Consider the following 138,000-nt stretch of genomic DNA (forward strand, 5'->3'; position numbering starts at 1 on the left):
GTTCGACTCAGGCCTGCGGCTCTTCTGTGTGGAGTTTGCATGTTCTGTCAACGTGGGTTCTCATCGGGTACTCCAGCTTCCTCCCACAGATCAAGGTTTAATTGGTGACTCTAAATTGCCCATAGGTGTGAATGAGAGCGTGATTATGTGTGTCTGTGTGATAGTCTGGCGACCTGTCCAGGGTGTACCTCGCCTCAAGCCCAATGTCAGCTGGGATCGGCTCCAGCCCCCCATGACCCGAGTGCAATAAGCGGTTAAGGATAATGAATTAATGAATATTCTAATATTGACAATTTCAGCTTCTATAATAGTCAACTTTGAATAATAGCCTTTCAAAATACACAAGTTTGCTTTACATAAAGTGAGGGGCATTAAATAAACACAGACATTAATGTTTAATGCATAACTCAAAATAAATGAGAAAAGCAATGTGGAGGTGAGCATTAAGTTGATTTAGTTGATATATTGGTCAAAGCTCTGCCCTTCTCCTGCCAGGACACTCACTAAATCTTTCCACTTGCAAGCAAACAGAAGATTGACTGCACTTTGTCAACTGTACAGTACAGCATAGTGTAAGCTGTAGTTTACAATCCGGATGAGTGGAGAAAGAAAATTGCGGCAGCTGTTGATGGTGGCGTGGCCATTTAAAAATCGTGGTTTTCAGCAGGATGTCCCGTTTCTTGGCTGTGATGATTTTCTGTGACCAATCAGTGGTCTGCAGTGTTTTAAGTGTTTTAACTCCACCCTCTAGTATTGGCTCAGCTCATTTGGAAACCTCAACTGAGGAGCTCCCAAACCAAAAAGAGCAAGTCGATTTGAGAAGAGCTGTAATGTAACATGCAGTGGAAATGCAACTTAAGAGCGGCAATCCACCAGTTTTTTAAGATAGGAGTCATGTCAAATAAATCTGTAGACTGACTAATTGTGCAGTTGTTGGAAAATCCATCCCTTAATTGTTCATAGCTTATTAATGTAATGCTGTTTTGCTGAGGACTCTTCTGGGACTTTTTAATTACCCTGACAGCACACTGTATTTCTACGCATTAACTGGCACTTCCACAACCTCATTTACTCTGCTCTAATGCAACTTTAATACCTCACACTGTGTTAGCCTACACTTTCATGCGTCCTCCCTCTTGTCTCCCTTTTCCTCCTCTTTATAGTTCTATTTTACTGCAGCGATGCAGTCACCTGAAACAGAGGTGTGTTGGGGGGGAAATGATGTCACCTTTTTTGCTGATGCAAATGGAGGTTGTCAAATTAGAGGATCTTTGAATATTATCCAACAGCATTTGAAGACGTTCACAACCATGTGCCTGCGATGACGTACAACAGGAAATAAAACAGACAGGGGTGGAGCTTTTCATCCAGTGCTAGTTAATAATTTATGCTAATTGTGTGTACATTTCCAAATAAATTAAAATAATTGTGTGAAACAGCTTGTACGGATGAGGGAATAACCATTAACATCAAAGAGGAGATTTCCCCCCACATGTGTTATATCCTGCATAAGGAGCATGATATAGAGACTTTATTCTCCTATTCTCCGCCCCTCACTGCCTTTTCCATTATTTATGAAGTGGGGATGTGCGCTCTGCCTGATGTGCATTTCCTCTGCTGAAATGCAGCGAGGTGTCGGCTGCTGCCCTGCGTGTTAGGTCCATTACGGTATTTCCACAGCAATCTAGCAGTGGAGCGGAGGAGCTTGACGGATGCAGAGATAGAGAAGAGGGAGAGGACAGGGGAAGCACAGATTGCTGCAAATCCAGACTTCAGCAGTAGCAGCAGCAGCAGACCAATATCCACCACAGCAAAGGTACAGTTTCACCCACTCTTCATTATCTTTCTTTAAAGCATGTGTGTAGTTTATATCCATTTATTACTTCAGTAATAAGCACAGATTTCTTCTACAGTACAATTTCATGTGACTGTTCAGTATATGTGTCCAGCCACAGGATCCTCATCATGTTGAGGAAGGGCTCAGAGCTGCTGAAGGGAGACAGAGAGGTTCTCCTGGATATGGGCTATGAGGGTGAAGCACAAACCACAGACAGCTATGGGAGTCTGCAGAATGGGAGCTACATCCCGCCAAGATATGTAAGCACTTTCTACTTTTTCTCCTATAACGCTGCAGTATTTTTCCCTGGAATCACACAGATATGATGAAATAACAGCAGCCGTATCCCTGCTGCTTTGCTCATCCCTTCACACCTCACTGACTCCTCTGAGATGTTGCAGTGCATCTGAGACCAACAGGAGTGCAATATGGTACGAGGTGCTGCACATCACTGGAAAAATCTAAAATGTGATGTTGTGAAACACGACTTTACTGCTCTGAAAAATTGGTCTCAATTATACTGTAAAAATGCTCAGTGGTCGTTTTCCATCTCATCTTCCTTCCTTCGTTATTGCAAAGTGGAGGCTTTTATGGTGCTGAGTAATGGCACAGAGCTCATGGGTTAAACCTCATCAAGAGCAAATGAACTGTCCATTTACAGAAATAAAAGGATTTACATGCAGAGGAGTGAGTGGAAAATGTTTTTGCCAGTATTCTTTACCTGATTTTTGATAATAACTCACCTGAATGCTTTTAGCTTTCAGCCGCAGCTGCTGATGAGGGTTTGGATGGTGATGATCCCATTTATATGCACTGTAATACAAGAAGTGAGCAGCCAGTTCCACAGCAGGGGAATTACTTCAGAGATGGAAGAACTAAAATCGGTATGTAGCATCAGCAGTTTGAGCTGTATTAGCTGTCACAAGCTCAGTGATGGATGGCCAAGTCACTCACACATTTATCCTTTTTATGGTTAGACTTTGTGCTGGTGTGGGAGGTTCGCTCCCGGAGGAAACGGCGAGGGAAGGGGAAGAGCGAGGTGAGCGGTGAGGAGGGCGAAGCGGCGGCGCCCCCTGAGAACAGCAGGTCTGAACGCAGGAGGGCACAGCTGGCACAGTGGAGGGAGAAGTTCGTTCAGAATCTGGAGAGTGCTGGCTTGCTCATGGAAAAGGTTCTGTGGGTCAGATTATTCTTCTTATCCATTTTGTTGACTTCCTTTAACAATTATTGCCTCTCTTCTCTTCAGGAGGAAACAGCAAATGAAAAGAAGACAGTACATTTCCTGAAACTCAGCGCTCCTTGGGATGTGATGGTGTATTATGCAGAAGAACTATGTCTGAGAGCTCCACTGCAGGTTAGTGCAGCTCTTTAGAGTCAGATACATCTGATTTGAAACTATAATCCTTAAAGTCTTTATGGATGGCACTGTCAGTTGGTCCATAGGTCAGTCCAGACTGAAATATCTCAACTGTTGATGTCCATCCTAAATTTTTAACTTAACCTGTGAAATCTTTCAATATGTACATGATGGATCGCCATAGAATTTTGTGCATTATGAGCTATTGTTATTGTTATCATTATATTTGTCCAAACTAATGTACCTTTAGTTGTACGAGGCATTAAAATGAACAAGAAATTAGAAAAAACAAGGGTGTTCTATGTCGTGACATCAGTGATCCCTTGACTTCTCCTATTGCACCATTGAAATCATCATCCAGTTTTGGATTTTGGAATATTCAGTGTCGGGTACACATATTTGTCCAGGTTTCTAAACAAAAGCATACAAAACTAATAACATTCACATTAGCCTCAGCTTCACTTTTGGTGTTATTATGAATCACACTGTTTTTCTTGGCATGACTTGCAATTTGAGCATCCCTGACCAGTGGTGGGAAAAGTATTCAGATCCCCTACTTAAATCAAAGTACTATGGGTACAAAAGTATCAGCATCAAAATGTACATAAAGTATCAAAAGTAAAAGTACTTGTTATGCAGAATGTACCCATTCAGATTGTTTTATATATAATTCATTTAATTTAGTTTAATTTGAAAAAAGTCTAATCAATTTAAATTGATTATGTTTTTCATGTTTAATCTTGACCTAAAAAGGAACTAAAGCTGGCAGCTAAATGTAGTAAGAAGTACAATATTTGCCTCAAAATTTAGTGGAGTAGAAGTATAAAATGACATAAAATAGAAATACTCAAGTAAAGTACAAGTATTTAAGTAAGTACAGTACTTGAGTAAATGAATTTGCCCCTGACCAATGAGCTATCTTGACCTTAATCACTTGGGTTTAATACTTTGTAAAGGCAGCCGCAGCTTGTACTAAAATTAAAAAGTATGCAATTTAGAAGGCAGCTTATATCCTCTTAGCCCACCGTTTGTTTGTCTGTGTTGTCAACAATACACATTTTCATTCTTCGGTTGCATTACTGACGTAGCAGCTGCTGAAGGTGTGTTTGCTGCCCCCAGTTGTTGATGTCAAATATTTCTAACAAAACTCTGGGACTTTTACCAGTAAAATGTATTTAAAGTTAACCTCAGGTGTCACCGAATGAATTAAAATGTTAAAGACTGCAGCTGTATAGAGAGAAGAAGGATAAAATATTCATACTGAATGTGTGTTTGGCTTCCAGGCGCAACCAAATCTGGACTTAAACACATCTGCTCGGGTGATGGAAAGACTATGCATACCAAACGTAATGAGGGAGTCTGTGCCAAACAGGCCGCTGGACTATTACACATGTGCCTTTCGCAAGTCAAAGATGAACCGGTGAGTTCTGTTTCACACTGGTGAATAATAGAGGTGGTGGGAAAAATTGATACAGCACAGTATTGCGATATTTTGCGTGGCAATATTACATCGATTCATGGCCGCCAAGTACCGATATTTAGCGTTCCAACATCTGGTGAGCCGTCAGTACTTTCACTGTTTTTCCGGAGGCCGTAGCAGGTTCACTTTTAGGAATATAATGGAGATACTGGTATCATGTGAAACGAGAAGATTTAAGGAGTCTATAGGACAGGATATCGTGTCGGGAAGTTGTCGAAATAACACTGCAAAGTTAGGCTTTTTTTTCATGTTTCATTCAAAAATTTTGAGGTTGAGGAAAGTTTGAGAAAATGCTGCAGTTGTTGTCGTCCATACATGTTTGATATCAGTTAAGTTCAGTTTAACTGAATACTTTGTTGGTCAGTCTGTGGGTTTGACTCTCATTGTGGAGAAATAAAAAGACTGAAGTGAGATGAATAGACTGAGAATTTTCTCTTATATATTTTTTTTAACAATATGTTTATAGATTTTCACAGCACACAGTGAAAACAAACAAACACAAAGAACAAATAAAACACACAAAAAAAAAAAAAACCCACACTGGGCTATACTATACTACAACTCGGCTCACAGACACAAAGAAAAATACATACCGACAGATGATTCAGAAATTATATAGATACAAAAATAAATGACAGTTAAGCACCCCACATGTTCCAGTCCTATGTAAATCCTCATGAAAATATGGTTGAAATATTCATACCAATGTATAACATAAAAGGATCCCATATTATATGAAAGATGTCATTTTTATCATGCAACATACATGTCAGATAGTCAAGATATATATATTCTATTATAGCATTATGCCATTGTGTTCTAGAGGGAGCTTTATCTGTTATCTAGTTTAAGAGAATACATTTTCTAGCACAGAAAGTTAACATTTTGCACAATTTCTTCTCACATTTATCAACAATAAAGCCATTTGATATCTCAAGCAACGTGCATACTGGGTCACATAGCAGATTCGATTGAATTTATAATGTGGACACAAAATGCAGTTAAACAGTTAAAATCACAAAATATTCTGCTGATTCACACCTCTAGTAAATAAAAGAATTGGTTCACATTATATTTTGGCTGAATGAATGTCCCTCTTCAGGTTCCTTGACTGTGACAACCATGAAAGCTACTTCACTAATACACAGAGACACCGTGTTGTGAGTACCAGAGATGTCTCTATTGTGCATATTCTCAATGAAATTATTCTCTTGTGTAATGGGAGTTTGTGTATTTTTTCAGGTGTATGAGATTCTTGCCAGGACTGTGTATGGCAAAAGGAAGAGGGCTGAGGTTGGTGTGGACCGGCTGGTGAATGAAGGGGTTTACACAGCAGCTTTCCCCCTGCATGAGGTCTGATGTCATTAACCTTTTCTTTAATTAGATGTAAAGCTTGTGCTGTTTTCCCTCTCTAATCAACGTTTTTTTATTCCACAGGGCCCCTTCCAGCTTCCAAAGTATGAGATCCGTCCTGACGAGCTGAACCAGAGGCAGATTCTCTACCACTACTGGGCACGCTGGTGCAAATGGTACAAGTACCAACCACTGGACCACATCAGAGAGTACTTTGGAGAGAAGATCGCACTCTACTTTGCCTGGCTGGGTAAATATAAACTCTTATCCAGACATTTAAGATTCTGTGCCTTGAAATGATGCATCCCATGGTCCTCATCAGCTTAGGAAGTTTTCTCACTTGTCATAAAGATGCCTCAGTTACGTATAGGGATGGGAATAATTAATTGATGGTTGATTAATGTCCATTAAGAATTTGGTCAATGACATGGAATTTATAATCGATCTGTGCATTTTTTTTAATTTTAATTTTATCTATGACTGCGTATCAGTACTCACTGAACTGAAACACGGCCGAGCGTTCAGTTCTGCGGGCGTACGTCAATAAGCCAATGAGCTGAAAATTAAGTTGGATAAAGCTACAGTTTGCAAACTGAAAGTTGCAATTACAATTGTGAAACACATAGAAATAGAGTATTCATTTGGGCAAAACTAGCTTACTGTATCAAATCTTGCTAGCATGAATTATTAGGTTTAGTTTTATCCAAAATTTATTTAAACACAAAACACATTTAAATATGCAATATTACTGTGAAAACTAACCTCATGCCTCTTCAGGGGCTTAAACATTAAACTCCTTGACATTACTGACTTTACAGTATCATCTCACTTGAGTTAGTTTTACAATCCACAGAAAGTGTCTTTTCATCCTTTCAAAATAAAAGTGTTCGTTCTCAAGGCTTTTGCATAGTACTGTATATAAATATCTTTTATTTGGCCCACGTATGGATGTTTTTATACTTGCATGTTTTTATACATGTATAAAAACATAGCAATTAATCTATTAATTGATCTTAATCGCTAACGTTACAGATGCTCGAGTTGGCAGGTTTCTTCCAAATACCCATCCCTAGTTACGTATAAAACTTTTGTTACATGGGTATTTGGCATGAGAAGTAAAATCCATTATGTCCGTTATGTCTGATCAAAGAGTGTAGCATCGTCATTGCACATTATCAACAGAAAATGTAAGAAAAAGCTTGAGACAATAAAACCACCATCCTCAGCTTTAGAAGTAGCTCTTCTGCGACGCCAATCCGACCTCTTCATTAGGACATTCCAGCATCAAACAGCAGTGTAATTGCACATCCCTGCATCAGCTGAGAGCTGCAGCCTAATGGAGCTTTGTGTCTCTGCAGGTTTCTACACAGCCTGGCTGCTGCCGGCGGCTCTGGTTGGAACCATGGTCTTTGTGTCTGGAGTCATGTCCATGGGTAGCAACACACCAGCGTGAGTCCACACTCTACACAGACATTAATGTTTAATTGCATAACTCAAAATAAATGAGAAAAGCAATGTGGATTGTATAGTTGTGTTAGACTGCATGCTATCGATCATTTAAATAGGACCGTGAATCCCTAATTGTAACACAGGCACTCCATTTAAAAAGCCAAGATAACCCCGATAACATCATGTGTAAAATAAGTGTCCCTTTAATTTTGGAAAATACCTGAATTTATTTCTTAAGAACATTTTGACAGAAAAATGGATGGTTACTGTTGCTGGAATTTTTTAATTTATAATGTTGTAGAATTATATTTTTTTCATATTCTTATATTGACAATTTCAACTGTTATAAAAGTCAACTTTGAATAGTAATAATAACCTACATTTATATAGCACCTTTCAAAAAACCCACGGGCACTTTACATTAGGTGAGGGGCATGAAATGAATACCAACATAAATGTTTAGTTGCATGACTGAAAATAAATGAGAAAAGCAATGTGGAGATGAACATTAAGTTGATGTAGTTGATATATTGGTCAAAGCTCTTCTCAACTCTTGATGACTCACTTTTGGCACGGTTCCTTCTCCTGCCGCGACACTCACTGAATCTTTCCACCTGCAAGCAAACAGAAGAACGACTGCACTTAGTCAGCTGTACAGTATATTGTAATACAGTGTAAGGTGTAGTTTACAATATGGGGTGAGTGGAGAAAGAAAATTGCGGTAGCTATTGATGGTGATGGCCATTTAAAAATCGTGGTTTTGAGCAGGATGTCCTGTTTCTTGGTCGTGATGATTTTCTGTGACCAATTAGTGGTCTGCAGTGTTTTAAGTGTTTTAACTCCACCTTCTAGTGTTGGCTCAGCTCGTTTGGAAACCTCGACTGAGGAGCTCCTAAACCATAAAGAGCAAATCAATTTAAGTAGAGCCGTAATATAACATGCAGTGGAAATGCAACTTAAGAGGGGAAATCCACCAGTTTTTCAGCCATTATGTAATTATTTGTATGCTATGTTATTAGTACTCGTAGAACTGTATTAGTCTTGCATAGCCAGACCCCCATAGTGCTGTGGAAGCGCTGGAGAAAGGTCTAGCTGCATCTATATATCATTTGAGGGTGACACTCCAGCTTGTCTTTCTTCAAAGCAGTCACAATCATATCTGAGCCCCGGATGCAGTGACGGTTCCTTCAAATAATGGACCGCAGAAAAGCCGAAGGGGAAGCAGAATTCGATCTGAAATGGCAGACTGAAATCAGACTAGTACCGTATTAGTACCGTTGTGGTATTTGTGGTGATGATTCTGCTGAATTGTGATATTTAAATTAAAATGAGACTATCTGGGCAGTATTTGGCCTAGAGGTTAGGAATTGGGCTTGTAACTGGAGGGTCGCTGATCCGAATCCCAGGACTGACAGGTCAAGGATTGAAGTACCCTTGAGCAAGGCACATAACCGCCCCACGCAGCTCCCTGGGCACAGTATTGTGCAGCCCACTGCTCCTTGCATGTTGTGTTCACCTGTGTGTTTAAAAAGGATGGGTTAAATGGAGAGGTTGGATTTCCCCATTGTGGGATTAATAAAGGATACATCTTAAACCTAAACTTTTGAAAAAAAAGGAATTACACAAACATGCTCCTACAAATTAAAATTTGGCCTCTTAAGCAATACAATACACCCTGGCTTAATCCAGTATAGTCAGCTGCTATAGCCAGTCACACTTTATTAAGACTTGACTCTGACTCTGTCATAACTGTGACATGACACTTATCACAAACATGAAAAAGCCTTTATGAAGTTTCATCAGAATCACAATCAAAGTCTGAAAATTTTCTTGTCTGTCATGACAGTAAATTGTCCTAGACGTGGCTCACATATAACAACATCCAGTGCAAAAAGCAAACTCGGACAATAGACATGTAATACAATACAACATGTGTTCCTAAAAAACAGAATAAAAATACCTCATGAAGTTAATTGACGCAGGACAAAAAATTACAATATACTATATGTACAAAGCAGCAACGTGTGTATGTGTGTATGTGGAACATCACCTTTTATTTAAGATAGTTATGGCAGTGGGAATGAAGGAGTTTTTAGAAGTGGTTTTCTTGGCTAGGGGACTCTATAACGGCGGCCCGCTGGAATTAACTGGAAAGATTTGTGCAGGGGGCGAGTGGGATCTTTTGTAATGTGATTTGCTTTCCTGTCAACTGCTTGGGTGTGAAGTCCTGATAATGGAGTTTGAGTCTGGCCAGTTAATTTACTTCTTTGGTTATGATGACGGACATAAAACTGGGCCCAGGGACTGGGGTCTTGCCACGGTGAGGTTGCCAGCTTCTAATACCATCATGCATGTATAGACTCTTGTAGCATTAATAATGTTCTGATTATTAAATATAAATGTTTGTTTATTTAAGACGTTGTACACTGCAGCCTCTCTGTCTTCCTGGATCTTCTGATTTACAATTGAAGCACTAAATATAACACATAAATGCTACCAAGTTCACACTGTAATCTAAAAATCATTACCCAGTCTAAAATAGTTAGTAGTTAAGATGTTATATTGTTTTTTGTTCCACAATCATTTGGTGACCTCCCCCTTTCTAAGTTATGTAGAGCAGCACAGTTTGAGACTCAAATACACCAAAGCATCAAAGAGCAGGCTGTTCTGCCTAAAAACAACCCCCCAAATTATTCAATTCACACGGGGTATGTCTGTGCCCAGTTTCTTATTTATTATTTATCATCACAGTGGGCTCTAATTTACCTACACAGCATGATGGAATCCTTTCTCAGTTAGTTAGTGAGTGTAATATAGATTGTTTATACCCTCATGTTGTCACGTCAACTGCTATGATTGCTATTCTCTTTCGACAGCATCCTGTTGGTTTTAGTGGCAGTAAAAATGCACGCTGCTATAGAGAAACAAGGAAGTTAGAGAGAATGGAAGACAAGTCGATATCTCAGGATGGGAAACAACCAAACGTCTCAGATTCATGAAGTTCATTAGTTCACACTATAGATTAAAACCATTGATTAGTGGAGAACGGATGGAGAGCAGTCTGCAGCAACAAACTGCAGCCATCTGCAGTGTTAATGGACAATTAGTGCCGAATAATCTCCCCATTACATAAATAAAGAACGTAGACGTCTCTCTGTGGGATTTATTTGTGCAGCATTTGTAGTCATGGTTTCAGTAACTCGCTAGATAACTGCAGTAAGTGAAGTAGCTCCACTCCCTGGCAGGCAGCAGGCTGGGAGACTGCTTTCAACACCTTCCATCTGTTCTATTTCCTCACTCGATCAATATACCCTGGGTTTGTGTGAAGGCACAATACATTACAGTTAATTCACCCAATCTCTTAGCCCTCACACTGATAACAAAGACTTTAGTTTCTGCCAAAAGTGTTCAGCCACCTGATACATCAAAATCTGAAAATTCAGCCCTGGTTTGAAAGCTTTGAAATGTGTTTTCTCTGTTTTAGCCAGAGGTGGGGGAAAAATGGATACAGCATAGTATCACGATATTTTGCGTGGCAATATTATATTGATTCTTGGCCGCCAAATATCGATATTTAACCTTTCAACGTTTTTTTCCGGAGGCCATTGCGGGCTCACTTTTAGGAATATACTAGAGATACTGGTATCATATGAAACTAGAAGATCTAAGGAATCTATAGGCACCATGAGAAGTGAAGTTTAAAGTTGAGGAAAGTTTGAGGAAATGCTGCAGTTGTTGTCTCCCATACACGTTTGATATCAGTTCAGTTCAGTTTGACTGAATACTTTGTTGGTCAGTCTGTGGGTTTGACTCTCATTGTGGAGAAATAAAAAGACTGAAGTGAGATGAACAGACTGAGAATTTTCTCTTATTTGACAAAACAATTCTTGATTGAACAGTTTAATCACAATATATTGGATCGCAATACTCACCATATCTTTTTTATTTTCTTAAAACCCAACTCTTTCTCTTTGTTGATTTTATTATTTTATATTTTTTTGTATATAATGCATATTTTAGTTTGTGCAGGCAGTGCATTTTATTTATTTTATTTTATTCTATTTTATTTTATTTTATCTTATTGTATTTTATTTTTCTATTGTTTACTTCATCTCTTTTTTATTGTGCTTTTATTGTGTTATCTATTTATTGTTGTGCAGCACTTTGGAAACCTTGTATTTGATAAAATTGTGCTATATATATATATACAGTGGATTGGATTGGATATTGCAATATTGTATTGTGATTCAAGTATCGGGATAAAGTCGTATCGTGGGGCCTCTGTTGATTCCCACCTCTAGTTTTAACTAATCTGTGTCTTTGTGTGTCCACAGTAAGGACATCTGTAACAGTGGATCTAGTTATCTGATGTGTCCTCTCTGCAACACATGCAAGGCCTGGAACATGTCTGATATCTGCACCATGGCCAAGGTAATGAAGTTTTGCACCATCAAATATGAATTATTAATTATTATTAATAAATATTAATTCATTTTAATAATAACGCAAAAAGGCTTAAAGGTGATGTACCTTCTGCGTTGCAGTTGGGCTACTTATTCGACCACCCAGGTACAGTCCTCTTCAGTGTGTTCATGTCCTTCTGGGCCGTGACCTTCCTGGAGTACTGGAAGCGAAAGATGGCCACCCTGGCTCATCACTGGGACTGCATGGACTTCCATGAAGAAGAGGTTTTACAATCCTTCTTTTCTTGCTTACTTTTAGTTTCAGTTAGGTCTTAAGGATGTGACAGAGCCTTTGCCACCGCTGCCCCAACCCTCTGGAACTCCCTCCTTCCAAGTATCCACAGTTCAGACTCACTCCACTCCTTCAAAACTCAACTCAAAACCCTTTTTTAAGAGAGCTTACAGGACCTGACTCACACCGCCAAACCGGAACTCATAAACTGTAATTTCTGTGTCTGTTCTCTGTATTTTGTATCTCTATTTATCTCTTGTGTAAAGTGAACTTGAGTACCTTTAAAAGCTCTATATAAATCAGATTTATTATTATTTATTATTAAGGGGCTAGTAATCCCAACACAATCCATCTACATCTACAGAAAGTAACAATCTTAGTGATTAAGTCAATGGCCCCCTGATAAAGTCTCTTACATATTCAGTGTTACAAACTGGCAACATTCCCAGGAAAAACTAAAAGTTTTTCATCACCCAGCAGTGGTTGGTCTGTCAGAGCCAACCCAACAGACCGCTCTTCATCTCACTTGTGTGTGAAGCTGCATCATTTTTTTTCTCAGAGTCTGCCAGAGTTGCAAGTAAACAGTTACTACAGTTGAACAAACAAAGAAAAGAGTGATGACAAGGAAACTTCAGAAAACAAGTATAATTGAAAGTGAGATACAAGAACACACCTACAATCACCACTTATTACCATAGGTGCCACCAAGGAGAATGAAATGGAGATCTTTGAGATTGGGTGGGCATAAGGTGCATCACTTCCATGGATGTTTCATCACAATTGGATACGGAGCCAAATATGGAATCCTTTTCAGTCCAATGAGAATTGTAGTGATTCTCCTGATCCTGAATCAAGTTCCTGCTTGGTCCATAAACTTTACTTGGCTCAAGGAAAGGTTTTTACAAATATAAAACGTTCCTGTATTAAAAACGCACAATAGAAAAACTCATAATTGGTATTTTTTTGGGAATTGTACTCGGGTGAGCGATATGGCACTAAAAGAATATCACGACATTTCAGGGTATTTTTCGCGATAACAATATTATTGACGATATTAAAAAATACTGAAATATATATAAAAAATATGATTTTTTAGTCTGTATAAATTATATACTATATTAATATACTTTCAGTAGCTTGAAGTGTGACGTTAGCGCGGCACATGAGACTATGTCGGGCCGCCACAGTCCAGGTAATTAATGGAAACCCTTACGGCACTACGTCAAGAAGGAGGAATGTTCCCAATATTGCGATATGCATTTTTTTTATCATATGAAAAATATACCGGTATTATTGTGACGGACACGATATGGCACACCCTTTAGTTGGAGGTGATCACTAACTTTTTGCATCTCCAAAGTTGAGTTGTTTAACTTCCTTTAGCAGATCCTACTACCTACCCATTGGGTCCCTAGAGTCGAAGTCTGCAGCTGAAAGTGTGTTGATTGATGCTGATGTCATTACCATTGTGTCCCCTCAGGAGCGTCCTCGTCCAGAGTTTGCAGCCATGGCCCCAACTATGGAGCAAAACCCAGTGACTGGTGTGAAAGAGCCCTACTTTCCTGAGAAGACCAGGTTCACCCGCATGTTCACAGGCTCCATGGTCATCATTATGATGGTGAGACACTGTTTAAATGTGTTTTAAAGGCAGATATTGTGCCATCTTTTTTCTGTAGCATTATTTTACATGAAGTACTTTGGGTAACAGGACATTCTTACCTTCTGTAATATATTGTTTTTCTTGTATCAGTCATTACTCTCAGATATCATACAGTCAATGTCGCTGACTTCTAATTGCTCCACTCCATATCCAATATGAACATATTCTCCTTTTCTTATTCTTACAATCATTATCATCATATTCTGTGAAGAGTCTCAGTGTCTTTTTGTGATATTGAAAAGAAAGAGGTGGGGTTCACACCTGTGTTTATTCCACTGAATCCTTCAGTGGTAACTGAACCTTTCCCTAATAATGAATCCAGGTCATTCGCCCACAGGGCTGGATACGATCTCATAATCTCAGCCGTGCACCGCGTGTTCAGTCTCAGGATTAACTTGTTCTTGGACAGATATGTGAAGATCAGTTTTCCCCAACCCTTCTCCTGACAATGATGATGGTTTAAAATTGAAAATGCTACCATGGCACCAGACTGAATAGAATAGTATCTATGACCACGTAGCAGACCAAGAGTAAAGACTGAGAATGAAGCCTGTCCTGTCAAGGTTTCTAATATATTTTCTATCTTGTAAAAAGATAGAAATACTCTGCCTTAAGCAACAACGCATGCAACAACGGGAACACAGCTACGGTTTATCACATTATACATAGCAGCGAGGGCGGCAAAACCTGCATAAATGGAGTGTAACTCCAAAACCTCACAAAGAACTATTTCACTCAGATGTTGTTGTTGTTTTTTTATTCTGATAGGATGTGGATTTTATGGTTTGATAAAGGAAGAGAACAAGTGGAGAAATTATTGTTTAATGCACATTTATTTCCCCAACATCGGACTAATTTCTGACATGCTCACAGAAAATGAATGAATGTGACAGAGGCTGAGCACCTAATATACAGTCATGGAAAAAATTATTAAATCACCCTTGTTTTCTTCAATTAATTGCTCATTTAATGCCTGGTACAACTAAAGGTACATTTGTTTGGACAAATATAATGATAACAGCAAAAATACCTCAAAATAGTTGAAATTGAGAGCTGATATCTAGCCAGTTTCCATGTTTTTTTGATAATGATTTTGGTTATTATCAAGAAAACCATAATTCATTATTAATAATTTTTTCCATGACTGTATGTCTGGTCAAGTGTGGTCAGCTTATATGGTCAGATTTGATGGTCAGTGTATGGTCAGCATATCAAAATGTTACTCAAGTGTTCAGTAGAGACACAAAGTCTCTTCCTCAAATACACACATACCTAAGTGTCGAGGTTGCTGAGTTTAAAGAATGCATGCTGTGGATAATTTCTAAGAAATACATACTAACAAATTCTGAATATTCTTTGCTGTTGTTGTACTGTTCTGCACCAAATATCCCTGTGTTCCTCCTCTCAGCTGTGTGTGGTGATGATCTTCCTGGTGACGGTGGTCATGTGCCGCGGTATCATCAGCTTGATGATGTTCCGCACCGGAAGCCCCGTGCTGCGTACAGAGGTATATCAGTGCATGCAGTGTAGATTTAATTTGTTCTATTTTTGATATTATGCATTTGATTGAAAAGCAGTGTAATGATTGCTACATGCATACTTTATACTCTGTGTGTGTGTGTGTGTGTGTGTGTGTGTGTGTGTGTGTGTGTGTGTGTGTGTGTGTGTGTGTGTGTGTGTGTCTGTTAGGCAGGGACTATAGCCAACATCTCCAGCAGTATTGTGAGTCTTGGCCTTATCCTGTTGATGGGCCGGGTCTACACTGCATTAGCTGAGCAGCTCACTAAATGGGGTAAGAATCAATAATGCTCTCTCACCTCAAACCTCAATGCTGTATATTGATATCAGCCTCTTACTGGATCTCCACTAACTAAAAGATGAGACCCCTCAAAGAGCAGACGTTGTCTTGGATTTAACCCCAGCATCTGGAGTAAAAATAGTCTCTCAGTTCAGTCTCCTGAGTACATGGCACTAAAGGGTTAAAGTTCTACAATGAAAACACGAATAACACCCAACAACAAGTTCACAGCTATTTAAATATGCACATGGATACATATTGCTACTTTCCTGATTGACAGATCGTCATTGTAGCAACCTGTCAATCACAAGGTAGCCCCGCCCTAAAGCATACCCTGCTTTATCGTCTATTTTATCCTAAATGGGATCATAGTTTACTAAGTGAACATCATGCTGTATTGAAGAAGACTTGAAACTTGCTATTGAGATCATAAACTCATTAGGCAAATGTTTACTGAGGTAATTCTCCAAGTGAGAATAGGGTTATTTTCTCACAGACTTCTATACAATCTGACTTCTTTTTGCAACCAGTGGAGTCGCCCTCTGCTGGCCTTCTGCAGCTGCTTCACTTTTCAGACCTGGAGGCTACGTCCCCTTTTAGACAATCTGTGTTTTTTCTCCAAGAGCTGCCAAATTATGGCTGATAGAGGTTGTAATATATCACCTTTGCAGTTCAAATAATAATAATAACTTTATTTGTATAGCACCTTTCAAAAAAAAGTTACAAGGTGCTTGACAATAAACAAAATGCAATTAAGAACACATAAATAAAACAAGTAAACAATTTATAATACAATCTAAAAGAAGGAAAAGGTCAATAAAAGGCAATACGATAAGAGTGAGTTTTAAGAAGAGATTTAAACGATGACACTGACTCCCTGGCTGAGATCTCCAGACAGGGAGTTCCAGAGCTTGGGGGCCCGAACAGCAGAGGCCCGGTCGCCTTTCGTGACTAGTCTGGATTAAGGAACCACTAGTAGGGACCTACTGGATGATCTCAGGCAGCGGTCAGGCTCATAATTAGTAGGCTCATAAGTAAGTCACTAATGTAAGCAGGAGCCTGACCATTGAGGGCTTTAAATACAAACGGTAAAATCTTTAAATAAATTCTAAAACTCACAGGTAGCCAGTGGAGGGCAGCAAGGATTGGTTTGATGTGCTCACTCCTTGTAGTGCGGGTTAAAAGCCTGGCAGCAGCATTTTTTTATTAGTTGGAGTCTGTGGATATTAAGTTTGCTGATGCCGGAATAAAGTGCATTACAATTATCAAGTCTAGAAAAAATAAAAGCATTAAAGTCTGCAGTCTGCAGGTCGGAAGAGAAATAACTTGATTTTGGTGAGTAGCCTCAGTTGTATAAAACAAGACTGTACTACCTTCAAATGATTATCGGATCTGATGGTGATGCTCTTGATGAGTGTGAGTAAATGAGACTCAATCAGAATATCTTCAGCTCAAGTTCATGGCTGTCTGATATTGTTTATACTGCTTACAGTGTGCCAGTTTCACTCCATTTGCTTCTTTAAAGTATAATTCCATTTAATTCATCCTTGGATCCCTTTCACAGTGAAATGATTACTTTAATTTCACTTTAATGTCTTTCACACTGTGTGTCCATGTTTCCCCTGTTACAGAGATGCACAGAACACAAACCCAGTACGACAATGCCTTCATCTTCAAGGTGTTTATCTTCCAGTTTGTTAACTTCTACTCATCCCCCTTCTACGTGGCTTTCTTTAAAGGAAGGTGAGACATTCACAACAGACACACAGAAACAACTCTCTGCATTAGGCCTATATTAGGCCTTCTGCATTTTTTCTATATTATATATGTCTTTTCCACTTATGCTATACTCTGTATATCTCTCCATATATTTAAATATATTTATTCATTTATGTTCATACTACTACATGTAACAACTTATTTATTTATTTTTTTTAATTATCTTTTTATTGATTCCACATATCAACATTCCATCTACATTTTACATGTGCTGTACAATTTTCCAACAAGAGTAGAATATTCCCATACTTCTCCACCACGGAGCAGAGACATAGTTTGACACAAATTATCAAGTAAAGTTACAGTAGAATAAATTTGAAGTAAAATTAAACCTTTTTCCACTACTCTCCTTATTTTCATGTAACAACTTATTTAACATGCTAAAATATATTTCCTCCAATGTGCAAATTTGTAAAATGCAAAATACTTTCAGGAAAAACAAACAAACAAACACAAAAAATATATATTAATAATAAATGCCAAATATAAGACTCACTTATATTTGGCATTTTCGGCATAAATGTATATATATATATAGAGAGAGAGAGAGAGAATATGTATAGAATATATGTATATGTCTTATTTTTTATATTCCTATTCTGTCTTCTACATCTATGTGTCTGTACCTTGAGCTGCTTTGACAACTAAATTTCCCCACTGCGGGATAAATAAAGTAATATCTTATCTTATCTTAACTGAGAAACATTTTGTGCAAAATAAAATTCTAACCGTCTCACTTCTTTGTGTCTGTCTGTGTGTGTGCAGGTTTGTGGGTTACCCCACCAATTACGGGACCTTGTTTGGGATGAGAAATGAAGACGTGAGTCTATAATTTACTAAGGGGAGCAGTATTCCAGATCCTTATTTTTATAAGCATGTAAAAACATGTGACACCCCACTGTGTCTTATGTTTCTGGCTTCTTGCTCTGTTGCAGTGCGGTCCTGGTGGTTGCCTTATTGAACTGGCTGAGCAACTCTTCATCATCATGGTGGGGAAACAGCTAATCAACAACGTTCAAGAGTTCATTCTACCGTAAGTTTCCTTTCTATAAGACTGATATACCTGTCTGTGTTTCCTGAGAGATTAGACATTTGTTTTCTTAATGAAAATAAGTTGATGTCTATCTCCAACATGACTTGGAGTTTTTCTGCTTTTACTAAACACCTTAAATTTATCAAACTTTTTCCAAATCTGCCTCAAGAAGCTCATAAGCCTCTTTGAGAATAGGTTTATTCAACCAAACTGAAGAACAATAGGTGAATTAAAAATATCGAGGTATTTTCTATTTGCAAAAAGTATAAAAATCAAAATCAGAACCGTAAAATAGAATTTAATAGAACAGAATAAATTTAAAAGAGCATACTGCAATACAGGCAGGTGATATTTGTTGTAGAAGTAAATACATGCATAAAATCCATAGTGACTTTTTTTTTTTTAAACCTGCATGAAACTGTCAGTGTTTCTTGAGGTGTTGCATCAGTCAGCTCTGCATCATGATTGCAGCTTTGTTTGTTTGGTGCAGTGAAAAGCTTGTTGCTGTAGCTCTGCAGCACTGGCACGCTGTGTGTGTGTGTGTTTATGTGTGGGTGTGTGTGTGGGTGTGTGTGGCTCCAGACTCATAGGAGACCAGGCAACAGTGGAGAATCAGGTTTCAGAGGGTTTTGGTATCAAAATCATATGGCAGAAATCCAGGGAGCCTTTAAAGACACATTAAAAATAATGTTTCTTACAGTCCCCTTCCACTGAAAATGTATTTTCGTATCTGTGCAAGATTTGTCGCTTCTGTACTGAAGGGGGGAGATGTCTGTGCACTTCAAACGTATGCCAGGCAAACTAGATTAGAATCACAACTTCAAAGCCAGAGTGTGAAAATGCACTGTAACAATGTAGCATTTCATTTTTTCACACCCACTAACATTGTGTTAGATGCTGACGGATACAAGTTAACAAGTTAACGAAAAAAACAAAGAAGTGAACCACAAAAAGTATCAAATCTAGGAGAAAAATGTAACAGATCTATGAGAAAATAAGCTGGTTTGTCAGTTTGTTTTTCAAGAAACTACATCAGCAAAGAAGCTGCTGCATGTCGTGTACTACGTCTGCAGGGAGAGACTTTCAAATTATACTTTGCAATGGGATTTCGCAATAAGGAAATACTCGTGGTTTTAGCCCAGAATCACCAAGTATCCGGACTTTGAAGAGACATTGCCGTGAATTCTGCCTATTCAGAAGAAAATACCATACTAATTTGGGTGAAATGTGAAATTTTCTGCATCATCAACTACAACGCAATGGACAGATCTATGCCAGTTTTTTTTTTTTATGCAAGTTTTTTCTCCTAGATTTGCCACTTTTAATCTCATAAATCTGCAAGTTTTTTTCTCCTAGATTTGCCAAAATTTACGATGGGTCCGTATTTTAAATTTTTTTTTTTCACACTTGGCCCTAATACGCCATCATTGGAGGGGGACCCCTGACATGTATTAATTATCAAAAAAAGACAGCAGAAAGTAAACTGCATGAAAAACTGATGACAAGGACATGGAGGTTAACAGATTTTCTTCTTATCGTTTTGCCACTTTTTTCTTGACCTGCAAGGTTGCGAGCTATGTTGACTTCTTCATGGCAAGTGTCATTTTTGTGCGCGACTTGTTTTACACTAATGTGCGGTTGGTAGGGTGAAATCAAGACCATTTACTTTTCAGCGTAGATCTTTATGATGATACCTCCAATAGTGAGGTCCTTTGTTCGGCTATTGTTTCATCGATTAAGTGATTGATTGTAGCTGAGTGTGTGAGTTGGCAGTTAGGGTTGTTGTGCTTGCCAGAGTGGTTTATGGTTTCTATTATCTTCATACTGTAGCTGGCTGTACCCTCAAGGTTTGTCCTACAGACAATCTAACACTGACGCTGGCTGGGCGTCCTTCAGGTGGCAGCGTCCTCTTTGGATCAGCAGCACACTCTGGCTCATATGTGAGAGGATGGCTGCCACTGAGGAAGGGACACATTTTAAGTGAAACCTGACCAGCAGCCAACATGTTTCATACCTAGATAAATGATTGTTTGTGTTCTGTTTGTGTGATTTTTTTGACATGTACAGGGAGTGTGAGGGAAGATTTATGTTCCAGCAAGAATTAATTACTCACAAAATAGAACCATCTGCAACTGCTTTTGAAGTTTTGAGCTTCAGGGACTCTATCAACAGATCCAAATCAATCCAGTTTATGTAATCAAAAATGAAAGGCTGTATTAAACTAGAATCACATATAAAATCAGTACCTTCAACTCTGAGAGGGTGGATTGGTTCTTCAAGGTGGGAATGAGTTACTGTCCCAAGCAAAGTATCTTTTTGTTTGATGCGGCACCAGCAGTGATGCGAGCATTGTACAAGAATTTTTGCCAGCAGGCAAATCTCTTGATTTACCAGTCCATCTATGTTCCCAACCTCATCTATGGTCATGGTCTTTGGGTGACTGGAAGAAGGAGCCTGTAAATACAAGCGGCAGAAATGAGTTTCCACTGTGGAGCGGCTGGACTCGGCTTTAGAGACAGTGCAGACACCGGCAGAGAGATCTGTGCAGAATCGCTTCTCCTTTGCATGTATATAAATATATACAGGTGCATCTCAATAAATTAGAATATCATGGAAAAGTCCATTTGCAGTAGTTCAATTCAAATAGCTCCAAGCAAGTATCAAGTGTATATAGATGGACATACTTTTCAGAGGCCAACATTTCCACATTAAACATACTTTTTAAAATTGGTCTTTTGTAATATTCAATTTTTTGAGACACTGAATTTTAAGTCTTCATTAAATGTAAGCCATCATCATTATAATTAGAAGAAATTAAATAAATTAATGAACTGTTTAATTCTGTGTGTAATGGATCTATATAATGTGTTATTTCTACTTTTGAATTTAATGACTGACATAAATAAACTTTTCTGTGATATTCTAATTTATTGAGATGCACCTGTAACTACCACTCAAAAGTTTGAGGTCAACAAAAAATGTATGTGTTGTTTTCCATGACAAAAACTGTTTTATTCATGAAATGAGTTACAAAACAAATAAAAAATATAGTAAAGACATTGACAAGGGCAGAAATAATCATTTTAACCTGTACAAATCTCCAACTTTACCTCTAGATACTCAACCAGCCTGAGGAAGGATCATTTAATTGCTTCCCAAATCAGCACAAAACAGTTTCCAGCTGTGCTAACATAATGATCAGGTGTTTTAATGATCAACGAGCCTTTCAACACTATAAATGTGGATTAACACAATGTGCCACTGGAACACAGGAGTGATGGTTGCTGACAATTTTCCAGCTTTAAAAGTCATTTACCACATTAACAATGTCTAGACTGTTTGTCTGTTATTTTAATTTTTGAAAAATGTGCTTTTCTTTCAAAAATAAGGACATTTCTAAGTGACCCAAACTTTTGAGCAGTAGTGTATACATATTAACAAGTATAAAATATCTACATCAATGCTATTGTTCTGTTTGTTAAATATTTATAAGCTCCGTCTTCTTGCTCTGACAGTAAAGTGAAGGCCTGGCAGCAGAAGAGAACTCTGGCCAAGGTGATGGGTGATAAAGCATCCCATGAGCCTCAGCGCTGGGAGGAAGACTACCAGCTGGTGGAGTGTGAAGGCTTGTTCGAAGAGTACCTGGAAATGGGCAAGTAACCACTACTGTATCTTAAACTGTTAGTCCAGATTTTTTGAGTGGGTTTGCATGAGGTACTTAGGTACTTTGAAGAGAGCCTAGATTAATATAATGGCGTCAGTTTCCTGTCAGAAAGTGCTATCTGATGGCAAGATAAAGCATTGAGAATATAGTATCAACATCAATATTTTCAGCACTTTACCTTGCCGTCAGACATCCCTGTTTGGGTTTTTTGAAGTGCTGTTCTAAGAGGTACTTATCCATAGTCAGTCAGTGTATTTCCTGTAATAGATGACAGTTGACATGCCCTCATTTGAAGAAGCAGGAAGCGAAGCAATGTACTGCTGTGGATGGAGACAGCAGCAAAATATATTTATGCCACGTCATCAAAATCTATTTCATTTTAAGTGTATGTGATATTTAGGATATTTTTTCTACTTTTTCTCACTATCGGACAGCCCTGTGTGGGCGAAACTGAAGCTCTCTTCAAATCCAGCTGACTCCTTTGACATAAACACTAATTTTACCTCACAGTATGGACGCAGGAATTGTTGGTCTACGGCCGCCTCTATCGATCGATTTGTTTGTGTTTTTGTGTGACTTTGTTGAGTCCAAGCTAACCCTATAAACATCAAAGATGGAAGAGTACCTCACACAATGCTCAAAATGTATTATTATTAAGTACATGACGTCACTGAACATTCCAATGTCTATGATGAATATACAGTCATGGAAAAAAATATTAGACCACCCTTGTTTTCTTCAATTTCTTCATTTTAATGCCTGGTACAACTAAAGGCCCATTTATACAAATATAATGCTAACAACAAAAATAGTTCATAAGAGGTTAATTTGAGAGCTGATATCTAGCCATTTTCTATGGTTACGATTTTGGTTATTATTAAGAAAACCTTGGAAAATGGCTAGATATCAGCTCTTAAATTAAACTCTTATGAACTGTTTTTGTTGCTATCAATATATTTGTCCAAACAAATGTAACTTTATTTGTACCAGACATTAAAATGAACAATAAATTGAAGGAAAAGGTCCAATATTTTTTTTCATGACTGTATGTATGAAAAAAGAATAATGTAAGAAGTTTCAATGACCTGCTTTGATTAATTTTCCTGCAGTCCTCCAGTTTGGCTTCATCACCATCTTCGTGGCAGCGTTCCCCCTCGCTCCGCTCTTCGCTCTCCTCAACAACTGGGTTGAAATCCGCCTGGACGCCCACAAGTTTGCATGTGAGTACCGCCGGCCGGTGGCTGAGCGCGCTCAGAACATCGGAGTCTGGTTCAACATACTGGAAGCCCTGTCACACCTCTCCGTCATCGCCAACGTGAGTCCATTGAAAATCACATCCACATCAGATGAATGGACGCTTATCTATTTTCTGCAACACGTTCTTCTTCTTTTGCTCTCCGCAGGCTTTCCTGATCGCCTTCACATCAGACTTTTTACCTCGTCTGCTCTACCAGTACAAGTTCAGTAATGATCTCAATGGATACGTCAACTTCAGCTTGGCTTACGCCCCGCTTAACTACACTGAAAACCCCTTGTGCAGGTATATTGAATGCTGATTGTCCATATTCTGCCTCAAATATATTCTTTTCTTTGCAGAAAGTTTATAAAATATCAAGTGTTTTAATCTTGCAGAAGCTTGAAATGCAGAACTAGCAGGATGAAAAACACCTCAAATATGATAGTAGAAAAGCAGGATACAGAAACTGCATTCTAAATACCCATTTGTGGAATACAACTGATATGTGCAATACAATTCTGCCCTACAAAGCATAAAGGCAGTAACTACGCAGAGTGCAGTACTGAGAAAAATGTACTCTTGCTTTGTTTTACTAGGGCTTTTTGCAGTTACTGTACAAACAACTACCATTTTTCTCCAAAACGACACACATTTGAGATAAGATGTTTTGTCACATAACAAAGGATGCCTTGAATGTCATGAAAAGGATAATAACTCATTTTTGACCAAAAATGCAGTTACTGCCTTTTTGCTTTGTAGGGCAGAATTAATATGTGCAACACACTATCTACCTCCTCTATACCATTTGTAGTATTTTCATTAGTAATTTCTCCATTTTTATATTTATTTATGACATCACACATCCTTGATTTAGTCCCTGTTTTAACTCAGTGTTCTACCATTATTTTAAATGTTTTACTCATGTTTGTTTTGTTGTTATGATTGCTTTAACTATGCACTGAATTTTCTGCCCCGTCTACCTGGAAGGATGTGCAGAAGGACTTGAAATTGACACATCTTGTAACTCTGGGGAAATTCAAGTCAATTTTAAAAGACAGAGAAATAAGATCAATCGAATCTTGTGATTGCACTGTGTAATCATGCAATCCAACTCTTGTTTTTCTTGTAGTGTGACTGTATTTTATTTGTGTCTTGTGTTTTTAGCATAACCATTTTGCTTTTGTGTTGCCGTCTTGGCCAGGTCACTCTTGGAAAAGAGGTTTTTAATCTCAATGAGTTTTTCACTTGGTTAAATAAAGGATATTGATTGATTGCACCTTAAGCAGTGGCACTCCCAATTTCGTTGTATTTTTGACTATATAATGACAATAAAGGCTATTTGGTTTGATTCGATTTGACTTTAGATCACAGACTTGACCAACAGAGGGTAGTATTACTGATGTTTGACACATCGTTCTGTTCATATCATGCACACCAACTATTACACAGCATGTTCTGCACTAACTCTGTGTTTTATGTTATTTTAGATATAAAGCGTACAGAGACAACAATGGAAACTACTCGCTGTTCTACTGGGAGCTTCTTGCCGTCAGACTCGGTTTTATCATTGCTTTTGAGGTATGAAGAAGGCTGCTTTGTCTCTATTTTGCTCATTTGTTTCCTTCTGCATGTTTTGGTGATTATTATTCCCACATTTTATTCATTTTTATCTTTTAACCACATCTCTTTCCCCAGCTGTGTTCTCATGTGCATATTTGAAATACTGACAATTAAGCTCTCTCACTAAAGTGTGTGTTTTAGTGTTTCTGTCTTGTGCTTGCTATAGCCGTAGTTTATGTTATTTTGTTGTTGTCACCTTTCTGTGACACTCCCTCAATTTTTTCTGCCTTCACCTTCTTCCCCAACATCCCATTTCTTTTCTCAGCGTCTCCCTCAGGCCCAGTCTCTCTTTTTAAAGTTTATATTTATTCCGTTGCATCCATTTAGACCCTGTCTCACTTATTTAGAAGTGTTCCAATTCCTCCTTCTGGTCCTCATTTTTGTTGTTTACATTTGCAATTCTGGTATCATTCATTTAAAGGCTCAGTAACTTCCTAAAGATGTATTTGTCCCGAGAGAATTTTGCATGTAGCAGTCGCAATACTAAGTGGGTGATACAGATACAAAGGCTGCAAATAAACAAAAGATTGAATAACATGACAGTGGATGGAAAATGTAAAAAAAATCTAGATAACAGTGAGGTGCAAATGAGGTGCAATACAAATGTATACAATATGTTCATTCATTATTGGTGACTGTGATTTAGAGACATTTACATTTAGTCATTTAGCAGACACCTTTATCCAAAGCGACTTACAGGAAGAATAAAAGCAAACAATCAAGGTATAGTGCAGTAAGAGCTATTAATGCATCAATAAGTGCTAGTGACAATTCTTTGAGGAGTAGAATTATCGTGTGGTGCTAGGAAAGAAGGTCCTCTCTGAAGAGCTGGGTCTTCAGGAGTTTTTTAAAGGTAGAGAGGGACGCCCCTGCACTGGTTGGAACTGGTAGTGGTTCCACCAGCGGGGAACAAGAAATGCAAAGAGTCTGGATTGCTTTGGACCAACGGGGGGGCAGAGCCAGTCGCCGTTCATTGGACGAGCGCAACGGTCGTGAGGTAGCATATGTCTGAATCAGGGCGTTCAGGTAGGTAGGAGCAGTACCGGAGACAACTTTGTAGGCCAGCATTTGAGATTTGAATTTGATGCGGGCTGCAACAGGTAGCCAGTGGAGCTCAATGAGCAGCAGTGTGACATGTGACCTTTTAGGCTGGTTGTAGACCAGGCGCGGTGCTGCGTCCTGGATCACCGCCGCGTTCTGGAGACCAATTAACTTGCATGTCTTTGCTATTTATCATGTATGGACGACAACAACTGCAGCATTTTCTCAAACTTTCCTCAACTTTAAGCTTCACTGCTCTGAATTTTTTTTAATGAAACATAAAAAAAAACTAACTTTGCAGCGTTATTTTGACAACTTCCTGACATGATATCCTGATGCACATGGTGTCTATAGATTCCTTAGATCTCCAGTATATTTCTAAGAGTGAGCCCACTACGGCCCCCGGAAAAAAGAAAAAAAATGGCGCAAATACTGACAGCCGTCGGAACGCTAAATATCGATACTTGGCAGCCATGAGTCGATATAATATTGCCATGCAAAATATCACGATACTATGCTGTATTGATCTTTTTCCCCCACCAAGCAGTCTAAATATTGATTAAAAAGTCAAGGCCACCTTCAAGCTCAAACACAAAATGTTTCTTTCCACATGTTGATGTCCAGGACATCATGTCTCATATGATGTCCAGCTGCTTGGGTACTAATGTGACAGGAGAGAGTTTAAATATCTGTTACCGTTCACTCCTCCAGCATGTGGTGTTCTTCGTGCTGCGAGCCATCGATTGGATCGTGCCTGATGTTCCTGAATCTCTGGAGCTGAAGATCAAGAGGGAACGCTACCTGGCCAAGCAGGCTCTGGCCGAAAACCAGGAGGCTCTGTTGGTGAGTCGAGGCCGAGGGGCCGACACTGCCTCTCCAGGCACCTCCAGCCAAGGTCAGTAGAACATGGGACACACACACACACACTACAGTGCAATTCTCCACTACTGTAGTTATGTCAGTGAATATTTAGGGCAACAGCACATTTAGTGTCTTAAGGTTCAGGATCTTTGAATGTTTTTAACCAGGGAGGTATGAGGTTGTTTTTAATAACAATTATTCTAAGAGAATCAGAGCATTTAAAGGAAAACTTTGATGACACAAAGCTGTTCATAAAATGTTAAAGTTTCGGGTTCACTTGATATATGTGCTAAGATAATAATGTGAGAGTGATCTCTTTGTCTATATATCAAATTTATCCTCTAACTTTTATGAAATCTGGAGAATTTAAAGGTCAACTCACCCAAGTCTCACTGAAGCATAAATTCTCATTTGGCCCTGTTTCTATCCAGCCACAAAAACTTTATGATCTGAGATTTTCAGATATATCCTCCTTCTACTTCAAGTAAGTCAAATATATTCTCTTTTAGTTCTCTTTTAGCTTTATGATATCTGGCCGGAACATCACAGTCACGTCGTACTGTAAATGTTTGATGTTCTTCGGTATGTTTGGTTCCACACAGGTGATCAATGAAATCATGCACCGGCAGAGTTCACAGGTCGCACACAGTGTTAAACCTGTCACTGTTGATTCTCATAAAGAAATTCCACATTTTTAAAGGCTTTTAAAAGCTGACCCACCCGCGCACACACACCTCCACAGAGCGTTTGCAAAGCACCTGCGGCTCAACTGGCTGTTATAAATTCGCTACACTGCACGCAACATGATCATTTAAGGTAATCTGTGTGGGATCTGAGCCAAATGTGTCAATGTCAGATGGATTTTATTACATCCACAAACCTTATGGGCTGTTGGCAGACTTTATCATTTCCTCTATTAATACTGTTGTTGATGTTTAACTTAAAAGTTTGACAGAGATAAAATGAGAAGGCAAGGGAGTAAACCGTAATCATTAGAACAGTTCAAACTAGGGATGGGCGTTTGGAAGTAACCTGCCAACTCAGCATCTATAGCGTTAACAATCAATAATCGATCAATTGCTATGTTTTTATACATACAGTATGTATAAAAACATGCATACATGGGCAAAAAAAAGATATATATACAGTACTATGCAAAAGCATGTTTTGATAACGGACGCTTTTATTTCGAAAGGACGAGAAGAGACTTCCTGTCGATCGTAAACTAACTCAAATGAGATTAAACTGTAAAGATAATGTCAAGGAGTTTATTGTTTTATGTTTTAGCCATGATGTTAGTTTTCACAGTAATCTTGCATATTTAAGTTTGTTTTGTGTTCAAATAAGTTTTGGATAAAATGAAACCTAGTAATTCATGCTAGCAAGGTTTGATACAGTAAGATAGTCTTGCTCAGATTAATACTCTTGTATTTCTGTGTGTTTTATAATTGTTATTGCAACTTTCAGTTTGCAAACTGTAGCTTTCTCCAACTTAATTCTCAGCTCATTGGCTTATTGACGTACGGCCGCAGAACTTAACGCTCAGCCATGTTTCAGTTCAGTGAGTACTGATACACAGTCATAGATAAAATTAAAATAAAAAAATACACAGATCGATTATAAATTCCATGTGATCGATCAAATTTTCAACGACCATTAATCGATCATCGATTAATTATTCACATCCCTAGTTCAAACACATGTCAAAGAACATACTCCGACCTGAAGATCACAATCTGAACATTCACATGTTGTTCGTAGAGATTACAGTCCCATAAAGTGTATTTTCATCCTCCTGTGTGTGTGTGTGTCCCTGTGCTCTGACCCATGCTGTTGTCACGTGTCTCATGTAGTGAGTGTTTCTGGATGAGGACAGGTGAGTACTACTCGACACGTAAGTAAACGGGATTCTTAACCAGTTACCATTCAAGCTCCTTTTTTGAGAATTGGTGGTTTTGGGCAGTGGATGTTTAGGGGGAGACAATAAATGACTCATAGAAGTGGTGAATTTCATCTGAAAGCTGTGAGATTAATTTGAGATGCAGCTCAACACTGTGTGTCAAGTTGTTCTGGTCAAAAATATCTAATAAAAATTGCTTAATTATTTATTTAATTATTTATTTATTTAATTATGTATTTATTTCAACCTATTAAGGTGTATATGCGGTCATAATATTAATATTATCTCATCTGAAGTCAATTTCCATGTTCAACTATGTCCCATAAATTGTTGCAGCAATTTTTGGATTGATACCATTTGTTACACACATTTGGTGCTTAATAATGCAATTTTATTCATACCTAGAATGAATAAAAATGGTCAGAAAATCCTCCAGACCTCCATACATCAATATGCCAAGACCTTTGGAACAACATAGAAAAATCTCCAGTGTATTCCTAAAATTGAGCACGAAAAATGGCAGGCCGTCCGAACGTTAAGAAAGATGTCAATATTTGAGTAACCATCGATCGAGCAATGGAAGCCCAGAGAGAAAAAGCTTCTGGTGATCTGTGTGATATGACTTGTTTTCTCTCTTGTGTTTATGACTTAAGAACAGGTGGGGAAAAAATCCAGGATAATCTTTCTTAGTACCTTAATGTGTTTTTATATCAGTGTAACCAGTAAAAAAAAAAAAGGTAGGCAGGTGAGTTTTTTACAGGGTTAGTATCATTTTCGTGTGTTGTTGTCATACTTATTTCTGCCACAAGAGGATAAATGGCTCCACTACCTCATGTTCTTGAATAGGACTGAAAGCACTTTGTGTTTTTTTTAAGGTGAGTTATACATTTTCTATGCACTCTACATACAAAGTAAATACTTTGTCCCCTTGTGGTCGAAATGAGTATTACAACAACAAACAGTAGTTGAGCTAGCCTGGCTCCATCAGCCCAGAGTTTCTTTTCTGCATCTGAGGCAGGAATATCACTGATGGTCACACACAGACTGTGAACACAGGTCATGGTGTCTGTCACAGTACAATGCTAGAAAACCACGACAGGCATTCGTCTAGAAGTAATAAAACTAAAACCAGGAACTGTCGCGTTTACATTTTTTTTTCTTTTATGTAAGGAAGAAGCTGCAAGGTGTATTTTTTTTTTTTTTTTTTTTAAAGCAGTTTGACCCTGCTTCCAGGCTTTACACTAAGCTAGGCTAACCACTAGAGGTGGGAATCACCAGAGGCCCCACAATTAGATTTTATCTCGATACTTGAGTAGCGATACAATATTATTGCAATTTTAAGCATTTTTTCGTGTTTTTTGGATTGTGTTTTTTTTTTCACACATTCTGAATTGGGAAGTAGCCATGTATGTAAAGAGTAGACTTGTGGGGACCCAGAGAGCATATTTTCATTGAGATAGCATGACGTCAGAGGTCACATGACCACTGTGAAAATCACCATGAAACATCAAACAATTGCCTAAACTTGCAGCGTTATTTCGACAACTTCCAACACGATATCCTGACGCACATATAGATATGGGATCTCCTAGTTTCCTATGATACCAGTATGTCCAGTATATTTCTAAAAGTGAGCCGATACGGCCTCCAGAAAAAAGAAAAAAAGACCGTCAAAAATCACCCAAATATCGATACTTGGCGACCATGAATCAATATAATATTGCCTCACAAAATATTGTGATACTATGTATCGATTTTTTACCCCACCTCTTCTAACCACGTCCAGACTCTAGATAGGGGATTGACATTAATATATAGTCTATAGTCTAATTCTCATAAAGAATACAAATCGGCATATTTCCCTGAATATTTAAAAACTCACGGTAATTGAAACAATATGATTTATCGTCACTTTATATAAGATGCTAGCGGCTAGCTGTAATTCGGTAGCGTGTTGCAACAAAGATTGTCTGTGTCAGCTTCTTTTTTTTTCCATACCTCTTCCAGTAGTCAGTCTGACAGAACTAACTCTCTCCTCTGTCTCTCTGCTCCTGCCCCATTCCTGCCGTGTCCAAACCAAACTGCACTGCCTCCCCTGAAGCAAGCGACGCGTCCTTTGGAAACATGAGTTAGGATCGAGCGGATATTGGAGGATTAGAAGACACTTCTGCACATCTGGGATAACACAGCGGAGTCTTGGAATACTCCTCCTGCACTGGGATTTTTTTTTTTTTCTTCATTTCACTAGTGTGCATACCACTGCACAGACATTATGATAGGCCGGTGTGTAATGGACACTAAACTTGCACAAAAGTTATTTTTTCCACCTTTTCATTTGAAGAACAGAAGACAGCTTCACATCTTCCAAAATCTGTCAAAAAAGGAGCACAAATGGCACAAAAACACCCCCAAAAAGTTTTTTTTTAATCTTGGCAGAAATGTACAAGTACTATCAAATACAGTCATGGAAATATTATTATACCACCCTTGTTGTCTCTAATATCATTTTAATGCCTGGTACAACTAAAGGTACATTTGTTTGGACAAACATAATGATGACAACTATGGCTCATAAGAGTTTCATTTAAGAGAGTCATTTTCCATGTTTTTGTTGATAAGGATTTTCGTTATTATCAAGAAAACCATGGAAAATGACTAGATATAAGCTAATAAATTAAACTCTTAAGAGCTATTTTTGTCATTATCATTATATTTATCCAAACAAATGTACCTTTAGTTGTACAGGCATTAAAATCAACAAGAATTTGAAAGGGGTGGTATAATAACCTTTCCATGACTGTATAATAGAATGAATATGGAAATAAATTGAGCCTGTCTAGTTTGGGAGGAAACTCAATGACCTCTTGACCAAAAACATCTATATCAGAACTGTCATTAGTTGTGTTTCTAGTGGCTAACTAAAGTTGCAGCATGTATTGTTGAAGCCACCTGACTATTTTAAAGTTCTGTTTAGTCCAGTTAGAGTTTGAAACAGGCTTGCTGACACCTGCAGCAGTGAGCATCAGACCCAACCTGAGGTTCATTAGAAAGTGTTGGCTCAAGACACAATAGTATTTCACTGAAGTTTAAAATGAAAATTACTCTTTAAAGGGGCATTCCAGTGATTAAGTATTGCACTTCCACAAAGTTTGGGGACAATGCAGTAAAGGTTGATATCCTCAAACTTCCTATATTTCCTCTTATTAAACACACACCTCTGGAAAAAATTAAGAGACCACTCTCACAAATGTGTGTTAAATCAGTATCTTTCTAATCTATGGCAGCCAATCCATTCCAGTGTTTGTTCGATTCTAACACAAGCCTCCTCATTCTACGTAATGAGACACTGATCAGCTGATCACCTGAACCAAATCTGATTTTATGAGGAAGACTATAAAAAGTTGTCATTTTTTGCCAATAAATGCTCTAAATGGCAATGTTTTAATTTCAAATTTGAGAGAAATGTTGTCAGCAGTTTATAAATGAAACAAAAATGTTAATTTTACTCAAATGCATACCTATAAATAGTAATATTACCAGCAAAAGTGATCATTTTGCAGTTGTCTCTTAATTTTTTCCAGAGCTGTATTTTGTAGAGTTGCAAAAATGGAGGAGTTAGTCTGGTTCATTTCTGCATAGAAACTCTAAATATGAGGATCTTCAAACTCAAATTAAATAAAACACTTCTGTGGTACATAAAATATCAACAATTATCATCCCAGACAACGAAACTGAATAAAGATTAAGATTATTATTATTATTCCTTTATTAGTCACACAAGGGGGAAATTTCCAAAGTTACTGCAGCAAAGTGGATAGCACAATAACAATACATAGTAAACAGCAGTATAAACTAGAAATATAAGAAAGGTATGAGCAAATAAACAATTAGAAATATAAAAAGTATTAACAATTTAAACAAAAATACAAATGTCAATTATGTTCTGTGAGAACGTATTATCACCCGGATAACATTTGATGTCGACCTATCACAAATACGTTTCTAATCAAAGTCACCATAGAGAGGAGGTTGGATGGGTCACCGTCACATTGACTCGGTTAACTTGTAAATTAACTCAACTCACACTTAAGTTACATAACAAATAAACTTATTTTAACCCAAATCATGATCTTTTGCTTGAAGTACATAAGTAGTTTTGTTGCAAACTATAATGTTAACCACATGTTTAAAACTGCAACTGTAACCCTGAGAGAAAATAGGTTTCAGTCGAAACGTAATTGAGAATGCAGTTTTATTGTATGGGAACGTTATTTTTAAGATAACTGGCCTCAAAACACAAGTAGACAAGTTAACTCGCACAACATCCAATAATTGAACTTCAAATTCTGATAAAACAATCTGCAGCTTAAATAAATTCACTTTTGCCTGAATTTGCCAACCATGGTCAATATTTAGAGTCATCCCCCAAATTCAAACAATTCAAACTAATGGCCATAAACTTATATTATCCTTACTATGTTAAGGAACATTAAGGGCATTCTTCAGTCAAAAATGTGCAACCCCTCCCATTTCAAACTTGATTAGACTCTCCCTGCCTGGTAAACACCTACAGTAAGTCTGCATAGTCCTCCCCATCATGACTAAACTGATCTTTGTGTGTATAATCAGTAGAGTGCCCCTTTGACTTAACATTGTGGTTGTTGTCTTTATAATGACCTCTGACTTGATGTCCTTTTACCTGCTACTGTAAGACGGCAACCAACCAACTGTGGTCTCTGTTTTTTCTTCCCTGTTAACTTTTAAAAGGCTTTGATTGTGAGCTGTTATTATTATTAGATACCGTAGATTATCTGTCGTCTTCACTGTGATGAAGAATACCTGCAAACGTCTACACCCTCGTCTGCAATGTATGCAATGTACATACACATATACTGAACGTGTTTACTGTCCCTAAATGCTGAGCATGTCCATCTTTTCTACTTGAACGCTCTGCAGAGTTTGGAGGATTTCTGAGAGTTGTAAGATACTGTAAACAGGAGTGAAATAGTACCTCGATATAGGACATATTTTGTGTGTGAGCTGTTTTTGCATTTAAGACCTTTTAGAGCAAAATAAATGTAGTTTGATGAATGCACATGCCTCCTCAGCGTGGGATTGTGAAAATGCTGATGCTGATGTGTCAGCGGGAGATAGTGTTCTCACTGAACTTTATGCTATCACGCCTTTCCATCTACCCTCCACGCTTTCTTTCTCTCTCCAAACAGCAGAGAGCTGCAGACAGATAAAGAGGACGCTGATTTATTAGGAGTCAGAAACAGACAGGTGTTAGCTGATGATTTTTCTCTTCCTCTCCCTCCTCCCCTCCCACCTCACTCCACCAATGGCTGTGGCCTTGGGCAACTCCTGACTTTTATTTTATCTCCTCTTCCTCCTCACCCTTTCTTCACTCTTTTCCCTCAATCCCTCCTCCCTCAGCCTCTCTTTTTTCACTTTTGCCATCCTTATTTTATAATATACTCATTCCCTCCCTTTTCCTCTCTTGCACATTCATCTTCTGATTGTTATGATTGCTGTGCGTTCCTCTGCCATGGCCTGCAGGAAGAGTGAGTTAGTACATGTCAGTGAGCACAGGTATGCACTGTGGACACCGGCTGGCTCATTCACCGACTGCTGGAGTGAGAAAGGAGACGCCTTCATGCACGGGCTGCAAAACAGAGCGCCAAGTCAGCCACAAGGTAACGAGAGACCGGTCTGAATAAGTATCATTACCTAAAACCTTCTTCTGATGAGGCCAATTCAGTATGATGTAGATGCAATGTAAAGCTGTGTGATATGTCTGGCATTAATATCATATATTGATATAGAATAAAATGATTGCTATATTCAAATGTGGTGCATAGTTAAAGCAATCATAACAACAAAACAAAACATGAGTGAAACATTTAAAATAACGGTAGAACACTGAGCTAAAACGGACTAAAACAAGGACATTTGATGTCATAAATAAATATAAAAATAGATAAATTACCACTGAAAATATTACAAATGATATAGATGAGGTAGATAGTGGATTGCACATATTAATTTTATTGCACATATCAATTTTATTGCACAAATGTATAGAATAAATTGATACTATACTACCGGTATTTATAAATTGATATAAAAAGTGCAAAATCACAATGGGGTGGCCATATTTTTAAGGTATTTGCTCTGTAACACAATCTCTCCATATGTATAATATTTTGATCAGCCATCCCTATGCAGATTTTTAGTGAATATTAGCAACAAAACAAAAACAGCCTCAGTTCATAAATATGAATATTGTCACCCTGTTAATAACCACATTTATCACCTCAAATTGTGCAGCGAAACATTGTTAAAACTGTGTTTTAAAACAAACAAGGATCCCAACATGACCAAATATGTTTTTAGGGTTGAATTTTGGGTAAATGTATAAAATTCTACAAAATTTCCATCCGGTAGTGCAGCCAGAAATCAATAAAGTTGGTCCACCTCTTAAAGTCAAACATAAAATACATGATAGTGTTATTGGACATCATGAGTCAAGACATTAAAATACACAACACTGACATATTAACACTTTATAAAGTTGCCGAGGTTTTAGTAAACATCTATGTCGAGCCTTTCTGCTGAGAACTGCAGAGTCAGCTAAAGAAAGCTGTTTGCAAGCCAGGAAAGCAGGAAAATAGATAAAAGAGGTTAAAATGTTTGCTTTAAAGCTATTGGGGAAACAAACTTGTCCTTTGTCATTTATGTAACTAATCTAAATTCATAATTGTATTGTACGTCCTGAAGTGTCAATACTGAGATCAGCATTACTCATAAAAACAACGGTACAAAACATGTTACAAAATGATACAAAAACTGTTCTCAAGCCTTTGGTGACCTGGTTTCCTCGAACAAAAAAAGGGGACAATTAGACGTCCACCACTGCTGAGTAAACTAATGTCCCGAGGTAACCTAACCCCCACCCCCCCACCAGCACCATTCTTTTCATGTTTGATTAGTGAACATAGTTGATACAGCAGCAAGCGGGGTGCACAGATGAGAGAGCTCGAGCCTGCCGTTCTGTCACCAACTCACAGTTTGACTTTTAGTGAAAGCTGCATGAAGGCACACACACACACACACACAGGCATTTCTAATGTTGCATCTGCACACACACTGATGCAAATAAACATAGATGCACAAAGACGAGCATGTAAACATGCACTTTTGCATGTTCATTTTTTGCTCTGTGCACATTTAAATAACAGTACATGCAACACAACAACACAATCCATACACTGATAAAGTGGACCAAGTAGCAACATTTTTCTCTCCAAGTGTGTCTGCTCCCTCCTCTCTGTCTCTATCTGTCTCAAAGCAGGTGCTGAAATGAGACACTAAATAACTATTAGAGTTAGAGGAAGGGCGAGAGAGAGGGGGAGGAGAATGAGAGAAAATGAGAGAGCACTTCCCCAACAGTAGCAGAGAAAGAGAGAGAGAGGGAGGGAGGGAAAAGGAGCGAGAGGGAAGGGAGAGCAGAGGAGCTTAGAGAAGGGATCTGCATTGTAAGTAGCTCAGAGCAGCAAGTGGTGGCTGTTTTTTCAACCTGTTTTTGTTTTCTCCCGAGGAGGCGGCGAACAAGGACAAGAAACCAGGCAGAAGAGCACAGATTTGGAAAAAAGTCTGAGCTGAGTTTGTAAAAAGAAACTGAGAGAGGAGAAGTGGAGAGGGAGCGAGAGAGAGAAGCCCGGAGGAACACAAGGCAGCAATGGATAGCAGAGTGGTTCAGCCTGACCCTGGGATGGCATGGATTCACACACAGCTGCTGGCTACAGTCCAGCACACACACTAGACTGCTAACACCAATGAGGTACAGTACTGAAAACTCTTAAATGAGCAAAGCAGAGAAATGCACTCACATTCCCTGGTGTTTTTTGTTTTTTTTTTGCTCCATGTTGGAGATTTTTTGAGTGAAAGTTGAGATGTGTTATTTGCCTGAGAGTGCATGCTCTGCTTTGTGTGGTGCACTTGTGAGAAAGTAGTGCTGTGCAGCTTGTCAGGTGCATTGCATTTATCCAACAGCATATACTCTAAAATAAATACTATTTCTATATAAGGTGCAAGGAACAACGTGGGTATGAGACTCTGTTTGCTTGGATATTGTTTAGTTTAAACTAGCAAAACCGACTGTTTAGATATATTATTGTAATACATGCATGTGCATTGCTGTGGCGTACAGGATTAAAATGTGAAATCTGACATTGTTTTCACTTTCCAATGCAACTCACATGCAATGCAAAAGTTGCCAAATCTCCACAACCACAAGCAGATGCACAGGTCCTGCCAGTGGGATCATTACAGTAGCTTCACTATTCATTTATTCTCTTGGAAGGAGTCGCTGCTTGCATCGATAATGTTTCCAGCAGCTCCCTAGGCAGTGCAGATTGAGGTGAGCCTTGAATGTGATGGCTACAGTGCAGCAATGAGTTGTTGCAGAGCGGGGCAGGTAAGTGCATGTCTGGAGTATGTTGGATGAGGGGTTGTTAAAAAACTGTACATGGCTGAAAACTTCACAGTCCTGCCTTCGTAGGACATTTTAGATTTAAACACTTTCTCTGGCTTTAGCTTCAGGCAAAAACAGAGCCTCAGTTTGTGCTCTTCAACAAAGTGTTTATGTGCATTTGCCAGAGGCCGTGCACAGTTGTTTGGGTTTCCTTTGACCCTGTTTGCTCACTCATGTGGAGCCTCCAACAGCTTGTTTACACGGCTTCATTAGAGATAAACAACAATGGAGTTATGACATTCAGCAGCCAGGTTGTAATTTTAATTATGACCCATATGTGAAACACACCAGACTTTTTTGAGCAGTGAGAGGGCAAGCTGAGGTGATGGCTGCCTTCCCTGTCTGCCGTCCTGATGACTAAGTGTATCGTCATGAGAGCTGACTGCTGCTGCTGTGTGTATGGATAGTCTGGAGGTACATATTTTGGCTGGAGCACAAATAGATGGCTGTGGGTGTTTTCTGGATTATCTGATTTACCACGGTATGTCTGGACTGGAACGCAGCACCTGCACATTGGGCAGACGTGCACCAGCACAAAGCATAAATCAGGACCTTGAACTGTTTTACTGCACTTTATTACAGGCTGGAGATCCCCTGCATGATGGCAGACTTCTGATAATGTTTTGTTTGAATAGTCAACACAATGGAGGGAAAAACAGAATTTGTAGCCTGTGAGCAAACTGCTGTATGTGTGATTTCCCTCAGCTCATATCACACACAGATTTATAACTCAGCCCACCGCTGCGCCCCTCCTACCCTCTTCCCACTTCCTCCCTCCCCACAACTGTATGTCTGGAGAGCACCTGCCCCATCACCTGCCACTCAGACAGACAGACAGTGGTTGTCTCTGTGTGTGTGTGTGTGTGTGTGTGTGTGTGTGTGTGGAAACGTTCCAGGATGCTACACCTCACCCTCCTTCAACCCGAAACCTCCTCCATCTATCCTTGCATGCAAGTGCTACCTGCGCTCAGTATGGTGTTTACATTCACGTGCACACACTTAGCGGCCAACCTGAACGTGACTGTCTCTACTCTGCTGGGTTTTGTGCTGATCTGTTTGTCATTTTCTGTGACTTGGGGTCTCTCAGCCTAAATACACTAGTGCAATGCCTGTTCGGGGCATTACTGTTTAGAGCGTATGCACATTTCAAGCTGATTGTAATAACCCTGCCCACAGCATTTCAGCAATCGTTGAAGGCCAGCTATAGCAAAACTGTATGGAACATTAAAAATCCAAAAACTCCTTTCAGAGGACCTGGACCAAATTCGTTAATTATTGCTCCGAATTTGTAGGGAAAGTAAAAAAAAATGTTTATTTGGATACAATTCAAAACAACAGACGAACGATATAGACGCAAATGGGTGTGGCTTATTTGAATAGATTTGTCTGGACCCAGGAAAAATGTTTGTATCCGAAACAGTTCAATGTTACAAAACAAAACATAAAGTTTATTGTTAGAGCACCATTGTCAGGTTGACTGCTGCTGAACTTAATACCCAGACATCTGATGACTTAAATCCTTTATCTGGTTAAAATTTTACTCTAAAACCAATTAAGATCTAAAAAAAAATAGTCAGTCATAAAAATGTGACTGAAAACTGGTTACTAGGTGGATTTATGACTGCTGGCAAAAAACCATAGTGCTGAAGCATGTGCAAAGGTTATAAGATGTCATTAGCTGGCTATTATATGACAGACTTTTAACTGTCATAAATAATGGATTTCTCAGGATTTTAACATTTTTGGAAACATTATCATGTAAGTACACAAGTCAACAAAATATATCACATAGGTCTGTTTTACTGTGGTTGAATGCTATCGGTTTAAAACTAGGCTAAAACCATTATCAATGACGCAGAACAACCTGCCCTTTTAAACATCTGTGACACCAATATTTTAGGGAGGCCCTGTCACTTTCCAGCTTTTTTGGCTTGTGGCCTAAATAGCAGCAGCCTTAATAACCCATAATAACAGCCCTTGCCCCTGCACGTGTACAGTTGAGCTTCTTTGTTTGTCTCCTGCCTTTTTACTGGTCAATTTCAGAGGAATGAGCTTGCCGAGTCATCCAGGGAATCTGGAAAAGTGTCTCCTCTGTGTGTCGGAGGGTCTCATCTGGGGCGGTTGAGCGCCTATGAAATTGAAAATGAACTTGTCTTCAAACCTGGACTATAAAAGAGACCACCTACTGAGCCCGGCCCTGTGGATAATAATAATGCAGAAATGTGATGGCTTTGATTTGTGCACAGAAAAGCTGATTTTCTAAGGCAAACAAAGAGCTGTAAGCATTAACTTTCAAGGCAGCAGTGCACAGGAGCTGCCATGTATTAGTTAATCTGCATGACAGGGAATATTTGGCCCATGCATGAAGGTTAAAGCAGACAGAAACTCGAGCCCAGAGGCCATATGTGCTGCACACCTGTCTAGCACTGTAGCCCTCAGGTTATTTCACTTGGCCAATGAGTGTGTGTTTCACGTTATGGGAGATAACACTTTTCTGGCTCAGGAGACGTTGCTTCTTGACTAAAGTGTTTGTGCCTCTTTGCTCGTCTGCTTGCGCTCAAGAAAAAGAAGCAGCGATGCATCTCTTTCAGCGTCTTCTAGGGCGTTTATCTTTCTTCAAATTCATGTCTTTCAATCCCGACGACGCTGCTGGTATTTAGTTTTGAATACTTTATAGCTCTAGCTCTGGGCTATACTAGAATCGTTTCTGGATGGTCAGCTCGTTAGTGGTGTTCCACTTTTACCCGATCACGTTTCAAAACAACAAGCAGCCCGGTGGACGGCTTGTCCATACCTGTCCAGATAATAAAAGCAAGAAGTAGGGAGGAGGAGGGGGTGTGAGGAGAAACTGCTGGTGTTCAGCTGGGAAAAAAAGTGGAGCAGAGAGATAGAAAACAGAGAAAAGGGAGCGCAAGTAAACACAGGAGCAGATGAATGCAGAAGATGCATCAGCAATTTGTTGTAAAGTAGGTCAGCCTCTCAAGAGCTCAGTGGCAAAGGATCAGATTGGAATCAAAGTGCTGTGATTGACAGTTTGAGTACAGCAAACGCAGCCACCGCCTCTTTTCAAATATATTTAAACCAGAAAAATAAAGCCTGGAAAGAAACTACAGCAGATACATGAATGGCACACCTTCTTTTGATGTTACTCAGATTCCTACAAAGCTTCCAGTGCTGAAACAATTGGCCGATCAAAAAGGAAATGATTCACCAGGAACTTTGAGAATGGATTAAAGGATAAGGCCTGGCGCTTTTTTTTTTTATGTACAAACGACTTTTAAAGGATAAGGTTGGTGATATTTTATATTCAACAAGTCCTGTAAAAAGACAAAGGCTGCAGTCTAATAGTATAAAAAATATCTCCTATCTATATCTCCTAATATCTCTTCACCTGTGCGGAAAACACTATGAGGTCAAGGAAAGAAGTGAAGGAGACTTAATGAGGACGTAGGAAAAGAGAGAATCCGGCTTCACTTACACTCAGCTTTGTAATTATGTGGTGAAACTACAGTGTTCTGACAACAAGATCTCGACACATATGAGCGTTTGTCAAAATGAGCGTTTCGCGGCTCACAGTGCACCAGAGCGTTCTCAAAATAGCACAAATTCATACACCTATGGTTCACGGTAGTAAGAAAAATTGCAGTTTTGGTGAATTTAGGCTACAAAACCACTGACCTAGGTCTAGGGCAAAAATACTTCCTGGTAAGGTGTTATAAAAGACAGTTTAAACAATAAATAAATGCACATTAACGCCGGAAGTGAAGTAGTTATCAGGGTGATGTGAGCCACGGAAATTACATAAAAAACGTACACGAGTGCTCAAAAGTTTGGGGTCACCCAGAAAATGTCTTGTTGTCCATGAAAACAAACAGTTTTTTTTTTTTTTTCATGAAATGAGTTACAGAATGAATCAAAAAATATAGTGAAGACATTGACAAGGGTAGAAATAATAACTTTAACCTGTACAAATCTCCAAATTCCTCTGCTTACCTCTAGATATTCAACCAGCCTGAGGAAGGATCATTTATTGCTTCTTAAATCAACACAAAACAGTTTCCAGCTGTGCTAACATTATGCTCAGGTGTTTTAATGATCAATCAGCCTTTCAACACTATAAACGTGGATTAATACAATGTGCCACTGGAACACAGGAGCGATGGTTGCTGACAATATATAATAGATGTTTCATAAGAAAATCAGCCGTTTCCAGCTTTAATAGTCATTTACCACATTAACAATGTCTAGACCGCGTGTCTGTTATTTAAATGTATAAATATTGTTCTTTTCTTTAAAAAATAAGGACATTTCTAAGTGACACCAAACTTTTGAGCGCTAGTGTAAGTTACATAAAAATGAATTTACTTTTGTTAAGTGTTGTTAAGTCTGCCGCTTGTTTGAACCATCCGCCCCAAGTGTGACATCCGTCATTTAAACTTGGGGCAAGTTGGCAGCGGAGGACTGTCTAAGACGTACAGTCATGGAAAAAATTATAAAACCACCCTTTTTATTCAATTTCCTGTTAATTTTAATGCCTGGTACAACTAAAGGTACATTTGTTTGGACAAATATAAGTAGAAGAGTTTGATTGAAGAGCTGATATCTAGACATTTTCCATGGTTATCTTGATAATAACCTAAATTGTTATCAAAAAACCATGGAAAATGACTAGATACCAGCTCTTAAATTTAACTCTTATGATCATTATCATTATATGCTATAATTGTCCAAACAAATGTACCTTTAGTTGTACCAGGCATTAAGATGAACAATATATTGAAGAAAACAAGGGTTGTCTAATATTTTTTTGACTGTATTTTTGTAAATTAAATATCTTTGGGTTTCAGACTGTTGGAAAGGTAATTTGTGAATATGTTACAGGTATTTTTTAACTACTTTCTGACATTTTATAGACCAAACAAGTCATCAAAATCACATTTTCAATCCACAGATGATAAGATAATGAACATAATACATTAGTTGCAGACATTAAAGTGTCACATGTAATCTATAGTGAGATGTTTGTTATTGGAGAAATTGTTGTTAATAGCTGTATAAAACATAAGATAGTTATGAAACTACATTTTGGAACATGGAGTCGTATCTTTTTGCACATACAGTTCAGTAAGCCAACAGTCTTCAAGATGGATTTTTAATGTGTACCATTTAATTTTTCACATGTCACCTGACCAAACATCCTAAATCAGCACTCCTTTTCTTAGAGTCTCATGGCACACAGATAACCATGGCCTGTCACAAGGTAATGATTATGAGATTTTGTGGATTTACTGCGTGTTGGATCGTTGGCCCTCCATCCACTTGCTAGCTTTTTGCGACTTATGACAAAGCACCATAATTAGATCGGGTTATTTCCATAAGTTTGTCAAAAGCTCCTTTGTGTCTTTACTATCCGTGTCTCCTGAGTGTCAGCTTATATGACTGCAGTTGTTATGGTAAAGTGGAGTGAAGCGGCAGGGAGGAGGAGGGGGAGGTTAAAGGTCCAGAAGTCTTACCGTTTACATGTGAAATGGTCGCCATTTTTTTCACTTTTAAATGTTGTTTGTCCGTTTCAGTTAGCGGGGAATCCCACCGGGTCAGACAGGGTCAGGGAAGGCCTCTCCACGTCTTGTCGCTTTCAATCAAAAGACAGATTGCGTCTCAAACACACACACGCTCACATTCAGGTGTGTGTTTGTGTGTCATAGCTTTGTGTGATTGTAAGTCAGGTTGTCAGTTGCATCTTCACAGCGTCTCCGAAGGTCGTGGGTAAGTTCCCTGAGGCTACAGAGGCGGATTAGGAGGACCCACACCATGTGTAAACATTTGGGTAAACCCCTCCCACCTACCTCCGCCCCCCACCACCCACCTCCTCTGTTGCCTCCGGGCTGCTCACCTGTCTCAGTGGGTGGAGGCTAGAAGAGGAACGAATACCAAGAAACTCCCTGACCTGAATTCACTCCACCGTTCTCACACCATTCAGACGTCTGTTCTTCCCCCCAAAAAATGCAGCTTAGAGCGTCAACTTGACATCTGGTGCGCTTTTGCTGATTGGAATTCAAGTCTCACTGAGTTTGTTTTGATTGAGAGATTTAGATGAAGCCCATTAAAATACCAAGAAGACACTAGCTGGCTTTACATCCAGGTGTGTGAGCGGTGCATTGGAAATGTTGCGCAAAAAAGAAACTCAATGTATTTCCATCAGCAGGGCAAGGTTGTTATAGTTAACGAAAAGTAACAAAATGACCAAAACTGGAATTAAAAAGATATTTCTGTTAACTGAAATAATAATAAAAACGAGAGCTTTTTAAAAAAACGATAACTAACTGAAACTGTTTTGTGTGGTTACAAAACTAACTATAACAAACTAAAATTACAGTGAAGATGTCCTTCGTTTTTGTCTCTGTCAACTTTTTTCATACATACACTTTTTTGGTTGATATAAAATCTATTTATTTAAATAGCTGCTGGTTAGTGAACATGCAGGAACACATTGGTAAATCTGTTTATTGAGACTGGGATGTTACACAACTATGTGAGTTGATTGCCTACAAAAACATTAGCTTGTCACTCGAAGAGAAACTAATAAAAACTAAACTAAAACTAAGCATTGTCCAAAAAAACTACTAAAAACTACTAAAAACTAGTAAACTCACTCTAAAACTAACTGAATTTGAAAACAAAGTTTCACAACGAAATTAAAACTAAAACTAATGAAAAATCCAAAACTATTATAACCTTGCAGCTGGGCAGAGGCAAATCATGTGGCAACTAATAATTATCTAAACATAACAGGAGACACATGGGAGACACATTTTCAGAATATGCCTGACCCTCCTGTTATGTTGCCGGTCAAATTGTCCCATTTTAAAGTTTAAAAATCTAAAAAAAAACCATTATTTTTTCAGGATGAAACTTCTTAATATGTGTAATCAACATATAAAATGAAAATGGTTCATTTCACATATTTGCATGTTTTTATTACATAGATACTGTTCAATGGTCAATCTGACCCTGAACAGAAGATGTGACTCAGGTTAATTTATCATCTCACTCCATAAATAAATAAAAAAAATGTAAACAATTTTTTTTCAATAACTCAATGTCATGTAAAACCATTGTATTTTATATGACGGTCTTTCCAATGTGCATAAAAACAAAGTTTTAACGTGCATTTTTTTATGAAAAAGGAGTGAATTATCCTCATTGAACCATGATCTGTTTAGAGGTAAATTGCACTAAATATTGATTGAAATTGTTAGTAATGAGTTAATAATGAAGTATAAACAATGTTTATTGTGATTTTTTGGTTTCTGACACTTTCGGATAATTAAACATGCCCCGGGTTAAACTGACCCACAAACATTGCTGTTCCTGAGAAACGAACATAACAGGAGGGTTAACCACAGCATTTATGGACAACAAAACTCTGACTGCCTCAAACAAGCATTAAAAAACCTGTTGCATAATGTCTGAATTTTATCAACAAGTTCCCAGTCGCCCTTAATTGTTTTTACGTCAACACGTCATAATTTGCAAAAAAAATAGTGGGCTGGAAAACCAGCAAAAAGATGTGTTTTTTGTTTTAAACCTGCAACAACTCAGCAAAACTGAGTTACACAAACACTAATTCACTGCACTGTTTACACTTTTTAATCCAGTTTAAAAGTTGAAAGAAAAGTTCATGTTGGCATGTCTCTCATCAGTCTCCAAGCCTTGATAGAACATTTTACAAAAACACAGAAGAGGGTTTGTGAGGGTGGTTTTCCCAGAAGTGACGCTAAATGATGTCATGTCTTGTCTCAGCAGACAATGTTGGGCTCTTTAGTCTCCTGCCTGGCAATTAGTGGTCCAATGTGACCGAGTTAAACTGCGATCTCACACACACACATGAGCTGGTCACACCACACTGTCAGGACACTCCAGTCTGTCTGACCAAACACACGGGGCTGACGCTCGTGGAGAGAGACTGTGTGTGTCTGAAGACTGAAGCTTCTACCGTCTGATCAGAGTTAGATCAAATATAAGTTTGTTAGAAATCCAGATTTCAGGCCATACCTAACACTGCAAACATTACAGTAACAATAATCCTCCATTGTGATTTTTAGGGACTTCCCTCTGTGACCAGTTGGTACTTCAACACTATAAATGAACTTACAACAACTTCTGATCTCCATGCAACTTCTTTTCTGTCTCTGTCACAAAAAGATGAAGTTCCCTCATTCTTAATCTGGCATACAAAGCTCTGATTGGCTGCACCTGTCACCTGGTGTCACCACTTTATGTATATCACCACACAAACTACTGGAAAAATAAGTGCTTTGGTATAGGGATGGCACAATACCACTTTTTCAGGTCTGATACCGATACGTCAACCTTAAGTATCTGCCAATACCCTTACCAATCGGGTACTAGAGGTGGGCATCACCATAGGCCCCACGATACGATTTTATCCCAATACTTGAGGCACGATGTGATATTATTGTGATTTTAACTGTTTAACTGCATTTTGTGTCCCCAAAAGTAAATACAATCAATATTTTTTTTGTCAAATAAGAGAAAATTCTCAGTCTATTCATCTCACGTCAGTCTTTTTATTTCTCCACAATGAGAGTCAAACCCACAGACTAACCAACAAAGTATTCAGTCAAACTGAACTTAACTGATATCAAACATGTATGGACGACAACAACTGCAGCATTTTCTCAAACTTCCCTCAACTTTAAGCTTTACTGCTCTGAATTTTTTTTGTATGAAACATAAAAAAACGCCTGACTTTGCAGCATTATTTCGACAACTTCCCGACCCACATGATCTTCTTGTTTCATATGATACCAGTATCTCCAGTTTATTCCTAAAAGTGGCCTCCAAAAAAACCCAACAAAATGGCAAAATACTAACGGCCCACTGGCCATCGGAACGCTAAATATCGATACTTGGCGGACATGAATGGATATAATATTGCCATATAAAATATCATGATACTATGCTGTATCGATTTTTTCACCACCACCTCTAATGTGTTGCATCTGGTGCACGGTTTCCATTTAAAATGAGTGCAGGTCCATGTGTCCTGAAGAAATTCAGTGTCCCAATTGAATGGGAGAAGAGGCGGCAAAGTCTCGACCTTTCCATGCCAACCGCAATGTCACAATCTACCGAGTTTAATCCCCCCTGCTGACTGTGTGGACTTCACCCGTTGAGATGTGTAAAAATATTATCAGTTAATATTGAACTGCACAGCATGGTGCTGCTGCCAACTTGGAAGTATAATGATGTCTGTTTATTCTCGGCTATATCTCAGATAAAATGAAATAGAATAAAACCTCTTTGAAAGCAAATAAAAAATAACCATAACCTGTTGCTGGCTAAAATAGGTTAAATGGGTTATTAAAGGCTTTTTTCAGAGCAGTAACACATGCCGCTTAGAGAGAAATATTTTCACTGGAGAGATTTAGAAAGATGTCAGAATTCAACAGCTTTTTTCCTGTTGAAAAACCAGCTGTTACCAGGTAACGGACATCCAAATCCAATAAGCAACATCCATGTTTGAGCAGCTGGAAATTAAATACGGAAGTTGGAAAAGACTTGAAACTCAGATTTTGGCATTCATTTTGTGCCATATCACACGAGAGGATGAGCAGCGATTTTTTTAAACAGCGTATCTGTCCAGACAAACCCTGACTTAGTCTCACAAGCTTAGCTTTAGCCGGGTAAACATCCACTGAGAGTCTGTGTCAGAGCACATCAGCAAACTTTGCTCCAGAAAGCACGACCGGAGTAACAAAAAGCACTTTCACCAGATCTGTGTCTGAGTTCATGTACAATCTGTGCCAATCCGTGACGTCTTGAGGAAGAAAACATCAATCAGTCAATATGTGTTTTCACAGTTTTGGCACGATAAGGTTGGCAACGTTCAGTATTTTTAGTAAAGTATTTTCTTATCTCTCTGTAGTGTCTGACTTCACTATCATGTCTGTGGCACTGAGCCCTGTGGCTTTCTGCTTCCTACTCAACACATAAATCTTTTAAAAAGTGTCACATATATATAGTTTCCATTCATAAAAAAGACTAAATTACACCCAGAAGAGCTGGCTGCTGTAGTGTTTAGCAAATGTAACTAAAAAAGGGGTAAGTTTAGCGTTTTTTGGGGGACTATTTTCAGCTGCGGATTAATACACATTTAGTGCTCAAGTGAGTCTTTACAGCCGCAGAATGCCAGAGTGTATGTCAGAATAACTTAAAAATAAACCCCAATATGTTCTGAGTTTGTTCACTAAACAAAACTGAAAACCATGACCTGATGATTTGAAAAGTGTGCCAATCATATACCCAGCTTGTGATGTCATGTTGTTAAGGTTCGTGTTGGTATTTGAATGATATGTTGTTGTCTCGCTGAAGCAAATAGGGACTTTAAGCAGCAGTGGTTGAAGAAGCAGCTTTAGAGAAACATTCACATAAATTCAAATATCACTAAGTATTGTCTTACAATGATTACTTCATGCAGAATCTGAACTTTATTTAACCTACAATTTGTTTCTTCAAAGAGTCAAAGCAAGCGGCTTTAGCGAATATACCTACAATCCATAAAACTGCTCATCATAGAATCAAATATAGAAAAAATGGCAAACTAGAAGTTCTCCCTTAGTACAGGTTGGACTATTATGTCTGAAAATGTTGAGATTGAATTGCTCATGTGCAAAGTCAGCCTGTTCTCCCCTGAAAAATGTGAATATAGGTCATGTGTACAGGTGGCGAAATACAAGCTATATTTATGTATTTCACCACCACCATCGTCCTGACGTAGTAATGATTTATGGCGTAGCGGAGTTAAAGTGGCAGATTTACACTTATGGTAGGAGGGGTGGTGGATCGGTCGAACTGAACGGTGGACATTCACCAGGAGAGCGGGGTTTGCGTCCCGTGTGAAAGCAAAAGAAAATTATTTTTAACTTAAGTTACGTGGATCACATTTTTGGACCTAACTTACGTTTTTTTTTACGTAACTTGCAGTAGTCACGTGACCGTTGTAACTACTTCACTTCCAGCATTTACATACATTTATTTACTGTTTAATCTGTCTTTTATAACGCCTTACCGGGAAGTTTTTTGTCCTAAACCTACCCTTTGTAAGTAGATACGTGTCGAAATGGGTGGTACTGACTGACACACAACCTATTCTGTTGTTCAGGTCGGACAACTTGTAAGCAAAGTGGAACTTTTTTAACTTTAAAGTCGTAACTAATCAGGATGCAGGATCACAATGAGAAAAACAAAGTAGATTGCTGTTCAAAGTCTTATCTTGCAAACAGATGAGAATTTGTTGAGTACTTTATTGACGTAAAACCCACATCCACACACAGCGTATTAGTTGATCATTTTCTGTCTCTGAAACAGTCACTTGTTCCATACTGAGCAGCGTTACCACCCCCTCCCTAACATTAGAAAAGTAAACAGTGCTGAAATGTATTTCTTCACCTCCATGAACCACAAACAGCTCCAACAGTGAATCCATTTGTCTTAACACTCCTATCTCCCCCATGGCAAACATCAAACAAACTTTAATTACGCCATTACACAACATTTTGGCTCCGTCATGAAGCTGAATCAGCTATGGATTTATGCTCATATTTATGTTTTACACTCCATTAAAGGATTATTGTGAGGCCTTCAAGATGAAAAATATCACAATTAAAAATGCTCTGCGTTCGGCTGCCGGCATTAAAGGCATGCCAGCGTGCCATTCATTAACTGCTGCACGCAGACATGGCGTCTTAGAGCAGCCTAGTGAAATTACAGGGGGAACACTGGCAGCAAAGTCCATAACAGTCACAAATAACACCCTGCTATGACAAGGGAAATTACACGTCTTTGGAATTGAAATTTTAACAGCGCGATATAATTGTATCGGCGTGAGGAATGTGCAGTATGTGTAATCGGATGCTTTCATGTCTTGATAAATGTGTTGCTGAGGCTTATTGTCAGTTTTTGGGATCTTTGAGGTTTCTTGATCAAATGAGCAGATAACTAATTTTCTGCTAAGAGCGTGTTGATTTATAATGCCCTGGATGTTGATGGCAGATTATGTGAATATTCATTCATTAAGATAGTATTAAAAGATCATTACAGAACCCTAGATCAAGTTTTTCTTGACAATAATTCATATTTAATCTGATATGACAGCCTGCAGGTAGAGGTGAGTAAAGTTTGGTTAATACTAGCAGGATTACACTTTAACCAGGCAGTAATCATACACAGACACTAATAAACTTGTGTCATTATGCCACAGTGGTCTGGATGTGTTTATATGGCTCAGTGGCTGCACTATATGAGTGGATCAGTATAAGCAGTTCCCACACCCTCTCAGGTGTCCTGTGCTCAGGGCAGCCTGGCCCAGGTACGCACATAAAGGCTGCCTTTGTCTGCAGCAGGGAACAGGTAACCATTTGTGCCTGCACTACTGTGTGTGCGTGCGTGTGCACTTGTGTTTGTGTGTGCGTACATGCATGCAACCGTATGTGTGTGAGTGCAGGAGAGAAACAGAGAGATAGGACTGACTGGGCTGCCTGCCGTTGCCACAGGAGCAGGTGTGGCTTTTCAACAGCCTCATATTCACAGCGAACAGCACATGTGCGCTCAATAAAAAGGAAGGTAAACTATTATTTCCACTCTGTGATTCTCTGGGCAAATAAACACAGATATAAACAAAGTTATACCTGCAGGAAAAGCATTGATTTATGCCTTTCTGCTCTCAAGACACACTCCTGTCTTCATGTAAATTACAGATGTGTACTTTAATACTTTAATGTAAAATATATCATAACGATTTACAGTATGTCAGAATAATAATTAATAATAAAAGTCTAAATTACCAATAAAATGCTTTGCTGGAAGGTATCATTTCTTAGCATTATCCAGGACAAAGAGCTTGCAGTGTGTGTGGTTAACAATTAACATTCACACAGTGTTAGCTTCTCTGTGCCCCACTGTGCACAGTATACACTACAACACTTACACTGTGTTTAGATAATCGAGCAGGAAGCAACAAACGTGCTTGATTTTAGGCGTAGTTTGTCCCACAGTGCAGAACATAGAGAAAATGAAAAGTTTTGTGAATGCTTTTGCAACAGCTTGGGAAAAAACATTGAAGTGATAATTGTTTTGTCATTATATCTGAAGTTTAAAGTTTGAAAATGGTATTAGATCAAAGTCAAACAAACATATTTGTCTTGATAAAACATGTGTCAAAGCTGGTCACATGCTCCAATAGGATGCAGCAGTTTACTTACTCCGACCCAGATTTTGTACATAATTAACAAATTTAAAATGAAATCTCCGAACTTCCAGTCTTGCCTCATCTCATAACAGTAATGCCAGGTGGTTACAACATGTTGAACACATCTACATTAATTCTGTGTGTTTGTAGCATAATAAATAGAAGTCTTCAATATACAATCAAAACTGTTACTTCTTCACATTCTGTTGATGATGTTTGTTAGTCTTTTGAATGTTTTGAACTAAAATTCTGGACATATCTTTATGAGGAGGCAGACTTCTGTTCTTTCCTACACATGAAGTCAAAAAAGTTTGACTTTCGTGAATAAAAGTACCAGGATGTTTTATGTTTTTTCTGCAGTTCTTCCGCATCTATGGGGCCCATAATGTAAGCGCACTAGAGACTTCTGCAGCCCAAGCTGGCTACTTCTGTTTTAGCTCTCCGTTAACTTGAATGGGAATAAAATGATTTAACCTTGTGGCGTCTCGACTTGACCAAATGTTAGTGGACAGAAAGTGAAACAAGTTATTCACAGACGATTGTTTTCACAACAAGTCCATGGGCAAAAGTTGTTCTGGACCCCATGTACGGTGGCCCTGAGAGCTCACAGCACTGCAACTTAATATAACACATCCAAATACACAAAACACAAGCCAATTGAGAAAACATCTTCATCAATTTGTCAACACAGATGCAGCATTTAAAAAAACGCGCTGCAAAGACCACAACACAATAAGAAAAAGTGCTGCAAATAAAAGTGTTTCCAGAGGACACGTAAAAGTGATGCACATGACTGGACATGCATGTGATCTTGTGAAATTATTTCAAGATAATGATGATTTCACATTATAACGTTATAACGTCATTTCATGATAATATTTTCATATTATAACGTGATATATAACATTAGCCCGCTAGCCTGTATCAATAACATTACAGTTAAACAAATCAAATAAATGAATGATACACGTTTTAGTTGGTCTCTCTCAACCGAGTTGGTCTTGGTCTTGCTAGCCCGCTAACACTAGCACGCCGGCTGATGTTAGCACGCCATCGATCGTTATAACATTGAAATTATTATTATCTTGAAATAACATAATATAACATACTATAACATAATATAATAATAGTCATAATATTACAAGCATGTGTATCACATTTATGTGTCCTGTGGAAACACTTCTGTTGTGTTGTGATCTTTGCAGCGCTTATTTTTATTGTGTTGTTTTGTAGTCTTTGCAGCGCGTTTTCTAAATGCTTGTGTTGTCAAATTGATGAAGATGTTTTCTCAAGTTGCTTGTGTTTTGTGTATTAGCATGTGTTTTCTTAAGTTGCAGCGCTGTGATCTCTCAGGGCCACTGTACCCATGGCATCAAGGATGGGCCCAGATAATGTAGTTCCACCATTCAGCCACTATGACAAAGACTGGCACATATCTTACACATTGCTTTAAGCCAGTGGTGAGAAAACACAATGACACAATGGCTTCTTCTATCAGCTAATGTGGCTAAGCTAACTTATTGCTCAGTAAATGTGATCTAGCCGACTTTGTTCACTAAAATAAAACCACAGGCTTAAGACAGATGATTTAGGAGAACCAATAGTTGAACTTGATATTCTGCCAAAAATAAGAGGAAGCTCTTGTAGTGATGGCTGAATGTAAGACCGATGTGTTTTTGTCGTTGTGTGTGTGAGTAGCAGTTAATAGCTTGTGAATACATAAATGATATAAACCAGCCTACCTCTGCATACAGTTGGTATGAGACAGTGTGTGCTGCATGTTGGCATCTGTGCAGTTCCTGTTACCTGGTGTTTAAGTCAGGAGTCGAGGATTACCTGTTCAGGAAGCTCCACAAGTGTGTGTTTCAACAGGCTGTCAGGGGAGCTAACTTTATGACCCGCTGCTGGGTTTTCACAGACGCTCTCTGTGAATATTCAATCAGGAAAAAGTGGCTGCTAGCTAATGTGGACTGACAGGAAGGCAAACCAACAAGCAGAGTGATGGATGGCTGTAGATCTCAGGTGAAAGGTGAGAGTGCTGAGGATGTGCTCTCTTCCTCTGTCTGTCTGTCTGTTGTGGTATTCTGTCTGGAGCTGGTGTGTGCGTGTGTGTGTGTGTGTGTGTGTCTAGATGTTAAGTACAGGGGCTGAAGGCTGTGTGTAGAAAGGTCTTTAATTAGAGCAGGAAGACACGGCTCAGGAGACACTACACTAGACTTAAGTGTGTGTGTGTGTGTGTGTGTGTGTGTGTGTGTGTGTGTGTGTGTTGTGTTTGTGTGTCAGTTTCAGGGTCCATCTTGCTCATTCCAGAAGTATCTACTCAGTGTGTGTTTCTGTGTGTGTGTGTGTGTGTGTGTGTGTCTATGTGTGTCTGTGTGAGACTGTGAAACATCCTGCACGCGTCAGTTTCAGGGTCCATCTTGCTTATTTCAGAAGTTTCTGCTCAGTGTGAGCAGAAACTTCTGCGCACGCACGCTCAGGCTGCATGAATCACAAAAATGTACAGAAGCAATTTAAGAAAGTCATTCTTCCATCAAGTAAACATCCACAGACTGTGAAAAGTTTATGAAACACACAACGTTGCTTGTTGTTTATTATATCTGAATACACTGTGTTACACTCAGTCGAATCACTGGAATCCTCTGGCGACACTGAGCCGAGCTGCAGGGAATTGTGTCCAGTCAACCATATTTAGTCGCTGGATAAGTGGTTTACAGCTTTAGACTTACAGGCCAATTTATTTGTTTAAGAAACATTCCAGTTTTCTTTATTTTGCTCCTCTGTTACTGCAGATGTAACAGACAAGAAATTGTACCATATTAATTTTCCAGCCCTATGTTCTCATACAACAGAACTGTATTCTCAATTATGTTTTTTTTAAGGGAAACCTGTTTTCTCCCGGATAAGATGTTTTTTTTTTTTTTTAATTAAAATGAATATGATTTTAATAAAGAGTGGACAAACCCAATACTCAAATTGGAATAAAATCCCAATGTAAGTGGACTGATTGAATCAAATCCTGATAGTGAAATAAGATATTTACAGACGTTTGTTAAATGTTTGTTTTAATGGAAGTCTATGGGATAAAGTGTTTCTGGGTCCCATGGCATCAAGTGATGAAAGTGATTGAAATTGTAATTCCACCATTTCGCCACTATGTCAAAGTCTAGCGCATATTTTACACATTGCATCTTTAAATTGATGAAATGTTTAAAGTGGTAAGAAAAATGGGAATGTGAACATCTACAACCCCATGAGAAGTCAACAGTGGTGGAAAGTAACTCAGTACATTAACTCAGGTACTGTCCTTAAGTACAATTTTAAGGTATGTGTACTTTACTTGAGTATTTCCATTTTATGTAACTTTATACTTCTACTCCACCACATTTTTAGAGGCAAATATTGTATGTTTTACTCCACTACATTTAGCTGCCAGCTTTAGTTACTTTTCATGTCAAGATTTAACATAAAAAAACATGATCAACTTAAAGTGATTAGATTTATTTTATTTATTAAACCTCATAACAGTATATTAAGTAGTTTAAATGAGCCCTATCTTGAGAAAATTCAAACACTGCTTATATAAATGCATCAACAATAATATATTTGAAATACATAAAACAATCTGAATGGGGCCATTCTGCATAACTTTTACTTTTGATACTTTAAGTATATTTTGATGCTGATACTTTTGTACGTTTTGAATGTTGAATGTTTGAAAAAACTATTATAGCACACCCCTAAAGAACACAACACAACACAACACAACACAACAGAATAGCTCTTTCTCTGTTACACCAGCAAAGAAAACAAGTTAATTCTGTATAAGCTATAGGTCTAACTTTTTACTCAAATCAGGTTTATTTGCAGATAAATCTGTATTGCAGATTTTTTCCAAGGAAAGAGAGGAAGGTTCAAATTAAATAGTGTGGAGCATCTTCTACCCAGAGAAGATTCAACCCCTCTACCTTCACTAATAATGTTTATACAGTCCCTTATTATAATATAACGATGTAACAAGGTAATAAATTGATACATTTAAAATCAGTAAAAGGATTTCCTTAATTTGCATTTAAATGAGGCATTTAAATCAAACAAAACGAAAAAGGCCATGTGGAATAGTCTGAGAAAAGACTACAGATGAGTGTTTTTAGTAAAACCTGTTAATCATTATTTTCCCTCTATTCTTCTGCAGCTCCCATGTGTCCATTCAGCCATGCTTCCCGGGTATGGATTCTCACCTTTTCCTGATTTCCAGCCCCACCTTCACGCTTTTCGCTGCCGAGGAGAGAGTCCCAGCATGTGGATCCCTGGCTCTGGGGAGTCCCAGGCTCTGAGCGAGGCCCAGGAGGACAGGCCTCTGCTCCACCCGTGCCATCACAAGCATGTCGCCGTGTGCCGGCAGGAAACATTGGCTTTTATCGAGCTGCAACCACCAGCGACTCCTAAACTAAACTGTCTCGGCTCTCCGAGGCCAGGTGTTATTCCAGAAACACAATGCACAACACACTCCCTGCCCCTGAATGGTTTCAGACACACATTAAATGAACTGAATGACATGCAGAACGGCTGCCACAGGACAGAAAATGAGCATAAAATGACGTTGAATTCGAACTCTCACAATCCTGCAGGTGACTGTGAGTTTGAATGCCATAATGGTATCAGGACTTCCTCGCAGGAGAAGACAGAAAAACCTAGAGCAATCACAACAGTATGTCGTCCTCTCCACGCAGCTCTTAGCCTCCCTCTGCCGTTACCTCTGTCCTCTCTATACACAAACAGAGACTCCTGGGAATCTCAGTTACCTTGCTCCCCGTCCTCACCTGAAGGTCCGGGGTTTCAGAGCCCTGACTCCTGCCAACCGCAGAGGAGGACGTCACAGGGTTCACTGAAAGAGAAGTCTATCCGTGAGTTTGCATAACAAACCAGGTTTTAGAATATATTTTTATACTTAATCTAATAAAGTTGTTTTCTTGTCTCCAGGGCGAAAGATGCAGGTTTATTCCCCAGACAGCCAGAGCGATGAGTCTCTCAGCAGCCCGATCCTGGACGCAGACTATATCTTCCCAGGACCTTTTGCGTCTTTCCTGGAGGAGGACCTCAGTGGACTATCCTCCCTGGAGGCCATTTCAAGCACTTCATCCACAGACGGTTTTACAGATCTCCCAAACCTCAGTCAGGATGATATTTTCAACTTACCTGCAGAACCACTGCATATAATAGAGGACTCGTTAGGGGAGGACAGTGGGGGTGTAGAGACGTCCAGTGCCACAGGAGGGAGCTTTTTGCCACGCAGCCGTCAGGTGGATCAAGAGCGGCGGCGCTTCTCAGCTTCAGAGCTGATATCTCGACTGCAGCTGTCTCAGAGAAAAAACTCTTTCACCTTGAAGCTGGGAAAGTCTCTGTCGGCACGGGTCGCCTCCAGAGACAGACAGAGCTCCAGCAGCCTCAGCCCCAACACCGACTGTGAGTAGAGAACAGAACCAACGACGTGGTAACAGTTTATTGTGTTACAACAAGCAGCCAAGAGCAGAAACAGTAAATACCATGTACCACTAACAGTTGTTCTCTTAGAATACAGGCAAAGTACATATGCAGATATAAGAGGAGAGAATCACCAGAGGCCCCACGACACCACTTTATCCCAATACTTGAGTCACGATACGATATTATTGCAATTTTAAGCATTTTGCGATATGCTGAGTGTGATACAATAGATTGCGATTTAACTTTTTAACTGTATTTTGTGTCCTCAAAATTAAATTAAAGCAAGACTTGTTTTGTCAAATAAGAGAAAATTCTCAGTTCTGAATTGGGTGTGTAGCACCCTTTAATGTGATAATCTCCTGATAATGTAATAACACCTGAAAATGTAATAAAATGTGTACTTAACTCACAAATAATGTAATAAGATATCCTAACTGATTACGCAAGTTATCACATTATTGGGTTTTATTACATTTTCGATCGAGTTAAGTGCAAATTTTATTACATTTTCAGGCGTTATTACTTTATAAGGAAATTATTACATTATAGGGTGCTACAGGGAGGCAGCCATGTATGTAAAGAGGAGACTTGTGGGAATCCAGACAGTCTATTTTCACTGAGCATGATGTCAGAGGTATCATGACCGCTTTGAAAATCACAATGAAACATGAAAAAAAATAGCCTAACTTTGCAGCGTTATTTCCACAACTTCCGACACCATTACCTTACATACTTGGTGCCTATAAATTAGATCTTGTAGTTTCATTTGACACCAGTATAACCAGTATATTCCTAACAGTGAGCTTGCTACGGCCTCAGGAAGAGCGGAAACAGCGGGCAATCAGAACACCAAATATCAATACTTGGCGACCATGAATCGATATTATATTGCCACGCAAAATATCCCGATACTATGCTGTGTAGATTCCCCCCCACCACCTCTATCAGATATATATGTAAGACCTTAAACTTTAACGCTGTTGTATGAAAGAAAATCAGCTGTTTTTCCCAGACTTATCTCCAGAGGGCAAAGGTCAACATTTGGAACAAGTGGAATTAAAACGTTTTCCGATTCTCAACAATAACAACAGATAACACAGTAGGAGTGCTTTATTTGGTGGGGCAAGTAATATAGTACATCAAACTAAAAAATCTAACAACTCACTTGTCTGGTCGGGTAAATATAATTAACCACATAGGAATAAAAATAGATCTTTTCTTTGAGGATGTGCACTGATTTTGCACCAATATAACTGGAAAAAGTTACTCAGAAGGCTGCTTCTTTAAATAAATAAGTGTATTAAATAATATTTAACATTATTATACACGAGTATACAATGTATTACATTGCCAACCAATTCTAGTAATGAAAACTAAAAAAAATCAAGAATTAATACAAATAAAATGGATAGTTTAATACATATGAATACAATGTGTTTAGTGTCAGTTGATTGCTGATGATTAAATAAATAATCAATAAAAATACATAAACAGGTCGCATAATCCCTAAATCACCCCAAGCATTGTTTTTTGCGGGGAAAAAAGAGGCACATATTGAACAACATATATACCGATACCAATGAATACTGATATGCCTTTTATAGGCTGATAATATTGGTAAACAGATATATCTGTTTCTAACTGAGACCATTAACCCTTTATGTTTACTGAGGCAATAAATCGAGTGATAAGTAGGGTCCTTCATAGACGTCTATATGTAAAAGTAGTCTTTGTTATTTGCTTCCTCACAGAGGAACATCCAAATGAGTGAATGATCCCTGAAACTTAAGCTCTATAATACACTAAAATAAGACATGTTACACAGGGAAACTGCGTGTGACACTAGGCTATTGAAAATGTACTTCTTTTAGCAGCCAGTAGAGTCGCCCCCTGCTGGCCATCAGACAGAATGCAGGTTTAAGAGACTTTGCATTGGCTTCACTTTTCAGACCTGCAGGTTGCTACTGATTAAGCTCATTGTATCATTATGTGCTGCGTACTTCCCTGGACCTCACACCTGCACTGTCTGCTTGTTATCTTTTTCAGATAAGTCCAACTGTAAGCACCGCAGCTCAGGAGGCTCTAGTGATAGCGCCCCCCACAGTCCTGTAGGAACTGCACCTGCTCTGCCCAGCAGTGACAATGGCATGCCTTTGCATCGGTGGAGCACAAAACTTGGGTAAATAGGGACTTTAATTATTTATACACATCAACTGCAAAGATTAAAGCACATGTATTGATGTCAGTTCACTTTTCTTTTTTTTACAGAATGCGAAAGAAATCCATAGAGGAGGACTTGTGCGCACTTCCAACTGTCGCTAGTTCAAATCGATTGTCACGGTTTTTACCAAGTTGTGAGTTTCTTTTAACATTGTTTTTTCATAACCTGTTACACCTAATTGAACTGAGACTTGATTGAATTTCCCTGTCATTTTTTTTCACTTTCCTGCAGCGATTCTGTACCAGGAGTACAGCGATGTAGCCATCAACAGAGAGATCCAGAGGCAGCAGGGGAAGGAGCCGGGCACCGAGGAGGAGGGGCTCAGGGACGAGGGTTCAGACGGGACCCCTTCGCCTTCTAATCTGTCTCCATCCAGCTCCTTCCGCTCGTCACGAGGCTCTGCTTTTGCACTGTGGCAAGACATTCCCGACGTCCGAACCAGCGGGCAGCTCGACAACTTCAGCAACGAGGAGCGGAAGCTACAGGAGGTGAAGGAGTCATTGCAGATTTTGTTGTTATGTATTCCGAGGTTAAACTGGCATTCATTTTTGGGGGGGGCTCTGTAGTTTCAGGGTTACCATGGGTGCATGTGTGTGTCGATAAACTACAAGAGATATTTCAATGTGTGACTCAAAACTAGAGCTTATTGTAACAGCTAACTATCAGAGATTGACAACTGCTGCAAACTATCTTGTGTTAAAGTTATGGTATCATTTTGTAAAATTGAAACATTGTGTCAATTTCTTCGTACCTTGTATCTCCCTCCCATCTTTTCTTTCTTGGTGACTGAAAAGTGCGCCAAGGTTTCTTCTTCTGCCTTTTTTCCATTTTATGGCAGGTGGCTACCATTAACTTGCATTAGCGCCCCCTAGACTGAACCTGATCTAAGGCAGGGTATCCGTGGGGTCTTAAAAACTCTTATAACGTATAGAATCCAATAATTTGAATTTAAGACCTTAAAATGTGTAAAATTATCTTAAAATCTTATAAAATGTCTTAAATTCGATTTTGAAAGGTCTTAAAAATGTATTAACGTTACTTTTGTTTAAAACAAATGCATAAACTTCAGTCTCACTTTTATATTTTTCGATTTTTCGCTATAACATAACTACAAAACGAAGAAAACTCAACGAAACGATTTATTCTGAGTTCTTAACAAATATTAGTTCGAGAGGCTTCTGGTGTTTTCAGTTAGGTTAAGAATTTTTTTTATTCCAATGTGAAGAGCTGGGAATGAATTCATATACTTTGCAAGTAATTCCAGGTCTCTGAATTTCCGTCCTGCCTCTTGTACTTTTTCCAGTATGGATGTGAAATGGGTCTTAAATTGTATTCATTATGGCCTTAAAAAAGTCTTACAGAGACCCTGTAAGGAAATCGACATTGACAAAAATTTAAGAAACCTCATCACCTCATTTAGGACTGCGTTTGTCACTACGAAGAAAACATGTTTTAATAATTTTTTTATTATAATAAAAGAAAACAGTGTAAAAAATGATTTAACATTGTTGAAGAAGTGCTAAGTAAATGGGGATTTTTTGTATTTTTCAACCTGGACCCTATTTTTCCATGTCAAAGTGACTAATGGGGTTGACAGTTTTTTTCAGTGGTCCAGTATTTTGGGAGAGCTGAGCCCTGACAGCCCAATTTAACCACTGTCTCAATGTTGATAAACTGTAGATGACTCACTGACATACTGTGTCTTTCTCAACTCAGGCAAAGTTTGAGCTGGTGACATCTGAGGCGTCGTACATTCGTAGTTTGACGATCGCAGTGGACCACTTCATGTTGTCCCAGGAGCTGGCCGAGAGTCTCGGAGCTCAGGACAAGCAGTGGCTCTTCTCCAAGCTGCCTGAAGTCAAAGGAGTCAGTGAGAGGTGAAGTGATTCGCTGCTCTTTTAATAATGACTTTAATAACTTTATTTATATAGCACCTTTTTAAAAACAGCAGCTTGCAAAGACCTCTGGCAGAGATCAGTTAGATACAACAAGAAAGATGCCATCAGGTTAAAAAAAATAGTTACATTAAAAGAAGAACAATAAGAGACAGAGGAGGAACAATCACAAGACATTCTCAGATACACAGACTTAAAATGTAAAAAGTGAAGAAGTAAGAAGGAGTAGTCAAATAGAAAGCATTACATAAAAGCAAGTCTATAAAAGTGGGTTTTAAGAAGTGATTTAAAAGAAGTTACTGACTCTGAGCGCCTTATCTCCTTGGGCAGCTCGTTCCAAAGTCGGGGCAGAAAAAAACGGTCACCTTTGGTTTTCAGTTTTGGCCTTGGAATGGTCAGAATGGCACCACCGGAGGATCTAAGGACGCAGGGCAGCTAGTATGGAGTTAATAATTCTGTTAAATAGTTGGGAGCCAGACCTAAAAGAGCTCTTATGCCTCTGCTGCCTCCACAGTTCTTTATCTTAACATCGCAGTCGTCCAACTCCTTCTCTGAGTGTATTTTCTGCTCGCTCGTAGGTTTCTTCAGGACCTGGAGCACAGGCTGGAGGAAGACATTCTGCGTTTTGATGTGTGCGACATCGTCCTGGATCACTGCCCAGCTCTGAGAAGAGTTTATTTACCTTATGTAACCAACCAGGCGTACCAGGAGCAGACGTACCAGCGTTTGCTGTGAGTTACTGTCAACGTATAACATCTCAGATGTTTGAGCCCTATATACAGTCATGGAAAAAATTATTAGACCACCCTTGTTTTCTTCAATTTCTTGTTCATTTTAATGCCTGGTACAACTAAAGATACATTTGTTTGGAAAAATATAATGATAACAACAAAAAATAGCTCATAGAAGTTTAATTTAAGAGCTGATATCTAGTCATTTTCCATGGTTTTCTTGATAATAACCAAAATCATTATCAAGAAAACCATGGAAAATGGCTAGAAAGAAGAAAAGGGGTGGTTTAATAACTTTTTCCATGACTGTAAGTTGGATTTTATGCAATACAGCCACGAGTGTGTGCAGAAACATTTACAGTTTCATGCTGGATGTCCATAATTTCCTCTCAGGGTGTTAAGGTGTTATTTTACACCTGCATGACTTAACTTGCAGAAAGTTAATCTAGAAGAGACTGAACATTTTTTTCTCATAGTAGAGAGCATGCTGGAATTTACACCCACTTTCACTAAAAGTCATTAAAGTGTTTCTCTGAATTTACTCAGGCACGAGAACCCTCGTTTCCCCAGCATCCTGGCTCGTTTGGAAGAAGATCCCATCTGCCAAAGGCTTCCTCTGACCTCTTTTCTAATCCTGCCGTTTCAGAGGATCACACGGCTTAAAATGCTGGTGGAGGTACACGATTAAACTGCAGAATTCGTGTTCACACTTGAATCCAAATTACGTTGAACTGTAAATGGGGTAATATTTGGACGGGCTGAGCAATTTGCCACAGCAGGTTTTTTTCCCGACAGTGCATAACAAGAGTATTGTTTACTCTTCTGGCGTGTGCTCAAAAAACTCTTTACTTTTCAGAACATCTTAAAGAGGACGACACCGGGCTCCCGAGATGAGGACACTGCCACGAAAGCTTTCAATGAGCTAAAAAAGGTGGTGATTATCATGTGTAATAGCCACTTGGATGAGAAGCAGTATTATCAGTGGCGAGGCTCAACAGTAATAACCATGTTGGTGTGTGTGTGTGTGTGTGTGTGTGTGTGTGTGTGTGTGTGTGTGTGTGTCTTCTTAGATCATCAAAGAATGTAACTCCAGTGTGCAGTCAATGAAGAGGATGGAGGAGCTTATTCACCTCAATAAGAAAATCAATTTTGAGGGAAAGGTGGGTGAAGTCTTTAGTAAATTGTTGTTTTTATCTGCATTTTTTAAAAGTTTGCAGTGTTTCTTATTCAGCAACTTTTTTCCTCTCTTTGTAGATCTTCCCTCTGATCTCTCAGTCCCGCTGGCTGGTGAAACACGGCGAGCTCCTGGAAGTGGACACTCAGATGATGAGTATTTCTGGATCGAAGCTGAAGTTGCCCACCAAGCCTGTTTACCTTCACCTGTTCAATGACTGTCTGCTGCTGTCCAGGAGGAAGGAGTGAGTGATGTACACTCAAGTTCAAATATTGCACTGATTGATGACTTGTGATATGCAACAAGGAACACTCAGGGGGCATTCACACTTGAGCTGGTCCGCTTCAAACAAACTCTGATGTGTTTTGTCGAACAGTCTGTTTGGTTTTTGCTAGTGTGAAATCTCAAATGAAATCTGGTCTGCTAAAAAACAGGGGTCAGTTCGCTTCCAAGTGCATAGTTCAGTTCACTGCATGTGAGAACTCAATCTGAACCGAAGGAAACGCACCAGATCACAGCGTGTTCTGGGTTGAATTTGAAGATCTGTGAAAATCTGAGAATCAATATCGGGCAGGGCAAGACAAGGCAAGGCCAGTTTATTTGTATAGCACCTTTCATTAAAAGCATTTAAAAGAGAATTATATAAAATGACGTTCAAATATAAAAAATTAAGACTAAAAACGAGCAGATAAAATATTTAGGTAACAATATAGAAGTACATTCAAATATAAAATTTAAAAATTGAAAGCAAGCTGATAAAATATAATTTTTTTTGAATATCAAATTCTCTACTCATATCGCTAAACTAGAGGAGTCCCTTAGTCTATCCGGCACACCCGGTTTCGCCCTTTTAGGAATCAGGGAATCTATAAATCAGTGGCAAACAGAAAAGTCTTCAGTCAGAGTTGAGAGTTGCTGCCGATCATTTCTCGGAGTTTGTTCCATATATGTGGAGCATAAAAACTGAACACTGCCTATCCAAATATAAAATTTAAAAATTGAAAGCGGGCTGATAAAATATATATTTTTTAAATATCAAAGGAATAAAAGTTACAGTGCAGTAAAGTCAGCGCAAACAGAAAAGTCTTCAGTCTTGAGGTAGTAGCAGCTTGAAAAATGTCTCGTGGACAGACATGGTCTAATGATGACATATAGGCCCTTATCCAAATATGGCCAGACGATCACAGAACACACACACAAAAACAAGTCAGTATGGTGGCTAATGGATTCAATCCCACAGCGGATCAATGTCACATAAAAGTGAAAAAAAATCAAAAAAACACTTGGTGCGCTTGATAAAGCACAGTGTGCGAGCAAACCAAACCAAATAAAAAATGCAACTATGTTGCAACTTCACTACTGAATCGCCACCAGAGTCAACTAGATTTAATATGTGAAAGTGACCTCAGAAAATATGTTAATTGTTCTAAATCTATGTGCAAACAATGCTCACATGCCATACTGTATATGCACACCCAAAGAGTAATGAAGGAAAGGATCTGCACAAAAAGGTCCCAACAAACAATAAGTAACAATAAACAACAAACAAATGGACAATAAGTTTGTTATAAGTCCACTATGCAATGTCGCCTCTCAAGTTGCCTTCATTCATCTGAGAAGTCTTCATTGATAAAAATGCCTAAGCCCTTCAAGATTCTAGCTTTATCCAGAACAGAAAGTTTGTCCTTCAACTGCAGAACTCTGGCCACAATAGGTCGGGGCTTGTTGTTGATTGTGTCCATATCTGTCCTGGTTTAATTACAGTTCCTGCACCAAGTTGTACATGATATTTCAAAATTGTCAAAATCCTATTTAGCCATTGCTAGAAATGATAAACTTGCTTTGACAGATTGTCAATTCTCCTTTTGAAGAATCAACTCTGAAGTAAGTAAGCAACATAAAGCCAGAAAGCCTCCACAAGTATTGTTAGATAGAAAAACCAGGCTTCAGCTCAGAGAAACACAGCAGCAGCCATTGGATTCACTTTTCTACAAACATACACCATCAGAATAATTTGAAATGCTACATCCAGATACAAATTCCACACATAGTGGCTTCACTAACTGGCTATTCAACGTATTTTCGCAGTACATGGAAGTTCATGGTGTTTGTACACGCCAAGATAGGAGAGCTGAAAGTGAAGGACCTCAGTCAGAAGCTGCAGGGAATCTCAGGCTTCATCTTCCACCTGCAGCTGTGTGAAGGCCAGCAGCTCAAGCACCAGATCCTGCTCAAGTCGCACACTGAGTGAGTAACAACTGTAACTTATCTTCAGTACAGGCTGGAAGATTTATCTCACGGTGCTTTAACTGCCCTATTTTGTGTCTACCAAGGAGTGGGAAGCAGAGATGGATCACAGCCATGTTTCCATCCGATCCACGCGAAGACATCGAGCAAGCCAGTGAGAATGATGGTGAGTGGAGAGCTTTAGGTGCACTATAGATCTGTGTAAACCTTTTAATCCTCTCTTTCATTTTCCCCTGACTTTTCCTCTTAGACATAGCCCAGGTTCAATGCATCAAAAGCTATCAGGCCCAAGAACATGATGAGTTAACTCTGGAGAAGGCCGACATTCTTCATGCTAAGACCATTACGAGTGATGGTAAGAATTTCTCTTTTAGATAAACTGCATTCCAACCTAAATGAACGTGGCCATAAATGAGATCTGGTTGTCCCAGTGGCTATCAGAGCTTTAAATAAGCTGTAGAAGTGTATGTTAGGCGGTTTGCTTGATGGCTAAGGGATGTTTTATTTCTCCAGGCTGGGTGGAAGGCATCAGACTGTCTGATGGGGAACGGGGCTGGTTCCCCAAAACCTACGTGGAGGAAATCACGAGTCGCAGCGCTCGCCTCCGCAACCTCCGAGAAAATATCCGCATCAAATGTGTCACGCAGAAACTGGAGGGGGAAGACTAACCACTTTGACTGGAACCTGTCCTGTGTCAAAGCTGCATTTCAGCCGCTAAGTTGCATTTTTAAGCTTCTGGATGATTGTTTTATTTTAGATGGATGTGGGACCTACTGTGTGTGTAGTGTGCAGCTGCTAAAACAAGCATTTTCCTTTAGCATGCCAGCTGCCGATACAGTCTTAAAAATGATGCTCCTGTTCAAAAGGCTTTTATACAATCAGACTCTTTTGTTCACATTAGGACATTTTTAACAGTCTTGCCACACTGAAGGGAGGTGCAATCATTTTTTGCATGCTTTCTGTGAATGCATTTTATTACCATTTTAAGGTTATTTACCAGCCTGGGTAGATGTAATCATATCTAAAGGTAAATGTGTGCATTTCATGGTTCATGTCACAGGAGTCTGTCTCTAGATTTTGGTATCTGAAGAGTTCTGGTTTCCGTTCATAATCCTAGTTTGAGCAGGCATTTAGTTGAATGGAGGTAAACAGCCCATGTGGAGAGAAAATAAGGCAGAATGCATTGGCTGAAATGCAATCTTGGAACACAAACAGAGTACATTAGATTATACCGGCTGTAATCTGATCTGGTGTTATGACCAAACTAATCTGGAGAGAAATGCTCAAAACGGGCTCCTGTTGAGGCCCCGGGTCGACCACGATCTGCTTCTACAACAAAGGTAAATATTAATTAAAAATATTAATTATTTTGAGCTAAAATGTTAATTCTGCAATAATTCTGCAATGACAAATTATCTTTAGCTCAGTGGTAGCCAACAGAGTGAAACTGAAGGACACAAATTTCATTTTTATAATATTATCTGAGTACATCTCAATGCGCAGGTAGCCCACAATCCACTGCATTTTGGTTCATTTCCATTAATTGGGTCGGATTCTGGTCATATTACGTTCACAATGCAATCCAACCGCACTAGGGTCCGCTTGGAAATGGACCGAGACCCTCTCTGCAAGACCCTGTTGTTTTGGTGCACCAGTGTATGATTGGAGAGTTCACAAGCAACCAAGCGAACCGTAATGAGGCTTTAAAAGCACCAGAGTTCAATTTAAACAAACTAAACTTTGGGCTGTGAAAGCACCCTTAATGAGCCAAACTGAGCTACTTGGGAATCAATCCCGTCCTAAACATCGTCTCTAAACTCATGTCTCAAGTTGCTCATATGACAGTAAACAGGGATTGAAGAGGAAGTCTTGGTGTGGATGTCGTTATCGTATATGGCTGTTTCCCCCCAGAGGCTAAATCATTGTCAGATCGATAGCCGAAGGGATCTGAGGTTGTGTCTCATGTGGACTGTCTTCAGTCAGATGGCTCTGAGGCTGTGGGCTGCAGGAGATTCATTCATGTAATGTTACAACATCAAAAACTCACTCGAGGCAGATCCTTCTACTGAGTTGCATGAGGACACATCAGAAGCCTTTTATCTTTCTGTCTTTGTTCACACTGAGCACTGCTTTCATTTCAGAAGGCAGATGAGAAATTGGCACTCTGTGTCATCCACGTGTTGAGTATAAATGTATACTGGTTTCAAGAAGGAATGAAAGCCTGATGTGTTTCAGTGCTTCAGTGTGCAACAGTTCATTTCCATCCATGTTTTAACAATCCCAGCTGTGGACTGTTAAAACATCTTTGCCTCTTTATTAAAGAGAGCGACACAACTCTGATGGTTTTCCAGATAATTGCAGAGTTTATATTTCAGAGATCATTTAAAAATTTTACTGCAACCTAAATGAAGGACAGACTATCCTCTTAACACCTAAACAAATACTTTTTTCCCATAAGTGTCCTAGTCTGATTAAAGGCTGACTGTATTCTTTATTTTTTGTTATTGTCAACAAATCCCACAAATAGACCAAAACCAACAATGTATGAATCCTACTGACAGGCATCATCTGGGTCCTCTGTGCCACAGAGCTCCACTGTTGTTATAAAACTAGTAAAAACACATCAACAAGCTGCACTGTTGCCCTGGATGTCCCTGTGTGACCACGAACACACACTGTAGTTTTCTTTTTAGTTTGGTTCCACATGCATGGTCCTACTGATGTAAATACTGACACGAGCACCAAATGTGTATTAATCCACAGCTGAAAATAGTCCCCAACATATGCACTATTTGGTCCAATTTGAGTGACGTTTGCTAAAAACTACAATGCCCAGCTGTTTGTAGGGAATGATGTGGCCTTTTTTAATATTGATATTGATATTTTTACTAATTTTTATAATTTCTGTTATCAGTAGGAACAAGTTGGGGTTTGGGCTGAGTGCCACTGGCTGGGTAGGAGGTTGGACATTGTTGGTTTTGTTCTTTTCATCTCTTGACAGTAAAAAAATATATATATATATTTGTCCTTTAAAAAACAGGAAATTGACACCTATGGAATTCTCCCTGGGGCGCAAATTACATGGAAAGTTTTACTTCACTTGTACTGATTTTAAATTTTAGCTCCAGTTAAATAAATCTAGACATTGTTGTGTTACACTAATCAACCAGGATCAAGTAATCCTTTTAATGTCAAGCACTGAATTAAAGGGGAACTCAAGCGATTTAGTGTTGCACTTCATAAAGTTGTGAAATAAATATTTTTAAAAATAATGGTCAAAGTTGGTGAAGTAAAGGCAGAGATGTGTTAAAGTCTCTATGGGTGAAGCTTCAAAAAACACTGGATCCTACAATTCCCATAATGCAGCTCAATCATCACACTTTCCGTTTGTTATGCATGCATGTTTTCGGAAGAATATTTTAAGTCTTAACCATAGTCTGAATAGAAAGATAAACGAAATGACAGCTCACTAAAAGTGAAGCCAAAACCTCTTGAGTGCCCTCTGGTGGCTGGCTGCAGTATCAGTCATAAACCCCGCCTCCTCCATGTTAGCGGATGGGCTAAACTGAAAAATCTAAGTACACGTCAAATTTATTTTTCCCAAGGATGGTTTTGGTCATTTTAGGAACTTCTTATCACAGTAAAGTATGTTCAAGTGTGTCATTTTTTAAAAATACGATTTATTTGGTTATTTGTTGCTATAAAACGGGGGTTAGACGTCATGATTGACAGCTGTGATTGACTCATAATTGGTCGGGCGGCTGTATGGACCGGACCTCAATTCTATCCCAATCAATCCCTAGCCACTACTATGCACACTCTGGCTACAAATGGCCAAGACGGCAGCTCCCGTATCTGGGAAAAGTTTTGGCTTCATTTTCATACATATTTACATACAGTCTAAGGTCTCAAGCTAACACAAGACAACCTTGGGGACGTCATCGTGTAAGAAAAAACAGTATACAACTTTTATATGGTACTCCTCACCATGATGTAGTGTCCTTTTAAGGCCTTCATAATTCCCCTCAGTAAGTGTAAAAATTCCCAAATGACCAAAAGCGCAGTGTAACTGAGCTGAGACCTGCAGAACCACTATAATCAACAATTAAACTCTTCCAGTGGCACATGAAATGTTTATACCCACTCTATTTTTTTTCTATATCTGTGTTGTTAGTTGTAATTTAAGTGGTTGCTTCTGCAGCATGTGTATTTATACTCCTCTAGCTGGTTGTTCTCTAAGGAGATTCTGATGTAAATGTACTTTACTGTAGATGGCTTCATGTATAAAGAGTAGAAAATGGTTCATTTACTATTATGACTGTAATTTATATGAACAAAGATTCAACAAAATATTATTACATTCCCTAACGTTTCAGTTTGATTCACTTCTAATAGTACAATAAATACTGTAATACACTGGATGTTTACCAGATCTCTGCACACTACTGTAAATGTTTAACCATTGAAATAAATACAGATACTTCCATTTTAATGTTGTGTTGAATTCATGACTCGTTGGAGTTTTATTATAACAGTTTATTATGGAAAAGTCAAACATTATGTATTTTATGCCAAAGACATCAAAGCTAAATATGTACAGTCTATTCAGAACTATTTTCATCCATAACCTTTGCAGCTCTACAGGCTCTACTTCTAACATTTCTTTAGCTGTGTTTGGCTCAAAACTGGGTCGTGACCTTGTTTCTGTTTCTCGCCACATGAAAGGGAACTATTAGTATCTTTTCAGTTCCTCAGAGGGACAAAATCACCCAAATATGTCAAATAAGGGGCAAGAACGTTTGAGCCTCCTCTTTTTCCTCAGTCTCCATGTTGTGGCACAATTAAGACATAAAAGTAATATGTACATACTATCTACATGTTATTTCAGATTTATAATTACAGTCAAGCTTCTCCACACTCAGATGAGTCAGCTGCGTCCGTTGATGTGACATTGATCGGCTGGTATCATCGGCTCCTGGGACTCCTTTCTGTTCCTCTGCAGCTTTGGCATGAGTGGAGGTGCAGTAGGACTCACAGTAACGTGGCTGTCTCTGTCTGGCTGCAGGGCAAACACAAAATCTGGTTGATGCAAAGCTGCTCCCCCTTAAGGTATTTAACATCACTGTAAATATTTATTAAATATTTATTGCAAACACAAACTTTTTTTCCAGATTCAACAACACTATGACTGACTTTAAAGGGCCGTTAGAAGAGTTAGAAGTGCTTGAATCATGTTTAATATGACCATTACATGTATGTGCTACAGAGGCACAACAATCTGTGCTTCCAGCTGCATTTCCAGGATTCCACCATGGAATAAAATTGCCAAAATTAAACCAGACTACTTTTGATCTCAAACAAGTTTGTACAAGTCGATTTAGGAGCTGGAAAGCTACATGCACAACTGTGAAACACTGCAGCACACATTAGAAAATCTACCGTGATGGAAAGACTTGGTAGTAAATGGGCATGGTTCTTGGTCTTACCCCTACAGACAGAATGAGTAGGACTTCTCCATAGTGGTTTGTAAACACATCTACACATGTTTACATTTGTAAACATTCAAAGTTGGCCCCTCCCTCCTCCCCGGCTCAGTGACACCAGAATCCTTGTAATTACCCCAATTTGCAGTTGGACTGAATAATTAGAATTGGCACATCCTGCTAATGCAGAGCACCATTAGCATTTATTTGGGATCATTAATATAAGTCAGATCTTCACTCTTTTAGCTCTGCTTTGGTCTACACCAACTCCAGCTGCTACAGACTCAACTATAGCCACTTTCAGACTGTCGAAGCTTCTTCAGCAACATTGCCTGAGTGTTTCAAATCTCTACAGCGAGAAACAGCACAGCGTTCAGTTCTTCCACCATTATTGTTTTGAATACACTCGCTGCTGCTGTGTTATTGTACACAATTTTTCAGTTTGTGTACAATAAGCGATGGCAGTTGTACACAAACAGTCGCCACTTACTGTACACATACTGCCACCGTTTACTGTACATATTCTGCTGCAGCACAAACATACTGTACTGAGCTACTGTGCAGCCCATTAGCACTGTGCTATTGTGCTACACTGCTGCTGCTCTGTTACACGCCACTACAGTCTCCTCCCACTTCATATCACAATGCCGGATTGCAATGTGAATGCACACTAATTTAACGGCGTTGCGGAATCAGTATGAATGATCTAAGGAGACATGACGGCAAAGCTTGTTACAGCAATATAGTGGGACAAGACCCAAATTATATTTGTAACCATGTCGAACTCCTTTAAAGACATCACACAGCACAGTCTAACCTGCTGTAACTGAAACATCCAGTTCCGATAATCCTCCAGACAGGTACAAGAGATCTGCAGGTTCTCCACCAGCTCACCTAGACACACAACAGTAATTATATGACTGTATTCCTTAGTTTTTCTGTAATATAATGCTGCATTTACTGCTGTCACATGTTTGCTCAGCATACTTATCAGCTCAAACTCCAGACGTCCAGGCAGCGCCGACCTCTCCACAGCTTTGATGCTCTGTCGGGGCAACCTGCCCTGTTAGAGGAAAACAGAAGAAAAAAACAAAAGTTGTGCTGGAGTTTTCACTTTCATACGAATGTAGCACGACCGTACAACAAGAAACTCATTTTAGCTGCTGACCGAGTGATTTAGGCAGCAGGTGTGAGTTACAACATGTTCCACCCATGCTATCGGTCATGTGTCAGAGAACAAGCGCTGTGTAAGGATTACTGGGACGAGCAGTCATGCCACAGTGGCTGAGGAGGTATTATTATGGATTTTTCCCATAGAGTCATTTTACACTACCTCATATCTTATATTCAGACGCTTGTTGTCGACTGACAGCAGCAGGACGTCTTGAGGGAACAGAACCATCAGTCTTTCCTGTAGTCCCTGAAACAACAATGGCGACAATGTCACTGTTAGCCGTCTGATACAAATAATACCACTGACACAATACTGTGACGCTTGAAATAATGTTCAACATATTATAATTTGGGCACATGTGATATTTACTTTATTGATATAAAAATAACAAGACAGACTAAAGGCAGACTAAAATAAAATGATCCCTTCAGACATTTAAATAAATAATTAGGTTGACAGTATAGAAACTGAACAGTATATGACGGATGGGATGTAGTTAGAGTTTTAAATTGTCCCATTTTTTCCCATTTCATGACATGTTGTGTTACTGGTGTGGTTTCAAGCAATTATTTGACAATTTATTTAATGTTTGGAAACTATATTTTACCCAACAGAATAACTGTATGTATTATCTGGGGACAGTTGTCATCCACAACCCCCAGCATAATGTTTAAATATATACATTTATAAATACATTTTGAGTGGCCTCATCTAATTTTAGATATTGGTCCACAACAACATGTGGACAATAGAAAAACAAATGAAGTCTCTTCCTCATGAAAGAACCTTCATTATAATGACTGTTCAATGTCAAACATGTTAAGATGTTTTTTAGTAGCAGTAGATTTGTGTATAATCTCTCAACTGTTGGACCAATAACCCTTAGATTTGTTTTGCAAATTTATGACTGAATGCTCAAGGACCTTTAGGGTTACAGTGATTTATTATTTCCAGTGGTGGAAGAATTATTCAGATCCCTTACTTACTCCATTACAAGTAAAAGTCCTGCATTCATAATTTATTGAAGTTAAAGCACAAAAGTATCAGCATCAAAATGTACCAAGTATCAAAAATAAAAGTACTTATTATGCAGAATGGCCCCACTATATATATATATTCCAAAAATATTTTTTGTATTATTATTATTTCTGATGCATTTATGTAAACAGCCTTATCCTGTTCACCAGGTAGGGCTAATTTGTTTTTAAGGGCTAAAAAAAATGTATTATACTTTTTCATGTTAAATCTTGGCCCATGAAAGTAACTAAAGCTGTCAGCTAAATGTAGTGGAGTAAAAAGTATGAAGTTACATAAAATGGAAATACTCAAGAAAAGGAAAGTACCTCAAAATCATACTTAAGTACAGTACTTGAGTAAATGTACTTAGTTACTTTCCTCCACTGATTATTTCATAATTTTCCAAACTGGGGGTATATATGCTAATTGCCATCTACTGTTAGTAACATACTGACGACGGATTAGTACTTCATGCAACCTCACAAAAAACGTATTTGCAGATTCTTCACACAGTGCTGCAGAGCATTTATTACCTGTCTCTGTGTGTTGATAATGTGGACGACAGAGATGAACCCCGGCTGACCCATGTGCTGTATCGGCGAGCCCTCCCACTGCCATATGGGAGCTTGTAGTAAGTACTTTTTCAGTTCTTCTCTTTTCCAGTGCTCATCACAAGGTAACTAGGGAGGAGACACAGTATATTATCAGCTTGTTTTCTAACCAGGCTGCCTTTTTTCATGTAGAGTTGTAATCAGATGTTAGTTATTACCAGGTAGGAGAGGGCGCAGTGGGAGGGACTCATGGGTTGTGCCATTGACTTATATTTCCTGTCGTCTATGTGTTGCATCCATTTCTGTAACTCTGCAGCACTGGAGCATATGAAGACCTTGGAGTCCATCATTGGACCTGGATTAAAAAGAAGAAGGGACAACAAAAATCATGCTCAGTGCTTCACAGTGTGCTGCTGCGTCTTAGCTGGTAATTTCCACTGACTCACTGCTGATCTCAAACATGTGTGGTGAGTGTGACGTGTCAGGGTCCAGGGACACGGCCTGCAAGGAAAGTCCAGAAAGGGGAAGGATGCCCTGCCAGATAAGAAAAGACACAGTGTAAGAAAAAAATCATGTCTGTCATTGTGCTCCAGCTTCCTCTGAAAAGACTATTATGCATTTTTTATTATTATCGTCACCTTAAAAAGCTGTTGTGGCTTCTGTGTAGCTGCCTATTTACTAGAGGTGTGAATCATCAGAGGCCCCATGATACGATTTTATCCTGATACTTAAGCATTTTGCGATATGGTGAGTATTGCGATACAATATATTGCAATTTAACTGTTTAACTGCATTTTGTGTCCACAAAATTAAATTCAAACAAGAATTGTTCTGGTAAAAAAGAGAAAATTCTCAGTCTATTCATCTCACTTCAGTCTTTTTATTTCTCCACAATGAGAGTCAAACCCACAGACTGACCAACAAAGTATTCAGTCAAACTGAACTGAACTGATATCAAACATGTATGGATGACAACAACTGCAGCATTTTCTCAAACTTTCCTCAACTTTAAGCAACTTCCCGACACAATTTCCTGACACATGGTGCCTATAGATTCCTTAGATCTTCTAGTTTCATGTGACACCAGTTTCTCCAGTATATTCCTAAAAGTGAGCCCGATATGGCGAAAATACTGACGGCCGTAGGAACTTTAAATATGGATACTTGGCGGCCATGAATCGATATAATATTGCCACGTAAAATATCGCAAAACTATGCTGTATTCTGTATATTCCTTCACCTTTTAATTTGAGTTTATGTCTTAAGCAACTTTAGCTGGTAGCTGGAGATCATTGGATTTATCAAAGATTTTTCACTGAAAAGAGCAGCCTGGTGCTGCTGGAAATTAAGTTAATGAGAGCTGTGTAGAGTGGAGGGAATCTGCAGTTATCTGTGTCACTACAATGGGCATGTTTCAATTAAATTATGAAGCAAAATTTTGGCACAATTTCTCAAAAATGACATGCAAATTAGGGTCCATTTCCATCAACTGGTTTGGAGTGAATAGGCTTGAGAGTAGTTTCATCAGAAGTAAGCTCTGTAGGCTACACATGGCTGTAATGTGCCAGTGAACAGAGAAGTAGAGGTTTCAAACAGGAACCAAAAAATGTCACCTTTGCCATCTGACACAAAAATGAAGAGAGGGCTTCAGGATTTTTGATTTTAAGTTTCCATTTCTTTTATTATTATGTATTGACCATGCTTCATGCTGGATGGAGACAAAAGACAGTTTTATATATTAAGACAATGTACTAGCTACTACTTGAAACTTCCTTTTAAGGTAATATTTACAAAAGAATACCTCATAAATGAAGTCTTGTCGAGGGTGGTCCAGAGAGAGGATCAGCAGGTGGAAAGAGAACAACACCAGGAAGTGTTCACTGGTTTCCTGTTGGGGACAAAATAAAGTGACAAAAACGACTTAAATCAAGCAGTTACATTAAAACACGTAAACACGTTCTAGTAGAAACCAGCTAACACGAAGGGCCTGAAATAAACATATTATGTCCCCTTTAAACTGACATGTTTAGGGTTTTCTACGGAAAGCTTTTAAAACTGCCAACAGGAATGATTCTTGAAGTTTCTGAATGACTTTATGAGTTTCAGAATGAGGGATGATTTATTGATGGAGTCAAGGCTGACAGCTGAGTGCAGAGCAGTGTTACCTGTGTGTAGCTGTTGTAGAGAGACACCAGGGAGGAGTGGATGATCTCTCCATACATGTGGGCTGGTTGGCCCTCCCACTCCCTGATTGGCTTGTGGGAGTAAATCCTATGGTGCAACTCGTCCCTGCTCCTGCCCCACAGCACCACCTGCAGACATAAACAGCCCACATCCACTCATTAACAGTTGTAGATGAAAATATGCAGTGGTGGTAAAAGTATTCAGATCTCTTACTTAAGTAAAAGTACTAATACCACACTGTGAAATTACTCCACTACAAGTAAAGTCCTGCATTCAATACTTATTTAAGTAAAAGTACAAAAGTATCGGCATGAAAACGTACTTAAAGTATCAAAAGTAAAAGTACTCGTTATGCAGAATGGACCAATTTACAGTGTTATATTCTACATATTCCAAATATATTATTGGATTTTTATTGATGCATTTCAATTTTCTCAATGAAGGGCTCATTTTAGCTACTTAATATACTGTTATGAGTTTTAATTTTAAGAAAACGTCTAATCATTTTTAACTGATCATGTTTTTTATGTTAAATCTTGACCTGAAAAGTAACTAAAGCTGGCAGCTAAATGTAGTGTAGGAGTATAAAGTTACATAATATGGAAGTACTCAAGTAAAGTACCTCAAAATTGTACTTAAGTACATAATAATTGAGTAAATGTACTTAGTTACATTCCACCACTGAAAATATGTTGTGGCTTTTCTAGTGGTTTGCCATTTTCCCTCATTTGTAGTTAACCTTGTGTTTTGATGTTCTTTAGTTAAAAAGAAAGGATTCTGCATACTGGATGTTACTAAATAATGTTTTTTCCTTCTCATGGCCACATGTTTCACAAAGCAATGAGTCACATGTTGCACAGCAAATTGGAGTTTGTTTTACTGTTGCAAGCCTCTGTAGTCATTGTTGTTTGACCAAAAATGTTGCCCAATCCTGGGGGATTTGGTATCTAAAATTAAAATAGTGTCAATGATGACTGTGTTTTTTTGTTCCTCAGGGGTTCAGATGCTTCAAATTTAGTTCACTCAAGTGCAAAAACCCTTAAACTAGTTTGTGTGACAGTGCTTTGTTTCCTGTAAAGTTTGAATCACACCAAACGGGGAATGCAGAATCTCTCAGTTTTGTCATGGAAACTCCTACAGTGTGTTTATACAGTGTGCGTCTGGCCTCAACACAAATAACAGCACTGGGTGGAAACTGTTGACGTTCATGTGAGGCACATCTCACCACCAGCGGTGAGAAAAGTTTTTTGATCTTCATCTTGCAGTAGCAGTGTAAAATACTCTGTTGCAAATTTAAAGGCTTACTTAAGTGAACATCAAACTAAAGTTAAATTACCAGAAGTAAACTATTAATTGTGCACAATAATGTATTGAATGTTACTAGATTATAATAAGTGATATATATATATTTATGCATTCATCGCCTTTAATGTGGCAGCTGCTTAAGCTTGTTTTATAAACTATTGGGTAGATTAAACTGTAATAATTCATCATAATCCTAATTCATAATGTATCTGCAATGTAACTAAAACTGTCAAATGAATGCTGAATGCCACCCGCTCTGTTTTAGCGCTAAAAAGTGTTAAAGTATCACCCTAAGTGAGCCACACGCTGTGTTCTTGCTGTGAAAACACACAATGAAGTTTCCATTTTTGTCTTTATCACACAAGAAACACACACACAAACAGTGACCTCTTGCTGCAGGTGTCGTATTGAAGGGTAGCGTGGTGGCGGTGGCGGTGGTGGTGGCAGTGGCTGCTGCTGCTGTTCATCTCTGCTGCTGCTCCTCACTGACAGCTGCAGCCGGGTTTCTCCCAGGCTCCACACCCTGAATCAACACATTTCATCAAATGTTCACACACATCTCTTCACACAGCGATGTCACGTACGTAGCAGCCGTGGATGCTGTGGGTACCGTGACTCCGTGGCTAAGCTGCGTGGCCTCATTGTAGCGCGGATGTGGGTTTCATTTTCTGGTCCTGTCTGTGCTGTGTGAATGCATGTTTTGTCTGGTTCTGTCCTGCAGTTCAAAGACACTTGAATCAAAGCAGACTGGAGACTACAGACTGTCTGTGATTGCAACCTCCTGTTTGTATGTGTTTCCTAATGTTGCATGCTTGGACTGGCTGCAGCCCTGGTGAGTCTTTTTTTAAATGTAGTGTAATTTTATGTTGTCATGTTATAACTGCTTGGGATGATAGTCTGCTTAACATTAACGCATAACTTCACAGTTCTAACTTCATATGCTGTGTGTGTTTATGAGCGTTGCTCTTTCTTACATTTTACCCCCTTTGGCCTTGTATTTCACTGAAATATATAAGTCCTATATGAACAAACAACTCAAAAATATATTTTGTGCAGTATAACACAGTTATAATGACATAAATCATAAAAAGAAAAGAAAAGGAAAAAGGCAAGTTGAATTTCTCAGATATTTGTTTTTTAAATCAATGAAATTGTATTTTTCCAAGTGCCATGACTATTGGGGAAAAATTGGTTTCCACATGCTATACATATTAAACTATTTGCATTTTTCCAACCTTTACTCGCAACCGGTCCGGTCCTGTCCTGTCCTCTTCTCTCTGCTCTGTGTAAACAGCCTGCAGTTCTGTCTGACTTCCAGTGAATATTTGTCACGTGACTGTTCATCTCAGCAAAATGAATCATGACTTCCCAGTTGTGCTGAGGAGCTCAGAATGGAAAGCTTTTAACAGGATCTAGTTATTCTATACTGTTTATTTTATGGCAACGTTTTAAATGAGACATTTGAAGTAAAGTTATTTCGATAGAAATATCACAATTCTAAACTTCGCTTTGGTTACTTTGTCGAACAGAAACGTTCATAACCGCTGCTCCATTCAAGGACTGTCGGAAAGTTAAAATTAAAACAATAATGTCTGTTTGTACAGTTTCTTTATGCAATAATTTGGCAATAATCTAAAGAAAACATAAGTTTGCGGTCCAGAGGGTTCATGGGCAATTTAATATCAGATCGAGGGACAACAGTTGAAAATGAATCTCTTGGCTAGACTAAACGAGTAAAACATTTTAAAAAAGAAAAATAATAATTCAATATTGAGAAGCAAGACAGCCTATCACAGTTGAGATGACCCCCCTGAGGCCCAGCAGCAGCCAGACATAATCAGATTACCGTCGGAGCAGAGACAGACCCACCAGCTGACCCCGAACTGACATATTTTGTAGCTTATGTCCAATTTACTAATTCTCAGCAGGTTTTGAATGCGTACTGTAGGTGGTCTACACTGAAAAGAAATTGAGTATAGTCAAAACAATCGCGATGTTTACAAAAGATGGCTGATTTTTTTATTTTGTGTTGCAAATGTAAACTATTGCCACACAATGCAATGTACAAAGAAAGCAGAGGAGCCGCCCACAAATAGATAACAAATAGATCGTAAAATAAAAAATTTGAAAAGAAAAGACAATAAGATCCCGCCACTGTTGTCATTTTTTTAAATTAATATTTGCTCACATTAAACCTGTCGACATAAACCAAATGCCTAAATTAAGAGTGGCATGGTGTTACCTATCAGGGTTTGAGGGTGCCATAGGAATGAGTTCTTCTTTGAATGGGTTGGTGGTTAAATGCCTGCAAATTCTCCATAGACCTCAATGGAGATGCTACTTCTGGGTTAGCCTACAAAAATACGTCATTGCGTTTGCTCTTTATAGAACTCAAATAGACTCGGGTCATTTTAATATCAAGTTAAGGCTGATTTCAAAGCGGTACCAGTCATCAAGAATGATTCATGTATTTTCACCCTTTTGTTTTGTTTTGTGTATTCTTTATAGAGGCCCATCTAGAGGTTAGGGTTAAGCCTCAGATACAATCTATCTTAGGTTATAAATGCTGGTATGTGGCACTGGTCCATACTGTAGACCTGACCCTTAAAAATAAACATTGATTAATAAAATTATGAAAGACAAACATTAAAATGTGTGGATGGTGGTGGCAAGGCAAGTTCAAGAAGCATTAATTCACTTTGTAAAGTGCAATTAACAGTTCCATCTTAAATTTGCTCTTTTAAAAACGGGGATTGGTGCAGATATTCCACAAAGAATTTGTTTTTTTAATCCCACAAATTCCAAATAACGATAGCAATTAGTATTTACTAGTAAATAGGACTAACAACTACAGAATTTGCACACAGCTATGGATGTGTGTGTGCATTTCTCAGCAAACACTGCATACATCTAATTGTATGTACGTTTTATCTTTATGTCAAGTATCTAAATATTGCACATTAAAAAGGTAAGTACTGTATCTTTATTTCAGTAAAGTTTTGAGGTACTTTATTTGAGTATTTCAATTTTGTTCTACTTTATACTTTACTTTTACCCCATTACATCTCTGAGAGAAATATTGTGCGCTTCACACAAGTACATTTATTTTAAGCAACTTTAGTAACTTCACTTTAAAGATTCTGTTAAGTAATTAGGATAAAATTAAGTTACCTGGCAGCATAAATAGTAAAAGAACCGGCAATATTAATGTAATGTACAAATTCCTCAAAAACCTGTCTCTTACTAACAAAATAATGCAGAAATTTAAAAAATAATAATTATTTGACATCCAATAATTTGGTGTATTTCTGTCATTTATGGTGAAAACGGACAATTAATGCATATCAACAGACTATAATAAAGTCATCTTAAGCATTTTTATGCATTTTAAAATTTGACTATTTTTGACTTTTTTTTGTCCAATTTTTGGACACCCCATAATATGGTGGGAATTTTTTTTCATTTTTTTCGACAAACTATACAACTAATATATATCAACAGACTATAATAAAGTCCAACAATGTATATTTTTTTCAATCAAATAACGTTATACTGCTATTCTGCATAGTATTTTATACGTTTTAATGCTCGTACTTTGGACTGAAGTTTTACTGTTTTAACTTGAGTACTTCTACACTGTATTACATTGTTTACTTCAATAAATGATGTGAGAACTTCTTTGTGTTGTGGAGAACCAACATGAGAGGGTTAAGTATTAATTTTTAGCAGCCACACATAAGGACTGTTAGCTACTGTTGTCATTAGCCTCTACTAATCCCCCAGCCTCAGAACGAGCGGGGATTTGTCCCGCCCTGACTCTGTATTAAAGCCCTCCATGCTGCAGCCATTGTCTTACAGTAATCTGCTAATCACATCAGCGCGGCATCACCGAGCGCCCAAGTTCATGTTGAGTAAATAGGAGCCAATTAGTTCTGCTGCCTTGTTGTTCAGCTGGGTGCTGATGAGTGGAAATCATATGGATGTAATGTGTTGCGCTGCAGGTGTTGTCTTCGTTCAGTGTGTTACCTGGAAGTTTTCTGTGTTAGTGCACATCCTGTTCCTCTGTGAAAACAAGCATGTAGTGTGTGCACATCCTGGAAATGGCATCGGCTTTGAAAAAAAGGTCACACAGGAGGCTAACTCCTCTTGAGTTTTATATGTTCAGATCCAAAATGTGACTCATGACATGTCAACGAAAACCACAGAGGGTTGAAAGAGAAGCTGCTAAAGTACATTTTTTTCACTTCACAGAATGTCAGCGCTTCCTCCTGCACAACTCAAAACCACATTTAAACCAACATTAAAGCACTTAATCGGTGAAGATAAGCACATTTAAGATGACTAATTCACATTTTGGAAGAAGTAATGCTGGTAATATTTAGCTGCAAGTCACAATTGCCCAGTAAACTTTTTAATTTTGAGCTTTAAATCATGAATTTGTATTTGTGTCTTACCCTAAATTGTCTCCAGAGAGTTCCAGGAGTTCGATCTCATCCGGGCCCACCTCATCGACTCCAGTATGCCTCTGGGTCACACTGCAGCATCCCATGATGGACGAGGAGTCTGTCCCTCTCAGCTTCTAGTCCACACACTGAGCACCATCTGCCCAGACAATCATCCCCACTGTGAGTGTGTGTGTGTGTGTGTTTAACCAAAGAGATAACAGAAAAAACGGGGGCTGGTTGGGTCCAAAAGAGGATATTGTGTGCTGGAGAAGAGGGAGGGAGAGGGTGGTGCTTCTAAGCTCTAGTTCCCCCTTTCTGCCAGCGTGTAGTTTATATTTCCATAGAACCACAGCGACAACGAGAGGTGTTGAAGCTTTTGAAGAGGAATTGAAGATAAAAGTGGCGAGAAGTTTTTTGCAGAGTCGCGGCGTAGTAGTTGTTCCTTCCTTCCTGTCAGTTGGCTGTCTGCAGAGAACTGAGCTGCTTCCTCAGTTTGTTTCTTTTTTAGTCTGATCTCACAGTGGGAGCCGGCTGACGCTTCACCATGACAAATATAAAAATGGTTTATTGTCATTCAGCTGCTACCTCTTCATGTTGATGAATGATGAGCTCTCCTTGTCGAGAAGCATGTGGATGAAGCAAGCATCCTGTTGGGAAAGATGGCCTGTGTTCACATGCACGGAGCCTGAATATGGATAAGCAAGTGAGATAATTATGAGTTAGGAAACAGAGAGGTAAAGGGCTGCAGTCAAAACAACAAGCCACAACAACTGCAGAGTGGAGCCACGTGTTGATCTTCCTGCTTAGAGTTACAGTTAGATGGTGGGAGGGTTTGTACACAATCGTGTCTGAGCTTTCCTGGCTCTCCACAAGGCAGGAGCTGCTTCTGTTTGTGTAAAGTGATGCAACTTAACGCAAGATGACGGATGGATATATTTTCCATTTGTGCTTTAAATTTATAGCCAACAAATCTGGCTTTTTTTGGGGGGGGGGGGGTGGGGGGTGGGGGGGGGGGGGTGGACGTCATTAAAAGCAATATATTCCTTACATTGTAATAATAAAATCAGCCTGGTTATCATTATTCAGGTGATAATACATACTTTATTGCCACATTAAAACCACATATTTTTTTTAGACAAAGCTCTTTTGATCCTAGCTGCTTAAGAATGATGCATCACACTTCCTCTTTTGTCTCTCTGAGCTCTTCTTTACTCATCAACCAACAGAAAATCAATATGCTATAGTATGACTTTTTGTTTTTGTCCAATGGACTTCCCATATCATGGTGTTTTTTCGTCATTGACGGACAATCTATGCTCTAATATGTGTCAACAGACTATAATAATGTAATTTTCTGAAATTTAGGCATTTTAAAATTTGACCATTTTTGACAAATATCGACATGCTGTATCGACTTTTTTTTGTCCAATTTTTTGGACATCCCATAATATGGTGCTTTGCTGTCATATCTGGACAAACTAAGCTCTGATATGTGTCAACAGACAATAATAAAGACATTTTCAGCATTTTTAGGCATTTTAAAATTTGACCATTTTTGACAAAAATCGACATGCTATATCGACTTTTTTTGTCCAATTTTTGGAAATATTTTCCATTCGTACTTAAATTTATAGTAAACAAATCTGGCTTTTCTTTTGGAAGAAAAACCTAATCAAAACAACATATTACTTACAAAGCAATAATAAAATGAGCCTAGTTATAATTTTTCAGGTGATAATACGTACTTTATTGCCACATTAAAACTTTATTTTGTGAATTTAAACAGCACCAGGTGTTTGAAGTGTACATTTTTTTTGTTTTTTGATTGACAAAGCTCTGTGGAACCTAGCTGTTTAAATATGATGTCTCACACTTCCTCTTTTGTCTCTCTGAGCTCTTTTTCACTCATCAAAGCAGGTCCAGCATGGGGAAGGAACGCTGTCGTTTTCTCTGGAGATCCACAGACAGAGATCCCCGCTGAGGACACCGACATGATAACCTTTGACCTCTGTTCAGCTTTAGAGTGCTTCCCGTCATCTGCAGCTCTCACATGATGTTGCAAAGTACATTTGCTCAGCTGGAGTTCCACCCGAGGCCTGGGGTGCCTATTTTTACCAGTCTGCATGTTGCTGCTGCTGCTGCTGCTGTGTAAATGACCCTGCACTGATGGAGAGCTTTGCTGGGGAGGTGAGGTGGAGGTGGTGGGACGCTGGTCAGACTCTGAACAACCCCTTCCTTCAACGCTCGCTGAGGCACCGTAAAGGGATGTTGTCCCTGACTTACATCTCCTAGGTTCAGCCTTTTTGGTAATCTTCAGGTTGATTTCGCAGTTTGTGTTGCTCTTGCTGCAGGCTAGCTCTGAGTCAGGAGGATACACTCCATTGTACAGCAGCACAAAGTCCCTCTGACTGGCCAGAGGAAGGATCCTCTGCCTGAGACGACACTTGTTGAAGATCTCCAGAGTTAAATCTAGAGCATGAACAGCAGATACAAACATGTTGGTGGTGGTTTCATACTTCAGCCTGCTGAGTAAGCAAAACTATAATAAACATATTCAACATAGGGAACTATACTATTACCATGAACAAGTGCTATTCTAAAGCTTCTCTGTCATTTTATATGACATTTTCTGTCATTTTTGTACATATTATGCCATAATATGTATCAACAGACAGCAGATAGGTGAATTATGTTTTAGCATTTTAAAGCATTTTAAAGAATCACCCTTTTTTATATTTGATTTATAACATGGTGTTTTTCTTTGTTATCTTATTTGTTTGTCTTTTTTTCATTTAATGAGATGGGGGAGGGTTATCATGTAATGGGACTATTTTATGCTTATGTTTTTTGACCATGTATCTTTGAACTGTTATCTGTACAACCTGAAAATCAATAAATATATGTTTTTAAAAAAATGTGTTTTTCTGTCATTTCTGGACATACTATGCTCTAATATGTATCAACAGACTATAATAAAGTAATGTTCACAATTTTTAGGCATTTTATAATTTAACCATTTTTGACAAAAATCGACACACTAAGTTTTACTTTTTGTCCAATTAATGGACTTCCCATATCATGGTGTTTTTCTGTCCTTGATGGACAATCTATGCTCTAATATGTATAAACAGACTATAATAAAGTAATTTTTACTATTTTTAGGCATTTTAAAATTTGACCGTTTTTGACAAAAATAGACTTTACATAGTATGTTGATTCTTCTTAAAAAGCCTAAAAATTATTTTATTGTAGTTGTATATTTTGGTCCTAAATGACAGAAAAACACTTTATTATGTGATGTCCAATAATTGAAAGAAAAGGTTGTACTATACTTAGTTTTTTAAATCCGTTAATCCATTTCTGACAATATTTCCCCATACCTTCATCACACTGGACCTTTACATTTACTCTTTAAACATCTACTGAATCTGTAATAAAGTGAGCTCACCCAGTGCCTCCTCAACAGTGCTGGGTATCACCTCCTTCAGCACTTCACAGTTTGTATGAAGAGCTGGATTACAGTTCATCTCCAACAACCACACCTATCATGAACACATGAAGACAGAATTATTCCAACATGTTGAAAATGATAATAGCATTGTGCGTCCAAAAATATTATTTTCAAACATGGCATACTATAGAATGTTGGAAATATTTAAAAAAGGGTCATAGTGCAGTTTGTCCAAAAATGCCTAAAATGCTTTAGAATAGAATGTTGATATTGGTAATATTTTTCCCCCCAGATATTCAGTGAAGTCTCACCCACCTTGAAGTCCTCGTCTACCATGAAGTCGCAGCCAATCAAGTCAAAGAAGCCCAGTCGGCAGACTAACTTGTATTTGACTGCTAAGAAACACTGTGTGAGGATCTGCTGCATGCGTTTCTGATGCATGGAAAGAAAAAACAACCATTTGGTCAAATTAGGCTTCAGAGTGACATAAAACAAAGCACTTCCTCTAGCAGCCATTTTGCATCTCTGCAGCTCTGCGCAACATAATCTGCAAATGTGTGGTTGCAATTCTTCAATTCCTTTTTTTTTCATCTGCAATTTTCAAATGATTTGATAATTTCTTAAATCAACATTATGTTGGAACAACTTAGCCTCTTAAATTGATTCTTTTGGCCACTTGGGGGCAGCAGAACAAGGTATAAACACAACACAGTGCTGATGACAGATACATTTGTGGGCTGAAAAGCCAAAACTACAATCTATAAAAACTTTTAGAAGAGTACAGTGGATATAGATCAAGCTTTGATGTGTAGAATGTATATGTGATGATCCCATCTTTCAAATATTTCTATTTTAATTTCTACACAAAGTGTATTTTTAATACCAGATTAGATCCTTTCTCTATGTACTGTGTCACAGATATCAGTTGGACATATACTTACTTTGCTGTTTATATTTATGATGCTGCGGCAGGTTTCTGTTAAACCAAACAGCCACATTGTGGTTGTTGGATACACTTCAGTGTGTGTCACTGTCAGAGTTTGAGGTTTCATTCAAACAGGTGCAACCTTAAAATGATTCGAATGTGCACATTGTACCATGTACTGTACTTTGGATAAAAAAATGTAGTTCTATAGTATAATAACGTCATGTATCCTCAGACAGGAATGAACTCATCCAAGCCTATCTGCAATCTCAATTAGCTGCAAGCGCCAACAACCATCATTATAATAGTAATTGGTCCCTGAGAGCTACAACACACAGCAGCACTCACTGCAAAGGCGCCCAGCACCCAGTCCCTGGGCAGGTCCTTGGCAACCTGAAACCTGTCGTTGACGTAGGTGTTGAAGCTCTCCATGGACCACACAGTGTCCTCCTTTAGCTGGCTGTACAGAGGGTTCTTCTTCTGCATGTACTGGAGACGGAAAGCAGGGGGACCAGAGACACATGTAGCAGTCAGCAGAAAGAATGGGGGCAAGGAATGAAAAAAAAGGCATGGGGTGCAAATATCTGTCCAGAATCATGCTTAGTTTTGTCCTTTTTAATTTGTGTTAAATTGGAGTTTACATGACTGACATTAGGTCATAACTCACGGGTGTTTCTATTAATTTACTTTTTTTGGACATCTCATAAAATGGTGATTTTCTGTCATTTGTGGACAAACTATGATCCAATATGTATCAACAGATCAAATTTCAAAATGCCTACAAATGCTAAAAAATTACTTTATTAAGCACTGTTGATACGTTTTAGTTGTATATGTCGTCCATAAATGACACAAAAAAATATATATTATAGGATGTCCAATAATTGGACAAAAAGTCATGCTATAGTAAGTTGATTTTTTTCTCAAAAATGGTAAAGTTTTAAAATGCCTAAAAATGCTGAAAATTACTTTATTATAGTCTGTTGATACATATTAGAGCATAGTTTGTCCATAAATGACAGAAAACACCACATTATGGGATGTCCAAAAATTGACAAAAAAACGTCACTATAGTATGTCAATTTTTGTCAAAGATGGTCAAATTTTAAAACGCCTAAAAATGCTAAGAATTATTGTATTATAGTCTGTTGAAACATATTAATTGTATATTCTGTTCCTAATTGACATTTTTTTTTAAATCCATATTATAGGATGTCCAATAATTGGACAAAAAGTCATACTATAGTATGTTGATTTTTGTCAAAAATGGTCAAATAGTTGAATGACTTTGTCAATCAATTTGTCCCAAATGACTTTGTAAGATAAGAATTAAATGAAATGTTGTAGGTCACTTATAGATGCAATATAAATATTTACATGAACAAAATATGTAAATATAGAACATAATATAGATTATATATATTCAGACTATATTCAGACCGATTCAGACTATATTCAGTTGTAATAGATAAAATAAAATAAATAGATATAATGCTTGCCATGTGTCCTAATTTAAAGCATCAAACAGTATCAGGGAGTATACTCCCTGATACTGTTTGATGCTTTAATGATGAAGTACTCCTATAGGAGTACAGTTACTTTAAAGGAGACGCACCCCAGTACTTTATCATTGTATGTTAAATACCATTACCATAAACTTTGAATAACTTTGTTTTCAGACACAATCCTGTTAATTGTGGTTTCATTTTTATTGTGATATGTTAATATCAAAATATTACTCCTCTACATTTAGCTGACAACTTTAATAACTTTTTTAGGTCAAGATTTAAATTAAAAAACATGATACATTTAAAATTATTACCCATTTTTATAAATTAAACCACTTAAAAGTTTATTAGGTAGTGGGTCATTTCACAGTGTGGTAATAGTACTTTTACTGAAGTAAAGGATCTGAATACTTCTTCCACCACTGTCCTTTTTACTTCTTTACTTTTTTATTTTTATTTTTTTATTGTTATTGTTATATTTTTATTATTATTTTGTAAAATTTTTATTAAAACATTTTTTTTTTTTTTTTTTTTGCGCTTCTGCTTTTTTTCGTTTCTGTGCATGCGCGGCTTTTTTTTCGCTTCTGCGCAGATAGTGCAGAAGCGCAGAAAGGCCGCGCATGCGCAGAAGCGGAAAAATAATAATTAAAAAAAGGAATTAAAAAAAAAATTTAAATTAACAAATTTAAAAAAATAAAATAAAATAAACAACAATAAAAAAATAAAATAAAAAATAAAAAAGTAAAGAAGTAAAAAGGACAGTGGTGGAAGAAGTATTCAGATCCTTTACTTCTGTAAAAGTACTAATACCGCACTGAAATGACTCCACTCCGCTCATTTTAACTACCTAATAAACTTTTAAGTGGTTTAATTTATAAAAATGGGTAATCATTTTAAATGTATCATGTTTTTCATTTTAAATCTTGACCTGAAAAGTAATTAAAGCTGTCAGCTGAATGTAGAGGAGTAAAAAGTACAATATTTGGCTAAAAATGTAGTGGAGTAGAAGTATAAAGTTACATAAAATGTACATAAAAGTACCTCAAAATTGTACTTTAAGTCCAGTACTTGAGTAAATATACATAGTTACTTTCCACCATTGCTACCTGCCTCTTCTAACTTATACATATCAGTTAAGAGTCCTCCTTCAGTCACTGTATGAGGATTAAAGGGATAGTTTGTGCATTATTATACAAAACTTGGTACAATTATTGTCAATGCCCTCCTGAGGATAACCCTTTAAGGTTTTATTGATCGGCCCCTAGGTGGCACTGTGGTTGCAGTCTAATTTCATATTTGGTACCGTGGCCACACTACAACACTTAAGGCAATGAAATTCATAGGGGTGGTATTGACTGGCACCTGTAACGCACACACCCCAACGGCAGCATGCCCCGACACGTGTGTGCTGCGAGGGCCAGTTCAGTGCTGCTAGCAGTCGTAGTTGGTAATTTTGACAGTGTTCTGACCCCAGATCACTCTGTGGTTGCAATTATGTCTGAGTAGTTAAATCGACACACGCTTTTACTTATATTTATTTAATTAATTAGTTCATTAGAAATTGTGAAGCTACCCTTAAAACTGTGACCTGTCATTTAAAGGAGCAGTGTGCAGGATTTGATGGCATCTATCAGTGAGGTTGCAGACTACTAGCTACTAACGAGTAGTCCTTTACTCCTCTCTCCCGTTATAAGCAGGTAGAAAACCTATAATGGCACTTAATGCACTTGAGGATATTTTGGCAGAGCCTATACAGTGTAAGTGTGTACCTGATTGGTCAGGTGGGCAGAGAGGTTATTGGAGCTGGGGTCGTAGAGGTCACAAGTCAGTCGCACGTATCCGTGGCGAAAGAAAACCATGTAAGGAGCAGTGCAGGCGATCAGGAGGTAAGAGCGCACATCAAACTTTTTCCCTTTCAGGAGCAGTGGACTCTGGATGTAACTGAGACCAAAATGTCAGTTTACCTTCAAGACATTCACAGCGTGTCTATGAAAAGTGCAGTGTTGTGTTGTGTGTTGACCCACTGTTGGACAACGCGCGCCTGAGGCTGGCGGTGGTGCGTCTTTCTGTCGGCCTGGCTGTCCTCAGTGTGCTGCAGCTTCAGTTTGAAGGCCGCTACGTCCTCCTGGCTCTTCAGCAGAAAGATCCCTCGGCCCTGGTTCAGACCCGTGGGCTTACAGATCCACATGTGACTCTCATTGTTGCTCACACCTGGTACAACAGTCATATATTTAGATCAGGTAAATCAACAAAATGTATGACATATACAGGTGAGAAATATAAAGCCTTTCTCTGTTTGGAGGCTGTTTCCATTGTTGCTTTTAGATGTTTATTTCCTTCATTATTCAATGAAAGCTAATGAGTGCTGTGTCCGAAATACCAGGGTTTCTGCTATATTATGCCCACCGCTACTTCTGAATAGGAGATTTGTTTTATTGTTGTTGTTTTTTTTTTTTTTAATTATGTAGCAGTGACCACAGCACTCTCTTGCCACGGGGACGAGCGAATGGAGATGTCAGAACAACCGTAACAGCACTCTGTTAGCATTACTCAAGTTTCTGAGTGAGGTTAGACTGCCTGTTAGAGCGGATGGCTAGCTAACGTTACTGGAAGAGAACAAAGCACACTGCAGTCAGTCAGCCTTCACTTGTATGCTTATATTTACTAAGCGTTAAGGTACGAATGTGTTAGACCTGCCTTCAAAATAAAAGCGATCACATGTAGCTTTCAAAATAGGAGCATATGGATGTGTTAGCAGAGTCCACCACAGAAAAAGAGCTGTCAAAATATGATGCCTTAAATAAAACACAGAAGAACCCTTATTCTCCCTTACAACAATTCATTAAAAAATATACAGTGATTAAGATGGAATAGGGCCTTAGAATGTGCGAGAGGCACCAAATTTAGGCTTTTTGGGCAAAAAGTTTCTCTGGGGGAGCATGCCCCTGGACCCCCCTACTTTGTTCTGTTCTAAAGCTTGTTTTGCAGTCGAGTGTCATTTTTTTATACTTTCTAAAGTGCTGATTGGTATTTACCCCTGCTGCTGAAAAGAAATCCTATTCAATCCTACAGTGAATACTATACACTACGCATTCAGGGGCGGATCTACACTATTTCTAATGGGGTGTTCCAGGCTGGGGCCAAATACCAAATATGTTTTCCCAAATTATTTTTTAGAGAGACTTTTTTATTCTCCTATTCCTGATCTATTCTTTGTATTCTCCCCAGATTCATCAGTCATCCAGAGATCTAAACCAGCTGTCTCTGTCTTTCTGCTGTTTACTTAGTGATAACCATGTTTGTCATAACCTGCACGTCATTTATCATCAGGCTGTGTGTCTGTATTACTACGAACAAAACATGGACCAGGAGATGATTTCCAGTCCAGTCTTTTTCTTAGCTTTAATATCAAACATATTTTTATTTTCTCCATCCATCCTGCCCTGTGCTGCAACAGCTATAGGCACCCAGATCCTGTTGAGCGGGTCTTCGTGTGTTTGTGTCTCAGCCCTGCCCTCTGCTGACTCATCTCTATGGCAACAGCATGTTCCCCTGGTGATTTAATCAGGGCCTTATGGGAGCTGAAGTGCATTATTTTCCAGCGTCCTCAACCTCTCGATTAAACAATCACTAAGGCAACAGTTGTCTTAACACTGCCAAGCGCAAACTACTCTCTTTCTTTTTCATTATTGGAGGTATGGCAGGTAAAGTCTGATTGATGTCATTTTAAAACCGGAGCCTTCTAAATAAACACAGATCTAGTTGAATGAGTGATGTGTTGCTGTTGTATCAGGATGGTATGTTAGAGGTTAGTGTAGGTGAGGTGTTTGGCTGTTTTACCCTCCTGCTGGGCAAAGAAAGCCTCCCTCTCTTCCCTCACATCCATGCGGAAGGTAGTGGGAATAAATTCTTCCATTTTCAGCCTCCTGTGAAGAACAAGGCCCAAATTAATGTCTTTGTGTGTGTCTTCAGCTGTTTGAACTGAAAAACTGCAAGAGAAATGTACTCTAGATAACTGCAATTGTCCGCTAAAACCAAAATCATAGAGTACTTAAAGGAACCATGCCTCTTTTTTTACCTTAATGTGTTCCAATTAATGTATTAACTTTACATTATACTCTAACAGTACAGTAGACAACGTCCTTGGGTTTGCTTCAAGTGATTGAAGAGTTGCAAACATTTTGTACACTAGCACTCAAAAGTTTGAGGTCATCCAGAAAATGTCTGTGTTGTTTTCCATGAAAATAACACAGACTCATGAAATGAGTTACAAAATGAATCAAAAATATAATAAAGACATTGACAAGAGTAGAAATAAAAGTTTTAACCTGTACAAATCTCCAACTTTACATCTAGATTCTCAACCAGCCTGAGGAAGGATCATTTTATTGCTTCTTAAATCAACACTAAACAGTTCTCAGCTGTGCTAACATAATGCTCAGGTGTTTTAATGATCAATGAGCCTTTCAACACTATCAACGTGGATTAACACAATGTGCCACTGGAACACAGGAGCGAGGGTTGCTGACAATATATAATAGATATTTCATAAGAAAATCAGCCGTTTCCAGCTTTAATAGTCATTTACCACATTAACAATGTCTAGACTGTATGTCTGTTATTTCCATTTTTTTAAATTGAGCTTTTCTTTCAAAAATAAGGACATTTCTAAGTTACCTGTTTATACACGGTCACCCATAAAGTTGGAACTCACACTGTCACAATCATTTCATGGTAAGAGGTAAAATATATATATATATATATATATATATATATATATTCCAACTTTATGAGCAATCATGTATACTGCTGTTACTGAGCTGATGTGAGAAAAAAAGTCTAATTTTTACCAGATAATAATAAAAAACAACACAATAAATCCAAGTCCTGCAGTCAATTCAAATGAGGCCTCTGTTCTTTTTTTTCTTGCACATTGCACATTTGAATATTGTATTATTATAGATTTAAAGCTGTCTTTAAATCATCTATGCCATGAGGGTTTTTTTTTTTTTTTTAAATCAAGGGGCTCAGGGTACCCGTTGTCTCATAATGGCTATTTAAGAAAACGGAACTATCTTTTTGTTACATTCAGTGTATCCTTGAGGCCAAACAAACATGTTTACTTCCTTAAATATTTACAGAGCATGGGGGCGCCCCGGTGGCACACCTGGTAGAGCACGTACCATAGAGGCACCGTCCTCGTGAGCGGGCGGCCCGGGTTCGAATCCGATCTCGGAGCCCTTTCCCGCATGTCTTCCCCTCTGTCTCCCCCTTTCACTCTGTTTCTCACTATCAATAAAGCCTTGAAAATGGCCAAAAAAAAATATATATATATTTACAGAGCATTTACATATAAATATGGCCACCAGCAGTCAGTTAACGGGATAGTGGGAAACCTTTAATACAAACATGCTTGTAAAAACACAGAGGCCAAAATCTCAACCGAGTTACTTTACTTTGAAGTCTGACTTCAGGCTTTTTGGTTCGTTTGTACCATGAGACTGTGCTGTATGATTAATTCTGAATATCTTATTCCCTAAAAATGAATGCTTTGATATTTAAGACTTATTTCTCGGTTAAACATACATTCACTATCAATAATTAACCATGAAATCGTTTCTATAACTGATACACATAATGCTCAGCACCAAGCCAATGTGATTCAGATAAAAGGCCTGTTTTCTGATGCCATTTGGCCGTGTTTATTAAATAGTATCACTGGCTGATATGTCTTTCAATCAGTATTTGCAGAGCCGGGCCTTTATTGAACCTCCATGATGGCACCTAGATTGTTGCTAGGAGATATGTGACACAACTATAAATTGTGTGAAGGAAATAGCTGATATATGTGTCTGCTGTTACCACACACAAACCTCAGTCCTCGGCCGTGGTTCACTTTGCTGCTGACTCGCTCATACTCCCGCAGACTGCTGAGGAGGCCAATCTTAGTGGTTAGCACTTTGTTGTTGGGGATCTGGTACACCAACTGTTCACCTAGGAAAACATGTTTTTTCAAGTTGAATTATTTCAGGTTTTCTTACTGTGTTTCGAATGCAGAATTAATATGAAACAATAAATGAAAAAATAATTTAAGGTGAGACACGGCAGGTGAACAGTGATGTATATACAGTCATGGATATGATGGAGCTAATATCTAGCCATTTTCCATGGCTTTCTAAATGATAATGATTTTGGTTATTAACAAGAAAACCATTGAAAATGGCTATATATCAGCTCTTAAATTAAACTCTTATGAGCTATTTTTGTTGTTTTCATCATTATATTTGTCCAAACAAATGTACCTTTAGTTGTACCAGGCATTAAATGAACAAGAAATTTAAGAAAACAAGGGTGGTCTAATAATTTTTTACATGGCTGTATATTAAGACAATACTTTTTTGTGTTACATGTTTTTTTAAATGTAATGTTTAAATATGCAAATAAGGCACGATGTTATGCTAAACTTTGCTGAATTTAGGGGAAATCTACAGATGCAAACAGACAAAGGGTAGCAAAATAAAAGCATTAATGAGTATTTAAGTATTTTTATTTCCACTAGACTGTAATAATCATCTTACAGAGCAAAATATCCCAAAATATCAAAACTGACCATAAGAAAATCTCCTTTGACCTGTAATGTCTTACCTCATTTTTTTCCCTTGTAAATTCTAAGGCATTTCCTTCACAATGTGGTACATTTTTACAGATTATAGTAAAATACAGCATTTAGATTATGTGTTGAGATTAATACAGTGCTGGACCTTCTCTGAAGTTACAGTAGTTGGCTGGTATTTTGGTCTCGCACCACTTGAGTTTGAAATCCTCCCTGTGCTTGTTGTAAATCCTCTTCCATCCTCTGCTCTCACAGTAACCGCTCACTCTGAAGGAGAGTCCCAAAGGAAATCAGTCACACTTCTGCTTTAATTACACAACAATCCAGAGGTCAGAGGTCACATGTTAAACTAAAGACGGCCAAAGCAAAATATACAGCAGGTGACTCATGAAAGCGAATATCTCCTTAGAAGTTATTTTTCTTACGCCTTTTATTTTTGAAATTTCCCTTTATATGTGATCACATTTTACCTAGAATTCAACACATTTTTGATGACTGTCATGACCTTTATTTCATATTTCTCTACTTACATTTCAGCTCCATTGGCTCCTCCAAAGAAGTAGAAAGGCCCAGGCCCCCGGGGCTCCTCTACCTGCCGCTGCCTGTCCCTGTCTGGGTAGGAGCAGGTCGACAAGCCCCTAGGGAAGGACCTGCGGAGGTACCGCTCCACCAGGCCCACACCTGATATGACATACACAAAAACACAGAAATCATGCATGCACACTGTCACTCACACAAACACTAGAGGTGGAGGAAAAAATTGATACAGCATAGTATTACAATATTTGGCGTGGCAATATTATATCGATTCATGGCCGGCAAGTATTGATATTTAGCGTCAGTATTTTCTACGTTTTTGTTTTTTTCCAGAAGCTGTGTGGGCTCACTTTTAGGAACTACTTTACTGGAGATACAGCAGGAGAGCCAGCTAACATGGCGTGTTTCACACTATCTAGTAGATAGTGTGAAACACGCCATGTTAGGAGAAATCTACCAAGTCATTGTTTTGCAAGTCACAAGTAAGTCTCAAGTCTTTGCCCTCAAGTCCCAAGTCAAGACCGACAAGTCTCAAGTCAAGTCAAGTCCCAAGTGTTGTGATGTTGTGCCAACAGCACACGTCAGACACACATAGACAGACACAGCAAGAGAAGCACACATTTACACAAAGAGAGATAGAGCAGTCTTTAGTAATATACTTTTAAATATTTGGGTTTTAGGGAAAGTAGCAAGTCTTTTCAAGTCAAAAGGCTCAAGTCTAAGTGAAGTCACAAGTCAGAAGTTATAAGTCCAAGTCAATATAAAGTCACTTTACATTTTGTCAAGTCGAGTCAAAGTCATCAAATTCATGACTCGGGTCCAAGTCATGTGACTCGAGTCCACACCTCTGCTATCTACAGTCTATGTTTTCACAATTCACCGTGTGTATTTATTTCATCAGGTTATTTGAATTGGCAGGCTAATTACAAGCAAAAGGCTAACGCTAGTTTAACAGCAGATGCTCACAATGTTAAAATAAATCAAAAACACTTTTTTTATATCTTGTTTTCCAACACCACTGGCAGGAAGAGAGAACCTTAATAGCGATGTGAGTCAAAATCTGGGTAAAAAACAAGCGTGTCCAGATGTCTGCATCACTTTTAAGTGTCCTCCGAAAACAAATACAAAAAAGTGTCCTCTGGAAAAATTTCCATTGTGTTGCAGTTTATTTGCAGTGCTTTTCCTAATGTGTTGTGTTGTGTTGTGGTCTTTGCAGCGTGTTTTCTAAATGCTGTGCATATGTTGTCAAATTGATGAAGATTTTTTCTTAATTTGCTTGTGTTTTGTGTATTTGCATGTGTTTTCTTAAGTTGCATTGCTGGGAGCTCTCAGGGCCACCGTACAAGATGCTTAAAATTGCAATAATATTGGATCATGACTCAAGTATCAGGATAAAATCATATCATGGGCCTCTGGTGATTCAAACCTCTAACAAACACATAAGCTTTTATCACTAATGTATGTGCTGGTGATCTTTATTTTGTTATGGTGCAATAAAGGATCAACATATGGAAAGAATAAGAAATGACATCATACTTGACCCTCTATCCCGCCTCTCCTGCTTGACAGTCATGTGGGAAAACCTCTCTCTCTTTTTCCAAATCTGCGTCTCCTCCCTCTGGACCTGCTCCAGTACACTTTCTGATGTCACTTCCTGCATGCTACGGTCAGGTGACAAAGGCCGTTCTCCTCCTGGCTCCTCCTGCTTCAGGCTTCCTGCAGGCTTGTCGTCCCCACAGGGAACCTCTACTTCCTCCTTCTCCACTTCTTCCCCTTGTTGCTTCTCCAGTCCTGTCTCCTCTGCCCAGCCATCACTGCAGGGCTCCACCCAGCACTCAGATGACATGACCTTGTGACGGTGCAGATCGCTGGTGATTGCTAAAAATGTTCCAACATGGGAGGAGGAACCTATTCCTGTGTGCAGTGACACTGTATGGAGACCAGGAATGAGAGGTGTTTATTTGTGAACTGAAAGTGAAGTGAAGCCTGCCCCCTTCCAGAAACAGGGTCTCTGCAGGCTGCAACAAGTCAAATTTAAGACTTTTTTAAGACCATAATAAATACAATTTAAGACCCATTTCACATCCATACTGGCAAAAAATGTGGTACAATACTTGCTGATTGAAAGGGTTTGCTGCTAGCATTTTATGACCGCTTTATGTTTTTGTGCTTGAATTTTTTTATGACCTTTCAGAATCGTATTTAAGACATTTTATGAGATTTAAAGAGCATTTTAGACATTTTAAGGCTTTGAATTCAAATTATTGGATTTTTGACGTTTAAAGACTTTTTAAGGCCCTGTGGATAACCTGTGAAAGAAAATCAAATCAATCCCCCTGATGTTTGGTGTGAATTAGTTATTTTAATCCTGTAAAAGAGGAGAGCAAAAATGATTGACAGCTGTGATGACACACTGTGCGACCTTGATACCATGGGTCCACTGACCAATCACTACTGGGAGTGAGATTCTGGCTCCAAATTACGCCATCAATATGGCGCCACAGGAATGAGTTCTTAAACCCAGAACCCAGTTAGCATTTTAGCGCAATGGGTTTTTGGTTAGATGTCTGAAATAAGGTCTGTGGTTAACACAAGCTACAGAGAGGTTCATATTTTGTTGCACGTCACAAAATACATTAGTAAATATCTTAACTTGTGAATTTTGTAGTTTTTACGTGCCTTAAAAAAGGCGTTTGCTAACAAGTGACTAAATGAGACTACAGTGGTTGTCGGGACATTCAACGTCATCACGCCAGACACGGACGGGAACTCTCTCACTAGTCTGCCTCACAGTCTCTAGTCCTGTTTTTCTCTTCCAAACTCTTTCAGATTGTATATTAGGTAAATAAACTATTTATTAGGTTATAGTTTCGCTAGCTTGTCAGAAACGCTGGTTAGCTTGTCGGAGAGCGTCTGAAGCGGTAGTGACATTCAAGTCATGCGACTGTTAGCCTGGGTATACCCATACTGCCTTGCGCGCTCGAATTTCATTTCGAACCTCCAGGACAAACGTTACGCCGTTACGGTAGTGGGGCTATTAGCTATTAGCCCCGCTACCGTAACGCCGGTGATCTCGCTCCGGGCCGGGGGACAGCGGAGCCGCCGAGAGATTCGCAGCAGCTTGTTTATTGCCCATAAAATCAGTGGATGTGTGTGGCTGAATGACATGAGGGGGAATAAAGCGTGAAAATAAATAATCTTGCAGAAAGTGAGAACTGGAGAAGCAAAGCAGCAAGCAACACTCTCTCACAGACACACACACACAACAAACATCAATTTCTGTTGCTCCACTACGTCATCTGGTATAACTGATACGATTGGCTACAGACAAGGCAACCTACAGACGCTTTTGATAGACATTCTAAGCGTCCAATAAACGGCTCCGGAGGATCGTAAACCACGCCTCCTCTACAGAGAAATGAACGGCTGGTTTCCAGACTAATCTCATTTGTGATTAGTCTGGTGTTAGCCAGGCTATGCGACTGTGGAGTAGTTTAGCTTTTGGCTACATTCTATCAAAATATCACATAAACTACTAATATAAATGATCATGTTATGTTTCAAAATAATTAGGTGGTGTGAAAATAGAGATTAACTTATTATCTTTCGAACGGTATATTGTTTTAACCGTGTACTTTAGGCTCGGGTTTACCAAAATCGGCAAAAGGACGTTAACACCAGTGAATTAGCCATGTGCTATCTGTTTAATGTGTCTGGGTAAGCCAAATAAACAACACCATTATCAACCATCATTATCAACACACCTGGACCATACTTCCGTCCTTCACAATAAAATACAGTAGATTAAAAATTCAGATGTATGATGCTACTTTTTAAGATTGTCAGCCGATCGTTCTTGCTGCTTTCTTTCATCACTTTCGTATTGTAATTGGACATGTAAATCTCCATGTACATAAACTTAATTTCACACGTAGATTGTTATTTATGTATAAATCAGTTATACCTACACTGGTGGTGGCAATCTAAAATTACTGTGAATCACCAGAAAGTGCGGCCTTGCAGATGTATCTGATGTGGGATCCAGTTACTATACAGCCTCAAAGAGGTGCTAGTATGGTTTGCACAAATATAGATTATTAAGATTGCAAGCAGCTTTTTTAAATATTTTCTGCCTCTCCAATAACTCTTAGATTAGTTTTGTCTGATTTGGTGAACATTGGTGTTGCTAGCACCAGTTTAAGATTTTGCGATTTTATATTGTTTGTATAGTTCAAATGGAACATCTCATTTGGCAAACCTGGAACATCAAACATCAACATCAAAAAGATTGGTGAAGAAAACGTACTATCTCAAAATAATTGTGGTGTTTTGTCTTATAGAAAACCTGAGATGACCTTATTATGATGACATTTAGAAGCGAAGGGGTTTACCTGCAACTCCAGCATCACACACAAGTACAGCCAGACTCCATGAAAACCCACTCAGCCTGTTCTTCTTCTGCCATGTGCGCTCAACCTTGTAGTCCAACGGCAAAAAGGCCCACACACAAACAGCAAACCTGTGCAGACTGAAGGACAGACTTGACACAGGTGAAATCACATGGTCTGTCAGCAGTTTAGCCCGCTGAAATCAGCCGCTGTCTGTCACACTGCAGGCAAGCAAAGCCACGGGACCGATGTAAACAATCACCGGTTACTCTGGTAATGGGACCCTTAGCAACAGTTGCCACTTGTAGATGGAATCTTACAACAACAGCTCAAGACAAACTAACTGCTCAAGATTATGTATCAGACACCACCTCCAAGTTTAGCTTCATTCAATATTAATTGCCTGTTAAGCCTCTGTTGTGTGAACCCTATGGTAACATGAGAGCAGAGTGTCAATCAAAATGGATTTGCCAGTTTCCCGGGGTATTATATCCCGACACAAAAGGTAAAATAATCTTTTCTACAGGCTCGGTGGCACAAAAAGTGTCATTAAGAATAAAAATTATGTCCATGGGGCATGTTTTAATGTAGATCAAATTAAACCCTGCCCTATCTATAGTCCCATTTTACACACAAAAGTATGTGTGTAAGTGAGAAAAGTAAAGTTGTGGTTCAGATTCTGGAGGAAAACAAAATATCAAGATGAATTCCACCTTCACACCTATTAGATACAAAATAACTTGAGCACCTGATTAGAACTAAAGAGTTATATTAAATGGCATTTCACATCATCTATGTTTTGAATTTGTATTTTTGTACTGTTTGTAAATGTACTCGTTGTCACTGTAAATGAGGGAAACCTCATTGCCTTACGAGGTTAAATAAAGTATTATATTGTATTTATTTTATTTTTAATTTATCATTAACCCATGAGCTGAATCACTTTTTAAATCATTATTTTTTTGGCAGACTTTATTGTGAATCATATTGTCTTGAGCCAAATCTAGTGGAAGGTATGCAATTGAGCAACGTAGTATTTGTCTGCTCGCATGGCAAATCCACTTATCACCTTTCTGTCTCGGTGATTTGACTCAGGAGGAAACACCCAGGCCCAGCCACGGTTGGCAATTATGCATAATCTCCTCTCTTCCTCCCAACAGTCTGATAATTGACAGGGGCGGGTGCCTCTCAGACCCAGCATCCATGCAACCGTGTAATTACACATACAGTAGGGTAACCAGGATGCATACGCCTCACACCTGTAGTTGAAGGGCACATTTACACCTAGCAGCATATTTAGAGATATTTAGAAGCTATTTAGAGCAGATCTGTCAAACTCTGCAGTGTTATAACCAGTGGTGGAATGTAACTAAGTACATTTACTCAAGTACTGTACTTAAGTATTAAGCAGTACATGAGTATTTCCATTTTATGTAACTTTATACTTTTTACTCCACTACATTTAGCTGACAGCTTAAGTTACTTTTGACATGAAAATCATGATACATTTAAAGTGATAAGATGTTTCTTTTTGTTAATTAAACATCATTACAGTATATTAAGTAGTTAAAATTGGCCCCATCCTGAGTGATTACATAAATGCATCAATACAAATAATCTAATAAAATATTTGGAATATATAAAACAATCTGAGTGGGTCCATTCTGCAAAATGAGTGGTTTTACTTTTGATACTATACTTTAAGTACATTTTGGTGCTGATACTTTTGTACTTTTACTTAAGTTAGGTTTGAATGCAGGACTTTTACTTGTAGTGGAGTAATTTCATAGTGTGATATTAGTACTTTTACTTAAGTAAGGGATCTGAATACTTTTTCCACCACTGGATAGAGCAGTGAGAAGAACTGAAATGAATCCCCAAATGGAGAACAGCTCGCTATCAAACAGCCCATTATTGCTTTACTATTTATTTCGTTTTTTGCTGCGGTTTCTGGCAAATTGGTTGATTTACTTACCATAACATTATTTGGACACAGCCCATAATTAACAGATCAAGTAGAATTTAAATTTCACAATTGAATGAATTGAGTGAATCACAATTATTTAGGCCAGGATATGGTGACCAGTGTTGGAAGAAGAGAAGTATTCACATCCCTTACTTAAGTAAAAGTCCTGCATTCAACACTTACTTAAGTAAAACTACAAAAGTGTCAGCATCAAAATGTACTTCAGGTATCAAAAGTAAAAGTACTCTTTATGCAGTTTACGCTTTATTGTTTTATATATTCTAAATATATTATTGGATTATTTGTATTGACGCCTTTATGTAAGGAGTGTTTTAATTTAGTAAAGACAGGGCTCATATCAACTACTTAATATATAGTTATGACGTTTAATTTAAAGAAATGTCTAATCACTTTAAATTGAACATATATTTTATGTTAAATCTCGACCTGTAAAGCTGGCAGATAAATGTAGTGGAGTAAAAAGTACAATATTTGCCTCAAAATGCATTGGAGTAGAAATAAAAAGTTACATAAAATGGAAATACTCAAGGAAAGTACAATTACCTCAAAATTGTACTTAAGTACAGTACTTGAGTAAATGTACTAAGTTACTTTCCATCATTGATGGTGACACAAGAGCACAGTCAGTCAGATTTTAACTTTACCAATCCTCCCCCAAAAAAACAAAGCCAACTTTTCCCCTCATTTCAAGGAAAAGCAAACCCACAGCATATGTACTGTTGCACATTTCACAAATGACTACATCTAAAAAGAGGAAGGAACAGTCGCAAGACAGTCATGTCAGTTCAGTCATTTACACACATTACAAAATGGCAGCCATAAGAGAGAGTCACTTGGCGGTGATGCGAGTCCAGCCGCAGCGCCCCAGTTATAAGAAGCGGGCCTCCCATTTTCCTGTTTAACAGAGCTTTGTGTGGAGCCAGTGTCAGCCACACCTTGATAAAGAGCTGCCATCTGATAGACATACTGTGCAAAGTGCTGCGTAGGTGGACAAAGAGAACAGGCTTGTTTTACAGCCCTGTCGACCTCATGGTACGCCATCTGCCAAAAGGTTGTGTGTGTATGAGAATATGTGTATACACTTGTGTATTTTGTGTGGCAATCTGAATGTTCCTGTTCCCGTTTGTATTACATATTTCACAATTCAAACGTTAATTAATAACTTTACTATTTCAATTTCGTCTCCCTATGTCAACAAAGGCTAATGTGTGACACTTTTTTTTAACTTTAACTTTTGTTTTCTTGCAGGTGGTGCTCTTTTCATTGTCTGTTCGTCCATGAACAACAAGCAAAAACAATCCAGTTTTTCTCCTATTTACTCCAAACAGTCTAAAATAGACAAAAAATGTGTTTTCACAAACAGTGGAATGTGTTCTATAAGATAAACAAAATATGTACATATATGAAAATTAATTTATATCATTAGATGAGAAGAGTGTGTGTGTGTGTGTGTGTGTGTGTGTGTGTGTGTGTGTGTGCGCGCGTGCACCTGTCTGTCTCAGGGCGGTTGCACCATAAAGTGTGTGTCTTTGGAGACTCACCCATTCCCATGTCATCTCAACTGCCTGCTGCACCAGGAAGTGCTCAGCAATTACAGGGATGCAGCCTGCAGCAATGGTGTCCCTGCACAACCTATTATTTGGAGGGATTCTCCTTGTCAAGGTGTTATAGTGGAAGGAATGGAGTTAAGTTTCGATGTAAAGAAAGGCTTGTCTCAATAGGGTCTCGCTCTCTCTCCCACTATTCATGATTTCCTTACAGAATTACAACCGGGAGAGCAGAGGGGGCTGCTGTAGTAGGGGGGCGACAGTTTGTTCCCAGGGTCTGTGTTCATTCATTCTCACTGGTGCTAGACATCAAATTTCACCAAGACTGACTTTAACATGGGAAAATGTACATACATAAATTATATAAGGTTTCTTTGTTGACTTAATGCGTCTGTAAATCAGGTTTACGTGTTTTTAGATTCACATAATGCAGTGATCAGTCATCACAAAAATGGTATTAAGTAGCCTAACAATCGAAAAAAGATGTGTTTTTATCTATGATACATAATGCATTGCCATCATGAGGTGATGAAGGTGGAGAAATGCTGCCTCAGTACCACCCAGCTGAGCCTCTGTTCTAACTCCAAATGCAGAGAATCATGCATGTGATGTGAACTGAAGGCAACCTCCTGGATTAACGTCATTCAGCATGCTGGTTACACCCTCTACAGTTATGAAATGAGGAATACCATTTGGTTTTGAAGTGGGAAAAATGACTCATCGATAGCAGACTTTGGCAACAACACGATAGAGACTGGAGGAGGAGTTGCTCCAAATTTACAACGCCTTAAAATAACTAACTTACAATAAAGTGTTTGATGCAGCGAGCGGTAACATCCATCAACATGTCAGCACAGAGTTAGAAAAGGAAGGCACTATCACTGACACAAAAGGTTAAGTATTTAAACTATAAATAAACAATATATATTTCTTCATGAATCTATAATGAAAATCATTTGTTCCCATGCCTTCTCTCTCTGTTTAACTACCAATCAGTGGCAGGCATTGACATATCTGTACATCAGTTTCTGAGTGTACCTGAGGTGAGTCCATTCAGCTGTACTGTGAAAATTTACCAGCAAGACACTGTGTCCCACTCTGCAAAAGACCTTTCCAAAATGAGATCAGCAGTATATTACTGACAGCAGTGCTAACGCACCTTATGGTTTTGTTTGTGTACATCAGCTAAGCTTCAGTATCTCAGCCTGAGAGTCTTCTTGACTAATAATAACACAAAGCTAACACACTAAGTTCGCTAAAAATCCAAAACTACATTTGATGGGATACTTCTACTTAAGTGGTTGTCTTGCCTTAGCCCATTGCTCACAGCTAAAGCTAAAATGAAGCAACTATTAGCCTAATTGGCCAATTAAAATAGCTTGTTATGGGGTTATTTTGATTCATTTGAACCCAAATCTTTCTCATTGTTCTGAGGAGCAAATGTGAAATCTAACATAACAACAAGTAGCCTAACGTTAACTCTTTTTTTTTTTTTTTTTTACATACACTTTGACTTTGATGCGTTCTGTTTTTATTCATTTTTTACACAACATTCCAACTTTTTTGGAGTCAGAGTTGTACATTGTGTCAAGATATTTAAGGAAAAAAGTAATACTAGATGTATAATACAGGTAACATTAAATTCAAGGTTCTCATGTAATGTCTGCCCTCTTCTCTTGTAGAGAGGCACAAGGCTGACAACTGGCTGGCATCTGGAGTACCAGATATGTTCTAGGTGAGTAAAGAAGTAAAAACCAACCGTCCTGTGCAATTTGGTTATCTGTTACTGGCTTGCCACCTCCATACCCACCTGTACATAAAGCACTGAACTGACACAAATGAAAGACAGAATATAATAATAGAGAATAGCAGAATATAATAAGCAGTTGATTATGCATTGGGACCATGGCAAATTACTTATTATGTTGTTTTTCAAATGTACATTCCAATTGAAATACGCCACCCACATAACACCATATCAGACCGCTTTTTCGAAGATAGGGGAAGTGGGTGGAGTCAAAACAGATTCATGCCTTTAGGACTGAATATTTGTGTATTTTCTAATACTTGAACTGAAGATGGTCCATGTGCTACATTGTGGCTACTCCCTGGTCTTAAACAGTCAGAACAAGCGAAATACAGTGGAAAAATTCTCACAGAGATGAATAAAATGAAACAGAAATGCGGCAAAGCTTTTGCCCTAAATTGTGATCCTCCTCTATGACTGACAGTTTAAGGAGTCTCCTGAATGAGTGCGTGACAGCTTCAGTACAGTTTACTGTAGGCTACATCAGCACACTTGCAGGTATGTCGCAGCCGTTCAGCCTCTGTTGTTCTCCTGTTCCACCCAAGTGGCAAGCCCAGCTAAGTGAATTTACCTCCTCATCCACAACCGACAGCAGTGCAGGAATCTGGTCTGACTGCACCAAGCATGCACAGACCAGCGCAGGAATCCTCCATAGGCTCTCTGCCAGTCAGGAATGTGATTCAGTCGTGTGACGTCACCAAGGAAGGGGTAACTAATTACAGTTACCTCCTGTTACTGTAGAGTGGCTTTTCTTTATATTTTACTGACACGTGGCTTGTTTTGCTGCATCACAAAGTGAAAAAAAATACCTGAAAACCAACCTGAGATACTAGTGGAGATACTTTATGGAAGGTGAAAAGAATATTTGTAATAAGACAATTTCAGGCCAGATTTTAGATCAGATATATTTTTTAAATACAAATAATATACAGTGCCCAATCATCTGCACTGTTGGTGACAGTTTCCATCCTGGCAACAGTAAATATAGTCAAATAAACCATCCAGTCAGCTATATCTATCTTGATCTGTATTTATATTTTTCATTTTCATTCAAACTTCTTTTTTTTCCTCCCTGTAATTTATATTCTAACCTTTTGCTTCTGTGTTTGCTGCCGTGACAAGTGAATTTCCCCGTTGTGGATCAATAAAATATAATCTCATCTCATCTAGTATCTAAAGGCCTGTGTTTGTAACACTTCTGACAAACAAAGATTTAATTTATTTTTTATTTATAGATTATAAAAATGTATATATTTCAGAATTGTCAACTCATTTTTTATTAATTGTGTGATTTATTTATTTTACATAACAAGATGTGTGTAGCAAGATGCTACACACATCTTTTTCTGATACTCAACAAACACTGAACTTCAAATCTCAAACAGGTCTGTACAGCTTTAATGCACCACCAGAAAAGTGTACAACATGTAGTCCAAATTGGTTTTAGCTACAGGCCTTTTAACAACTGACATTTAAACTTTTCATAGTAAAAGAAACCACATATCTGTTCTAATAATGGGTCCCATAACAAAATGACACAGCCAGCAGGACTAAATTTAAAATATCTTCTGTGAAAAAGGCCTTTTGATTTTCTTTTATTGTCATTTTTATGCCCAACATAGACCTGTTCTCATCAGCAATATATTACTGACCATCGAGACAATATGAAAAAACTACAAACATGCTTATGATGTCGATTAAAAACAGATACTTATGATATGATGAATTTTTATTTTTATTTTGGTTAGCCTCAGTATAAAGACATTTTGGTTGGGAAAAGTTTGTTTTTCTTATCTTACATCTGCTCTTTGGGCATATCAGGCTACTGTTGTTGCAATAGATTCCTTTATATTTTAGGAAACAACATGAGCTGTATGTGCCCAAAGATAAGAAAACAGCTGTATCTCAGAAACTGAAAAAAGCACAATCAAGTATTTGGTGTCTATGAACTTAAAACAAGTTGACTATCAAAGATGTGCTTTGTGAACAAAAACCTTATGGAAAAACATTTTTCAAAAATCCTGGTTTTGACTATTGATAAAGGGATGATTTTTCACATGATCTAAAAATGTTAAAGTTAGTTACATACTTACTTACTTACTTTTTTAAAAATCAGAAAAACTGCAGGGCATTTTTCCTTATCATGCTAAATATAGTCTTCACAAATACTACTACTAATAATAAAAATAATACATTTTATTTATAGAGCACTTTTCAGGGTACACAAAAATGCATTACAGTTAAAATGCAGTTAAAGATAAAAACAAACAATTAAAATCAACAACAATGCTTGTTACTAATACTACTTTGTGTATTTTGTTTACAATACAGAAAGGTAACTCTGGCTGTAAATGCAACAGATTAATGATTAAATTGGCTTTTGTCTTCCTGTCAGGATTTGGATCTTTATTTGTATAGCAGTTACAGGAAACCATTTTTAATCACAATGAATCACAAAAAAATCATGTTGATTTAAGGACTGTTTTAACAAAAGGTACCGATATTGAACATTACAATTTTCTGAGGCAATTTTTCACCACACAGTTTGTTTTGTTAACTGATTAATGGGCCTGCTAGCATGAAACAAGGCTATTAAGTTAACCCTAAACTAAAGAACTGACAAACTTTTTTTGAAAAGCATGAGTGTTAGCCTCCTCTTCGTGTAGATGAATGAGGCCTGGGGCCTTTTATGTTAAACGGCTAAATGGTTTTTGTGTTTGTGTTCCAACTGATACAATCAGAGCTGCGTTTAACCAGCCAACTGAACCCCTCAGTTAACAGGCCTAGTTAAACACCATACATAGGCTTGCTATTGTGTGTTGCTAAGGAAGAGAAAAAACGAACTTCCCTTGTAAGTCTACAACTGTAACCATATAGACTACGCATATAGATTTCAGTACTGTAAGTCGCCCAGGACCTGGTGGTGAAAACACGCCTTGTGCTTCTCGCTTTATCAAGCTAGCCTTCTGTGTGCTGCCATAGACTGGGACACAATGAGGGCTTAGCTGATGGGGGGACCTCATGGGTAAATTGAGGCATTTAAAAAGAAGCTGTGTTCAGCAGTAACCTGATCCACACCTGACTGGGACTCGGCATTCCAGTCTAGCCGAGGGAAGAGTTCACAATGACCAGAGAAACCGCTACAAAGGTCCAGCATACACAGAGGAGACCTGAGTTTGAAGATGTGTTCAGAAAAAGAAAATCAACGAGAGGCATTTTTAAATTTTATCCCATTTTATTGAATCTTTTATGAAATCATATTACAGTAAATACAGTTAATGTACAGAGTGTATCATAGATTATAAAAAGTCTGAAAAACTGTGTTCATTGTTCTACTGTACCTGGAGAAAAGCCAAGTCCCCAGAAGGAATTCAGTTATTGCAGTAAGAGGAAGAAAGCAGATCTTTTCGACAGATAAAAGTCACATAATTTTTTAAAAATATATATATTTTTTTACATTCACATTAACATTCTTGATAGAAACTAATTTACGGCGCAGAATTCATCTAGAAAGCCCATTTAATTTTCTTATCCTGGACTGCTGCTCTGTGGAGAAACTTTGACTCAAGTCACGTGGAAGAAACCCAGAGAAATCAATCAAATCTTCCAGTGCAAGGATCATAGTTCCATATTCATCATCTTTCAGCCCCATCTGCCACCGCTATAAATATGGTGACGTGCCTCCCTGGACAGCCCTTTTGTTAATACACTGCATGTCAGATACATGAGAGGGAAAGGGGGGGGGGGGGGGGGGGTAGTAAGAGAGCAGAAGGTAATGCCATTTAATGGACGGCATTACCAGACAGTATTAGACACCAATTATTACATCTAACCATGTCTGGTAAGACGCCTATCAACAGGCTGGAAGGATGACCTCTGAGCTTTCACCTGTGCAAAGAGGAAGAAGAGAGCCGGAGGGAACAGAGCAGTGGAGCAGAAACAGGTTTGAAATGAGCAGTTCCTCTTTTTGTTGCAATCACAGATTCATTCATTCATACATTTACACAGGGGCCAAGCATGCAGAGGAAGAACAAAGCCACGAATAAACAGACCGCATCATGAAGCAAAAGTGAGCTTCTTTCTGTTCCAGTCTATCTACATTATTACATTTATACACAGATATGTGACGCCAATACAAAGAAAAGGGGACAAGTGAAGAGGGGAAAAAAAGTATTTCATGTGTCTGTGGCTTGGATAATGGAGCTGGGTGGGCAAATAAAGGCGCGGCTCAATATTTGCGGGGTAATTCTCCCTCCTTAAACAAACACTAGGTCTCTGCTTGCTCCATGTCTATTATTTGCCTGTTTCTCAAGTTTGTTTGAAAGCTTTACCCATTAAATTCACATTGTAGTCCAGCCATGGATGAAAATGGTTAAAATTTCCATTGTTTTAAAACAAAAGTGCAACCAGTGGTGGAAAAATTATTCAGATCCCTTACTTAAGTAAAAGTACTAATACAACACTGTAAAATTGCTCCACTACAAGTAAAAGGCCTGCATTATTTTATAAAAGCAGTGTTTTAATTGTGTAAAGACAGGACTCATTTAACTACTTAATATACTGTTATACAATTTAGTTTTTTTAAAAGTCTAATCAATTTAAATTGATCATGTTTTTATTGTTTAATCTCGACCTGTGAAGCTGGCAGCTAAGTGTAGTGGAGTCAAAAAGTACAATACTTGCCTAAAAATGTAGTGGAGTAGAAGTATAAAGTTACATTAAATGGAAATACTCAAGTAAAGTACCTGGAAATTGTACTTAAAGACAGTATTTAAGTAAATGTACTTAGTAACTTTCCACACTGAGTGCAACAAATCAGTTTTACATTCTAACATGCCTGACATACTCCTCGTCCATTTCTGTTGTAGAGACTCCATTTACCTAAAACACCAAGGTATCCTTTGATTGTCTCTTTGTGAATAAAAGCTTGGAAAGCTGGGAGGAGGCCAGCCTGCCCGTCTACAGCTCAGTTTTTTTTTTTACAGGTAAAGCACTCTCAGGTAAGCTCATGTGTCAGTTTCAGGATGTGCCACGCAGGTAAGGCTAGTCGGACCAATCACTGCCACACAACACAAAGACCAGCGCTGTTCAGGGGAGGGAACAAGGAAATGAGGCCCTGCAGGAACCGGTAGAACCATCAACCGACTCACTGCTATTCTTTAACTTGGGTGGGGTTAGGGTTGCCATAAAAGTTTTTTGACAGGGAAGTAAGTAAAGAAGGTAAAAAAACTGACCTTTAGGGCAAATACTGCATAAAAGACATTCAGAATAAAAGGCCTAGATGTTCTTTTTCATTTATTTTCACACAAACTAACGTTAATACTTCCATACACATTTTTGGGTTAAACATTGGATGAGCAACTATGACGGGAGACCACACAGTCACCCAGGAAACATCGTTACCAGACAGTGTTAGAACAACAGTTGTACAATCCAGCACTGTCGGGTAAGATGGATCCTGAGAGCCATTTCTTTCTGCCGCCGCTGCTGCCGCTGCTTTAAGTATCTTAGCCGATCCACGCAGGGCCCAGGCCAGGAGCACATTACTGCTTACAATGCTAAAAAGTCTGGTTGCAGTCTGCAGATGACTATCATCATCATTACCAGGCAGTATTAGAGAAAGAGATGAAATCCAATGCTGCCTCGTAAGATGGAGATAATCACCCAAAAACAACTCGCTACTACACTGATACGGGGGTAAGTTGTAGAGTATAATGTGATATCAGCTCCAGGAATTAAAGGTTGATGAATGAATGACATCTACTTAAGCAGATTTGGGGCATGAGTAGTACACCGAGCCATAAATACCTTTGTCAAAAGGAAAAAAGGGGAACTCAGTCAGAGTAAATGTGTAAGTAAGTGACATGAAATATAGCCTTAGATTTTTACCTACAACTTAGAAGTTTTACCTACAACTTAGCCATGTATTGCCCAAAAAAGAGCCAGGAAGTCCACATTTGGAGGCCCCAACCTCTACATAGTATAACTACTGAGCCCTTGTTGTGGTTGTGGTTTTAAGCTTAAACTTGCTGTCACAGAAGACTGGGCCACAGTAGTTGTTAATGATTGCCCAAACCTGTTTCGACTAGTCTAAATCTATGGCACGGCAAGGTTGGGAGACCTTGCTTTTCACACACAATACATGGCAGTTACTAATTTCAAACCCTGCGCACATTCACTTAAAAAATGTCGCCAAGCCAAAAAGCATGTCAGCCTCGGGGGGAGCTCTATCTTTTTCGCATCATATTCTCCGGCAGAAGGGTATTATTGGTGTATTTTTTAAGTTGTTCTGTCTCCAATAAAGCTGTGTTGTTGAGACAGTTTCAACAGATGTTTTATGGAATGGAAGAAAGGGAAAAGCCAAATTTTTTTTCTTTTCTGTTTTCCGTTGGTGGACCTCTCGGGCCGTTGTCTTTGTGTTTGCTGAATGATGAAAGGCTGATGGAATGCTGCTCAGCTCGACCTGAGCCCGGCGCTGTGTGTGCAGAAGGTCACTGAAGCAGCCCTCGTTTACTGAATAACGCGGATCCTTCACAGGTACACCGCGTGAAATCCTCACACCCCATACAATGTCATTTTAAAATACATTATGCTCTATATTATGCATTAAGTATATTTCTTATTATCTAATTACTATATTTAATAATCACACTATCTATCATATCACTATCGTACTATATAGTTCAGTAAATGACATGCAGGTTAACAATGAGTTCCCCTTTTCTTTCAACAAAGATTTGATTGTTCAAAGCAATTAGAATCAGCCCTCTCTTTTGGTTAACTACATTTCTTCTTAGAACAAAAAGCCCAAATTTAAAAAGATGAGACATTATTGTGTTCATTAAGAAAATAACAGGTTTCCAGTCATCCTGCAAGCAATGCAAAAGTAGAGTACAAGGTAGAGGGAGAGTAGGGGGGGAGGGAGGAGAAGGAGAGAGGAAGAAAAAGTGAGTATAAGGGAGGGAAAAGTTCAGGTGGAGAAAGAAAATGGAGAATGCACCTGTAACCTTACCGTCATGAAAGGTACCCCAAGGAAAGAATGTAACAAAAAAAGTAAAGTGAGTATGTTTGGAGAGGAGGGGGGCTGAAAAAAAAAGAAAGAGAAAAAAGATCTTGAATTTCCACCCCGTTGCCTGAGAATGCTCCTTCTTCCTCCCGGTCAGTCAGGCCCCCATGAAATGAGAAAGCCAAGCAGACCTGCTCTCCCAGACTCTATTTAGTTAATCATCAGCATTATAAACCAGTGCTGCAGGCCCCTCTGAGGAAGAAAAGAGGGAGAGAGCGAGAGAGAGAGAGAGAGAGAGAGAGAGTGAAAAAAGATTATCCCAGAAGATTCTAGCTGGTAAGTTAAAATAACAGTAGTTACCTTACGAAGTATCTAACCAACCCCTACGTCCAATAAACTCTCCGTTTGTCCAAATACTTCTTCTTCTGCTGCCCTCATCGGTAAAAGCATTGTTGTACCTACATGGTGCTGGGTGCAGTGGGAGTCTTAACCGCTTACGGCTGCCCACGCTTTTTGCCTGTTGGAAGTGAGGCGTGCTCAGGTAACTCAGCCCTCTGTGCTGGAATGTGACTCCACTGTGAAGTCAACAACCCGATAGGTAAACTGGCCTGGCCCTTAATCAATAGTTGCTGTCTTTGTGAGAAAACAATGGCAGGGAAACCCAAAACCTTATTTAACTCCAGACCTTATCAGAGCGCCACCTAATTGGGCCTTCAGACTGCTGAGGAGCAGCCCAGTAACGGTGATATTTTAGGCCACGATGCTGCTGCTTATCATCCATGTGCCGCCACTGCTGCTGCTACTTGCTTTAAATGTTTACTTAGTGATTTTACATTTGTCATTTTAGAGAGAGTAGCTCCTCCCACCTTGCTCTTGGTGTCCTCTCACCTTCCCCTGTTTTAAATATTTCAAATAAAAGAACTAAAATATTCAGCAAATTTGATTATCAAAAAGGGATTTCCTTTTCTTCTTGAAACCTTTTTACATATTTAAATTTAAACTTAATATCCAAGCAATCCATCCACTGACAGGTTCCTTATGCATTTAAAAAAAAAAAAAAAGTTTAAAAAAAAAAAAAGTGAAATTTGTAAGAAATTAATATTGATGTTGTCTGTTAAAGTTGATTTAATTTTGCTAAAGAAAAAAAGTAAAAAATATGAAACTGCAGAAAATATCTTGACCCATATTACCTAATCATCATGGCTTCTTAATGAAAGGGTAAACAGCATCTTTAACACGTTAGCATAGCATTAACTTTTTTAAAATGGCCCTGGCCCATAATGCAGTGTCATTCACCCTCAATCAAACCACAGCTTAAACTTCACCTCTCACCCCACGAGGTGATAAGAAGACCTACAGTCTCCTTTCATTCCAAACCAAATGCGAACAAACAGCATAAAAACCAGTAAACCACTTCATCTGGCCTCTAAATCATTAAATCTGCTGAAATCCTTCTCTGCTCTTCCCGCCCTGCTGCCATACACACACACAGCAGAGTGACTGGCACTCATGTGACTTGTAGCTATTCAGGTGTATGAAAGAAATGAACAAATGTTGCTCTTTCCACCAATCACAATCCTCCACCTCGCTCTGCAGTCGCCGCTGTACTGTACAGTATATGGTCGACATTTTCCCTCCATTTTCCCTTCTCCTTCCCAGACTGCAACAGATCTCTTTCGCTTAAAAAAAGAAAAATCTAAAAGAGCCGCCTGTAAGACTTAATAATGTATAGCCAGTGGAAGTTATCTGCTCTGATAAGTCAACCCACTGCTGTCTGCGTTAACTTAAACAACCCTCAGAGGCACGGAAAAACGTATGAGCAGACATTTTACCTCCGACTCACATAAGAGACTTCGTTTTTTTTCTCCCCACTTTAAAAACAGGCATTATTCTATCAAATCTCTACCTTTCAAAGCCAAAAGAGAAACAGGTTAACCGAAAAAATGAATTCTCTCTAAAAAGTTGAGGCTTTAAAGCTGCAACAGGTTGTAAGGAAAACTTTTGAATTAACTCTAAACAATGTTAAGTTAAACTAATCAGGTCTTACTATTAAATGATTTTAAATGGTTTCATACCGTAGACGTCTCCTTGTAAAGCACATTTTAACGCTCTAAAAGAAGCAGTCAGCCTCTCAGTCTTCATATCCTTTGACAAGTCTGGCAGTTTGCCTTTACCTGCCCCAACTGGTCTATCCAGTTTAGGAATGAGCGTTGGCCTCTATTGTTTCCTTTTCTTTCTCTCTGGTTAAAAGGATCTGGAATTCGATACACATTATTTTCGCTTCCCATCGAAACTACCTACCTCGACCCTCCTATCAGCACACAATCGCAGAGAGGGCTTCGTTCAATGACCTAATTTGTTCGCCGCACATTTCCTGATTTTAGCCGCTGAACAAATGTCTGTCCGTAAAGTTTTAACTCTACCGTCGCTGAGCAACAGGTTATGACGACAGCTCGAGTCTTAAAAAGATGGAGAATGAAGAACAAAGAAGGGATCACATTTGTGAATTTACCCAGTCGTCCCCAGGTGTGGTCACCGAGCCAGAAACCCAAGACAAGAGGCATCATTGTATGAGGGCTCTTGACGCCCCGTTGGCTAGTCTTCCTCTTTCCTGCTCCTGCTGAAGGACGGTCGACCTCTGGAGTGGCGGTTAGGAAGGGAAGAAAAAAAAGCCGTCCCTTTCAGGTAGATGCAGCCGTAGAGTCGGAGGAGGAAGAGCCAAACCCCGGAACAAAACCAACCAGTTTGAAGCGCGTCAGCTCTCTTCCTGTTGCCCGAGCAGAACTTGTTTTTTTTCCAGGAGCTCCTGTCTGCGGTGTTAGGCGGTTAAGCTCCTCAAGAAGACAGAGGCTGAATTTGTAAAGGGCTTGGTTTACATGTAGCCTGACCCCCCCTCCTCCCCTTTTCCCCCACAGGTGTAATTTTCAGTTCGCAGCCAATCTCCTTAGCCTCTGGCGCCCACAGGTGTGTCCCCCGCGCTGTCTCTAGCCAATGGCGGTTGAGACAAAACCTCCCCCCACAACCCCTCCTCCCACCCTCTGACTCCCACCTCACCGGTTCACTCACCTCCGCCCTCCCCATCAGCCCCCAGGTACCTTGTTGTGTGTTTTTTATGATGTCAGCTCAGGCTTCTGTGGGAACAACCTCCTCTGTTCCTATTACAACACAGACAACAGCTCAACCACCATCATCCTCAACTGCCGAACACACCCATCCTGTCCGACGCAGGGAAAATAAATCATCAGGCCGATGCACAGTTGTGAAGGCCAGGTATTCAAAAACACGCATCTGTGAGGTATTATCACCTGCATAAACCTTTACCTACTTCTCAGCCGTATAAGTCACCCGCCATAACTTGAAATACCTGCCCTTTGCTCTCATGCCTTCTCTTTGTGTCCACACACCTTTTTTGTCCTAACAATGCCTCGGCTGAATTACAGCGAGAGCGACAGGTGAACAAAGTGCAGGTGAGTAAAACTTGAGAAAGACACACCAGCAGTTTGAGTAGTGGGAGATGGGGGTTACAAGGGGGCTAGTGGGGGGCTTCTGGGCCCCCAGGGGCAGAAAGGGGGCCTAATTCAAAGCCTGGACAGGGTTTGGCTGGATGCTGGGCAAGGCAGCCACTTTCGGTCTCGAGGTGTAATTGTCGGGATTAGTCTCTCAACAATGAGCACAATGGCAGAGCCATATCCTGTTTCAGCAGGGGCGTGGCACAGGTTGCTGCTGAACTACTTGGCAAAGATGGAAGAAGGCGATTATTTGAATCTTTAACTTAAACAAACAGTATAGTCTATGAAATACTGACCCAGACTACAATAAAATCACTCATTATCAACCAATCAAACACCTTTACATTGAACAATTTGCTGTGGTTAACTGAGAATAATCGCTCATCCAAAGACCATTGCTTGTAATAATTTATATTTTTCCTTAAGGGGAGACTTGTGGGTGACCATAGAACCATGAAACCCATTATTATTTGGATATCTTGAAATGAGAGGGACTCCTTTAAAAATGGCAATGACAGTATTTCCCAGCCAATTTTTCTCCTAACTTTGGAGCGTTATTTAGACCCCTTCCAACAGGATTTCGCCAATGGATTCCTTATAGCTTTTATAGTTAAGGTACGTGTCTTCACTGTATCTTTAAAACTCAAACCCACTAAACAAAACTTAAATTTTGTGTTAACAAATATATTACAATATTTCTAATTAAATGCAAAATTGCATTGTGATAGCACTAATTACAATTACATTCTATGTTAAGCCTCCATTCTGCGCCATGGATAAATACTTAATTCAAGCTGTGTGGTTATTAAAAAAAAATAAAAAATTTGACCCCCACATCAAGAATACATATTTTTCCAATGACCTTTTGTTGCAAGTTGCTGAGTGTTTGAGATGTCAACAGTAGGAGAGGTCTGCCTTCTTTCAAATATAACGGGACTATGTGACACTTCTCTTGTGATGTTCAAAGTGCCAAAGAAAAAAAGATGCATTTCAAAACCTCAACGGCAATGTCTCTTTGCAGAAATCATGACCTGGTTACTCAAGATAACCATAGACTTTGTTGTGAGCAGTGCTGGAAAAAGTATTCAGATCCCTTACTTCAGTAAAAGCACTAATACCAAACTGTGAAATTACTCCACTACAAGTAAGAGTACAAATGTATCAGCATCAAAATGTACCTTAAGTATCAAAAGTAAAAGTACTCGTTATGCAGAATGGCTTCACACAGATTGGTATTTATATATATTCCAAATTATTATTATTGTATTATTACTTTTGATGCATTATTTTAGGCAGCTTTTTACTTTTGTACACACAGGGTTAATTTGAACAAATACTGTTATGTGGTTTAATTTATAAACATGCATAATACTTTTACATTTTTATGTTAAATTTCAACCTCGAAAGAAACTGAAGCTGGCAGCTAAATGTAGTTTAGTAAAAAGTACAATATTTGCCTCAGAATGTAGTGGAGTAGAAGTATAAAGTTACACAAACTGGAAATACTCAAGTAAAGTACAAGTACCTCAAAACTATACTTAAGTACAGTACTTGAGTAAATGTACTTAGTTACATTTCACCACTGGCTGTGAGCAGTTTAATGTAAGAACTATTTTCTTTCTAGTATAGTTTCTAAATTGCACAACAAGTAAAAGGGAAAAATGTATTTTATATTTTGTGCAAACTGTCCCTCCAAGCAGTAAATGTTACCTATTAACTTTGTTAGTCTTTGGCCATGTCACCCCTGAGTGAAGCGAAGTGCCTTCAAAGGGAGCAGTTAGTAAATTGCTCTGCTCTGAAAGGTTTGCTTTGTTTTGGTTGTTCATTTGCATACCAAATGAGGGTTTGGAGTGCAGGCGGGGGCCTGGCCTGAACTTATTTGGGTACTGATGGCTATCTGGCTGGTCGGTCACGCAAGTCAGGATGTGAGGACATCCATCAGCAGCACGGGCCCAACAGCCTCACACAACAAACACAAACACACACAGAGGCAAATACATTTGCTTGCATACACACGCTCTGTCTCCCAACTGCTAACACAGGGACGCTACAAGGGGCTTTTTATGAAATATAACAACTCCCTAAAATACGAACACCCAGAAAGGTGTGAAAAAAAAAAAATCCTTTGTGTGCATGAATTAATAATTTCTGCTGTTGAATTAAACATTCCTGCTCTTCATTTTGCAAAACTTATCACCTTCATGTTGTTACGCTTGTCTTGCCTTTGCACTCTAACAACTGTGGATTACTGGAATTTAACACAGTTTTAGTTAAAGTTAACCTTAGTGTTGTCTTAGGGGTCAAAAATGACCTGCTAACTAAGTTTAACAGCAGAGGAAACCTTAATGATCTTTCTTCAACTTGAAATTCGATGACTTTTCCTACAATGACCCCAACATGAGAAAAAGTAAAACATTGCCTTTGTTCATATTTCCACGAAAGCTGTTCACCAACAGATAGAAATCTTATCTTAGGGGTCATTTTTGACCCGGCACCAAAAAAATCATTTTCATACCACAAAAATCATGAAAACCATGCACGCATGATGGCACATATTGACTCACACTTGCTAAGAAATTATGTTTACACCTATTCAGTACCTTTAGCGATAAAAATAAGAAAAATAAAACCCTTTAGTACAACAGTAAACCAATAATGACAGGTGTGTTGTAATAAAACCAAGTGAATTCCACTGATTAAATCCAGTTTTTTGTACAAGTGTACAAAGATGTCATTTTCTGTATATGTGTATCTGTTCAATCAACAAAACGATCGGTGTCAGTATCTGTGTTAGAACAAAAGAAGTGGGCATTGTTTGAAGGATGAGGATTGGGGCCAGGTAGGAGAGAAAAAAGAATAATAAAGATATTCACCAAACCGTTGTTCCCGTGTCAATATGTCAGAGAACATTATTTTCTATCTAAATGATTACTGCAGCTACAATCTGATTTTTATCAGTCATAAAATGAGCAATAACCACAATATTTAAGGGTGTAGTAGAACTTAAATCCCCCGACACATAAATGATTGTTTTGGGACAATCTGCTTTTATGTAATTTATGTGATTTTTTAGACGTATATATTTTTTTAGGTTTAGCCTGAAGTCTACTTTACCAACAAAGAGACATTATTCTTAACATTTAAACAAGACTGTAATGATGAGTGTCAAGTTTAAATGTGTTTTTACAATGATTTTACTGTTTAACAAGGAAAATGGGTGTAAGAGTACTTGTTCCTTGACATTTTGTGACTTTTTTGTGAGGACTAAAAAAAGCTAAAAACTAAAAAAAGGCAACATTTTCTGTTCCAGTTTAAAGTTTAGCCTGTGATGTAACCCTAACCCTGACTCCCCTTCCACAGCATTAGTTCTTAGTTTTTTGTCTTGACAGATATAATCGAATTCTGAATGGGTCTGTGCACCAGATTTACCTACAGTATCAGACATCCTGGGGATTAAAAGATGAGATGGGACAATCCTGTGACAAGAAAACCCTGCTCACAGTGAAGCAGTTTACAAGCAGCTGGATGGGCCAGAATCGTTTATACATTAGTCTTTACAGGAGCCTGACAGCAGTCGTGTGGATCACAGTCTGGAAAAATGCCATAGCTTGTCAACTGAGAAAAAGAAAACAATGACTCATGTTTGTTTTATGTCCTGTCGCAGAACATTTCCATGTAGCCCTTCACTAATCTGCATTCAGTATCCAAGGTGACTGGTAAAGCGGGACATGTATCTCCCCTCAGGCTTCTAACTGAAGCCATGATGTCGCTTTTATGGTGCCTAGCCAACTAAGAATCACAATATACACAAGAGGTGACCTTGGAGGGCACAATAAGTCTCTTAAAACACAAGACAGTGGGTGCTGTTTGCTCTTAAAACTATCCAACTATGAATTTACTTAAAGAACATAGTCAACATTACAAATAGTTGTCAGACTCTCATCAGGTTAAAACAAAAATTCCCAATGAAGGTCTGAGTACCAAAACATTGTCAATAAAGTGAAAAGTGATGCTGATTAAATGGGCAAAATTGACATCATACTGGGAGGGATAAAGGACATGGCTGGTGGTTTCGGCTCCAAATTTTACCTTTTCTTTGGGGTTTTAAAAAATTAACTTGTTTTTTATAATTTTAAGACAACATGCTTTGTATAGTCTGGCTTGAGAACTCTTGATGTTAGGCAGTGGTACTTGTTTGACTGTGTGTTTTTTAAATTCTTGCTGTTGTCAAAATGAAAAAATAAAATCTAAGTGACAAAAAGAAGTGATTCTGACTGTGTGTGCTGAATTCTTTATTTCCCGTACAGTATGGATTTCTTGAGCTGCACCTATCATTAAATCGGTGAATGTTCTTTAGTGGTTTTCATACCACACTAAAATAAACTGCGACCAGGTGCAACAGGGAAACGAGGAAACACATTCAAATATGTAAAATATTGTGGTATAATTTGGAAAATTGGTTGGTAGAAATGTAAAGCATCCTGTTGTTAGTTTGTGGGGGGAAAAAATCAACCATAGGTTCATTTCAAATTTAAATGTGGCAAGTTGCTAACACAGCAGCAGCCTGTCAAACAGGATAGGGGATCCATGGTACATTTCAATTGTCGTGAACTTTGTTTTGAGGTGTTTCTGTGTTTGGAAGCTTTTCACAGACTGTAAATTATTATTTCCAGAAAGTACATTTTGCTTAAAGCCTGCCAAAAGTACCTTCCCAATTAATATCACAACTCTGTGAATAGAGAAAGAGCTCATCTAACCCACAGACAAAGCATTGCTTTCCATTGACTTTGTATTGAAAGACGGATCCTCCTTGGCAATTTCGTCTGCTAGCAAAAAAACCAAAAATGGTCAAAAGCTGCTGTGGTATAATGTACTACCAACCGGTTAATGAACCCAGAACTACCTTTTGATAAACTGCCAAACCAAAAAGAACAAACTTTTAAGAGGGCAAAAGTGGATAAAGACTTGAGACATCATCAGTTACAATGGAGAACTGATAATGGGTTCGATTCTGAAACATAGTATATTTAATGATAACTTTTAGCAAACCATGGGCTAAACACTAACAAAATGTCTGTCTAGCTAAGACTAATAGATTTAAACATATCACTTAATTATTTTAGCACTCTATGTCTACCAGAAAGGACAGGTTGGCTGTTGGGAAGCTATTGTTAGCTATATAAGCAAGCTAATGTTAGCTATATGTTAGCAAGCTAATGCTAGCTATATGTAAGCAAGCTAATGTTAGCAAGCTTATGTTAGCAAGCTAATGTTAGCTATATGTTAGCAAGCTAATGTTAGCTATATGTTAGCAAACTAATGTTAGCTATATGTTAGCAAACTAATGTTAATTAATATCCACTTTTGTCCTCTTAAAAGTTCAGTTTTTCGGTTTGTCAAATTTAAAAACATAGTTCTGGGTTCTTTAGGTTGTTGGTAAAACGTTTTACCACACAACAAGTTTTCACAATGTTTCTGTCTTCTGCTAGCAATTGCCAAGGGCACACCTTATTTCAATACAAAGTTGATGGACCTATATGTAGCCTATAGGTCTTTCTAATGTACATTAAAAAAAGTTTTAAAATTCATTTTTTATGAAAGACGAGTGAATCATCCTCATAGAATCATAATTTGTGACAGGTAAAGAACACCGTTGCACTAAATATTGATTGAAAGTGTTAGTAATGGAGTTAATCATGAATGCTTATTGGGATTTTTTTGTTTCTGACATTTTTGGATAATTAACACATGTGGGTCAAATTGACCCAAGGACATTATTGCTGTTCCTGAGAAACAAACTAAAAAGGAGGGTTAAAATACAAACAACACCAATTATGAGTATTTCTATTATATGTTTCACAGAGGTTTTATATCTGTTTAACAAGCCCAGAAAAACTAAAACTATTATGTGTGAAGAAGGAGTTGGAGAAACACTACTGTGCATATTCAGTCGTCCACAGAAGTAAACCCGAAAATATTCCTTTTGTCAGGCGATCAACTGGACTTAATAGCCACCCATACGGTCCACAAACTATGTCCACTTCTTTTATACAGTCAATTGTATAACCTGTGTCATTCAACTATGACTTCTTTATTACAGGATGTCCTTAAATAAATTAAATCAGAGTATTGTATGTATACGGTAAGATTGATAATGATGACAAGTAACTGTATAATATAATTGATAATAACCCCACTTTGAGGCTGTGTGTTGATACTTTGCTTTGCACAGTAAATAGACACCTTGAAACTGATCTTGAACAATCTCCTGTGTGTTATAACATATTCATCAGCAATGAATAATGAATAACTATATTTCCACAGTCTGTGAAGGGTCATAGACACAATGAAAAGCCATTAATAGGCGCTGTTTTGTAGGTTTCCCCCAAATTAGAGGTCTTATCAGTCAATATGCAGCATCTGTCCGTTCAGTCTCTTCTGTTGTTTTATCCACCTGTCTCCTCAGTCTGCCCTGCTGCTCAGGTGACTACGGGATAATTACAGAGATTTACATTGTCTTAGAGGAAATTGGAGGACTTAGCCCAGGTGTGATGTTTAAAGGCCCCTCATTACACTGATCAGCACTAAACCACTGATTTCTACCAAGTCTCTCGCCAATTAGCTCCCTGTCTGCCTCAGCAGCAAAGCCCCCTTGCCTACTGACAGATAAAGAAAGTATAAACTACATTATCTTTTGATTTTTTTTTTCTACATTGCAATATTTAAAACTCTATATCACACTTTAATCTTTGCCAGGTCGCAAGGAGCCTCATTTTCTTTTTCACAAAGCCAGAGAATCACCAAGGGAGCAGCGTGCATGCAAGCGGTCTAGCAGCCACAGCCGTGCTCTGACTTGCGGCCTGCCACCAGCAGCGGGTAATTGGTCCCGGAGGATTTAGGGCGGGATGGTGTGTGTGGATGGCGCGGCCATATCCCATAATCTCCAATGGGGCAGTTGCCATAGAGAAGCAGAATGAGGCATACCAATTATTATTGCATCTTATTCCACAACACACCTGTTTGGCTCATCTGCCGCTTTGGAGACAAACTGCTGCTGTGATCAGTCTGACATCAGTGACAAGCAGAAAGATAAATGGAGTCATATACAGAATCCATTAATGTTTATTAATGATTAATGTTGTTACTGTCCAAAAACATTTGGTGCGTACAGTTAATTATTCCATCTATGCTAATGCATTATTATGAAAGCATGTTTTAGTTATGTGAAGATTAGCAACTTAAACCACCTGGTTAATATTCAGAAAAGTTGCTCATTCAGTAGTTAAATAAGACAAACATCATCATTGAAAACTAGTCTGAAACAGGGATTGATTCAGGATGCTGAACACAAACATCCACCACCGAGACCTCCACACAGTCCCTACACTGCTCTTTATGCTACACTACTTTGACCTTGCTGTTAAATGTAACAATTTGTGCTATTTAAAAAGGAAATACCGCAGTCCAGGCTCCCAAAAGCCAGGAGCAACATTTGTTGAGAGACAATATAGTCTGCCGTTGTTCATATTATACTTCATAGCGGAGACGTACACCGACGTATACAGTAACGTTATGACGTGGCTCTAGAGCCTGTGGAAAAGGTTCTGAAACATTTTGCAAGTTGAAACAACTACGAACCAGCACCAGCTTAGCAAAAGAACTAGGTTCACGTAGGTTGAAACGTGGTCTCCTCTGGAAGGAGGTACAGAAGCTTGAACTAGCAGGATCCCTGGGCAGTCAGAACACTCAACACCCACATAGGATTATAAAAAAGTACCATTTGTAGCATTTTCAGTGGTAATTTATCTATTTTTATATTTATTTATGACATTACGTGTCCTTTTTTTAGTCCCTGTTTTAGCTCAATGTTCTACTGAATTTTTAAATGTTTTACTCATAATGTTTGTTTTGTTGTTATGATTGCTTTAACTATGCACCTTAAGCAGTGGCACTCCCGATTTTGTTGTATAGATGACTATATAATGACAATAAAGGCTATTTGATTTGACTGATTTGAAAAGTGGTATACATGCTGCCTACGCTGAACATTAAGCCTATAGGAAAGAGAATCATCAATAGAAACTGTTTATAATTCTATGTGTGTGTGCCCACCAATGTTGTAATAATTGTTGTAAATAATCCTTAACATGGCGTGAACACTAAACAGTGTACAGAACAGGTAATGGTTTTAAACAAAGCCATAATGTTATCTGGAGAAGTGAATGATGGGATCATAATGAACACATTCAACAAAACACATTGTTGCTGCAGTGTGTATACATATGAGGCAAACCTTGTTGGTGAAGTTCAATGTCTCTGAAAAGATTCCTGTTTTTCTTAAACCTACATGTGCAGTCACTCACACATACACACACTCACTCACTCACACACACACACACACGCAAACACACTCTAAAGTTTGACTCTTGTTGCCTGTCAAACACAGCTGCAGAGCTGCCGGCCGGGTCAAGTTTCACTCATTCACAGTGGAGACGTTGCAGTTTGTTTAGGAAATGAGCGTAAATGCTGACCTCAAGGTCATTATTCATTGTGCCCAACTTTAAATAGCATGTCTGCCTCTCCTGCCTCACGGCAAAACTTGGCATTGTCAGAGCTTTAAAGGGTTTGTGTGTGTTCACTTTGAGGGCATTATGAGGTGCTATGATAGCGAACCGTTTCTAAACACACCTGCTGGTTTCTTCCAAAAAGACTTTCTTTTTTTTTTCTATTTGGTCTCACGTAATTAGCTCACTGTGTTGTGTTTACTAAGGCATTAACATGCAGGGAATGACAATGATTTTCAGAGGAAGAGCTGTGTGCTTTAGTTTTATCTGTGTGTTGAATTCATCCAGGCATGAAAAATGTTGAATGGCACCAACAGGAGCTGAGTTCCCATCACATACGCCTTTAAAGTATATTCAGAGAGGAAGCGGCAGACACACACAGCTGATGATCAATGTGTGAATTTAGAGCTATTACATTATTATTAATAAAGTTTTACAATTGCATTTATCTTTAGGAACAACTCCTTTTTCATCCAGGTAAAATTCAACCATTTTAAGATTAGTGAGTTTAGTTTAGTTTAGTTTTAAAAATTAAAAAACTCTGTTACCGGGCACAAGTGAGTAAAAAGAGAATATTTCCAATTCAAATTTATTTTCCTTCACTAGAAGTAGTCAAGGTGACACTAAGTCCTTCTCAGGACCGAAGGAGTCCCTTGAACTAAAGATGCTTTCTGTCCTGTTTGGTCTGGAAATCCGACCCAGAATTACAGATATGAAACCTCCCCACTACTACACAGTGCCAAACTTTGATCAGACAAAAGATATTTAGTATTGGTCCACATGAAATTAAACCATGGTTCGGTTCGTTTCTACTGTGAAAACATTTTTCAATGGTTCTGACCTTTTGACCAGTTACAGTATGTTCTGGCAGCCTACTGTCATGTAATAAGGGCAGGGAAGCTCCTATAAGGAACAGCTCAGTCGGGTCTAAACCGACAGTGTGTTAAAACAGACAACATGCTCTGTGTTCAAAGAACCACTCGAGATAAGGAGAAGGTACAAAAGCTAGAAATACAGGACCAGCAGGATGAAAAACAGTTTATTTCCCTTTGCTGTCAGAACACCCAACACCCACATAAGATTTTTTTTTTAAAAGCAGCAATCAAAAACTGCATTCTAAATGCCCATTGTGCAATAAAACTGATATGTGCAATACAATTAATATGTGCAACACACTATCTACCTCGTCTATACAATTTGTAGTATTTTCAGTGGAAATTGATCTATTTTTATATTTATTCATGACATCACACGCCCTTGTTTCAGTCCCTGATTTAGCTCAGTGTTCTACAATTATATTAAACGTTTTATTCATGTTTGTTTTGTTGTTATGATTGCTTTAAACTATGCACCTTAAGCAGTGGCACTCCCAATCTCGTTGTATAGTTGACTATATAATGACAATTAAGGCTATTTGATTGATTTTGTTTGATTGAAAATCAGTGCAAAAAATCTGTCAAGACTGACAAGATAAGCAAACCGAGCAAGCCGTCATGACTTTTAAACAATCAACAAAACAACCAAATACAACAACAAAACTAAATCAGCCATGGTGGCTTGGAGAAAGCAGGGGTAAGACAGAGGAAAAACTCTGAAGACACAAGAGAATGGGGAAGCCCATTTACAAAGCAATCAATCACATCGTATCTGGAGACGCAGCTCACGTAGGTGATGTTGACGGGACGTAGATACAGAGGCATTAAACTGGGGGAAATGGGACAGAGGAAACAGGGCCCTTACATGAGGAGGATTTGTGAATGTTAATAAACATTATTGCAAGAAATGTCCTCCTCCAGTCCAGATATTGATACTGCAGTATCAATATATATTGATACTGCAATATATATTGATACTATCAATATATATTGATATTGATACTGCAGTATCAATATCTGTCTTACTGTCTGAATGAATGCAGCTGCTGTTGGAGCAGCTTCAACTTTTGTGTTTGACCAATTAAGACTTTCAGTGCTGAAATGTGCTGCCAGTGGACTTTTGTGGGGTCAGGAACCACGGCAGAGGAAGTCAGTTTACTCCCTGGTTCCTTTAGTTAAAATGCAGATAAATTCCCAGAGTTCTTGGAAAATAACAATATGATACTATTAAATTAAACTGATTTTTTTCAGACTTTGCACAAATTAATTTTTCGTCTCTCTTGGGAATTGATGATGAATTTTATATCAGTGTCTAAAACTATTCAGAGAAAAAAAATTTGGGTTAATGTCTAATAACCAGTGACATCAACAAGTTCTTCAACATAAACCACAGAAGAGGTCGTGTGTCACAAACTACGCCACGTATGTACGTATCGCGGCTTGTAGTACACACACGTTGCACACTCGCAGATATAAAAAGGCTGCAGTTTCTGTGGATTTATACGTTATAAAACCAGTGACCTAGGTTTAGGGCAAAAGACTTTCTGGTGAGGCATTATAAAAGACAGTTTAAACAGTAAATAAATGTACATAAATGCCAGAAGTGGAGTAGTTCACGTGACTACCGCAAGTCACATAAAAAATGTAAGTTAAAAAGGTCAAAAACATGAGTCACATAACTTATGTAAAAAAAAAAACTTTTGTTTCCAGACGGGCGCAAACCCCGCTTCTCCTGGGTGAAAGTTCACTGTTTGTTTGATCCATCCGCCTTCCCTACCTCCCACCAAACGCTGGAATCCGTCCTTTTAAACTTCTCTCGGCTGTCAATCACTACTACATCAGCAAGACGGCGTTGTTTTTCGCTGCCTGTACACACGACCTATACTGACGTTTTTGAGGGGAGAACAGGCTAACATATGTTCCATGTCAACATTGCTTTGCTTCATTGACTTTTTAATATCACTTTTAGCATCAATGCATGCATGAGATATCCTGGGAATAAATATCACTGTTACAGAAATTCTCATTTTATTAAAATAATGAACATAAATGAAAATTTGCCTCATTTTATTGCCAACTGTGCAGCTGTGTCTTCTTGTATGTACAATGCAGTGCAGTGACTGTGTGCGGGGTAACGACTGATCTCTCCCACAGAGTGTATCATGGGGGCCTGGCTGCAGAGTAACAGCAGGTCCTGCTAATGATGCAAGATGTGTTTGTGATGTGGAGGTTCTCCGGGGAGGCAGGGTTCAGGTGAAGGTACAGCCAGGAAGTGGCCCACTGGGACCAGTTACCAAGGTAGAAACACATCCCTCACATGTACCGTACCTCTCCACCTCCTGTGTGTGTGTGTGTCATGACAGAAACTACATCAAAGACTAGATCAGGCATTTCAAAAAGTGGATAAAGAAAAGCGGAACCAACTGAAGCCAAAACATACAAGTGCTTTATGAAAATCAATATATCATAAACAGCAACACCTCTGTGTCATAAGCATTATGACCGCATTTCCCAGAACTCTCCAAAGCTCTTCCTGCATCATTTGCGTAACTGAAAACAATGAGCATTTCACAACGCATTTCCTGCAACCTTTCACTGTTGCACATCCCTCTCATCATAAATGCAACCTCCAGAAAGTGCCGTTGCAAACAGGGCCAAATATACACTACGAGTCAAAAGTTTGGACACACCTTCTCATTCAATGGTATTTATTTATTTATTATTACACTCCTGTTTCACCACGAAAAAGGCTGTTTTAGCCTTGCTTCCGACAGGATTTGGCAAAAGCCTAATCTACCAACTAGCCCCGCTACCGCTTACTGCTGTAATGCCGGTGATCTCGCTACGAGCCGGGGGACAGCGGAGCCGCTGAGAGACCCGCAGCAGCTCGTCTATTGCCCATAAAATCAGTGGATGTGTGTGGCTGAATGACATGAGAGGGAAATAAGACTTAAAAATAAATAATCTTGCAGAAAGCGAGAACTGGAGAAGCAAAGCAGCAACACTCTCTCACAGACACACACACACACACTCACGGTAGACTGTGAGCAGCCAGAGTCAGAACATGCTGCAGAAAAACGTTGCAGAAGCAGAATTGAGCATTTTAGTCTCAAAGTAGAGATGGGCGAGTCTGGCTATGTAAACATCAATTTCTGTCGCTCTACTACGTCATCTGGTATAACTGATACGATTGGCTAAGAGCTACCTACAGACGCTTTTGATAGACATTCATAGTGCCCAATAAACGGCTCTGGAGGATCGTAAACCACGCCTCCTCTACGGAGAAATTAATGGCTGGTTTCCAGACTAATCTCATTTGTGATTAGTCTGGCGTTAGCCAGGCTAATTATTTTCAACATTATAGATTAATATTTTTAAAAATCAGAACTATGATGGTCACATGTGGAATTGTGTAGTAAATAAAAATGTGTCAAACAAGCCAGAATATGTTTAATATTTTAGATTATTCAAAGCAGCTTTTAACTTTTAGCTTTAATTGTCTCAAACACATTGAGAAGGCAATAAATTCTACAAATTAACTCTTGACAAGACACACCTGTAAACTGAAAACCATCCAGGTGAGCAGCTTATGAATCTGACTGAGAGAATAACAGAAGTGTGCAAAGCTGTCAATCAAACAAAAGGTGGATACTTTTAAGAATCTAAAATATAAAACATATTCTGGTTTGTTTAACACTTTTTCTACACTCTTGGTCAAAGTCTTAAGACCGGGTGAAAGTATTTGTATTTCGCGTTGGTGCAAAAAGAATAAATAGGAGCAAGAGACAAAAAAAAAAATTAGGCAATTTATTGAAAACTGCATTTAAACTCAGACAGGCTGGTCAGCAGCTGATCAAAAGTTTAAGACCATAGCCTTAAAAAGTATAAATCTGTGCAAAAAATCTGGCTTTCACATAATTTTCTATCAGACATTCATACTGTCATGATCTCCTGATGTGAAAGGCAAAAAAGCTTTCCATTTTTGGAGTAGAACTATTAAATTGAACAAGAAATTGAAGAAAACAAGGGTGGTCTAATTATTTTTTCCATGACTGTATATAGACATAATCAATAATGCATTAAGAGGCCATTCATTGTGCATTGTACTGCATTAATGATGCTACACTCATAATGACAATATATGATGATATAATGATGATATAATGCTTTCTGATGTACTTGAAGGTTAAATAATTCTTTATTGTCATACCAACAACACATGCATGCACATGATGAGGCACAAAATTAAGTACTAAGGACCGGTCAAGCCAAACATACAAAGTAAGACACAATACAACAACACAGTGAAATATAAAATCTAGTTTAAGAGAATTGTGCGATATTTACAAGTATCTGTACAAATATAGATATATAAATATAAATATAGTGTACAGCAGTCAAAGCTAACCTAGCCAATTTTGCACCTCCGTCCTGAGGGGAGGAGGGCAAACAGTGAGTGTGTGGGTTAGGGTTAGGTCTTTTATGGTGTTGGCTGCCCTTTTCCTGCATCTGGTGGTAGAGATTGTTGTTCATCAACAGTCATCAAACATTTTAGATGCAACTTATAATGATTTATAAGTTCAATTGTCTTTTGGATGGTCTTGACTATAGTTGTAAAATAGACTATGCTATAATAGTCCATGCAGTGTCATAAGTTATCAATGTTAATGTTAGGTACAGTAAAGTACATATTCAGGGTTTCCGCTATATCCATTTAGTAGCAGCGGCCTACTGCCAGGACGTCAAACACTTGAGATGTCATAACAACTGCAACAGCGCTAGCACTCTGTTAGCATTACTCCAGTTTCTGAGCATTTTTGAGTGAGGTTAGACTGCCTGTTAGAGCGGATGGCTAGCTAACGTTACTGGAAGAAAACAAAGCACACTGTGAAAAGTCAGCCTCCAATTGTTTTCCCGGTGCACGTTTTTACTGTTAGACCTGCCTTAAAAATAAAAGCAAACACTTAGCTTTCAAAATAAGAGCACATGGATGTGTTAGCAGAGTTCACCACAGAATATACAAGAAGACTGTAAAAAAAATAATGCTTTGAATAAAACAGAAGAACCCTTATTCTCCTTTACAATAATTAATTAAAATATGCAATGATTAAGATGGAATAGTGGCCTTGTGAAAGATGTGCAAGAGGCACCAAATTTACTGAAGAATTAATCAACTACAAATAAAAGTCCTGCATTCAAAACTAACTGAAGTTAAAGTACGACAGTATCAGCATCAAAATGTACTTGAGTAAAAATACTTGATACTATTAATATAAAAATACTCAGATTGCTATATTCCAAAAACATTATTGGATTAATTTTGATGAATTTATGTAAGCAGCATTTTACTGTTGCCCAGGTAGGGCTAATTTTAAGTACTTAATATACTTTAATGTGGTTTAATTTACAAACATACATAATTATTTTAAATGTATCATATTTTTTCATGTTAAATCTCGACCTGAAAAGTAACTAAAGCTGGCAGCTAAATATAGTGGAGTAAAAAGTACAATATTTGCCCCTAAAAAGTAGTGAAGTAAAAGTATAAAGTTGCCTATGTGGAAATACTCAAGTAAAGAACAAGTACCTCAAAATTCTACTTAAGTACAGTACTTGAATAAATGTACTTAGTTACATTCCACCACTGGATACAATTGTCAACAGTCTGTGTCCTATTTAAGATCATTTTTAATCTAAATCTAATCTATCTAAGGACCAAACTAATAAGCTCTCACATCAGCAGTGAACAAATCATACATTCTGGTTCTCCAGTTTATTTCCAAAGCTGCGGTTCCCAGGCCAAATTTAGGCTTTTAGGGCAAAAAAATTATCCGGGGGAGCTAGCCCCCGGACCCCCCTACTATGTTCAGGGGTCCCACCATCATAGTATCATAAAATCCTGTGGGAAACACTGGTTCTAAAGCTTGTTTTGCAAATGTCATTTTCTATACTTTCTAAATTGCTGATTGATATTTACATGCGCACACTCCAGGGGACAAATAACCCTTTAGCCCCACTGCTGAAAAACATCCTAGAGGAAACACTGCATATTCATGCATCCCAATGTTTAATTGTTGGTGGTAACTTAAGTGTAATGCATGTTATGCTTTTAAAAGAATATATGCTGTATTGTTAAGTGATTATGAGGTATTAGAGGCCAAAATGTAACTAAACAATGCAGATATTTACAAGTAAAATGTGTCTATTTTAGGAAAAAATACAATTTAAGTGGGTTTTTTTAACTGTAGGATGAAAACAGTGAGTTTGAAAATGTCACATTTAATTTTCTGTGGTTTTTAACATTTCTGGCCTCTTACACACACAATAAAGATGTGGTCTTAACAGAAGTGTTGTCATTATATTATTCATGTACTAAAGTATCAAATCAAATCAAATCAAACTTTATTTATATAGCGCTTTTCATACATAAAAATGCAACACAAAGTGCTTTACAAAAAATAAGAAAAAACAAACAATAAAAATGACAAAACCCACCCCTCCCTCCCCCACATACACATCTGTAAGTATACACACACAAACATGCACACTCGCATTTAGTCATGCACGCACACAAACACACTCAGACTCACACACAGCACATATTGATTGACAGTGTAGAGACATGGCAAGGCACCGAGGATCCAGATGAGGAAAAAGCAACCTGTGGGAGCATCCACACTGAGAGGTGGCAGAGCCCACAGCCATAGAGGACGCCATCACAGAGACCACCAGGACCCGGGGAGACCGAGGTGGACTCCACACATGGTGCAGAGCCGCCCAGCCCCCCGGGCCCCGGGAGTCCCCAAGACCACATCCCCATGGGCAGACCCAACACACCCCCCAGTGAGGAGGCCCCCATGAGGAAACACTGGAGCTAAAAACTAAAAGACTAAAAGACTAAAAGACAACAGGACAGAATAAAAACTAAAAGATTAAAAGACAACAGGATAAAAACTAAAAGACTAAAAGACAACAGGAATTAAACTAAAAGACTAAAAGACAACAGGACAGGATAAAAACTAAAAGACTAAAAGACAACAAGACAAGATAAAAACTAAAAGACTAAAAAAAACAACAGGACAGGATAAAAACTAAAAGACTAAAAGACAACAGGACAGGATAAAAACTAAAAGACTAAAAGACAAGATAAAAACTAAAAGACTAAAAGACTAAAAGACAACAGGATAGGGTAAAAACTAGAAGACTAAAAGACAACAGGATAGAAAATAAAAGATAAAAACTAAAATACAACGGGAATAAATAAATAAATAAATAAATAGTAAAATAATCAGTTAAAAGCTAGACCAAACAGGTGGGTCTTGAGCCTCCTTTTAAAAACATCAACAGTCTCTGCGGTCCTGATGTCCTCTGGCAGGCTGTTCCATAGGCGCGGGCCATAATGGCTGAATGCAGCCTCCCCGTAGGTTTTAGTTTTAACTCTTGGAATGATTAAAAGGCCGGTGCCAGAGGACCTCAGGACCCGCGAGGGTTGATATGATAAAAGCATATCAGATAGATAAGATGGCCCAAGACCGTTAAGACATTTAAAAACTAGTAAAAGAACCTTAAAATCAATCCTGAAACACACGGGGAGCCAATGCAGTGATTTTAAAACCGGTGTAATGTGCTCCCGCCCTCTGGTCCTCGTCAGCACGCGTGCGGCTGAGTTTTGTAATAATTGTAGGTTGTGGATGCTGTTTTTGGGAAGACCAGAGAGCAGGGCATTACAATAGTCTAAACGACAAGAGATAAAAGCATGCATCAGCACCTCCGTGTTGGCCTGGGAGAGAAACGGGCGGACTCTGGCTATGTTCTTAAGATGGTAAAAACCTATCTTTGTTGTATTTTTAATATGAGGAATAAAACTTAGCTCAGAGTCAAAAATGACGCCCAGGTTCTTTACACATTGTGAGGTTTTAAAATCTTGTAGTTTTGGTAAAAGTTTCTCTCTCTTGCCTTCAGGACCGATGACTAAAACCTCTGTTTTGTCCTGGTTGAGCTGTAGGAAGTTCACTGCCATCCATGACTTGATATCTAAAATACAGTTTAAAAGGGAATCAATTGGCTCAGTGTCATCAGGAGACACGGCGATGTACAGTTGTGTGTCATCAGCATAGCTGTGGAAGCTGATGCCGTGTCTCCTGATGACGTCCCCAAGGGGAAGCATATACAGATTAAAAAGAATTGGACCTAAAATTGACCCTTGGGGAACCCCACACTTGATTTCATGTGTTCTGGAGGAGCATGTATCCATACTTACAAAGAAACTTCGATCTGAGAGATAAGAACTGAACCAGTTAAAAACAGTACCAGAGAGGCCGACCAGGGTTCGGAGTCTGTTTAATAAAATGTGATGGTCTACTGTATCAAAGGCGGCGCTGAGATCCAGTAGAACCAAGACTGTTAATTTCTGTGAATCTAAATAACACCTGAAGTCATTTAAAATCTTTAAAAGAGCTGTCTCGGTACTGTGGTTCATTCTAAAACCAGATTGATATTTCTCTAAAATGTTGTTTCTATTTAAAAAAATAATTTAACTGGTTAAAAACCAGTTTTTCTAAAATTTTACTTAAAAATGGTAAGTTGGATACAGGCCGGTAGTTATTTAAAATGTTGGGGTCTAAATTACTCTTCTTCAGAAGGGGCTTCACCACTGCCGTTTTGTAGGCAGTGGGGAAGACACCCGTCTGAAGAGAGCAATTCACAACATTTAAAATCTGTTCCTCAAAGAAAGCATAAAATGATTTTAAGAGCGATGTGGGAATAGGATCTAAAAGGCAGGTTGTTGGGTTTACTTGGGAGAAAACTCGACCAAGTGTCCTTGCATCAACCAGGGCAAAACTCTCCAGTGTTTCCTCAGATAGGAGCGATGGTTCAGGTGTGTAAAAAGTTACATTCTGGGATAAAAGACTGGATCTGATACCATCGATCTTACTTCTGAAGTGGTCTGCAAAGTCCTCGCAGAGGGCCTCTGATGGTGTCATGTGAGCTTTATTAAAACTAGTGTTGGTTAAAAGAATAAACATATCTCTATGCAGACTCTGCATGTATCACACTTCTGACAATCTGCTTTCTGCTGTTTGAAATGTTCCTGCCTGACCTCTGCATATGAAACCTTAATAAAAGCATTGTTTCTCATCACTGTCTGTTGGCAGTAAATTTCTGCTGAGCAATGTAGAAAATATTGCAATTAAATTAGATTTATAGCTCAGTGAAATGTACTGCTCATGGCCACAGCCAAAATATACATCTGAGCTAAGCAGCGAGGTGGGAAGGGAGATATCAAGATCTGCAACCTCCAACCCACTCAGATGGACAGATTACTCCATGGAGGAGAAGATCAGAAAATTATAGAAGCCCATTTTTGCCTGTAAAAGAAAAAAGTAAGATGAAAACCTTGCCTTGTGACTTCTAAAAAAAGCCCTGTAACCTGTCATTATAATGAGAAACTTTCACAAAATAATGACTAACTTATCTCAAAATATAACTAGGATCTTATCTTAAAAAATGACTTACTGTCTCTAAATAATGAGAAACCTTCTCAAAATAATTACTTTATCTTGAAATATGACTTTGTGTCTCGGAATAATGACAGCTTTCTCAAAATAATGACTTACTTACAAAAAAATGTATTATAAAAAAGTCACTTTGAGCTACTAAGTCATTATTTTTGAGACCGTTTGTCATTATAATGACTTTTAGGATGTGTTTTTTTCATCATTATATTGTCAGAAATGGACTTCCATAGGAAAAGAAAATAATCCTAATGATTATGTTTATCATTAATGGTTTACATGGTCAACTAGATCGTCTGATCCGTAACAAGAAGATCCGTAACACTGATTTCTTAATCAAGTCATTCTATAGTGAAAGTGTTTCGGGCTGCTTATTGTCACGCTTTAAGTCAACGTGCTGTGGATCTTATCTATGCAGATAAAGTTAATGACTTCGGTCACATTTGTAGTTTTTTTGTTCCTCATGCGGAAAGCAAAGCCCAGGTTCCTCAACTGTAAGTGATGAAAAAGGTGGTTGAGTAGTTTATTTTAGAGGAAATTCATTTTCCGGTACACTGGTTAGACCTGTTGTGCAATTGCGTCGCCATAAATCTGATGAACTCAAGGCTTGAGTTCATTGTGTAACAACAATTTGCAGAAATACACGTGCACACACCAGCCGTTTTCTGTGAACATGAAATGCATATCACAGCTTATATGAAGAGGTGAGTGAAGTAAGAACAAGCATCCCAGGCTGAAAAATCCCTGTCTCAGCATGACCCAGAATGACTGTGAATCTGCTCTGAATTCATATGGGTCAGTAAATGATTGGCAGATTTCATTCTGTTGTATAAATTAGAAAGAAATAAGTATCAAAGTCCACGGGGCCTAAACATTACCTAAGTCTCAGACCTGTCACTGTAACAGAGCTACACATTAACACGTTCACAACGCCGGCTTTCTCAAAGCGCCGCCAGGGTTTTACAACCCTCCAAACACACACACCTTCTGGATTTGGGTGCCGCTCTGTCAACATTGCAGTCTCCTGTGGGTTCATTTAGTCCGCCTGGCCAATCATAAAGAAGCAGCGAGGGGCGACACGGTCCCAGGAGAGCCTATGGGAGAGCGGGAGCCATGGAGACCAGCTGCTCCATCGAACAGCGATGGGTGAGGAAGTGTTGAAGGTGCAAGTAAAGGTGACGTTTTGGCAAGCAGAGGGTACACAGACAGTTCATAGAGGCTGATCAGGAAGGTGTTAAAGAAGTCAATATACCATTAGACTGCATTCAAAAGGGCACAAAACATCCAATGCTGCAGCGTAGATTGCGCATATGCACTTACATGCTTCTTATAGAATAAATATGAGCCGAGTTCACCAAAAAAAGCCCCTGCCCATGCATTTCCCATGAGTCAAACGCCCTTGCTCTTTTTCAGGTCTGTCTCCCATCAGGTTGTAGGGTAATGACACACAATAGTGGGAACACCTTCAGCTTTAACCCCAGCTGACCTACCTCTTGATGAACGTGACCTCTGCCCTGGAAGATCACCCAATCCCTCCATCAGCTTCAAGGACAAAAGCAGCCTGCAAGGGGAGCGTCAACTTATATACTCTCCAGCTCACCCGGAGGCTGTGAGACAGACTGTATTTAAACGTGAACTGGGAAAAAACCAAAGGCAAAGATGTTGGCAGCTGTGATGTGTGTTGAGAGGAATTCACCGTTGTTATCACTCACTGAGTTATGCAAGAACGGGCCGGTGGAAACCTTTGCCTGGTACAGTGTTGGGCCTCAGCCTCCTTGTGCACAGGCTAAATACACACTCAGCCACATGCTGGTACACACACACCCACACACACACACACGCACACACACACACACACACACACACACACACAGGGAGAGAGAGAGCCAAGAAGATCCTGCCCTGAGGGTTTTCTAATTACCCTCAGTGAATGGGAGGCAGTCGGACACACAGACCGCCTGGGTTATCACACACACCACCAAGACTCCCCGGACTTCTTTTCGAACATACTATTTTTAGCTTTCATCTATGGCTTTTTTTCACCCCTTAGAGGGCATGAGGTGTATGGGAGGCATAGTGAAGAAAAGATTGGTTTAACTGTAACTTTGTAGCCCGAGCCAAAACTTCTTTGGAAACTGGGTTGTAGCTCTGTTTCACAACAGGCCCTTTCAGTGTAGTCCCGTAAATGTTCCGCTACATTGCCGGAAAAATCTGTGCCAGCTATTCGTCTTAGGGCATGTGCTCAGCAGAATGTGTTCAGTTAGCGAGCTCCGTTTGTTTACAACAAGCACCGGACACTCAGTGCACAGTAAGTGATGCCAGTTTGTTTACAATAGGCGGCGGATGCGGTGCACAGTTAGTGACGGCGGACGCAGTTGTTGTGCATGCTAAACAGTGACAGTGATTCGATGTCGGACCAAGTGGGAGGTGTGTGTTAGACGTCATGCGCCTTGCCGGGGTGGCCGTTTCATATTGGTACGTTTCCAACAGTCCCACCAATTTTCCACCTCTGGGACTACCTCTGAAGGCTTAAAATTCGGGCGCTTTCATAGTGCAGGCCAGACATTACAGAGCCGTGAATGTTGCGGCATGAAACAACACGATGAAAGGGGCACGTTGTTAACCACGTGTTTGAAACTGCAAATAGTCGGATGTTTAAAACAGCGTTTGCAACTGTTTCACAATTTGAAATAGAACAGGCATATTTCATTAGACCGCATTATGAACTGTTGTGTGAGCATACTCTGATATACTAAGATAACAGAAGAGCATATTATTTGTTTGTTTTTTTGCTATTGTCTTTTTTCTGTCTATAGTTTATGCATACAAAAAAAATTACATAGTGAATTTATGATTAATTTTTCTGGGAAAAAGGTAAAAGGAAAAATAATTTTCAAAATCAAAAGAAAATGTGTCCCAATCACATTCGCTTTCCTTAGCTCTCTGTTTTTTAGCGGTTTATTTAATTTAGAATGGATACAACCAGTGGTGTAAAAAGTATTCAGATCCTTTACTTAAGTAAAAGTACTAATACCTCACTGCAGAATTACTCCACTACAAGTAAAAGTCCTGCATTCAAAACTTACTTAAGTTAAAGTACAAAAGTATTTAAGTAAAAGTAGTTGTTATGCAGAATGGAACCACTCAGATTGATATATTCCAAAAACATTATTGGATTATTATTTTTGATGCATTCATGTAAGCAGCATTTTACTGTTCTCCAGGTAGGGCTAATTTTAACGACTTAATATATTTTATTGTGGTTGAATTTATAAATATACATAATCATTTTACATTTTTCATATCTTTTCATGTTAAATCTCGACCTGAAAAGTAACTTAAGCTGGCAGCTTAATATAGTGGAGTAAAAAGTACAATATTTGCCTCTAAAAGTAGTGAAGTAAAAGTATAAAGTTACATATGTGGAAATACTCAAGTAAAGAACAAGTACCTCAAAACCATGCCTAAGTTCACTACTTGAATAAATGTACTTAGTAACATTCCACCTCTGGATACAACTGTAAGTTTAAGTTTGTGTCCTATTAAGGATCATTTTTAATCTAAAAAGGACCAAACCAATGAGCTCTAACATCAGCAGCGAAGACTAATTATCATACATTCTGGTTCTCTGCTTATTTCCAAAGCTGCTGTTCTCAATGAAATTTTCTCTCTCCCTCAGAAACATCCAGAGACAGTGTGTATGAATCCGTGGCCTCCAGAGGTTGCACGTGGTAACAGGCTGCAGCCTCGGGCCACGGAGCTGAATGGAGTGACAGCAAGGTGAGGAAGAGCGGTATCAGATGAACACATGAAAGAGGGAGGTCGCTGGATTTAAGGCCTTTTGTCTTTGGGCGTTCAAAGGAGACAGCTGTCGACTGCACAAGGCCCCGCTCTATTCATGTCGGGGGACCGCAGACAGAGACCACGCCAACATACACACACACACTTCAAAGGAAAGTGTGTGTGCACGTGTGTGTGTGTGTGTGCGTGTGTGTGTGTGTGTGTGTGTGTGTGTGTGTGTGTGTGTGTAACTTCTCCCAACAGGTTCAAACTGTTTTTATCATCATAGGAAATGATTTAATGTAGTAATCAGACCTGCATAACCTTAATGTTAGCCATGTATTATTTACACAGAAGGTGTGTGATGGTGACTTGATGATGTTCCCTGTAATGCTGTCGTAGTTTACTTCCGGTCCTGAGACAGACTCCACACTTTAAAGGAACAGTCCAATTTTTACGGAAATACACTTGTTTGTTGCCGTGCAAGAAGGTACCACTTTCATCTCTGTGTGTCCGTTACACGTTGTAAGTTAGCACAAAGACTGGAATCAACTGTCCTAACTATATTCTATATCCTGTTCATTTATTACACCAGAAGATTAATGTTTAAAAATTAATTACACATTTGGAATCACAGTTTTTCTTGACATACAGCATTTACTCATCCTGCAACTGTTTTAATGATCGGGGTCTCCTCAAACTAACAAGTTTGTACTAGAGGTGTGAATCAGCAGAGGCCCTGCAATACGATTTTATCCCATACTTGAGTCACGGTACAATATTATTGTGATTTTATACATTTTGCAATACGATGAGTATTCCGATACAATATATTGCGATTTAACTGTTTAACTGCATTTTGTGTCCGCAAAATTAAATTCAGTCAAGAATTGTTTTGTCAAATAACAGAAAATTCTCAGTCTATTCATTTCACTTCAGTCTTTTTATTTCTCCACAACGTGAGTCAAACCCACAGACTGACCAACAAAGTATTCAGTCAAAATGAACTGAACTGATATCAAACATGTATGGACTGCAGCATTTTCTCAAACTTTCAGCTTCACTGCTCTGAATTTTTTTTTAATGAAACGTTTGAAAAAAGCCTAACTTTGAAGTGTTATTTAGACAACTTCATGACACGGTATCCTGACTTGATGCCTGTAGATTCCTTAGATCTTCTAGTTTCATATGATACCAGTATCTCCAATATATTCCTCAAAGTGAGCCTGCTACAGCCTCCGGAAAAATATTATATTGCCATGCAAAATATGCAGTGAAGCATTAGTTGTGTACTTACATTATCCAGAGTTTTTCCAACAATGTTCAATCCCAGAGAAATCTGTCATTTTATTCAAAGTAATGTCTGTTACATTTGGTCGTCAATAGCATCTATATATATATCCTTATATATATCCTTTACCCCTCTATCGTCTGTGCAAACACAGGAAACACGGGATGATCAACCGGAAGTTATTGTAAATCATACAATGTCACAGATTTA

The 138,000-nt window shown here is 38.6% G+C and overlaps 4 protein-coding genes across 4 annotated transcripts; 2 read left to right on the top strand and 2 right to left on the bottom strand.

Moving 5' to 3' along the window:
* Window positions 1-1,727: 1,727 nt before the first annotated feature.
* Window positions 1,728-31,238, top strand: ano11 (anoctamin 11). The gene is made up of 24 exons (XM_059333112.1): window positions 1,728-1,816; window positions 1,950-2,097; window positions 2,595-2,721; window positions 2,815-3,008; window positions 3,084-3,191; window positions 4,478-4,614; window positions 5,777-5,834; window positions 5,917-6,027; window positions 6,112-6,277; window positions 7,386-7,476; window positions 11,811-11,907; window positions 12,021-12,164; window positions 13,652-13,789; window positions 15,240-15,338; window positions 15,521-15,623; window positions 17,261-17,372; window positions 18,174-18,228; window positions 18,344-18,441; window positions 21,957-22,093; window positions 23,215-23,420; window positions 23,509-23,645; window positions 24,830-24,920; window positions 26,715-26,898; window positions 30,866-31,238. The coding sequence occupies exons 2-24, from the start codon at window positions 1,966-1,968 to the stop codon at window positions 30,895-30,897; spliced, it is 2,757 nt and encodes a 918-aa protein (XP_059189095.1). The 5' UTR covers window positions 1,728-1,816; window positions 1,950-1,965; the 3' UTR covers window positions 30,898-31,238.
* A 5,077-nt stretch (window positions 31,239-36,315) lies between these two features.
* On the top strand, window positions 36,316-68,820 carry arhgef19 (Rho guanine nucleotide exchange factor (GEF) 19). Its single transcript, XM_059333600.1, has 16 exons — window positions 36,316-36,607; window positions 54,769-55,480; window positions 55,557-56,039; window positions 58,107-58,239; window positions 58,329-58,414; window positions 58,513-58,769; window positions 59,998-60,158; window positions 60,755-60,907; window positions 61,454-61,583; window positions 61,764-61,838; window positions 61,978-62,067; window positions 62,162-62,325; window positions 64,170-64,328; window positions 64,415-64,494; window positions 64,579-64,683; window positions 64,842-68,820. Exons 2-16 carry the CDS (start codon window positions 54,790-54,792, stop codon window positions 64,994-64,996), a joined length of 2,922 nt encoding a protein of 973 aa, XP_059189583.1. The 5' UTR covers window positions 36,316-36,607; window positions 54,769-54,789; the 3' UTR covers window positions 64,997-68,820.
* Window positions 68,821-68,951: 131 nt separating this feature from the next.
* LOC131971923 (probable pleckstrin homology domain-containing family N member 1) lies at window positions 68,952-81,304 on the bottom strand. The gene is made up of 11 exons (XM_059333601.1): window positions 80,497-81,304; window positions 76,430-76,565; window positions 74,719-74,865; window positions 74,355-74,441; window positions 73,000-73,087; window positions 72,772-72,908; window positions 72,536-72,682; window positions 71,145-71,231; window positions 70,799-70,874; window positions 70,629-70,705; window positions 68,952-69,387 (listed from the first exon to the last, which is right to left on the bottom strand). The coding sequence occupies exons 1-11, from the start codon at window positions 80,589-80,591 to the stop codon at window positions 69,256-69,258; spliced, it is 1,209 nt and encodes a 402-aa protein (XP_059189584.1). The 5' UTR covers window positions 80,592-81,304; the 3' UTR covers window positions 68,952-69,255.
* Window positions 81,305-81,592: 288 nt separating this feature from the next.
* ttll10 (tubulin tyrosine ligase-like family, member 10) lies at window positions 81,593-95,181 on the bottom strand. The gene is made up of 11 exons (XM_059333045.1): window positions 95,058-95,181; window positions 93,515-93,665; window positions 93,133-93,251; window positions 92,245-92,365; window positions 90,212-90,297; window positions 88,396-88,582; window positions 88,141-88,312; window positions 85,212-85,352; window positions 84,254-84,370; window positions 83,936-84,029; window positions 81,593-82,956 (listed from the first exon to the last, which is right to left on the bottom strand). Exons 1-11 carry the CDS (start codon window positions 95,179-95,181, stop codon window positions 82,355-82,357), a joined length of 1,914 nt encoding a protein of 637 aa, XP_059189028.1. The 3' UTR covers window positions 81,593-82,354.
* Between the last annotated feature and the right edge of the window lie 42,819 nt (window positions 95,182-138,000).

This window comes from Centropristis striata, chromosome 5 (genome assembly GCF_030273125.1).
Source record: "Centropristis striata isolate RG_2023a ecotype Rhode Island chromosome 5, C.striata_1.0, whole genome shotgun sequence".
In the NCBI taxonomy this organism is placed as follows: domain Eukaryota; kingdom Metazoa; phylum Chordata; class Actinopteri; order Perciformes; family Serranidae; genus Centropristis; species Centropristis striata.

Excerpts from the sequence above, each read along its gene's own strand:
- ano11 (XM_059333112.1), top strand. The coding sequence starts at position 1,966 with ATGTTGAGGAAGGGCTCAGAGCTGCTGAAGGGAGACAGAGAGGTTCTC. Across the intron at positions 17,373-18,173 it reads GTGGCTTTCTTTAAAGGAAG|GTTTGTGGGTTACCCCACCA; the intron begins GTGAGACATTCA and ends GTGTGTGTGCAG. Across the intron at positions 22,094-23,214 it reads CGAAGAGTACCTGGAAATGG|TCCTCCAGTTTGGCTTCATC; the intron begins GCAAGTAACCAC and ends ATTTTCCTGCAG.
- arhgef19 (XM_059333600.1), top strand. The coding sequence starts at position 54,790 with ATGCTTCCCGGGTATGGATTCTCACCTTTTCCTGATTTCCAGCCCCAC. Across the intron at positions 58,770-59,997 it reads AGGAGCGGAAGCTACAGGAG|GCAAAGTTTGAGCTGGTGAC; the intron begins GTGAAGGAGTCA and ends TTCTCAACTCAG. Across the intron at positions 64,495-64,578 it reads GCAAGCCAGTGAGAATGATG|ACATAGCCCAGGTTCAATGC; the intron begins GTGAGTGGAGAG and ends TTTTCCTCTTAG.
- LOC131971923 (XM_059333601.1), bottom strand. The coding sequence starts at position 80,591 with ATGGGATGCTGCAGTGTGACCCAGAGGCATACTGGAGTCGATGAGGTG. Across the intron at positions 76,566-80,496 it reads CTCTCTGGAGACAATTTAGG|GGTGTGGAGCCTGGGAGAAA; the intron begins GTAAGACACAAA and ends GTGTTGATTCAG. Across the intron at positions 74,442-74,718 it reads TCTACAACAGCTACACACAG|GAAACCAGTGAACACTTCCT; the intron begins GTAACACTGCTC and ends TGTCCCCAACAG.
- ttll10 (XM_059333045.1), bottom strand. The coding sequence starts at position 95,181 with ATGCAGGAAGTGACATCAGAAAGTGTACTGGAGCAGGTCCAGAGGGAG. Across the intron at positions 84,371-85,211 it reads GGGTGCTGGGCGCCTTTGCA|AAACGCATGCAGCAGATCCT; the intron begins GTGAGTGCTGCT and ends TCCATGCATCAG. Across the intron at positions 82,957-83,935 it reads CACTGTTGAGGAGGCACTGG|ATTTAACTCTGGAGATCTTC; the intron begins GTGAGCTCACTT and ends TTCATGCTCTAG.